This window comes from Trichosurus vulpecula, chromosome 7, assembly GCF_011100635.1.
Source record: "Trichosurus vulpecula isolate mTriVul1 chromosome 7, mTriVul1.pri, whole genome shotgun sequence".
NCBI classification, from domain to species: Eukaryota; Metazoa; Chordata; class Mammalia; order Diprotodontia; family Phalangeridae; genus Trichosurus; species Trichosurus vulpecula.
The window spans coordinates 113,684,275-113,828,453 of record NC_050579.1 but is presented as its reverse complement, the minus strand read 5'-3'; the positions used below and the strand labels follow the sequence as shown (position 1 = coordinate 113,828,453).

The 144,179-nt window shown below is 38.6% G+C and overlaps 1 protein-coding gene and 1 non-coding gene across 2 annotated transcripts; both read left to right on the top strand.

The window, feature by feature from the left end:
- Positions 1-65,617: 65,617 nt before the first annotated feature.
- STX11 (syntaxin 11) lies at positions 65,618-110,730 on the top strand. The gene is made up of 2 exons (XM_036765760.1): positions 65,618-66,177; positions 107,106-110,730. Exon 2 carries the CDS (start codon positions 107,111-107,113, stop codon positions 107,972-107,974), a length of 864 nt encoding a protein of 287 aa, XP_036621655.1. The 5' UTR covers positions 65,618-66,177; positions 107,106-107,110; the 3' UTR covers positions 107,975-110,730.
- Positions 110,731-135,095: 24,365 nt separating this feature from the next.
- TRNAL-UAA lies at positions 135,096-135,178 on the top strand. Its single transcript has one exon. It is a non-coding gene; the product is annotated as a tRNA-Leu (tRNA).
- The last annotated feature ends 9,001 nt before the right edge of the window (positions 135,179-144,179 follow it).

Sequence of the window (144,179 nt, the reverse complement as noted above, 5' to 3'; positions counted from 1 at the left end):
GTTCCTGTCTCACCTCAGACATTGTGGGCAGCAGTTTCTGTAGCTACATAGCTGTAATGACATCTGATAAATGAAGGTCATATATACCATGCCCTGGCTCAGTCTCCCCAGGCCAAGTTTACCTCTATTCTCAGGATCCACAGTACCTATCTGTGTCAATATCTGCATACATTACTCCAAAATGATGAGGAATTTAACGTGCTTTTTCCCTTTGTGCTGTGCATTATTAGAGAAAAAATTAGGATAGGCTTCTTCTGATCCGCTCCACGGAAAAATGGACACTGTGACTCTGGTATGTCTGGATCCTTCAGTACTCACTGAGATGTTGGCATGGTTTGGAACTGAATCTAGTCTTTTCCAAATTCCAGTGGGATATTTTAAGCAGCAAGGAGGTAAAAGTTCTGCTGAGAAACCTTAGAATTTAAGTGACTTTGAAGCTAGGTGACCGATGGAAAACTAAGTCATTTAAAATTATTGAAAGACTGGGCGACTTGTCTGTTGGCAGAATAGCCCCTGAGAATGGGAAGCGGCCTTGTCAGTACTATTTAGCACAACCACTCCCTGCCCATGGGAGGACTGGTGGGACTTTGGATGGAAAGCAGATGGACAGAACTGATGAACATCCCTTTCGGGGAGGGCTGAGAAAAAGAGACTATCCACCAGTTGTATAAGGACTTTTTGACTCAGATATGGGCACAGAAAGTCATGCATCAGACCTGAACCAGAGGCAACTCCCTTCCTGTCCAAAACTCTTCAAGAGACTCCTAGGGTACAGACTAAACCCATAGGGCATGAACATACTGATAACCAACTTGCCACTGTTGCCAGCCCAGATATAGATAAATAAATTTATAATGATCCTAATGAGAGACTAGAAGGAATGTCATTAGAAACTAAAGCCCATTTGTATAAGACTATCTTCAGTGATGGAGATTGATCACTCTAGGCTCTGTGCCTACTTATTACAGTAGAAACTTCAGTGAATTTCCTCTTGGGTGAAATTTCGAACTCTCTCTTTCTGGGTTAAACTGAGATATCTTATTCCCAGGAGGAGAGCTCATTCACTCTAGATATTGTCTGCTATATTCTCATCTGTGTACCTCTTCTGATTTCAGTTTACTAGTGACTTGGATGAAAGGGTTTATTTTCTAATAGTTATGTGTAGTTTATGTGTACCCAGCATGCAGCCTTGGATATATAGTTTGGGGCACTCCTTCCCCATTAAGGGATAGCAACGAGAAGTGTAGCTTGAAACTAAAAATTATTTTCCCTAGACTAACAATTCTTAGGGAGGGAAATCGATATAATCCTAATCCTGCCCCTTTCTCTGATGAGAGGCCAGCCTCATGGCCCCAATTTCATGTTCCCTTCCTGGCAGGAATCAAACTGTCTTGTAGAAAGGTGAATGAAGGAGACTCTCCACTCCCCCAGCACTTATCGAGAAAGAAAGAAAAACAAAACTCTTGTTATAAACATAGTCAAAAAAAAAACTTTCTCTGTTGGCTGTGTCAAAATCATTTTTTTTTTCAATCTACATTTTGAGTCTGTCAGGAGGTAGTTAACATGGTTCATCACAAGTCCTCTGGAATCAGAGTTGGTCATTGTATCGATCAGAATTCTCAAGTCTTTCAAAGTTGTTTCTCTTTATAATAATGTTGTTGTATAAATTCTTCTCCTGCCTCTGCTTATATCATTCTGCATCAGTTCACAGAAGTCTTCCCAGGTTTCTCTGAAACTGTCCCTTTCATTATTTTTTCAAACACAATAGTATTCCATCATGTTTATGTAACAAAACTTATTCAGCCAGTCCCCAGTTGATTGGCACTTCCTCAGTTTCATATTCTTTGTCATAGCAAAAGCTGCTACAAATATTTTTATACATCTTAGTTGGAGGTTGTTTTGCTCCAGATTAATTCCTTCCTAAATCTACCCTCTCTCAATCAGCCTGAGGCTCAGCCTTAAATTCAAACCCTTACATCTCTTTTTCTTAACTTTGTGGCCCTAGCAGGACACAACTTCCCTGAGCTTAATTTTTCTTATCTGTAAAATGAGGATAATATACTTATATTACCTACTTCCCCATGCTATTGTGAGCATTCAGTGAGATAGTGTTTAAAAAGGGTTTTATAAACCTTAAAATCTCTATGAATGTTATCCATTATTATTGTAAATATCATCTACTACACCCAGGACAACTTTCCAGAGAGAAATATCCATGACATTCCTACCTCTTGGATAGAGTACTAAACTTGGAGTCAAGAAGACCTGAGGTCAAGCCCTGCCTTAAATACTTTATTAATTGTGTCCCTGAGTAGATCACTTAGCCTCTGTTCGTCTCAGTTTCCTCCTCTGGAAAATATAGATAATAAAGCATCTACCTCACAGAGCGGCTGTGAAGATAAAATTAAATGCAGTCAAAGTAGTCCTTAGGGGAAAATTCATATTTCTAAATACTTTCATCAAAAAAAGAATTTTGAAGAACAGATCCATTAATTGGACCTGCAACAACAACAAAAAAAATAGAAAATAAAATAATTTTAAATACTAATTAAATGCCAAAACAGAGATTTTGAAAATCAGAGATTAACAAAATTGGAAGCAAAGGATAAAATACGATAACATATGTAAAATGCTTTGCACACCTTAAAGCCTCTCTATTATTATGTAACAACTGCATTCTTATTATATATTCTTGTTAATTTTATTATATATTACATAATACATTATATTTTATTATGTATAACTATTATTGTTTTACTACATTATGAAATAGTCAACATTTCAAAAGTTGTCATTTCATAACAGCCCATTGTCAGGATCCCCCATTTGGACAAATCTGGGAGATAGAAATTCTCTGATTGGAGAAGAGATTAGAAAATTAATGTAGTCCTGAGCAAGAGAAATGTCAGCCCTGCCCTCTTGGCTCCAAATTTACTCATGTGCCAGTGCCCATTATGTCATCCTAACCTCCTAAGATTCTCAGAGTTCACCCAGAGTAACTTTCCTAGAGTTGGCTAGGATCTAATCATAAAACATCCTTTGAGCTGAATCAGCTTTCTTAGACCACCAAGCATCATTTAATAAACTATTGAACAGTGAACTCTCAAGGGTCCTAAACTTCATCCAGGTCCTTTTCTAAGGGCCCTTTAGGCCCTTGCTAAAAATGAAAATGTTGAACTCACAGCATCTCTTAAGATTCAGTGACATTTGAGCAAAGCAAAAAAACGGCAGGGTAGGGGGAGTACCTCTCACAATGATCTAACAGATACTTAATAAATGTTACTGGATAGAATTTGTTGAACTGAAATTATCAAGAAAGGTGGGGAGGTTTCATACCATGGTTCAGAATGAAATAGGAGAATGGCTATAGGAATTAGTAGGCCTCCAGGCCATTGCCCAGAGTTCTGACCAGCTCTGATAACCACCAGTCAAGGTTAGAACCAAGCCCTGGAGTCAGGTGGATCCCACTGGGACTCTGTGGAGAACTGCCTGTTGGCAAAGTGATTCAATTCACGTTCATTGAGAATATGCATGAGAGTTCATTCACATTCATTGAGAGTGCATGAAAACAGGTTAGTGATTGTGGAAAAACAATCCTCAGTTGGGGATACTGATTGGATGCCATGGCCTAGATGGCATTCTAGAACAGAGTGATAGAGGATAAACAGATGACTCAGTCTTGAAAGCCCCAAAGTCTGAGTCAGTAGCAGCCACAAATAGCCATGCCTCCTATTATTACTCCTCTCCATTATTTAACTGCTGCCTTATAAATATCACTTTATAGATCTTGCCCTTCCCACCCACCCCCCTCAACTTTGAGTCCTCAGAGCTAGTAAGCATTCTTTGCTTCCCTCAAGAAGATTTTCCTTGTCTTTGTTCTTATCTATGATGTGTTAGTAATCAGAATTCCAAACTGCTAAAGGTTGCTCAGGTCTCAGCTGCCAGAGACAAACTTCCCCAAAAAAATCTTTAGCCCTCCAGGAAGCCCAGCCTTACCACCCACAACCCCCTCGAAGCATCCCCCTACAATGATATCCTGCTTCTATTGTCTAAGTCATGGAAGCTGGGACTGTGTCAGTTTCCATCTTTTTAAGCTTTGTGTATCATAGGTGCAAAAGTTTGCTGAATGGATGAGCAAAGGTAAGTCATGGAAAGGAATTTTCAGGACATAAAGATGCAGAAATTTGGTAATTGACCTTAAGGTTTATCGATATCTTTTGTGTGTAGAGAGAAAGAGAGCAAATACCAGATATAGGGAAGGGGCCCAAGGTGTGTAGTAAGGCTCCCTGTGTTACCAGGGGTTGATGTTGTGTAGCTCAAAGGGAGGTAGACATCTCTAGAATCTTCTTCCCTGACCCTTCTCCAAGGGAGACTTTCATTCATTTAGCTCACTATCCTTATAATACTATGGGCTAGATAATGTATTTGGTTAGACAAAAATAGAGTTCTTCCCCTCAAGGATTCTACTGGGAAGAATCCAAATGTACACAGATAAGAAATGCTAACTATATGTTCACACACACACACACACACACACACACACACACACACAGGGAGAGAGAGAGAGAGAGAGAGAGAGAGAGAGAGTATTTTCAGAGGAGTACTAACAACTAGTGATATCAGCAAAGTCTTCTTATAGGAGATGGCATTTAATGACCATTTTCTCCTTCATGAAGAAGATTAAGACTATTCCAAATTAACTTTTCTTGAATTTGTCTTTTGTTGTTTAGTTGTTCAGTCATTTCTGGTTCTTTGTGACCCCATTTGGGATTTTCTTGGCAAAGATACTGGAGTGGTTTTACCATTTCCTTCTCCAGCTCATTTTACAGATGAGGAAACTGAGGCAAATTGGGTTAAGTGACTCAAACAGGGTCACACAGCTATTAAGTGTCTGAGGCCAGATTTGAACTCAGGAAGATGAGTCTTCCTGACTTCAGGCCTAGCATTTTATCCACTGTGCCACCTAGCTGCCCTACTTGTGTCTTTACCTTGACAAATTTCCCTGCATATGTCAGCTCTGCTGTAGTAATATTGTGCTTATAGGCATCATCACAAGTATTGAATCATATGGCTCTTTTTCCATAGTCAAAATAATTCGAGAAAATTCCTTTTCCTCCAAGTACCAGTTCCACAATAAACACACATAGAAATTAGCAAAGAAATCCATTTATCCAAATCAGTGACAAAACAGAAAATCAGAGAAAGTATATATAGGAGAATATGTACCAGACAATCCAGAATGAAGGAGCTCTCCCATTGGGAGTGAGATAACTCAGCTCAACTAAGAGAGTACTGGATCTCACCCAAGGGAAAACACGCCACAGTTTCTAGTGTAGCAAACTGGGATAGAGACATAATGGATACTGCCAGCTCCTCTCATGTCTTCCCACATCTTTTCCTTTAGCAATCTGAAGTGGAGTGGGCCTCTTATATCTTCTCTCTCAAAGCTGGAAGCCAGAAGCACCAGTAATGATGCCATGCTTGAGGAAGACTTGAAGCTTAATGAGTCCTCAAAAGGGACTCACCCTGAAGAGTCCCAAAAGGGACTGGCTGAGAACTGAAGCTCTCAACTTTGCTCTGCCTCATACAAGTCAGGGCATTCCTCTCCACAATCAAGAGAGAGTCCACATAAATAGGCCTTGGGACTGGGTTACATGTGCAAAGGAACTGCTCAGTGAAAAGTTGCATAAATGGAGAGGGGGTGGGAAATAAGGGGCCTGAAAGAACAGGTGACATACCCCTTCCAAATCCATGTAAACAGTGAAGGGATGGTGATGCCCACAGTCTTCTGGCAAGAATTGGGGGAGGGGGTCTGCAAGAGATTGGAAGGAAGGCAGCAGAGGGCAGGGACTGGGCTTTGGGTACTAGAGGCAGGGGAGTCCTGTCCCAGATGGGGTTAAGGGGCTATGACAAAGAGTATTCCCATGGCAGATGTGTATGTATAATGGGAAATGAAGACTTCATGGTAGTTTTAGTCTGAGAATACTAAAGAAGAGAGACCACCTTTTCTGAGAAAATGTTGTGCCTCTGGAAATAGCATCCTGCCTCAGCACAAGGAATGTGTGAGTTCCTAGGGGCAGCTGACACCCAGAATGGGGAGGTTAGGGATTAGAGTGATACAGACCCAGGCATGAGGAGGTAGCCTTTAGGTAGGAAATTTATCTTGATGAGGGCTGGGTGGCAGGGCAAAGCTATGCAATTTGCACATAGGGGAATTTCTGCCTCATGGAGCTATTTCCTCCTACCATTGTTTACCTCACAAATTAATATTTTTAAAAATGCATGCATACGTGAATGAATGAAGGGAAAACATTTATTAAGGATTTACTATGTGCTGAGCACTATGTGGCACAAAGGGGGAATGGAAACAGGGTCAGATCTGAAAAGACAACATAGAAATTGGTTAGAAGAGAGAGATCAGAAGCCTTAACCCTCTAAGGGAAACAAAGAAGATAAAGAAGGAAAATTTGAGGCATGAGGACATAGCCAATAAATCATAAAATAAAATCCATAGAATAGATTAGAAGGGAAAATGAATAATAAGGCCAAAATACAGGCAAACTTCTTAGAAAGGGGTATAGTAAAAGAAAATTACTAAAATTAAGAGGCCGCATGACAGGAAGAAAAGGAAGATTTTAAAGTAATTGAATAGCTGAATAGAGAAGAGAAAGAACAGAAGAGAATGAGTAATAATAAGAGGTAATTTAAGCACAATCAAAAAACTCAGGAGTGAAGGAGGAGGAGAGGGTCTGTGGGAACTGATTAGCATTAAAGTAAAACTAATCATAGGGAGAAAGTAGGAAGTTAAAAAAAGGATTTTTAAAAGTAACACTAAGGAAGTAAATGAGGAAAACACAAGTCTAATAATCACAACTTTAAATGTGAATGGATGAAATGATACAATAAAAAAAAAAGAGTGGCAGAATGGATAAGACACAACCCAGCAATCTCTCGTATACAAGAAATACATCTAAAAAGTAAAGACATATGCGAAATGAAAATGAGAAACTTGAACAAAATTTTCCAAGCTAAATTAGCTAAGTCCAAAAAAACCTGAAAACTTGCAATATGTTGTCAGGAAAAAAAAATTCACACCACCAACAAAAATAAACAAGGATGTTATATTTAAAGGACCCATCAATAATGTGCCAATGTTAGTATTAAATACATATTCATCACCTGGAATAGCACTAAGATTCAAAACATAGAAATGAACTGAAAAACATATAGATAATAATACAAAAACATCAAGAAACTTTACATTTCTTCTCACAGACCTAGACAAACCTACCAAAAAGAAAGTTAGGGAAGTGAACAATCTATTGGAGAATTTAAAGCTAAAAGACTTCTGAGTTGGACATATATGTACTTTTTTGGCACAATATTCTCTGTTTACAAAACTAGACAATGCACAAAGGCACAGATAAATTATAAATAAATGTAAAATAAAGCATAAATACTAAACTCATACCTTAATAGATCAACATATAACCAAAATATCAATTAATGCTAGGAACATAAGCACAAAGACACAGACCTACAAGAGAACTTTATCATAACATCTGAATCTATTAGTGGGTAAAAGAACAAATCATAGAATCAATAGTTTATATGAAGAGAATGATAATGATGACATAAAATAGCAAAATTTCTGTGATGCAACTAAAGCAGTCCTCATAGGAAAAAATATATCCCTAAGAACATATATCAACAAAATAGAAAAATGAAATAATAAACTGAATTTTTTTTAAATTAGAAAATAAACTCCAAATAAGCAAACAAAAAGAAATCTTTAAAAAAATAGAGGAGAAATAGATAAATTGGGAGATGAATCACATCCTTTTCCCACAGTAGCCAATCGTGGGACTTATCTGCAGTAAAACCATACATACCTTTATCCCCTAACACTTTCCCACTCTGCCTCTTCCATCTACTGTCCAATCTCCCAACTTTCCCTTTCTCACCCTGTCCTTGGTCCCTCAAGGTAGTAAAACACAACCACACCTGGGCCTCTACAACAGCAGCTGCACAGGTGCCATTGGGAAAATCCCCAGTCCCGCATCCCTTGGTTCCCACCCCACCCCCATCTGCCATCCTCTTTCTTCACCCCATCCTCCTCCAAATTGTCCCATGGCCTCAGCCCACACATCTTAGAGGGAAGGCTTGGCTTTGAGGAATTGAGCACTGATTAAGAGCCCCACCTCCTCACTTTCATTATGGATAGGAGAGTGACTCACACACGATGACTAAGCATGAATGGATTGCAACATATCACAGATTTCTTTATAATATTTTTTTCCTCCCAGACTCACCCCTTTTCCAAACTTCACTATTACTGTTGAGGGTACCACCATCCTTCTGGACGTTCAGGTGTCAACATTGGGGTCATTTTGGACTCCTCATCCTCCCTTACCTCACATATCTAATCAGTTGCCAAATCATATCTCTACCCCTGCCTCTCTTTCATCTGTCCCCTTCCCTCTACTCACACAGTCACCCCAATGGTTCAAGCACTCATTATTTCTCACTTAAAGTATTGCAATCAGTTCCCCTGTATCAGTCTGCCACACCATTAAAATCCATCCTCTACGTACCTGTCAAAGTAATTTTCCTAATTTCAGGTTTGACCATTTCACTCCACTACTCAGTAAACTTCAATGGTTTTTTATTGGCTCTAGCATCTCCTGTTATTCCATATTTATTTCATTTTTTAAAAATTTCTGATTTTTTTGTGTTTTGAATTGTACATAATCATCAGTGTAGTAGTGCAGACTATGAGTTCCTTGAGAGCAGACTTTTTTGCCTTCTTTTGTTTGCTCAGAGCTTAGCACAGTTCCTGACACATAGAAACCACTAAACAAATGTTCATTGATTGACATGGAAATTTATAAATAATTATACCCGTATTAGAGATGCTGCTCAAAAACTTTCACTGATGGCATGCACAAATAAAAAAGTTTGGACAGCAGCAATCTAGTCCAACCTTTTCATTTTGAAGATAAGAAATTTAGTCTCCTGAAGCTTTAGTGGCCTACTCAAGGTTACAGAAAAGGTTTAAAAGCCAGATTCTCTAAGTCCAGTAGTCTTGTGGTCTAGGGGTCTTGGGAACCCTGAAATTCAAGGGCAAAAGGGTGCAGGTCTGCCTCAAAAGAATTCAACCACTCAAGCCTTCTTTCAGTCCAAGTAGTTTTTTAAAACACCAGTTGGGTGGGCGAGATTCCTAGTGACACCAATACAAGTGGACCAGATTTTAAGAATCTGAGCATTTAATGAGGTTAAAGTTGGTACTTTTTTACAGAAAGACTGTGGGAAGATCTGGATGGGATCTAGGGATGGCAAGTAGCCTGGGGTCCAGAGATAACAGAGAAAGGTGTCTAGATGGGATTAAGGGGTAGCAAGTAGCCTGGGGTAGGCCAGGTACAGATAATGAGGGCCACAATGACCGGGCAGTTAAAAGGATTATAAACTGGGATGGGTGATGCCTCAGGTGAATGCCAGGGACTGGGCCACATGGAAAAGTCCAGGGCCTTTTAGGTGTCCATCATTAGTGCCCCATCATTTCCACTATACTTTGCTGCTGCTTCTACCTCATACTATCTAAACATGAAATTCCCAGAATTCCCTCCTCCTTTCTTGCCTCACAGCTGCACTTACTCTTGGCTTGCAAGCATAGTTTGTTACCTACTTAGCTATCTTCCAGCATACATTTGTAGAGGCTTGGAGAGAGATCACTCCAGGAAGGGTGAAGTGTTTGGAACTTGGCTTCAGGAGTTTCTGGGAGATGTAGTCTTAGTTCTATTTCATTGTCCAGTAAAGGTTTCCTCTACATGTTCATCCATGTAAAGGTTTCTTATTAGGAGTGTTAACTCCCAGTGGGACAGTGTCTCTCACTATGTTGGGATGTAGCATAAACTTAATAAATGCTCTGGATGCTGATGATGACTATGCTCTATTATTTTATTTGATATGTTAATGGAAAAGAATGACTGAGAGGATGCTGGGAAAATCATGGTTCTAAAATTGAAAAACAAACTTTAAATATTCAATACTTTAAAAATCTATGATTTCACAAAATTCAAAGGAATTTTGGAGAGGTATAGTTTGGTGAAGACAGGTCTTGGTTTAGTATAAACATGGGACTCCCATGATAATGTGTTTTAGCATAACAAAAGGTTTGAATAGCTAACATGATCTGCTAAGATGGGAAATTATTTCCAGCCAAAACCTTGGCCTGTGGATACTTAAAAAGTCATTAAAGCTGGTAGGACTGTTTATATCAATCTGGCTCTTCTACTTTTTGTCTTTGTCTCATTATTCTTCAGTAGGGCTTCCAGATGAGTATGACTTAATAGCCTAAACTAAAGAAAACAAAACAAAAATCTGTAACTGATTTTGGTTTAAATGACATTTTTTTTTTACATTTTGAACTGATCATAGAGTGAGACTTCATTGAAGGCATGAAAGCATAGGAGAGAACATGACAATATTCTTAGTAAATGACTTACTCATAGCACTAGAAAAGACCTTAGGTATCATCTAGTCCAGGCTTTTCATTTTGCAGGTAAAGAAACTGAGTTCCAGAGAAGTGAAATAGTTTACTCAAGGTAACTGAGCTAGTTAGTTAAAGAAGCAAGAATATAGCCCAGATATTCTGATTACTGGTCCAGTAATACAGATGTGAGATAATTTGAGGCTGAAACAAGAATTTAGCTATTGGGTACTCAAAGCAACAAGAGCTGGGTCTAGTTAAAATGTGACTGTCTATGTTTCCTTTCCAGTATTGCTCCTCTTTCACACTCCACAACTAAACATTGTCTTTCTCCCAGGACTTCAAGCTATTAAGGAAAGGGAATGAAAATAAGCATTTATATAGTATCTAATATGTGCCAGGCACTGTGCTGAGTGTTTAATAAATAATATATAACTCAATCCTTGCAAAAACCTTAAGGAGTAGGTGCTATAATTGTACCCATTTTTACAGTTGAGGAAACTGAAACAAACAGGTTAAATGATTGACTCAGGGTCACACAGCTAGTAAGTATCTGGAGCAGGATTTAAACTTGAGTCTTCCTGACTCCAGGGCCAGCACCCTATCTCCTGTGCTACCTAGCTGCCTGTTACCAAGCTATTAGTTATTGTCTTTCTATGATTGAGTCAAGTAAAACTTAACTGTTCCACTTCTTACACACTTTGAAGCCAGGGTTTCAGTGCCTTCTGGAAGAACATGGACAAGACTTACTCAGGATGAGACTGTGTGAATGGGTTGCACTGTTACCACTGGAAGGAGTATCTACATTGATGGCCAGATCCATTCACCCATTGATTCATGAAAGTAAATGTAAAGTCCCGTACTTGGTTTCAAAAAAAGTATTAATGTACTCATGGGAGAGGGCCAGGGGAAAACCTCCAACCTCTCTTACCTTCCAGATAGTATATAACATTTGAACAGGGCCTTTCTTGAGACAATTCCTTGGCAAAAGTGGCTTTAATTGTGTGAGTTTTCAGGCCAGTAGGAAGGGAGGGTGGTTGTATAGCAGGTCAGAGTGGAAAATCTTTGGAGCTAAGAGGGATCCCTGCAGTGCCAAATTTCACTCTATGGGTAATATCAACTGGACAGAACTGGCCTCTAACCTGTGGATGGCTGGAGCCCAATAAAGCAGGCTAGAGACAGGAGAGTCAGGAATCAAACAGAAGTTTAATTTCAAAGTGAGAGAAGTGGCTTTCAAGTAATGAGAGGATTTAGACACAGGTGCCAGGGCCACGCCCCTTGTGGCAGCGTGAGGAAATTCCAATACTTACGGCAATGAGCTGCAGCCCTTATAATGAGGGGTAAGAGCAACAATGTGAAAAGTGTAATTCATAGCAGGGCTTCATGACCAGAACCTGGGTACTTGTCCAACCTTGTCTGAGCTCACTGAATACCTGGTATTGGGCAGAGCAATACAATAATTATGTGATTTTGCCAGGGAGTGAGATCATACAGAGGGCAAACTCAAAGCATTGTTGTTATGCCAAACTCAGGGCATAGCTTGCTTGCTGGGCCTTAGCTTTGGAAAGCTCTTCATTGTAACTACCTTTTGCCATAGACTGATATTTGCTTATTTGTTTGTTTCTGGAAAATTAACTTTGTTACAGTTAGTCTAGAAGAGGGAACTTATCCCATTGTACATTGATTTAGACTTTTCAGTAAAAGATACCCACTCCACATGTTGGTTTATATTCCTCACCACATTCATCATAGATCTCTCTAAATGGTGCTTTTCCGCAGGATTGATGGGTATTGTCAACAGAGAATAGAGTCTTCCACAGACTTTGAATTATAACGTCATTAAAAAGGGCACAAAGAGTCTATCCAATGACTCAGTAGGCAGGATATTATCACATGAAAGTGGTGAAGTGAGAAGAATGCTAAACCTTAAGTTAGGTCTTTGTAACAGAGTTGCTGAAGTAAAAATTATTTTTCTCCAGATGCACTGTAGGCTGTGCACATACATATATGAAAAGCTGAATTCATGGGATGATAACAATGGTTTGAAATTATATGAGATTGATGATTACAAAGCACTTTAGACTCATGAACTATAGCTCGTTTGAGCCTCACAACAATCATGGGAAATATATAGTGTTAAGTATGATATCCCTGTTCAACAGAGTAGGAAACTGAAACTTGGAAAGGTTGAAAGTCTTGTCCACAACACAATCACAAGGCCAGTACGTGGGAGAGCTGAGGTCCAAACCCAGACCTTCCTATTTCAAGTTTTTGTATACTTTTCAGTATAGCATGGTGCAAGAGTCTTCTTGGCTTATGGAAAATAACTATTTATAGTAAAAAGTATTCTTTCGTTTTCCAGAATGATTCATCAAGAAACCCTGTTCATTAGTCATAGGACCAACTAACTAGTCCAGTGGTTATCAAAGTGTGGTCCAACTCTCTCTTTTTGCTTGTATTTCTATCTGCAGTGCTTAGCAAAGTGCCTGGCACCTAGTAAGCACTTAATAAATGCTTGTTACCTGCCTATTTAAAAGAGAGCAACCAAAATGGTGAAAGGCCCTGAGTAAATGCCATAGAATGATTTGTAGAATGAAGTAAAGATATTTAGCAAATCTAGGCTTGATGTAAGGAAAAACTTCCTAAAAATTAGACTTTCCCTCCAAAAATGAAATGGATAACATTGGGAGTATTAAACCTGAAAGTTGGTTAAAGGAGGCAAACAAGCTAGGTGATAAAAAAAAAATTCATATTGTTTATTTATTTATTCATTCCCTTTAAAATTAGTGGATACATGTATGCATGCAGTCAGACCTGAATCTGACTGCCTGAACAAAGGAATGAGAAAACTTATATGCATGATTTTTAGACTCAGAAGTCTGTGTTACCTCACTTTTATGATCCCCATGTATGTTTAACCCTGATACAAGAAAAGGATTTTCCTTAATGGAAAAGATTTGTAAACACAATAAGATAAGAGTGTTGACAAGGGTCAGTTGAAACTACGACCCAGTGTTTCTGTGTTTCATTAACATTCCATAGCATAGTATATGCCCGTACAATATTAAACGAGGTAGTCTCTCAGGATTAGGGTCTCATCCCTTAATGGTTGACAGGGGAAATAACGTTCTTAGGCTAGCCCTATCTGGCCTTGTATACAGAGAAAAGGTATTCTCTGAGCAAACTTCAGAGAACAAAGAAGCCCAGGTCCAGGCTCTTCTTCCAGCTGATCATTAATTCAGGCTCTGGGTCTTATTGAAATTACGAAAATGATATAAAATGGTATTAAATGTTCCACAGGAGGTAGTGCATTCCCTATTATTGGAGGTCTTCAAAGAAAGATTGGACAATGACTTGCCAGGTATATTGTAGTAGAGATTCTTTTTATTGTTTGGGTTGGAGTAGATGTCTGCTGAGATCCCGAGCCAACTTGAAATTCTCTGATTATGATTCTATAAAGGGCCACTGTATCAGGAGGGCAGAGTTTATAATCTCAAAGAGGATCATAAACATGTCTGAAAGGTTCGGAACCGCCGGATATAAGAAACTCTCAAAGTAGAAGGCAGAAGAATCAAAACATTTATTTAGGCTCCACAGTAACCAACCCATGAACCAGAAGCCCCATTTTGATATGTTGATCAAAAGCTTCCAGGCCCAATAAGTACGCCTTGCAAGAGTAACCAGGAGGCTACAGAGAAGCATGATTGCGTAAAGCAAAATCATGCTTCCCCCTCGATGGTAATAAGATTACCCACTGGCCTGAAGTCTTTGTTCAGCTTCCTCCCGTAGATCAGCTCTGCTACTGGCAGCTCCTGCCTCAGCTGTGTCTGTGTCTGTAACTGAAGCTGCAACTGTAACTGACGATGTAACTGTCGCTGTAACTGACGATGTAACTGTCGCTGGCTCCAACCGGAAAAGGAAAAGAGAGCTCTTCAAGCTGTCCTCTCCCCTCTTATAGAGTTTGTGACATCATCAAGCTCCGCCTGAATGACCAGGGCTGATTGGTTCTTGAGTTGGCCCCTCCCCCTAGGGTAGAGGTTAACACCTCCCCTCAGCCAGCCCCATGACTCATCACACAGGAAGTTGTCTGCTTCCCGGCATGCTCCCCGGGCCTCCTGCCCCGGAAGAGCAAGCCACAGTGTCCAGAGGCTCAATGAGGTAAGCTGAGTCATTCAAAGAAAACAAAGGCCATTCTGGTTACACTCCACCCCTTGTTATAGGATACATAATCTAATCAGCCATGTATCCTAGAACATACATTGTGATCCAATTACAAAGGAAACTAAAACATATCATTCATTATAAAGCAAAACATATCATTCAGTGACATTCCCAAACATTGGTTAACGATTCAAATGCGATCCACCCCTAGATCCCAGCAAAATAATCTCTTCAATCAATCATCCCCAAAATAATTATTAATAATTCAAATGTCCACCCCTAAATCCTTGTATCCATTACATAGGATCAATAATATCATAACAATAAAACAACACAGCAAGGATAACACAAAATAAGTAAACAGAACACTATCATCATTTCCACCCCCCTTGAACGATTGGGGCTCAAAATCTTGGGGTGAGGGGTGAAGGTCTCATTTTCCATAGCTTCTTCATGCTGAAATTGGATGTAGAGATGGCCCTGCCCCCAAAAAGTCCCATTCCAGAGGTCATTTCTTTAACAAGCTGGCAGGAATTCCAAGAATGCTACATGCTTAGGCAGTCACCGGAAAGTGCAGGGTGCTTAAGCCTGAAGGAAACAAAACTAGCAACAAGGTTAGCCAAAACAAAGGACAAAAAGAATAGTCTGTGAATCTATTATTATAACCTATTCATGGTAAAATATATGGTTCAGGGGTACGATTTGGTAATTATTTTCCCCTGAATAGACAACTGTTACAGTGTTGTCCTTCCCATGGGCTATAACTTCTGCAGCCTTTGGAATATCATCTGGCTTCCGTTTTACCCATACCTTAGCTCCTGACTTTATTCTATCAATGGAGCAAGACCCTTTTGCCCCTCTAGTAGTTATTTTGGGAGGAGGGTCAGTTTTCACAAAGGGTATTTTTTCACAGGGGATAATAATGACTTGAACCATCCTATCATTTCTACAAAATTGTACGGGTTTTTTGCCCATATTCTGGAGTGTCACAACAATTTCTTTTTGATAATTAGAATCTATCACTCCAGCCAATACATGTATTCCTTGAGCCGCTAATCCTGGTTTAGGTAATATCCGTCCAAGATGATTCTTGGGGATTCTCATACATACTCCAGTAGGGGTTTTTCTTATCTCTTTCCTATTTAACCTAAAATTCTCTATACAATGTAAATCATATCCTGCTGAACCAGGTGTTCCTGGACTTGGTAGTGGGACATCTTCCCTCACAGTCCAAAATTCAATGTTTTGGATCTCACATGTTTGCTGTTCTCTGATCTGCAGATTTGGGGTCATCATTCTGGCTAGAGGTGTACTTCCCCCTAAGGGTCTATTATTCAAATTACGTAAGGCAATAGACAAATTATCCTTCCAATGTCGATATGAATTATTTGAGCTTAATTTTCTCAGCTGTTCTTTCAACAATCCATTCATTCTTTCAATTAGCCCAGATGCTTGTGGGTAATATGGAATATGATATATCCATTCTATATTATTCAACACACAATATCTTTTCACTTCTTTGCCCTTGAAATGTGACCCATTGTCACTTTGAATCTGCATTGGAGTTCCATAATATAAACTTACAATATCTAGAGTTTTACAGGTGTTTTTCTGAGTTGCGTCTTTATAAGGACAAGCCACTAGTACACCTGAATAGGTGTCAACACACGTACATACATATTTACATCCTTTATCCTGGGGTAGTGGGCCAATATAATCTATCTGCCAAATTTGGGCTGGAACTTTTCCCCTTGCTATTTCTCCAGTAACTATCCTAGGAAGAGTTCGTTCTTTTTCTAATTGGCATATACAACACTCCTCTGTTATTTGTTTTAACAACGCATGAGAAATACTGATACCTCGATCCTGTGCCCATCGATGGGTGGCCTGGACCCCTAAATGGCCGGCAGTCTGGTGGACCCATCTTGCTAAGGCTGGGTCATCAGTTGGAGTCGGAGTAGGGACAATACATTCAGTAGCAATCTTTGCTAGTCGATCCGCATGTGCATTGTATTCACGTTCTGGTGTGGTCAGGGTTGCATGAGCATCAACATGAAAAACTGACAGATCTGTAACCAAAGACATGTCCCATATATTTTCCCATAACTCTTTACCCCAAACTTGTTTGCCATGAATCTCCCAATTCTGATTCCTCCATATAGGCATCCACGTAGCTAATCCATTAGCTACCGCCCACGAGTCAGTAAATATATGACATTGTCCTCCTTTCTCTGCTCTGATGGCCTGATGCACTGCCATCAGTTTAGCATATTGGCTACTTCCACCTATCCCAGAACTTTCCAGAGTTCTCCTTGTACAGGGGTTATAGGCTACTGCTTTCCAATGTCTCTTCTGTCCTAAATATTTTGCTGTCCCATCAGTAAACCAAGCATGTTTCTTCTGTTCTTCATTTAGTCCGTCATATCCATTATTCCATTTCACTAAGGATGGTACCATCTGTTGCTTAGATTCAAGGGGCTTTTCATTGCTCTCAGTATCAATGTTCGCCACAGATTCATGTAGAGCAGAAACTCCATTTTTGCCTGCTCTGGACCTATTCTGAATATACCACTTCCATTTGATTATGCTTGCCTCTTGTGCATGTCCAATTCTGTGAGAAGCTGGGGTACTCATTACCCAAGTCATAATTGGAATTCCAGGCCTTAATACCACTTCATGACCCAGAGTTAGTTGCTCAGTTTCTACTAAAGCCCAATATGCAGCTAACAGCTGCTTCTCAAAAGGTGTATATTGCACTCCAGATGAGGGCAGTTTCCTTGACCAAAAGCCTAAAGGTACACTTCGGCTTTGTTGTTTTTGCCACAGACTCCAATTTGCATAGTCATCTTGTACAGTCACTTGTAACTCCACTGGCCCATTTTGCATAGGCCATAAGTCTAGAGCTAATTGAATAGCAGCCTTTGCTTCCTCAAAAGCTCTACTTTGTTCAAGTCCCCAGTCAAATTCATATTTCTTTCTGGTGATTTTATACAAGGGTTTTAAAATCTGTCCCAAATGTGGGATGTGGTGTCTCCAATAACCAAACAGCCCTATGAACTTTTGGGCCTCTTTCTTATTGGTAGGGGTGGGAAAATCCTGGATTTTTTGTCGAGCTTGTGGGAGAATTTCTCGCAGTCCTCTATTCCACTGTATCCCCAAGAATTTTACAGTTTGAGCTGGCCCTTGAACCTTTGCGGGGTTGATTTCCCATCCTTTGCTTTTCATATGGTCAATTAATAATGCTAAACTCTCCTCCACCTCCTTTATATTCTTTCCCTGTATCATGATGTCATCTATGTAATGTGTAAGCTGTACACCAGGTAACTTTAATTCATCCAAATGTTCAGCTACAATCCTGTGGCAAATAGTTGGGCTATGAATATATCCTTGCGGCAGGCGTGTAAATGTATACTGTCGGCCTTGCCAAGTAAAAGCAAACTGATTCCATTGCTTGGGGTCTATTGGGATTGTAAAGAAGGCATTGGCCAAATCAATAACTGCATACCAAGTCCCTTCATGTTTTTGTATTCTCTCTATTAAAGTAACCGTGTCTGGGACAGCAGCATACAAGGGAGGAGTCACTTTGTTCAGCTGTCTATAATCTACTGTCATCCTCCATGTTCCATCTGACTTTCGGACTGGCCAGACAGGGTTGTTCCATTGAGTAGTTGTAGGGACTAACACTCCTGCCTCAACACATTCTCTTATAGTGTTGGCAATTTCATCTTGCCCACCTGGCACACGATATTGCCTCAAAGTAATTACTTCAGAAGGTTTGGGCAAAGTGATTGGATCCATCTTGATTTTCCCCACTAAGACTGCATTAATGCCTATTTTCCTCACAGCAAATTGGTATTTCCCTTCAGGTAAATTTAAGGTCATACCCTTCAAAATGTCTATTCCAATGATGTATTCAGGAATAGGCACAATAACCACACTATATTCTTTCTTGGGCAACTGTCCAATTTTCATCATCAATTTAACTTGTCTGGCTGATATTTCAGTCCCTCCTAGTCCTGTAATGGTAATAGGAGTTCCATGGCTGAACTTGTCTGGATTTCCATAAATAAGGGTGGCCTCGGCCCCAGTATCTATTAATGCCTCAGTTACCGTACTTGACCCATTTTTCCAATATATGGTCAAGTTAATGTGAGGTCTGCAATCCAGCCTGTGTATTTCCTTAATTTGGGCTGGGGCCTGGCCTGTTCCCTAGTATTCCCTTTCATGTGATTCACTTGGGTATGAAGGTTCAACATCTGTAGCATTTGCAGGAGCAGTTCTGATTTCCCTATCTCTCCTGTTATCAAGGCCTTTATCTCTGTACATTCTATATAATTCATTGGTTGGAATTCCATCTATCATTTCAAAACCTACTCCTGCTCTCAATAAAGCAGTAAACATTTCTTTCCTTGTTACTCTCCTTTGGCGCCAAGTTTGCTGGTTATTCACCCTTCTCTCTCGAGGAGATCTATCCCCTCCCCAGTCACCTAAGTCATGTAACTGTAAAATCTTATTTATCACTGTTGTAAGACGGCTCCCTACTTCTCCAAGTAATAAATTCAAAATTAGTTGTTTATAAGCAGGGGGAGCTGTCTTAATTATTAAATTCCTATGAGGCAGTTCCATTGAATCATTGTAATATTTGTCTGCAGTTCCTGTCATAATGGCAGTCTTCATTACCTCCTCCTTTAGTCTCATGATACAATCTCTAAGTGAATACCAGGGTCTGTGCTCAGTGGGCCACATAGAATCAGTAGCATATCTCTTATTGCATCCCACAGCGGCTAATGCCAACAGAGTAGTCCTGCTATCACCATCTCCTTGCTGATGATGTTCCCTAAAAGCTTGTTGAACTAGAGGATCATGGCTGATACCTATGAATCTCATGCAGTCTGTCCCATCTACTGATATTCCACCGGCCCCTTGATCACTGAGTCTTACCATCCAAGATATCAATGGTTCTCCTATTCTTTGGCTGAATCTACTCAAAATATCTGTGACCTCTTGCAGTGAGAAATCTTCCTGAATTTCCCTTGTAACTGAATCTTCACCTCGGGTTTCTGTCTTCCTCCTTTGTATGGGTCGAGCCCTTGTCTGATCATTTAACCATCTCCTATTCTCTGTGTGAGGCACATCCTGAACCCCAGTAGTGTTTTGTGCCTCAGCCCCTAACATTGTCTCATTCTCTCCCCACTCACTTCCTCTGCCACCATGGCTAGGACGAAGCAGGCAGTCAGGCTCTTTCTGGGCTGGGTTGAAATGCACTCTGGGCTTTTTTGGTCTCCTGTTGCTCTTAGCCACATTAATAGAAAAGTTCTCATTTGAGTCAGTTTGGTCTCCTGCTATCTGAGATTCCTCTTCTTCCTGTGGGGTAGGAGTGCCCCCATGTCTTTCACTTAATCTCAATCTTTCGTATACTAGCCGGTAGGCTGATAACACTATCCAGCTTTGCCTAGATAGTGATGCCCCTGACTGAATCCCAACTTCTCGTAAACACTTTTCCAAATCCCTAGGATCTCCTCTCCGTAGCCTTGGTTCCCAGTTTTCACAGGGTCCAGCTTTTTTAGCCAATTCTTTTGCTAGGGAGGAATAAAATGGATCCTCCCATCCTGGGATATTCATCTCTTCCTCTGAAATTGTTCTGCTTCTAAATAGAGATCTTATACCTAGCGATCCTGTTCGTGACGCCAAATGTATCAGGAGGGCAGAGTTTATAATCTCAAAGAGGATCATAAACATGTCTGAAAGGTTCGGAACCGCCGGATATAAGAAACTCTCAAAGTAGAAGGCAGAAGAATCAAAACATTTATTTAGGCTCCACAGTAACCAACCCATGAACCAGAAGCCCCATTTTGATATATTGATCAAAAGCTTCCAGGCCCAATAAGTACGCCTTGCAAGAGTAACCAGGAGGCTACAGAGAAGCATGATTGCGTAAAGCAAAATCATGCTTCCCCCTCGATGGTAATAAGATTACCCACTGGCCTGAAGTCTTTGTTCAGCTTCCTCCCGTAGATCAGCTCTGCTACTGGCAGCTCCTGCCTCAGCTGTGTCTGTGTCTGTAACTGAAGCTGCAACTGTAACTGACGATGTAACTGTCGCTGTAACTGACGATGTAACTGTCGCTGGCTCCAACCGGAAAAGGAAAAGAGAGCTCTTCAAGCTGTCCTCTCCCCTCTTATAGAGTTTGTGACATCATCAAGCTCCGCCTGAATGACCAGGGCTGATTGGTTCTTGAGTTGGCCCCTCCCCCTAGGGTAGAGGTTAACACCTCCCCTCAGCCAGCCCCATGACTCATCACACAGGAAGTTGTCTGCTTCCCGGCATGCTCCCCGGGCCTCCTGCCCCGGAAGAGCAAGCCACAGTGTGCAGAGGCTCAATGAGGTAAGCTGAGTCATTCAAAGAAAACAAAGGCCATTCTGGTTACAGCCACCAAGCCACTCTATCTAGTACCACTTGGTTCTGCTGTTGGGGGTCCTTAATATTCTTCCTCTTTCAGATTTGGTGGCTCTCAGCAAAAAAGTCACCCAGGGCATGGATTGGCACACTATAACATTCAAGGAAATCATACTCTTGGTGATTTTTGTTCAATCCAAATGGATAGCCATTAGTTTTAAGGGGATAGGAGCAATAATCTGGAAAATGCCATTTGCAAAAGACTGCCCTTCCTAAATACATCATAACTTGAAGAGCATTGCCTGAATCATTTGTTTGGTGTGTTTTTCCTCTCCTCCAAAAAGACCAAGTACATTTCTTTATACTACAGAAGAATCCAAATTCTGTTAGCAGCAGAACTCATATTATCTCATCTTCTTCTAATAACAGTATATAACAGCTCAATTACAGTGATGTGATGCAGTATATCCCATATTACCATGAGTGCTCCAATACCTCTGATACAAGCAGGATGGGTTCAAAGTTTCACAAGATAGCCCTATATGATCACCCCCAAACTGAGAGAACCACAGTATATACCTAGCAGTGGTATTGGATGGTAGTAGTGCTTTGCTAAGCAAGTGATCAGGAATCCTCAATCCTCTTATTTGGTGCTACTCTTGTTTACAGGGGCTGGATCTGTCTTTCCTAGCCTCCCCCCTTCCCCCCATTGTAATGGCTTTTTCCTCTAGCCTCTGCCTCCGGAAAAATGGTTTTCTTTTCAAAATGGCTGCAGGAAGACAATAAGAAGAAAAATGGCTGAGTTGCCACCTTTGTTATCGGTCCCAGTGCACCACAACCTCTTCCCACTGAAACTGCTGACTCATTTTGCCTAGACACATCTGGAGCTAGTTTTCCTTTCTTTGCTCTGGGTATTTGTAAAATGGAATCATTTTCTCATCCATAAATTGAAGACCTCCAAAATAACCTTGATGAATATTTGTTACAACTATCTTCCTATCTTCCAGGCATCCTCCTTCTCTTTTCTTTGTAATAAAACACAAGTCAGAAACAGAGAGGTTGGCCTTATTCATCTTGGGGGATAAACTTTAAAAGAGAAATAATGAAAACAAGCTCTTAAGAAACGGAGGTGCACGAACAAGTATAGTACTTTCTTACATAGATGCATATGAATGCATATGTGTATATGGGTGTATGATTATAGATATCTATGTATATGTATGTGTATGTAAGTGTATGTATGTGTGTCTATATGTATGTCTATATATGTTTGCGTGTATGGGTGTATATATGTGTATGTATGAATGTGTATGTGTATAGATATGTATGTATGTATGTATATGTGTGTGTGTGTGTGTGTGTATCTACACTTAATTGCAGCCTTCTTGGGGGAGGGGAAGGAAGAAGGGGGAAAAAAGAACAAAGTTAAAAAGTGCATAGCAGAGAACAAAATAAAATCTATAAGGAAGTAAAGAAAAGATGGACAGTTCTGAATACAATGTAGATTATTTGTTATATAGGCTTTCTTGAAATGGAAATTTATTGCTTTATATTTTTAAACCTCTCATGTTCTGCTGTGCACATAGCAATATTTTTTTTCTTTTCTTATTTAGTATTTAAGTTTGTTTCTTTTTTCTTTTCTTATTTTGTATTTAAGTTTAAAATTTTTTGAATTTACTAAAAAAAAAAAAAAGAAATGGAGATTTGAAAATCAAACACACTTCTCCTAAGAGAGAAGGAGCATGAGGAATTACCAGTGTTGGTCTCACTAATTCATATAGTTTCAACAAACCCAGAATATGTTTCATGTCTAGGGTCAATAGCTTAACCAGATAGTTACTCCTGTATCAGCCATTAATGGTAGGTGTCCTGCCTCCCAGTCTAGCTGGAAGGTGTGTCTCAGTCTACTTCTCTTCCTCTCAGTCCTTCTCTTTCCCCTCACCAGTGATGGAGGGACTGGCTTGTCTGTCAGATTTTGGCTAAGTCAGTCCAGGGTTGGAATTAATTCTCTAAGGGCCAAAGAAAGGAACTCTGGGGACTTTCTCTCCTAATCAGCAGGCCTCCAGTTTCAGCATCTGTATTTCCCTGGCAGCCCAAAAGGACATCACACAGAGAGTCCAGAGAAAGGAACACAGGAGATGGATAAAAATGGGAAGTAAATAAGGCAAAATTGCAAGAGGGTAGTTAAGAGTCCTATATTACAGGTCCAGATGTCTTTTTCTTCCATTTCTTACAAAGAAAATTATTAATATCTTTTATTTTTAACATCACCATTATTTCTAAATACTTTCACTCCTTGTTCCCCTGCCTGGAGAGCCATTCCTTGTTAAGAATAAAGAAAGAAAGATGAAAAATGTCCCTTCAGTAAAACCAAGGAACATTTCAGCTCTGTCAGACAGTATATGTATAATATTCCATACCTATCATACTTCATGTCTGCAAAGAAGGGAAGGAAGCTGGTTTTCTTATTATTTTCAGGTCCAAGTTTCTTGGTCAGTATAATGATGTAGCACTTTTTGGTTCTTTATATTTACATTGTTGTAATCATTAAATATGTTGCTTTCCTGATTCTTCTTACTTTACTCTGCATTATTTCATGTTTTCCCATGCTTCTTTGTCCTCATATTCATTGTTTCTTATGTCTCAGTAATGTTACATTACCTTCATTTGACACACTTTGTTTAGCCATTCCCCAGTCCACGAGTACCTACTTTGTTTCCGGTTCTTTGCAACCACAAAATATACTGCTTTGAACATTTTGGCTTGTATGAGACCTTTCTTCCTGCCTCTGACCTCTGTGGAATTTATGCATAATAGTGGAATATCTGGGTTGAAAAGCATTGACGTTGTCACTTTTTTTTAAAGCGTAATAAAAAAAAAGTGTTTTTCAGAATGATTGGACAACTTCATAGCTCCACTAACAGTAGTAGGTGTTTTTGCAGCCCCTCTAACAGTGACTTTTTACATCAGCTGTTATTCTATTGGGCTTATTAAACTCAAAAGAGAGCTTGTTGTATCTTCAAAATTCTATTATTCTCTGTTTTCTTTTTCTCAGTGTAAAGAAATGAGGACAAACAGTACAAAAACCAATATAGAAAATTGCTTCCTGTTGATATTTCAAACACTTAGGCAATTCAACATTGAACACTATTCTTCTATTTTCCCCCTTACAAAAAAAGTAACTATAAATCAAACCCTATATTTTTCTTCTTAATCTCTCTACAAGTCTCATGAGATAAAATTAAAAGTGAACTGCAAAATTAGCTAGCAAGTGTTTGACCAAGATAAGTTACAACGCTTCTGCTGAAAATGGAAAAACTATTATTTCATTGTTAGAACCAAAAATAATTTTTGCATATATGCTTCACTGATGCAAATCCATATTAAGCATGATGGCATTAATGTAAGTGGCACAAAAATAAATATAATTTCTGCTTTAGCCATGGGTATTAAAGACATCAAGAATGATACTGCTCTTTTTTTCCTCTCCTCCCCCCAGTAGACTACTAAAAATACATGGGAAAAGGTTTTAATTCAAATAAAGAATCATTGGATTTTAGAGAGGGAATCCCTTGAAATGGATCACATTAAGAGTCAAATTTGAGCCAAAGCAAACGGTTAAATAACAATGATAGCTAGCATTTTATAGAATTTTAAATTTTACAAAGTGCTTTAGAAATATTATCAAATTTATCCTGGAAGGTAGGTACTATTATAATCCCCATTTTACAGTTGAGGAACCTGAGGCTGACAGAGATTAAGTGACTTGCCCATGGTCACACAGCTAGGAAGTATCTGAATCTGGATTTGAATTCAGATCTTCCTGACTCCTGGTCCAGTCTTCCGTCTCCTGCACCACATAGCTGCCTTAAAAAAATTGATAGATTTGGACAGGGTAGATATGTAATCTGGATAATTCAGAAAGCCATATCCACATTTAAAAGCAGGGTACCTAGGAAATTTTGTTGTTGTTTTGCCATCATTTCAGACTCTTCGTGACCCCATTTGGGGTTTTATTGGCAAAGATACTAGTGGTTTGCCATTTCCTTCTCTGGCTGATTTTGCAGATGAGGAAACTGAGGCAAACCTGCATAGGGTCACATGCTCTACCCATTTCACCACCTAGCTGCCCCTAGTAAATTTAAGGTTAATTTAACTACCAGAATTATTTGTTAACCCTTCCTTAGCCCCCCAAATTCACCAAATAATTACTTAACAATTGGGGAGTGGGGAATACTTTTATCCATCAAGATTAAGAGACATTGGGAAATAACCTTCAATTAAGTTTTAACGGAAAACTTTTTAAAATAGAGCTAGGACTAATGGATTATTTTCAAGCCTATTTCAATCTCATTTCAGTAATGTTCTAATATGATGGTCACGGGCAGCACTATTCATATCTACAGGCTTTATCAGTTGAGTTCCTTGGTCAACTTGATGAGCTTATAAACAGCTAAAGCCTTTGTTTGATACTACTGCATTCCCTCTTTTGGAAGGGTGGACATGCTTACTGGCACTGGTTAACTCATTCACACCTCACTTAGGATGAATGAATCTCAGTGAACAGAGATGATTGAGGATGACTGGGCCTGTAAAATGGAGACTTCATTACAGATTACAGGCCGTTTTGTCCCTTTCAGCTTCTTTTTAGAGACAGCCACAGAGAAGCACAGTTAAAAGAACACTTGGAAATTAAGGGAGTCTATGGTTGTAAACGTCTCCCCAGGAGCTACTAAGGGGTGCCTTGGGGAAGAAGTACAGTATAATTACACACCCAATGAAAGAATTCCTGGGCTCCATGTTCTGGAATCTAGCCTTATAGAGAGGGAAGGGTGAGTACCTGGGCAGTTCTTTCTTTGGGAGAAGAGGTTTGAACACATGACCCTGTACCTGAAGGAGAAAAATAAGATAGAGCCATGACAGGGTAGAAAAAGAGCTGGACTTTGCTGTCTACTATCACCATGAGTTATTTGAACAAGGAAGGTCATATGGGAAGGGGTTTCCCCAGTAGTAAGCCCAGAGGCATTTCCCTCCAACTCCACAGCAGTCACCTTGCCTGCTCCTGCTGAAGAAGGCTTCTCAATTTCCATAATCAGCCATTTTATTGCATTACAGGCACCTTCTGTGTATTCCTTATACCACAATAGTTGCCTTGCCATTGTGCCAGGAACCTTCCTCTAACTTCCCTTTCCAGGTAGACCCAGCTACCTGACACCCTCATACAACTCTTCCCCACCACCTCCGCTGAACCCCTGTGGACAATGATAATCTACCTGAATTCAGTCCTCAATAATGAACACAACTCCCACCCTGTCATTCTCTGCCTATCCCAATGATTCTGAGCCCCCTGCTGCCTTTGTTCGAACACCATTCTCCATCCACCACATAATCTACATGTCATCTTTAACTTACCCCTCTCTTTCACACTCCATATCCAATCAGTTGTCAAGTCCTGCTGTTTTTACCTTTGTAACATCTCTTCTATATCCATCAGTTCATGTCTGGTCCATTGGAATAGCTTTCTGGTTGGTCTCCTTGCCTCAAGTCTCCCTCAGCTTTAATTCATCCTCTGCTATCAAACTGATGTTCCTAAAGTGAAAATTTGATTAGCCTCCATGGGGTCCCTATTACTTCCAGCAACAAATATAAATTTATCTCTTTGGCTTTTATAGTCTTCATAACCTGGCCCCTTCCTAGCTTTCCAGTCTTTTTATACCTTTATCCCACTTACATACACTGTGATCCAGTGACACTGCCCCCTTGGAATTCCTCACTCAGGACACTTCATCTCCTGACTCCAGGCATTTTTACTAGCTGTGCCCCATGCCTAGAATTCTCATCGCCATCTCCTGACTTCCTTTAAGTCATAGCTCAAGTCCTACCTTTAGGGTGGCTAAGGGGTGCAGTGGATAGAGTGATGGGCCTGGAATCAGGAAGACTCATCTTCCTGAGTGCAAATCTGGCTTCAGACACTTCCTAGCAAGTCCATTTAATTCTGCCTCAATTACTCATCTGTCAAACAAGCCAAGAAAATCCCAAATGGGGTCACGAAGAGCCAAACATGACTGAGCAACAATAACAGTCTTAGCTCTGCAAGAAGCCTTTCCCAGTCCTCCTTAATTTTAGTGTTTTCATTCTGAGATATTTCCACTTTATTTTGTATATATTTTATTTGTAAATAGTTATTTGCATGTTGTCCCCCCTATTAGATTATAAGCTCCTTGAGAGCAGGGATTGTTTTTGCCTTTCTTGCATCCCTAGTCCTTAACACAATGCCTGGTACATAGTAAGTTCTTGATAAATGCTTGTTGACTTCTCCAAGCCTAGGGATCCTTTTACCCACATCAGTGGAGACCTAGTTGTGAGCTGCAAAAACTATGTTCTGAGATTTCCCTGAGGAAGGTCTGGATGGGAGAAAAATGAACCAAAAAGTGAAAGTATTAAAGAAATACCCAAGACAGAAATGGGTCCATATAAGTCCAGAGCTTGGGACATTTGTTCATGCATTACATATAAATGATTTAGAAAAAAATACATATTTGTTATATTTGGATGAAGCTTAATCTGGGGTTAGTGTGGCAGGGGCCACATCTTCCAGACATATAATTTCAAAGAATAAAGGCAAATATCAACTCTTCTTTATGGACAGCACTATCAAATAATCATAATGGCAACAATCTATTGATAGGTTTACAATCTTCCATGCAAAGTGATTCTTTCCATTAGTCTTAAAACTTATTTGACAAATATCCCCATTCTTGATATGTGCCGTTAATTTTTATTTTTCTTCAAATGGAGTATTACCCAATAAATTATTTGCATGGATAAGAGTGACTTGATTTTTATTAAAAGTGATATATAGTTATTTGTCATATTCTTATCATGCTACCCATAAATTAAGTATAGGAAACTCAACTCTCCATTCTTTATGAACTCTTCATAATAATAAGTTATGGACAGGCAGTGAAATCTAATTTAAATATTTTCTAAAGGTGAAAGTGTACATCACTTAGTATGCAACTTGAAAAATCAAGAATGAAATGCAAAAAAAACTGCAGGCTTGCATAACAAAATTAATATATTTTGATACTTTGGCATTTTTAATAATTCACGAACTCATCCATATGGGTACTGCTTTCTGCAATACAGATCATAAGCCATCCATACCTTCTTATCCCATGTGATTCTTGTGCATAGCTTTTATTTTAAAAAAATTATTGATGCCTTTTTATTTTTTAAAAATATCTTTGGTACTTCCCAATTACTGTCCCCTAACCCCAAAGTACACTAATTTATAACAAATAAAAATAGTCAAGCAAAACAAATCAACATATTGGTCATGTCTGAAAATGTGGGTCTTATTCTGTACCTAATGTTCACACATCTCTTTGCCAATAAGTGGAATGCTTCATTTTTAAGTCCTCTGAAATCAGGACTAGTTCATGCATTTCAGAATTCTGAAGTCTTTAAATGTTGTATTCCTTTAAGATATTGTCACTGTGTAAAATTGTTTCCACAGCCCCGCTTACTTCACCCAGCAGAAGAGTAGATAAGTCTTCCCAGGTTTCTCTGAAGTTTTCATATTTGTTATTTATGTGACAATAGCATTCCATTAAATTATTATACTAAAATTTTTTTCAGTCACTCCTCAAATGACAGGATTGTATTCCTTATAGAACTTTGATTTATAAAAAGGGTACAGCTAGATGGCGCATTAGATGGAGTCAGGGTGACCTGAGTTCAAATATGACCTCATACATTTACTAGTCATGTGGCCATGGGCAAGTTGTTTAACCCCATTTGCCTTAGTTCCTCATCTGTAAAATGATCTATAAAAGGAAATGGCAAACCACTCCAGCGCCCTTGCCAAGAAAATCCCAGATGGGGTCACAAAGAGTCAGATATGACTGAAAAACAACTGAATACATCATAAAAAGGGTTGCTATATTTTGGATATATGATACCTTTCCCTGAGCCTTCGACCTCCTTGTAGTATATGCCTAGTAGTGGTATCACTGGGTCAAGAAGTATTTACAAGTTAGTGAAATTTTTAAGTATAATTTCATTTTTTCCTCTGGAATACTTGGATCAGTTTATAAGTCCATCAATAGTTCATTAATGTATGTCTTCTCATGGTCGCTTGGACATTATGAAATTTTTTTTCCATTTGTCATCTTTGCCAATTTGAAGGATGTGAAGTGAAGCCTCAGCATTGCTTTGATATGCATATCCCTTATGATTAATGATTTGAATTCTTTCATATAGTTGTTGATCTCTGGCATTTACTCTTTTGAAAATTGTCTTTTTATATTCTTTGACCACTTATTCATTTGGGGTGGTTCATTTTCTATATTTGTATCAATTTTCATCATAATTTATCAGACAGATTTGCTACAGAGACTTTTCCCAATTAATTACTTCTCTTCAAATTCTAGTTGTATTGATTTCGTTTGTGCAAGAAGTATTAAATTTTACATAATCAAAATTGTCCATTTTATATTCTGTGATTCAATGTCTTTTCATGAATTCTCCAGAGAGCATGTGGCCAATGAGCTGTGTGTTTTTCTCTTGTTGTTTTAGTATATCTTGACTACTAACATAGCACTCAACTATCCTATCCTTTACTCTTGCTACAAGATTGCCCGACCTACTTTTCTAGTCTTGCCTTTATAATGCCTTTTATGACATTTATGAATAATAATGATAGGATAATGAATTTAGTGTTGGAAGGGACCTTAGAGATCGTTTAGTCTAATTTCCTACTTTATGTATGAAGAAACTGAGGCCCACAGAGGGAAAGTCACTTGCCCAACGTCACACAGGTAGTGAGTGACAGATAGGATTTGAACCCAACCCTCTGAGTCCAGATTAGTGCTCTTTCTGCTACACTACAGAGTTGCCTGGGCATGGTAACCATACATCTTTATATTACTTTTTGAGTTAGCTCTACTTGTGAATCTTCTGAAATAGTAATAGTCCATGATTTGCATTATCATAACATGGAGATCAAGCCTTGGAGTCAGAAGACCAGGATTCGAGTGCTGCCTCATGAGGTGTGTATAACCATGGGCAAATTGATTCTCTAAGACCAGGAGTTATAGACCAGTTGCCAAGCTGCATCAGTGTAGGGAATGTCTAATTTGGGAATTATCTACATGGGCACAGGTTAGTACCACAAAACAAAATAAATTTCAAAACATTATTTGGAGAATTTTTTTGCCCAGATTTGTAATATCATGTAATATCCTAGTGAGGGAAACTCCCTTTACCAATGAAGAATACAGCAATTATTTTGCAATTTATAGTCTTAGAGAATTTCTTGGGGCATAGAAAAATAGGAGGTGATTTGCCCAGGATAACTCAACCAACATAACTCATAGGCAAGACTTGAACTCGGATCTTATTGACTCTAAGGTTAGCTCTCTGTCCACTCCACAATAATGTTTCCCATCTAGAGATTAAGCAAGCATTAGTCTGTGGATTATTGGAAATATAGTGAAGTCAGCAAAATTACCATAATGTCACAAAATATCCCCCAGTTTTGCTCTGTAACAAAAAAACCAAAACAAACCACAAACAAACAAAAAACAAAACCAAAGCATTTATGGCTATAGTACTAGCTAGCCCTTTTTAGTAAAAACCAAGTTTGATTCAGGTAGATTCTGTTCTCTTCTGTTCTAGGAGGCAGTATGTTATGGAGAGCTCACTGGATTTGGAGTTAGAAGATCTTGATATTACCAAAATCGAACTAGATTTGGAGAAAGAAGACTTGGAGTCACATCCTGCCTGTGAACACAACAGCTATACCATCTATCTGTAAAACAAGCAGGTTGGATTACATGATCTCTAAGGCCTCTTCTTTGGAAATGGACTACCTCAGATAGCATCATTAGCCTACGGGTGGCTAGGTAACACAAGGGATAGAGTGTTGGACCTGGAACACCTGAGTTCAAAGCCAGTTTCAGACATTTACTTAGCTGTGTGACCCTGGACAAGTCACTTAACCTTTGTCTATCTTGGTGCCCTTATCTATAAAATGAGGCTAATGATGGTACCTACCTCCCAGGGATGTTGTGACGATAAAATGTGATATTTGTAAAGCACTTTGAAAATCTTAAGGTGTTATGTAAATGCTAGCTAATAGCAGTAACCTACAGAGTAATTTATACTTTTTCCACTTTTCTGTTAAAAAGAGAAACAGGAACACAATTTACACTATGCCCTCCCACAACGTAAAGGAAATCAACATTGTAAGAACATTTGCAGGAGACTGCAGAACTCCAGTCAATTCAATCACCAGTCATGACTTGAGCAGAGAAGTGGTGGATTGACTATAGATACAAAATGAGGCATAAATTTTCAGATATGGCCATTGTGTCGATTCAGTATGATTTATGACTTTGTTACAAGGAAGAGGGATCACCTAGTTTGGAAAGATGGAAATGTTGGAGGAGGCCATTGGGAAATGGTAGCATTATTTTTTAAAATATCAATAAAAAAAGAAAGGAAGAAGTCAGTCAACCCTGAATACTGCTTAAGTACGTTGTCTCTGAAAATTCCCCAGCCTCCTGAGTGATTAAGTACTGATTAAGAATTCATGAAGCTGTAATGAAATTTAAAAGTAACTTTCCAAGTCATGAGGGATTCAAAAGTACTGAGTGGACAACATGATTAAATATTGTGTTAAAATCATGCAAAATCAACTCTTAAACATGAGTGTGGAAACTCTTTAGCAGCTAGTCTTTTAATTTTTCCTAACAAATGGTTAGAAAGCCAGTTATGGAATGGAATATTTTCTCAAATATTTTTAGAAGAGACCAATCTTTGATCTTTGATCATGTTTGCGTCTGCCTGAGGGAGGAGTGGTTTGAGCAGTGGGATGGAGCTAAGCCAAACCCTACATTGCTACCAGCCTTTTATCTTTCCCAGCCTGCACATAAGCATGCCAGATTATTTGATACTTCAAAAAATCAGATTTCATAGGCATATGATCTCCCTTCACAAACATAAATCAAAACCCCTCCAGCAATAGATTCGCTTCAATTCAATTCCGCAGATATTTGTTCCTACTGTGTATAAGGAGGGCACTATGCTAGGTGCAAGGGATACAAAGATATTTTTCCTAAAAACCACTCCTCATCCTGGTAATTACTGCATTGTAGTACAGCTTGAAATCTGGTACCGCTAGACCCACTTTCTTCCCATTTTTTTTCATTATTTCCCTTGAAATTCTTGACCTTTTTTTGCCTCCAGCTAAGTATCATTTTTTTTTCTAATTCTATAAAGTAATACTTTGGTAGTTTGAGTGGTATGGCACTAAGTAAATTAACTTAAGCAGCAGTCATTTTCATTATATTGGCTCCATCTACCCATGAACAATTCATATTTCTCCAATTATTCAAGTCTGTCTTTATTTCTATGAACAGTGCTTTGTAGTTGTAGTCATATAGATCTTATGTATATCTTGGCAGGCAGACTTCCAAGTATTTTCTACATTCTGTAGTTACTTTAAATGGAACTTCTCTTTTTATCTTTTCCTGCTAGGTTCCCTTCCTTCCAAGAACAGCATTCAATTGCATGATATTTCTCTGTCGATGGGACCAAAAATGTATAACCCCTAGTCAAGCTCCTGATTGAATTTCTATGTGCTTCCTTGGGATAGTCCTCACAGAAAAGAATGACTGGACATACTCTGCCAGATTGTACTTCACTGGCATAATGGGTATTAAAGAAAAGTTTGTTGACTCATGGCTAGCCTTTAAGAGCACAAGATAATCTCTACATTACAATGCCTTTAGAGACAGAGCAATCTTTTTTTTTTTTGCTAAAATTTTGTAATGTGAATTTTCTTTTTTGTTAAGCATCAACAAAAATAAATATTTCAATACATAAAGAACAACATAAGATAGCATTATATGTGAATCAATGAACTTCAGTCATGTATAGCTTTAATAGGTATTCAGTATTTTATTATTAGTGAGGAAAGAACTAATCTGTCGCTTGGAGGAGACCATGGAAGGATTGATGGAGGAGGTAATGTGTGAGCTGAACTTTGAGGGGAGAGAAAAATAAGGAGAGCATGCAATCCCAGCTCAGCCTGGGCAAACACATAGAGGGTAGAAATGAAAACAAAATTGGGGAAGGGCAACAATTGAGTTTGACTGGAATGTAAAATTGTGGCATTATATAATAAAACAGAACCAAAGGAATGAAAAAATGGAAGACAATGTGAAATATCTCATTGGAAAAACCACTGACCTGGAGATGATCCAGGAGAGATAATTTAAAAATTATTGGACTACCTGAAAGCCATGATCGAAAAAAGAGCCTAGACATCATGTTTCAAGAAATTATCAAGGAAAACTGCTCTGATATTCTAGAACCAGAGGTTAAAATAGAAACTGAAAGAATCCACCGATCGCCTCCTGAAAAAGATCCCAAAAAGAAAACTCCTAGGAATATTGTTGCCAAATTCCAGAGTTTCCAGGTCAGGGAGAAAATACTGTAAGCAGCCAGAAAGAAACAATTTGAATATTGTGGAAACACAATCAGGATAACACAAGATCTAGCAGCTTTTACATTAAGGGATCAAAGGGCTTGGAATATGACATTCTGGAGGTCAAAGGAGCTAGTATTAAAACCAAGAATCACCTACCCAGCAAAACTGAGTATCATGCTCCAAGGCAAAATATGGATTTTCAGTAAAATAGAGGACTTTCAAGCTTTCTCAGTAAACAGAACAGAGCTGAATATAAATTCGACTTTCAAATACAAGAATCAAGAGAAGCATGAAACGGTAAACAAGAAAGAGAATTCATATGGGACTTACTAAAGTTAAACTGTTATGTTTACATTCCTACATGGAAAGATGATGTGTATATTTCATGAGACCTTTCTCAGTATTAGGGGAGTTGAAAGGAATACAGACAGAGGGCACAGGATGAGTTGAATATGAAGGGATATCTAAAAAAATGAAATAAATTTAAGGGGTGAGAGAGGAATATATTGAGAGAGGGATAAAGGGAGATAGAATGGGGTAAATTATCTCACACAAAAGTGGCAAGAAAAAGCAGTTCTGTTGGAAGGGAAGAGGGGGCAGGTGAGGGGGAATGAGCGAATCTTACTCTCATCAGATTCAACTTAAGGAGGGAATAACATACACACTCAATTGGGTATCTTACTCCACAGGAAAGTAAGGGGAAGGGAATAAAAAAGGGGGGGATTATAGAAGGGAAGGGAGATGGGGGATGAGGTAATCAAAAGCTAACACATTTGAAAAGGGACAGGGTCAAGGGAGAAAAGTGAATAAAGGGGGACAGGATAGGATGGAAGGAAATATAGTTAGCCTTTTACAACATGAGCATTGTGGAAGTGTTTTGCATAATGATACATGTGTGATCTATGTTGAATTCCTTGTCTTCCTAGGGAAGGTGGGTGGGAAGGGAAGAGGGGAGAGAAATTGGAACTCAAAGTTTTAAAAGCAGATGCTTAAAAAAATAAAAAAAAATTTTTTTTGCGTGCAGCTGGGAAACAAGATATAGGGAATGGGGCATAGAAATCTATCCCTCCCTACCAGAAAGTAAGAGGAAAGGGGATGGTGGGGGGAATGGGGTGAAAGAGGGGAGGGCTGACTGGGGAATAAGGCAATCAGAATATATGCCATCTTGGAATGGGGGGAGGGTAGAAGTGGGGAGAAAATTTGTAACTCAAAATCTTGTGGAAATCAATGTTGAAAACAAAATATTAAATAAAATATATACAGAAAAAAAGTTTGACATAGTTTCTGGGTAATTTAATAATTTCATTAATAAGGCTAGCATGTTTATTAATTAAAAGTGGCCAGTAGTGCTCTCAAATGCCAGAGACCCTCCATGGTGGTGGGCTCACAGCTTATATACTCTTAGAAGAGTGGGTGTTCCTAATTGGTTAACAATTAATGAGAGAATGAATATTATAATGGAAGGTGGGCTATATTATTACAATGAAAGTCATGAGGTATGTGACTTGGGTCACCAGTCTTGGTCCAAGAGACTTATCAATTCTCATATCACCTGTCTGACAAAAGGGACACTTCACATGTTCACAGACCTGAGTAAATACAATGAGCAGGAATCCTCCCATTAGTCCTAACTTAGAATTTGTTTTACTGTCTGATTAGATCTTGGCCTGGGTAAGTCTTTGCCTAATATTTCCCATACTGCTTGATTTCTGGATGAGGAAGTAGAAAAGAGAAAAAACCTTGGTCTCAATACAATACTTAATTATTAATACAAGAGAAAAACAATAATTTTTCTCAGAGTGAATGAAGGACAATAATGTGAAAAAAAACTTGGACAACTGAAGTAGAGCCAGGTTATGAAGGACTTTAAATGCCTGGCTAAGGAATTTGTATTTTATCTTACAGACAATTGGGAGTGACAGAAAATGTCTGAGCAGGAGAATTTCATGATTGGATTTATGCGTTAGAAAAATTATTTTGGCATCTGTGTGGAGTAAAGTGATGAAGTAAGAAGAAAAAAAATCATTCTAGTTTCTTGGGCCTAGTCTTTCTTGCAGTCCCGGACTATCTCTGCTGCTGACATGCCCCCTTCTTCCTAATACGTCCCCACCATTGGGGGAAATTTCTATGCTGGAAACCTTAATGTCTTTTGTTTCCTGGAGGAGAGGAGAAGGTTGTGGCTTCCATAGGTGTGGGCAGGGCTTCTTTTGTCCAGTCCTTGGCATTTGCCTTCCTGTGACATCAGACATGTCAAAACAATTAGGTGAATCTAAGTGCAACTCTGCCCTTCCCCCATAAAACCTATGACCCTGGGCTTTATCACTGAGTATCCCATCCCCATCCTCCCCAAATTCCTTCTCTGGCCCTAAGGTGAAGGTATGGGCTTGCTTTGTGTTTGGGCTATCCTAGCATGTCAGGAGTAGGAAGGGAACAAGCATTGATTAAGCATCTACTACATGGCAACCTCTGTGCTTAGTGATTCAAAAATATTTCATTTGATCCTCACGATATCTCTGAGAGGTAGGTGATATTATTATCCTCATTTTTTCCTGACTCTTGGCCCCGATGTGGAGAGGCAGGCTGCTCTAGTGTGTAAAGGCGAGGACATCTGCCCTGCTATTGTCCCCTATGCCTTAACTGTATTCACTCCTAACCTCTCTACCTCTTAAGAATCTTTATCTCCTTTCAACGTTCAGTTCAGATGCTACTTCAAGTATGGAGTCTTTCCTGACCCCCCAAGTTGTTAGCTCTCTCTCCCTCTTCAAATGACTTTAAATTTAGGAGTGCAACCTGGGCCCCAAAGCCCATTGATATGGGACTCTCTCCTCATTGGTGTAAATCAATTTCCTGTCAGGGAGTGGGGGGTGGGATGGGGGTGGGGTGAGGGGTAGGGTGGGGGAGGGAGTAGGGCAGTTTGGAGTTGGTAAGAGCAAGAGAATCCTAGATCTCATATACTCTAATAAAATGTATGCTCTTTAAAGGACAGGGATCATTTGATTTTTTTGTCTCTGTATTCATGGTGTCTGGTACTATGTTTTGCACATAGTGGGCACGTAATATCTTTTGAGTTGAGTTGAGGATATAACACACACACATAAATTTGAAAGTTTTAAAAACCCATTAGAAAATTATCAGTGCTTTGAGTAATGTAGAGAATATGCCCTAATGCAGCTGAGGTAAAATCACTGTGGTCTAGATTACTTGGGCAAAGTTTTACGGAAAAGACTTTATGGAGTTTATCCCTGGAATATTGGCATTATATTATTTGAAAAGGCAAGGATGAAGGGAATGTTAGATAGGAGAAATAACGTTAGAAATGTGCTTGGTATGTTCCAGGAACAATAAGAAGACCAGACTGATTGTGTGATCAGGTAAACATTATCTAAACACCTGTGGTTCAGAACCAAAGCTCTGAGTTAACATGGATTAGGTTCAAAGTTGGCCACTTCTTAATAAAATCTCTTTGGCTCATACCTTATTTAAGGTTTTGCCTGAGAAAAATAATGATTTGGCTCACTTTGCCTCTAACCAGGGTTTCTATCAGAAACATCAGAATTTAGCTTATGTCTATGTCTCTGTATAAAAGAAAAAAACCCTCCCATGCCTGTACTCAGTCTAACAAGATATCTAATATTTAACCCAATAAAATATACAGAGGACTAGCAACTGTATTCATAAATAGTCAAAACAATCCCACTTCTCTTCTTCAAGAGACCTGTGTCTCCTAGGAACATATAAAATACATCAGACTTGTGCCACACTGGGTAGGATTCCTCTTAAAGAGCAAAGCATTTGAGGTCACTACAGAGTAAACCTATTTTTCTCTGGAAATGCAATGTCTTTGTAATTCACAATACCAATGAAGGTCTAGGTCCAAGTCTGTTACTCCACACTGATTCTACATGTTATGGCTCCCTGGCTCTGGCTCCCCTTGGAGCTCCACCAGAAACTTGACATGGTAGATAAACTCCTTTACTTGGTCCAGGAATCATTAAACATCAATTATCAATAAATCGTCATCAATAAATGATGAGGGCAACTCTACACCTTATCAAGAAGACATCCTATTCTGGGCCAGGCCTAACTGGGACCATCTAGTGGTACAGACTCAGGATTAGAATGAAATGAAACATTCTCAGACCATCTAATATTTAACAAAAGGAGGTCAACTGAACAATAGCATAGAAAGAATATTTAGCAAAGATGCAGCACTGATTTACTTGGGTGCAACCCCCTTGCTTATACATGTGCTAAATTAACTGATCTGAAGCATGCATCAAGTCCGAGGATCTCTGACTCTTCATGTGCTGTGCTTTTAACCTTAAGCTAATAGGAAACTATTAATGGTTCAAGCCTTAGTCCCTTAGACTAATTAAGCTTCAAGGAAGCTTCTATTGCTTGTCATTTAGGGTAAGACAAACCTAGCCTATACTGAGAGAGGTAGCTCTGGAGCGCAGTGGATTGAGCACTACACTAGAATTAGGAAAATCTGAGTTCAAACCCAGCATCAGATGCATAATAGCAGCATGATACTGAGCAAGTCACTTCTGTCTGTTTCAGTTCTGTCATCTGTAAAATCAGGATAACAATAGAACCTACCTCCTATGGTTGTTGTGAGAATCAAATGGTAAATTTTGTAAAACACTTTGCAAACCTCAAAATGCTATAGAAATACTACCTGTCATCATCATCATCACCATCACCATCATCATCATCATCATATGTTGTTCTTACCACACATCATCAATGAACAAAAGGTTATCTCAATGGTGAAACAAGGAGCCCAGACAATGCTTGGACATACTCACTTCATCATTATGGTCTTTGGAACTGATGCCAGTGGATAATATATACATGTATTCATTTATCAGGCCTCTTTAAGTATCTGTTGTTTGCAGAACACTATGCTAAGGGCTGAAGGAACCATATATACATGCAAAAAATGTAAATACTCTAGGCGCTTATATGAAGGCTTGGAAAATTTTGCTTTGTTTTCACTGTCTCTGAATCTCTCCATAGGCCCAGGATGATTCAGAGAGGAGTAGACAGAGCAAATTCAAATGCCTTCCTACTAGAAATGAGATTGCCCCTTAGTTCATACTAGCCCATCAGTGAGAGATAGGGCATACCTAAAGAAGTACATACAAGGTGCTATCAGAGTTCACATGAAATGTATAGCACTTTGAGCTGGAGAGAATCAATGAAGGCTTCATGCAGGAGTTGGCATTTAAGCTAGACTCTAAGAGAGATATAATGAAAGGCATTCAAGGCACAGGACCTGATAGTGAAAAGCATGAGAGGTGGGAAATTTAGGATCTGTTTGGGAGCTGTTGGATAGTCCTGGTTGGTTAGTACAAAATCTATAAAAAGGAAGCAGTGTGAAATAAAGCAGGAACGTAGGTTGAGCTAGACTAGTTTGTCTTGAATATCAGACAAAGATAGTATATTTCCTGTTTAATTTGTAGCTAAAAGTAACTTTAGATGTCAACCAGTCCAACATCATCATCTTTCAGATGAGGAAACTGTGCCCAGAGAGAAAGTAACTTGCCCAAGGTGACACTTCCCTTAAATGGCAAAGCTAAGATTGGAACCTGGGTTCTCTGAGTCCAAATTCAGTGGAGTGATAGGATAAGAACTATGCAATAGATAGGTAAGGTTAATCTGGGAGTGGTGAGTAGGATATTGCCTTCAGGATCAAATATAAACTCTACTTCTTTTCTTCATAGATGAGTCCCTTCCTACCTTTACAATATTCTTACTGTTTACCTCCCTCCACGTACTCACTGTGTGATGCAGCTACATTGGCCTTCTCAATGTTCTTCACTCAGGACACTTCATCTCCCTTCTCTTGTTTGAATGTCTTCTCTTTTTCTCTTATCTCCTTTCCATCATTTGAATCCCATGTCTGCAATGCTTTCCTTCTTCACCTCACTTTTTGTGCTCCTCCCAACTAGTTGTACCTTCCTATATATTACTTTCTATTTACCCTGCATATAACTCATATGTACCTAGTTATTCATGTGTTGTTTCTTCCATTAGAAAACGAACAGAGGAGGCGAAGCCAAGATGGCAGAGTAAAGGCAGGGACTCACCTGAGCTCTCTCTCAAACCCCTCTAAATACCTTTAAATAATGACTAAACAAATTCCATTGTGGCAGAACCCACAAGAAGACAGAGTGAAACAATTTTCTAGCCCAAGACAACTTAGAAGGTTGGCAGAGAAGGTCTGTTGCACCAGGGTGAGAGAAGAGCACAGTCCAGCACAGGCCATGCTTAAGGTGATGTAATGGATGGAGTGCTGAACTTGGAGACAGGAAGACTTAAGTTTGGATCCTGCCTCAGGCATCTACTAGCTGTGCGACCCTTGACAAGTCACTTAACTGCCCTCAATCTTGGTATCCTCATCTGAAAAATGGGTATAATAATAGCACCTATCTCACAGGGTTGGGAGGTTCAATGAGGTAACATATGTAAAATGCTTTGTAAATCTTAAAGTGCTACATAAATGCTACTATCGTTATCATCATCATTATTATTAGGACTTTCAAACACAACACATGAGCAGCACTGAGGAAAACTGGGCACTATTGATGAACCATGTACTGAGAAGACTTCATGCCCATCATTACCAAAGTCTGCTGAGAACCATGAGCTACTGTGCTTCATGCCAACTGTGGATTGGTGAGCTACTGAACATTGACTCTTTTCATATTTCCATATTTCTGAATGAAAAGTTCTTCTCTTCTCTTTCCCTCTCTCCCCATCCCCTTCTCCCCACCCTCTCTCCCACTATAAGACTTAGGTTTCTATATTCAGGACATCTCCCCATTGATGAATGATGACTATCTCTGCACAAATGAAAGAGACATTGCGTATTTTCCTTTTTTCGTTTTAAATCTCTGTACATAAGTTTTTGAATTCAGAAGAAAGAGAACTGTGAGAATGAACTATTTCAAGGGGTAGAGGCCAGAGACAGATATTGTTAAACTTCCATTTAAAAATATATATATATATATACATACATATATACATTATATATAATTTCAATTTAAAAAATTATCACATAGACTTGGACTTGGGAAGGAAATGATTCAGTGTTGCTTTGCCAGAAAAGAAAGAATAAAATTTGTCCCTGTCCTTGTTGTACCTTTATGTGTATATTTGTTTCCATTTCCCTGACATACACATATACATCTTTGTTCTTCTTTTTCTTTCTTCATCTACTTTGGAAACTGGCACATAGCAAGTACTTAATAAATACTTGTTAACTGACTGAAAGAAAGTTTTGATATCTTATTTACCAGGCATATACATTCTATTAGAATATGAAATTCTTGAGAGCAGGACTGTTTTAGTCTACTTACTATGATGATACTCTGAATCTCAAGTATGACCATGTGATACCCCAATTCACTCAATTTCAGTGGCTCCCTACTACTTCCGGGTTCAAATATAAAATCTTTTGTTTGGCTTTTTAAGCCCTTCATAACCTGATCCCTTCCTTCTTATTCCTTGCACCTTAGTCCCCACCATGTACTCTGTAAAAACACTTGTCATTATATATGTTGTCCTATATTACAATTTTTTTATATGAACTGTGAGCTCTTCCTGGCTAGTTAGTGGAAGAGTAAAATCTGAAAACATTCTAGTTTATTAAATTGAAGATATAAAGTATGTGGTAGGAAAATATCGGTTTTATTTTAAAGGATGATTCCTTGCATTTTTTAATAAAATTTTTTCAATCAAATCAATCCTTCTTTTCTGCGTCTTACCTCTCTACACCCCCAATGAGAAAGAAAAACAAAACCCCTATTACAAACATGTATAGTCAAATAAAACAAATTCCCCCATTGGCTATGTAAAAAAAGTTTCAATCTGCATTTTGAATCCAAAATGGAAGGGGTTAAGCATTTATATAATGCGTACTATGTGCCAAGCAGTGTGCTAAATACACTAGAAAAGAGCAATGAGCAGGGCCCAGAATTAAACACAAGAAAAACCACAAACTTGACCAGAATGATGCAATACTTTCAATAATTATCTGCTTTTTAACACTAATGAAAAGCCAACAAAAGATATGTAGGCTGACGAGTGCTGCTGGTTAACCTTTACTTGAGTGAGCCATAAAACCTAGTCTAATTGCCACCAGAATTTCGTTAAGATGGTTGGTGGGTGAGAGCTATGATACAAAGTTATTCAAAGTGAACGAAACAAAGTTGTTTTGATTCCTTTTGATGTAATGCTGACAAATGAGGGGCATATAATTCAGAAAGTTCAGAAAACGGTTAAATTAAAATTGTCCAAAGTTCAAAAACAGCCAGTATTTTAATTACCTTTATGCCCATCAGCCTGGGTGGGGACAGTGTGAAGGAAACTGGGGATGGTCTCATCTGGCAAGAGTTCACAGAGTAATAGTAAATCCAGCTGTAATACAGATCACCGGTCTGGCAATAGTGGCTTAAGTCTCTCTGGGAGTTCTCCTCTAAGGACTAATATTTTAAGGTATTTTGCCTTTTTCCTTTGTAATGTTTAAAAAGAAAAAAAAAATTCATGGCATTATACTGAAAAGACTTTTTTTTTTAGAAAAAGATTCCACCTTTGTAATGGAAAAAAAAACTTCTTGTCCTATTAATTTATATACAAGTTGTTTTTAGTATTTTAATAGTTTTAATATTTAAAGATTGAATTTGCCATGTCATACCAAAATGCAAAAAAGAATGGCAGCATGCTGTAGTGGATAAAGAGCTTGCCTCAAAGTCAGGAAGCTGGGTTCAAGATCCTATTCCTACTTATTTTGGCTATGTGATGCTAGACAAGTCACTTAACCTAGTAATGTTCTAAGGTAATTCTCTAAGACTATTAGTTGAAAAGAAGGTGCCAGCCTACACTAGTGGAGGGAGTTTCCTCTCCTGGGAGTTCCCTATACCAATGATATCACAGATCCTATTCCTATCCCTAAGATTTAAAATGACCAGAAGGGTCTTGTAGGAGACAAAAAAGCAGCATGTTATCTGAGCACCTATGTCATTTCCTCATGTGCTCTTGGGAGCAAGGCAGTGCCTTACTCCTAAAACTACACTATTAGCTCTCCATATTCAGTCATCCACCCCACCATATTCTGGTGAGTGGATCCATGCAGGGATCCAGGCTTAGCACTTTACTTCCTATAAAGGGGGTGTTTTAAAGGTGTCGGAGGAAGGATTCTAGGTAGGAGGCGTATTCAACAGAACAACTTTTGGATAATCTGGCACAGGAATCAAGTGTAACTCAATCCATTTTCACCTTATTCACTTCAAGTGACAGCTATTCACTTGCGCCGAAATAATTTTCCCTGTTTATTGACTCATGTTTCCTAAATGTCACTTCATTTTTCTTCAGTTAACATTTTCATTGATGTGGCATTTCTGTAAGTTAGTGTGTGGTTTCACAATTGCTGCCTATCAACTGAACGGGACACAAACAGCAGGGACCATCAGACCCAGACGGAGAAAGACAAGGATGTCAGGGAATCATTCCATCAAAGTGATGGTCAAGGTTAGGTTTCCTTTTTTTTCTGGCCCACATAGAATGTTAGAGCCAAAAGGCCCCTGCGAGAACATTCATTCCATTCCTCTCATATTATAGATCAGAAAACTGAGGCTCAGAGAGCTGAAGCAACCTGATTAAGGTCACATAGTTGTAGAACCACCAATAGAACACAGGTCTACATTCATCCATTCATCTCAAGTACTTACTGTGAACTGTGTTCTTTTTGCTGCCCTCCATTTGGGAACAGCACCAAGGGAGTTGTGACATCTGTGCCCTCAGTTTCCTAGCTTTTTCGTGTCCTTCTTGGAAACTAACACATCTACATGGGGGAGGGGAGGGGAGGGGAGGTGACAGTGGCAGCAACGATGACAAGAAATAACCTGGTTCAGTGCATGCTTCTCCTCTAAGGACGCTCTCTCCAAGCAAGTCTCCTGCCATAGCAGTGTGTCTGTTTTGGGGTTATATTCTGGTCTCTTTCAAGGGTTAAGTACTTTGACACAAGGTTTTACTTAAAGGTTTTCTCCATGCTAACTGTAACTTCTTGTTGGACTTTCTGCCCGCCAGATGGTTAAGCTACCCTGTCTTTCTCATAGGGACAGTGGTTGCTGTCTAAAGGCTTTTGCTTGAGTCCCCATATCAGCAACACATATACCTCTACTCTGTAGCAAACTCCACAGATATTGACCCTGCTGGGCATGCCAGTTGGACTCCCAGCCGTTGGGGCAGTACTATAAGAAGCAAAAAGTGCCACAAGAGTTCTAAACAGGGCATTCTGAGTTTGGAAGGCTCTTTTTCATTTACCACCTTCAGATCAGATTTAATTTCTGGTTATTATATTATGTCAATATTTTATACAGCATATTTATTTATATTTATATTATCATATATATTTGTATATAGTATATCATTATATACTATGTTAATATTATATATAATATTAAATATTATATCATGATAAACAATTTAATTTCTCCACTACTAGCATAAGCATATGTACAGGGTTGTTCCCAAGATCTCAAGAAAAAAATGACTTTGTATTTTAATTTAATTGCATTATGTACTCTTTTAGTTTTAACTATGAATTGTTGTATTATATAATAAGGATTATATTGTATAATTTAGGAGATGTAGAAATGTAGAAAAAAGCCAAGTTGACTTACAGCGTGAGTCCCCACTATTGTGGAACTGCACTGCCATTGTTCTCTTTCCCTCTGACTATTAGTCTAGAAAAATCATGAATAGGGGAACAGGGGGGCAACCTTGCCAGGACTCTGTGGGAAGAACAGTAGAGGAGCATTGATGGAAATGGATCTGGGAACGGAAAGTGGGGCAAGAGGAGTTTGTAGGAAAAATGAGCTATTTAACTAGGCATGGGGGCAGGGAGCCTGGTGTATCTCCAAACACACAGCTAGATCTCCAAAACACAGATTCATAGGTGGCCAACATGGTAGGTAGCTTCTGGGCATAGTCCAGCAGGAGGCAGAATGGGGGGATCAGATGAAGGTAGGGAGAAAGGGGCCTAGGGTTATGGGGGATAGAGGAGGAGAGCAGGGAAGTCTCATGTCTTTACTTGTTCTGATGAAAAAAATTCTTTTAAACTCCCACATGAAAATCAAAAGGGGATAATGACTCACCAACATTTTGATTTACTCATGATTTTATACATTAAACAAGAATTGGGTTCATCAGTTAATTAAAATGATATTATTGAAGAATTTAAGTCTTGGTGAATAAAATCTCTTTCTCTAGGTAAAGAAAACAATCTGTTTTGTTTATTTTGGGTTAGCTTACCACAAAGTTAAAGATAAAAATCATGAGAGCTGATGTCTTTGAATATGCTTAGTCACCATTACAGCAAAAGTGTGGTATTTTGAGTCTCATTTTTTTGAAGTTGCTGCAGAAGCCTACCTTATGCAGTGAAGGTGCCAAACTGTCAAGAAAGTGGGCAAAATGTACTAAGAATAACAGTCTGTAGATTGTTCATAAACTTTACTTTGATTTTATATTCTAAATGTGATAAGGAGCTGAAATATATTAATCTTGACATTCTAGCTATAACCCAAACCAGAAGATGAAAGTTGCTGCAAAAGGGAAAATTGGCTTACAGATGCTCCTTGGAGAGGCAAAGAAAAGAGTTTATGGGATAGAGTTTTATAATATATCCAAAGGCAAGAAGAAACATGATTTCATGGGATATTTGCCCATTATGTACTAAAGTACTCATGGTAAGTATTTGCAAAAAGATCACCATGAAAATATTTGCATCTTACATACCAACCTTGATTGCTAAAGATGACGTGGCATAGAAATTCTAGAAGAACTTGGTAAGACCCTCCAAATTAGAACACACACTCTGATACTTGGCGACCTCAGGCAGGAAAAACTGAGTGTGGGAGAAATATAAGGGAAAACATGGTTCAGGAAGAAGAAAGGGGAAAAGTCAAAGACTTATAGATTATACAGATGCTTTATGCCTCTCTCTCATACATTTTCTTTAAGAAAAAGAATTAGTAGGTACTGGAAATGGTGAGCACCGTATAACACCAAAATTAGATTATACTTTACCAATCACAAAGACTGGTGACGTAGAAATTCCTTCTGATTTAGCTATCTTTGTGTAGTCAGTCTATCAGCTCCATAGAGATAAGATCAGAAATATCAAAATAATAATAATAATGAGAGAAAGATACAGCATACAGGTGAAAAAATTCTGAACTTTTAAAATAAGGAACTGAAAAAAATGGGAAATGGACAAGAGAAATGACATCAACACCACTATAATACTTTTATTGAAAAGCTAAACCAATGTAAATTAATTGCTACAAGGAGACCAAAAGAGCCCATAAAGCACCTTAGACAACAACTATTTAATTTACTTTCTAGATGGAGAGAAACAGCTGCCAAAGATAATACTGGGTTAGAATATATGTAAAAAAAACTTACTAAGAATGATGGACAATTATGAACAATATCATTTCATAGAAATGATAGAAATGGAGGGTAAAACCAGTTTAAAGAAAGCTCAACAGAAGATCCAACTGAGTCAAGTGATCACAGGAGCATTAAAGGATAAAAATGGAAGGATGCTTACAAGCAGAAAATGAAAAAGCTATGCAAAAATCATTGTAATTAATTGTCTTGTTTATTGAGGACCATGGAACCAACATACTCGTATCTTAATATAGTTGTTGATGTGATTATAGAAGAGGTGGAAATGGCACTAAAGAGAACAAATATAGGGGAGAGAGCTGTATTGACCAAGTATGTATATGAGGAGATCCTTGCTTGAGGTGACACAAGTGTGAGGGCATTGAGGGACTGATATACAAGGTATCTGAAAGAGGGAGAGATACCAAAGGTGTGGGGGGAAAAATCTTGTACCAAAAAAAAGTGGTCAAGAGAACATAAATAACAACTGACCTACATTCCATCTCTCTTTTAATCTACACAAAATCTTTATCAGTATCCTTGATGAGAGTGTTAGTAGGGAATAAGCAAGCTTTTACAAGCTATATTCAACAACAGACTACATTCTTACCATTTCACAATCAACTGAAAATATAAGATAATTATAATATACAAATATATGTAAATATAAGATTAAATATAAGATAATTATTATAATACTAAGAAGTATTTAATATATGATGATAAAAATAACTACCTTACTGGCTCCTTTACAACAAAGTTTCTCCCATCAATCAAAATCAGTTAAGATTCTTTGAAAGATATAGCAGAAATATTATTGTCTAATAACCCTCTGATAATTGACTTCAAATGAGACATAAAACAGGGGCATGTATACTCAACAAAAATATCTATCACTATTATGGAAGATCATAGAGATGATCAAGTCTGACCCCCCCTTGTTTTACATATGAGGAAACTGAGGCCCAGAAAAATTAAATGACTTGCGCAGGGTCATAGAACTGTTAACTCAGGTCTTCTGGCCTTAAGTCAACCTCTTTTTGAAAGAGATCCAGTTTGTAAATGGATTTTCTATGGATAGTCCTCCAGATGTTTCTATTTGTACATGACATTGTGCTGATTACAAAGCTGTGGAACACTGTGGAACCTCCTGGAAGAACATGATAATCCTTCAAAAGAGTTTGGCCTGTCCATTTACACAGGAAAGGTCAAGTGGATGAAGAATGTCTATAGCCTACATTTCAACATACATTTAGATAAACAATCTATAGAGCTTGTCCAACAGTGTATGTGTGTGTGTGTGTGTGTGTGTGAGAGAGAGAGAGAGAGAGTGTGTGTGTGTTTGTGTGTGTGTGTGTGTGAGAGAGAGAGAGAGAGAGAGAGTGTGTGTGTGTGTGTGTTTGTGTGTGTGTGTGTGTGTGTGTGTGAGAGAGAGAGAGAGAGAGAGAGAGAGAGAGAGAGAGAGAGAGAGAGAGAGAATTGGCAAAGCCCATAGTTAAACTGGAAAATGAGCTAGATTTCCTTCAGGAAATTGCAATGTTCCTTTAATAGCCACAAGCTTCTCATGTTAGGAAAGGCCCATTTTTAAAGCAGAGGGCCATACAGAGGGCAATGGGGAGATAGACGTATGATGGCTGTAAGCAGGCTGCAATATGTATTCTGTGAAGAACTCTGAAGAGGAGTAAAAGATGTCATCAATAAATTGCATGATAGAAAAAGGGATGAGTTGGTCACATAGTGAGAGTAAAAGATAACAGGCAGACAGAGTACTCCACTGGTACCTTCTAGATCAGGGCTGTCCAAAGTGCGACCCACCTACAAACATAGAAATTTATATAAATGCTTTAGTAAATGAAGCAGAGCTACTGCAGAGCTCTCGCTAAAATGGCAAATCAAAATATAGTCTATTGTTTCAATAAAAACTTAAGGTTGGACAGCCCTGTTCTTGATGTTAGAAGAAAGTAAACAAGACCTCTAGCACATTGGGTGGACCACCTGTGTCAAACATATGGGAAGACACCAGGAAGAGTCACATTGGATGAGCAGGCTTGAATGTGTTGTTACCTGCAATGTAGAGAATTTACAAGTCAGTGAGTTTGCAGATACATTTGGAGTATTTTAAAGTAAAGTATAAATAATTTTTTAAAAAGTCTTAGCTTTGTAATCAAAATTATCCATTTTGTATTTTATAATCCTCTAAGCCAATGCAACAAAGATTAGGAGGGAAGCAGAAAATTGGGAAAGAATTTTTACAACTAGTATCTCTGATAAAGACCTCATCTCTAAAATATACAGGGAACTGAGTCAAATTTATAGGAATACAAGTCATTCCCCAATTGGGAAAGGGTCAAAGGATATGAACAGGTAGTTTTCAGAGGAAGATATCTATAGTCATATGAAAAAATGCTCTAAATCACTATTGATTAGAGAAATGCAAATCAAAACAACTCTTAGGTACCATATCTCTCCTGTCAGATTAGGTAACATGACAAAACAGGAAAATTATAAATTCTGGAGAAGATGTGGGAAAATAGTAATACTGTTACATTATTAGTGGAGTTGTGAACTGATCCAGCTTTTCTGGAGAGCAATTTGGAACTATGCACAAAGGGTTATAAAAATGTGCATACTCTTTCACCCTGCAATACCTCTTCTAGGGGCTATATCCCAAAGAGATCACACAAGTGGGAAATGGACCTGTATGTTCAAAAATATTTATAGCAGCTTTTTTTGTAGTGGCAAAGAATTGGAAATCAAGGGGACGCCCATCAATTGGGAAATGACTAAACAAGTTGTGGTATACGAATGTAATGGAATACTATTGTGCTATAAGAAATGAGGAGCAGACGGACTTCATAATAAACTGGAAAGACTTACATGATCTGATGCTGAGAGAAGGGAGCAGAACCAGGAAAACCTTATACATGATAATAGACACATGGTATCTGTGATGACTAACTTTGATAGACTTGGCTCTTCTCAGCAATACAAGGTTCTAAGACAGCTCCAAAAGACTCATGATGGAAAAAGCTATCCATATCCAGAGAAAGAATTATGGAGTCTGAATGCAGATTGAGGCAAACTATTTGCTCTCCTTTTTTTCTTCTTTTTTGGTTTTGTTTCTTCTTTCTCATGGTTCATTCCATTGGTTATAATTCTTCTTTACAACTTGACTGTTGTGTAAATAAGTTTGATTTGAAGGTATATGTAGAATTGGATTACATGCCATTTTGGGGGGAGTGGGGAGGAGAGGGAGGAAGAGAAAATTTGGAACTCAAAAACTTGTGGAACTGAGTGTTATAAGCTAAAAACAAAAATAAATTTAAAAAATTCTTAGTTTCTTTAGATTGATCAGGATTCAATAAATGCTCACCTTTTAAAGAAATAAAATTCTCTTGGTAAGCATTTTAATGGTATGTGCTATGCCTACTGTGGACTACTACCAACACCACTGCATTCCCCAGAGGTCCAATCTATTAATTATAATTGAAGATTTTAGCTGATCCAGCTAAAGGTCCAGGTAATGATAGCTATCAGGGATCTATATTCATGACAAAGTTTTAACTGCCTGTTCTTCTTAAGAAGAAACAATAGGGATCTGACCATACGGGGGAGGGCAAAATAAATGTCTTCTGTCAGTCTTTTTTCCCCTAAATTCTTGCAGAGCCATAATATCTGGCCTGGCCAATGAATAGATATGGCTGGCTTAAAATGGCTTGATAGTTCTGGAACTAGGGAGAAAGCTTTTTATTGGGGTCTATAGGGTGCCATGGCTGGACATAGTATTCATCTGTACCACCCAAGTCTCATGCAATGATTAGATTATGCAATACCATGGATCCCCACCATTATAATTAGGCTGAACAATTTGCAATTGCTCCAAACTCAGGTCTACATTGCCTTAGTCCCCTGGATTATAGATTTGTACCAAGATACAAATTAATTATTTCAACTCCTACATGGGAGGTGCTGAGTTGAAGGGGTACTCACGCTTGCTAGATAAAAACTGAGGCTTTAAAGTCTATAGAGAACCTTGAATCCACTAATACTAAGACCCTAAAAGTGACTAGAAAGTTTGATTTTGAGTATGAGGAACAGTGGGTTGGGTAGTTAGAACTGGTCAGTTCAGGAATAGGTGAGAAGGGCTTGTTATTATGGGCCCTCCTCTTACCCACAGTGGCAGGTGGTCTGATCTGTAGACAATCCCATTGTAGATGGTGTTCAGGGGCTGCGTGTTAGGCAAAAGGGAAACAGAAAATAAGTCTAGGGATATCTGCAGCCCCTCTCTCTATTCCTGTGCCTCTAACCCCAGTTTATCTCAATTGAACAACAACAAAACATTGTGTGTATGTGTATATATGTATGTATACGCATATATACACACATGTATGTATGTTTATGTATACACATATATTCTTTTTCCTTATCTCAATCTCTCAATCTCAATCTCAATTTTATTTTTATTGGCCAAAAAGCTTTATCACAGATTAACAACTTAAGATTAAAAATAAATGTTTAAAAAAATAACAAAGTATTTAAGCCCCACCCTCTGCCCTCTAGGATGTATATATGCATTGGTAACAAACCCATTTTTTTTTTACCAGGCATTACTACCTCTCTCAGCCTCTTGCTGGACTGGCACAGAGTTACGTTCCCTACATCCCTACCCTTCATTCCTCACTCATTGATAGGCAATTTAGAAAATCCACTCATTCCACTGGTCTCAATTCTTTTCTGTTTTAAATGACAGGAAGGTCTCCTATTGGTTCCAATTGACTCTTTGTCTTAAACTCTATATAATTTTGAGCCCTAAGGAGCTCTGAGACTTTGATCAGAGTAGGAAAGTCATTGCATAGTTATAAGTCTGGAAGCCACCTAGAATATATTGCCTTCAACCGAGGGGCAATGCAGGTTTCAAACCAAAACCATTTCCTGTTGGCATCTATTTTCTTTTTCCCTTCTGAGAAGTAATAAAGCTCTGTTCATTGCTATCCCTATGTGGCTCTACTGCTCTTCATCTGAACTATCTTGCACTATAAATTACTATATCATAAAAATAATGAAATGTACAGTTTCAAGGAATCCTGGGAAGACTTACATGAACTGATAAAGAGGGAAGGGAATAGAACCAGGAGAATAATTTACACAATGACAACACCGTAAAGAAAACAAATTTTGAAAATCTTATGAACTCTCTTCAATGCAATGACCAACCACAGCTCCAGAAGACTGATGTTGGACCAAATGACCTACTTCTTGACAGATAGGGGATAGATTCAAAGTGTAGAATGAGACATATATTTTTGGACATGGCTGCTGTATGTTTTTGTTTTGCTTGACAAAGTTTATTATCATGACTTCATGTTTCTTTTATTCAATTGAAGGAAGGATTTGGTGGGAAAAAGAGGGCAAGGAATAGTGTTTCTTTAAAAAAAGAGGAAGAAAGAAGTGCACAGAAGAGCACAGATGTTCAGAAGGAAACAAACAAGCAGGATAGCTTTAACAGTAACAAGTTGAACTTACATACTTTTTAAAAAGCAAGATGCATTTAATAGAGATTCACAGTTTCATGTATTTTGTATATCATTTTTCTGTTCTACTTGGTATATAGAAATATTCTTGTGTATATTATATGTATAGATTATATACATATGTATACGTTATATATATATATTTGTACATACATGTATATTATATATGTATATATATAAAAAGAATAAAGCTCTCTAACCCTATCGCTACTCAAAACAGACTGAAAAGGGACATTGGAAGCAGGAAGAGAATGATTTGGACAGTAAATGGAAATCTGTCCTCCCCCAGCCTCCACCTCATCATGTGTGTATACACATACATACATACATGCATACACACATTTATATGTGTATTGTGTGTGTATGTATATATGCATACTACACAGTAGAAAGGAAAGTAAGGCATTGTGGTTTGGAGGGTTTTGTGCCTTATTGGCCCTATGACTTGTACTTGAACCTGCTTATGTCAGTTCATAGCAATTTCCACTGGTCTGCCTTGGCTGCTCTCTTCTGATTCTCAATAAACAGTTCCAGAGAGCAATTTGCCCTGATCCCCCTTCTAGGCCAACATGCTTCTCTTATAGAAAGCCGTGATAGCTTTCTGGCATCCTCTGACACCTTAGATGGCATCCTGTAACTCTTTTTTTCTCACAAGATAATTCTAGTTCAAAGTCAATAAGCCAGTCAGTCTACAAGCAAGCATTTACTTAGCATTTACTATGTGCCAGGGATCTCCTTCCTCGCCAGTCCTGTGAGTCATTGCTGTGGCCAGAGCCAAAACGTGTGCTACACTCTCAAAAGTTTTTTGAATGAATGAATAAGCAGTCATAACTTAGGTCACAACTGAAGAAAAAACTTGGCCTAAAGACACAGCTGACAGCTCACTGCTAGATAAGCACAGTCAGGTTGGCATCTATATCCACCCAGGTTAATTGATGGTAAAGAATGTCAAAAGATTGAGATACGGTGGGAGAGGTGGAAAAATTACTTACTACCTCTTGATATTGCAGCGTTACTTTGAAAAAGAAGCAACTGAGGCAATCTCTGCTAGACTAATTTAGAGAAATCAGCAAGCGAGCCAATGACGTGCATGTGGCAAACATGTTTAGAAGTCAGACTGGAGGGTGTGAGGATCAAACCATGGCAGAAGAGCCAGTAATAATCAGAACTCAAGTTTCAAGTGTGTATTTCAGAATGAAAATGGAAAGTAATTGTGGGAGAATATGGAGGCTAGGAGCCTTATCTTGGATCTCCTTCCCCACTATGATTGTCACAATGTGTAAGGATATGTATGCACCTAACTGTGCACAAGTATAGGGCTTTTGGCCTTGTAGCTAGTATCCTCCCAGAGAATGTTACGGATCTGCTCAAACTAATGTACTGAGATCTAGAGCTTCTTGTGCACTCTGGGATTCTCTTCATGGAAACTACAGAGACTGTACAAGATATTTATTCAGATAGAACTTAAATTTGATTTGTGGCTGCATAAGAATCCCCTCTATGACATCCCCAAAGAGTGGCTACCCGAAGTGTGCTTGAAGACCTGTAGGAAAGGGAAAAACTACCTCCCCCAAGGCACTCTTATTTTTGGAAAGTTCTAATTTTTAGGAATTTCTCCTCCTACATCAAGCTTAAATGTGCCTTTCTGAAACTTGCACACACTGTGCCTAGTTCCACACTGTTTTCTGACTCCAGATCCAAAGATTCTTTCTACTACTTTCAAGAAGCATGGTATAATACTAGTAATACATAAAAATAATAACATAGCATTTTAAAATTTGCAAAGAGCTAAACAAATGTTATTTTGTTTTATCCTCCTAACTCTGAGAGGTAAGTGTTAGTATTATCCCCATTTTGCTGGTAAGAAAACTAGGACAGGCAGGTTAGTTGATTTGCCCAGAGTCACACAATTAGTAAGTATCTGAGGCAGGACTCAGGTTTTTCTTATTCCAGGAGCACCACTCTATCGGCTCCGCTATGTATAATAGATAGCGTGATGGATTTGTAGTCAGGACACACCTGGGTTTGAATTCTGCCTCTGACATTTAACGAGCATGTGATCATGGGTAAATCACATCTCTGAACCTCAGTTTCCTAATCAGTAAAATAGGGGGTAATAATTCTATACAACCTACCTCACTGGGCTGTTGTAAGGATCAAAAGAAATAACACACATACATACACATATTTAAAATCTATTTTTCTATTTTAAAGTGTTAATCTTCTATTATTGCACTAATATAAGCAAGCCCTAAAGGTCATTTAAGACCAGATTTTGGAGAGTTATAAGTATCAGGTCCCCTCCATATTCAACTTCTTAGTTGCAATCAGTTAGCAATAATAATAACTAACATTAAGATGACATTTTAAGATTTTCAAAGCACTTTACATGTTACCTAATTCTATTTGTTATTATTATTGCTCCTACTATCGTTAATCACTTAAGGCAAATGTGAATTTCTATTAGAGGATTTCTTCTGACATTTTTTTCCTTTGGCAAACAAGATTTCCTTTATTTCACAATATGCCTTTTTCCTCGTTACAAAATTATAGAAAATAAATGAAGGAACCAGCAGGCACTGCCCATTTTCAACACTGACAAAACATGATGCAATATCATGTCAACATCTAAAAAAATATTGTCAAGAACTTTTAGATCACCGGCAAGACAAGGTACCCAAGGCAGATTAGAAAAGCTGTCAAGTTCTCCCCATTGTCCTTGACAGTATTATCTATGACAGGAGGCAGAGACTCTTATAGAAAAACTTTGTCACTTGGATCAATTGGGTCCCTGGGCACAGCACTGCCAAGTCTGCTTTTCCTACACCAACTATCATAGTAAGATTGCCCTCTTTGAAAACATTTACTTTGAAACTATCCCCATAGAGTCTAATGGAACTGATTTGTACTTTATTTTCTTCAGGGGGCAGAGAAGGAAGCTGGAACCTGAGGAAGAGAAATATTGCAAACAACCCTATGAAGACATAATCATCCCAATTGAGGAATGACATAAAAGAAAAGACTAAAAAGAACTAGATTACCAGCAAGTGAAAGAAATGGAAGAGGAGGATGAAGAAGAGAAAGAGAAGGAAAGAATTATACTTCTCCAAAGTAAGGATTTTGAGTGTGGGTGCAGATTTTATAAATATATGTGTATGTATGTGACAACATATATGTGCATATCCATACATACATATGTGCATGCATACACACAGGTTGTCCCAAAAGTCTTAGTGCGGTTTTAAGCCATTAAAGCTTAAACCTGAACTAAGACTGTTGGGACAACCCATATATAATATATACATATATGTGTGAATCATGTGTTGAGACAACCTATGTATAATATGTACATATTTACATATGTGTTTATGTGTGGACACATATACATAGAGACAGAGGGCTAGGAGAGGGAGAGAGAGAGAGATAGAGAGAGAGAGACTCTAGACGACTCTCTGAGGCTATAAGTTGCCAACCTGCATGGTAGGAGTTTCTTCATCTGAGAGTTCCATATAGCAGAGAAATCATAAGTTCATTATTTAAATATATATATATGTACATATATATATATCTGTGTCTAATACACCTACATGTATGTGTAAGTTTATATGCTTATGTATTTAAGTAATTACAATGATTCATCCAGAAAAGCAGAACAGAAGCTTAAGAATTGTCTATTTCTGAAAATGATACTGATCAAGCAAAAAAAAAAATCACTGAAGTTGTAATCTGTTTTCTAAAGCAAGTTTCTAAAGTCAAGTCCCTAAAAAAACAGACTAGGTCAATCTCAGAAATAAAGCATAAGATTAGTGATGTACCTTCTGTTTAAGATATAGTTTCATTCTTTTATGAGTTCCTTTAAGATTGTGAAATGGTGCAAAAAGGAGTTTCCGAGAACAAAGTATTGAGTAACACCTGTGTGTTATGCAAAAAAAAACCCCTAATGCAAAAGTACTCTGCTTTCATAAGTTGCTTCTGAGCAGGCCAAGGATGAGTTCAAGGCTAGATTTTTCTCCTAAAGCACCTTTCTTGCCCAAATTTCTTTGTACCATCTTTGAGGGGATAACTGAGATGGTTCATGTTAAATTGCACGGCTCTTGGTATGTAGGTGTCTCTGAGTAAAGTTTTCATTGAGATACATTTGAAGTTAAGGTCTCTAAAAAAAAAGTTTCCAGTACAGTGATAGAAAACATTTGCCTGTCTATGAGATAATGAAACTTGCACCCCTTCACCTTCTCATTTACATAACTTTACTAAACTACCAGAAATAGATGTTTTCCATATGATTTATTGGTTTCTACTTCACTCAAGTTTCTCTCAGGATTAGTTTTTATTCAATTCAATTTAACAAACATTTGTCAAAGACCTACTATATGGAGAGCCCTGTGCTAGGTGCTAGAAGAAGATACAGGCATGATTCAACATAATTGCTACCCCCATGGAGCCCATACCCTTCCCAAGGGCTTATCATCATTGTTCTTATATTCTAACTGTTATTAATAATACTATAACAACCGTAATAACAAGTGACATTTGTACTCCAGTATTCCAGTGTATCTGCAATCTCAGCATGAGTATTCTCTCCAACCATGCTAATCCCAACCCATCCATGCCTTTTGTCCTCACCTTCCCACATATTCACTACAAGCGGTCCAATATAGCCTTTTAGAGTCTGCAAAGCACTTTATCTATATGACTTCATCTGTGGCTCATCTTGTGAGGTGGGTCTACAGGTTTGATTATCCCCATTTTATGGGTGAAGGCTCTAAAAGGATAAATGATTTGTCCACATACTCAGTCACACAGAAAGCAAAAATGTTGGAGATGAACTCTGGGCACAGATCTTTCTGACTTGAAATCCAGCACTGTATCATACACCATGCCACCTGGTGGCAATATTCCTCTAGATTATTATACTGTTTTGCTTGATCATTGGTTTGAAAACTACACTTGTTTCCTTCTCGTTCTCTTCTTCCTCCTCTTCCAATTCTTTCAGCTGCCAGTAATCTATGCTTTTTTTCTGTTTTAATCATCTCCTTTATACTACTCTTAAAAAGAAGTGATACTTCTCTATAGGGTAGTCTGCAATGTTTCTCTTTCTCAAGTAAGTAGACAAAAGAAAATATTAGTATTAGAACTTCTCTCCTTAATTCTTGAGAAGGAAAATGAATTCTGTCATTTTCTGGTCTCTGGTGAATTATTTCTTATATGAAAATAACATTTTTGTCTAGTAAAATAAAGCCAGTCACAGAGAACCAACAGGTGTTCTTAGAACTCATAGACTGTTAAAGCTTGAAAGACTTAGAGCTGAAAGGGACAGTAGAGGCCATGGAGTCCAGTGCTCTCATTTTACAGCTGAAGAAACTAGGGCTGAAAGAGGTTAAGTTGCCCAAGCATCACAAAACTAGTACATAGCTGAGGGAAGATTTGAACTTAGATCTTCCTGCATCCATACCCAGCACTCTATCTATTGTGTTACTTAATTTTAAACCCTTAAGAACTACAGGAATAATTGACACTCAATTCCTTTTTAAATTTTCATTTTTAATTTCTACACATAACAATTTTGATATAGTATGTAAAGAGATGAATCTTTCTCTAACACCAATAATTTTTTTGAATTGAAGCAAAAGTTGTAAAAAGCATATTCAATATATAGAGTCTTGAAGAAACATGTATTTAATAACTATAACTCTGTATAAGGTTCTGTGAGTCAGAGCCAAATTAGTACAAGATAACTGATACTATTTCTCCAAACAGTGACATGGTGGGGAGGGCCACAGTTTCTGTACTCCCCCTCTCCTGGTGGAATACCTGCTCTTCCATATTGGTCTCACTCTCTTGTTGACCCAGCTTGCTTTCTACTATGGGATTTCACACCCCTCTCCTGGGGCTGCCATCCAGAAGCTCCATGTCATATACTTGTCTCAGCACTATGTCTCTTAGGACTAGGTTAGAGAGGGACAACCTCGAAGGCAAAGATCAGTCAAAGGGAATCAATCAACTGGAGAATCATTAGAAGTCCACACTAAAGATAGAATAATAAACTCTTACACATCTGTGAAATGGGGATGATCACATGCGCTACTTACCTCAGAGGACAATTGGGAGTAAACTGTTTGCAAAGCAAAGTCTTATCTGATCCCATTTGGGGTTTTCTTTGTAAAGAATGGAGTGATTTGCCATTTCCTTCTCCAGCTCATTTTATAGATGAGGAAACTGAGGCAAACAGGGTTGAGTGAGTTGCCCAGGGTCACGCAATTAGTAAGTGTCTGAGGCCAGATTTGAACTCAGGAAGATGAGTCTCTATCCACTGCACCACCTAGCTGGTGGTATTACACACCTCATCAGATTTAGACTCAAGATGCCTGGGTGCTGATCCTAGCACTGACACTTTTAATGATACTAACCTCAAATTAATGTTCCTTTGAGATATCAATCACAGGCTGTAAGGTTCTTTGGTTGTTTTTTATCTGAATTGTAAACAGAAGCAGTCTTCACATATTGTGGGTACTTAATAAGTATTTGTTCAATGAATTAAAATGGATGGATCATCAAATACTGTGCATCCAGATAGCTACTTCTTACAACGTTTAGAGAAAGTTGAAATCAAAGATGTCAGCCATCTGTTGCCGGGAGAGAAGCTAAAGTTAATAGAGGAATAAATCCCAACTGTCCATTGTGATAGACCATAGAATGGGCATAGTGACACCTTACTGTGTCTCTTGTATAACCAGAAGAAAACATTCAATCAAAAGGAAGGGAGAATAGTTTAGGTTTAGAGTATCCTCTCACTTTACTCTGTGTTTCCTTATTTTTCATTATTTTAACATGCTTAAAATTGTGTGTTTTCTTAAGGCACTGGGGCATGAGAACAGAAAAACATCAAAATTTGGGACAGTGACTAGACTTTTGATTTCATTAATACAGGAAACTCCATTTATCTAGGCAGGATTAATAATAATGTTTGGCATTCATATAGTTTTAAGATTTTCAATGCATTTTACATACATCTTTTTGATTCTTATAACAACCCTATGCCAGCTGTTAGTGAATAGCAGAAAGTGATAAGATTGTTAGAAGGATTATTTACTTTAATAGTCTTTGATTTAATTGAGGAGAGTTGCTCCTTCCACCCCAGATTACAGATTCTCCACAACTTTAACAGTTGATGTGGCCAAAGAATTTGTCATCCTGTGAACACTGGTGAGTCTCTACACAACTTAACTATGCTGGTCCTCAGACAACAGCTGTAAAGTCCTACTCTGATTCCTCATCAAAGTGAAAATGTGACTTTGGGCTCTTGAGAGTGTTATCAGTAAAGTGTAAGCTCTAGCAGGTTCTATTCTACTGGAAAGGTTTTAGGTATGGGTTTGGTGGTGATGATGCCTCAAGGATGGGCCCAGCAATGATTAGAAGAAACAGGGAATTAATAGTTCTAAGATCCCTAGTGTATATTGTTGTTGCTTGATTACTTCAGTTGTGTCTGACTCTTCATGACCCCATTTATGGTTTTCTTGGCAAAGATACTGGAGTGGTTTGCCATTTCCTTCTCTGGTTCATTTTGTAGATGAGGAAACTGAGGCAAAGAGAGTGAAGTGACTTGCCCATGGTCACACAGCTAATACGTATCTGAGGCCAGATTTGAATTCAGGTCTTCCTAACTCCAGACCTGGTGCTTTACAGGACCTCCATAATTCATTATGTCTAGATCCAACATGGTGTTCTGAAGGAGAGCCCACCACAAAGCCAAGGGTGACCTGGGTTCAAGTCATGCATCTGATACATACTGGCTTGTATGTCCTTGGACAAGTCACTTAAATTCTAAGTGCTGTAGGCAACTCTCTAAGATTACGACCTGAATAGAATGTGGCTACCTGCACAGATTGAAGAAGTTTCCTCAAACAGAGAGTTCCCCCTACATACCCGCTACAGGACCAATCTATTCCATACCTTCTTGCCTCAAAACAGGCCTCAATATAAATTATCCCATTGACAAAGCTATCTTTCATTTTTAAAGATCTCGCAGGAAAGGATTCCACAGTCTATTTTAGCAACCAGTTCCCACTGCTTACACAATAGACTACGGGTTCAAGGCAGGATGTGATAACATTGTAAGAATGGTGGAAAGTTATGGTGTCATTGTGTCTTTGTTAGCAAAGGCAAGGATCAAACTTATGGGAGAAAGAAAATGTAGAAGAGAGGAAGAAAAGGAAATGTAGACCTGAGGGAAGAAGGTTGATGAGTGATAGTAACACTCATTCCATCCTGTCCATATCCTTGTTACTGCCAACTTCTCCACCCCAGTCTCCACCCCTTTCAAACACCTTGATCTCCCAGCTCTTCAACATCCTGAACTCCCAAGTCTGCTTTCTCTAGGGCACTTCATACTACATACCGAAATGGGTGTGGTCATACCAAATACCTCCTTCCCTCCTCCACACCCTGACTCAATGAATCTGCTCTAGATGGCAGAATTCCTCATAATAACTTTGATGGGAAATTAAAGAGTAGAAATCAGTCACATGTAATAACAATAGCTTACATTTATATAGTGTTTTAATGTTTACAAAGCACTTTCCATTGATTTCATTTGCTCTTCCTAATAGCCCTGTAAGTTAGACATTATTTATTGTACCTATTTTCAGATTTGGAAACTGCAGATTAGAGAGGCTGAGTCACTTAGCCAGGTCCACATAGCCAGTAACTATGAAGCCAGAACTCCAGGTCCAGTGTTCTTTCCACTAAGCCAAGCTGCCTGGTGGTACTTTGTGAGCCTTTGGCACCAAGCACACTATCTTGTACACAGTAGGCACTTAGTAAAAGTTTATTACATGGACAAGTAAATGAATGCTATCACTATGAATCAATGGAATTGATGTATTTTTCTCATTATGAATCAGTGAATAAACATTTATTAAGTACCTACTATTTGCCAGGCACTGTGCTAGGTACAAGAGGTACAAAGAAAGGTCAAAAGACAGTCCCTGCTCTCCAGGAGTTTACAGTCTAATGCAGGAGACAACAAGCAAATTAGGTACCGACAAATTATGCACAAGGTAAATAGAAATTAATTAGCAGAGGAAAGTCACTGGAATTAAGGGGCATCAGGAAAGGCTTCTTGTAGAAGGTGGGATTTTAACTGAGACTTGAAGCTAGAGAAGTCAGGAGGCAGAGATGAGGAAGGAGGTCATTTTAGCCATTGGGAGACAACCAGCAAAAATGCCCAGGACTGGGTGGTGAAGTGTCTTATGCTAGGAACACCAAGGATGCCAGTATCACTGGATGGCAAAGTGCACATGGTGGGATGTAAGGTGTAAGAAGACTAAAAAGGTTGGGGGGGCAGGTTATAAAGCCCTTTGAATGCCAAACAGAGGATTTTCATTTGATCCTGGAAGTTATAGAGAGCCACTAGAGTTGATTATGTTTGTTGACCAGCAAGTGTTTTTAAGACTTATAATGAACATCATGACATGTTAGTCATAAGCAAAACTTATAAACTTGCATCTAGCTCTGAAGAAGGCAGCAGACTCCTTACTTTCCCATGTCCCACTTCTCCAATCAATTGCCAAGTCTTATGGCTTACATCTCTTGCATCTATCCCCTTCTCTCCTCTTACGTAATTACCACCATCATTTGCCTGGATCGTTTTTATAACAGCCTCCTGATTGGCCTTTCTGCCTCAAGCCTCTCCTCTCTCTAATCCATCCAGCACCACAAAGCTGTCAAAATGATGTTCCTAAGCACAGATTGGACTGACCATATAAACCTTTGCTCATTAAACTACTGTGGCTCCCTATTATATCTAGGATCAAATTAAAAACTCATCAGCCTGCTCCAACCTACATTTCCAGGCTTATTATACAATTCTCCCCTTTTTCACACACTTCTTGGCCCAGCAAACTTGGCCTTGCCATGCCTCACACAAGAAATTCCACTTCTCATTTCTTTGCTTTTGTACAAGCTGTCTGCAGGCCTGGAATGTGCCTCTTCAAGGGCCGGCTTCATATCTCCCCCTGAAATTACCTCGTATTTATTTATAGGGTGTTGTCTATCTTTTCACATGTGTGTCTGTTGTTTCCCCTGATAGAATTTCCGTTTCCTAAGGGCTGAAAAGGTTTCATTTGTTTTTTTACTCTTCAGAGCCAAGCAAAGCAGCTGGCATGTATCGTAGTGAGTGCTTGAGGTGGGGAGGAGGCACAGTGTATGGAGTACTACAGGGGTTCAAATCAGGCCTCAGGTACGAACTAGCTCTATTAACCTGGGAAAGTCACTTGATCTTTGTCTGCTTCAGTTTCCTCAACTGTAAAAAGGGGATAATAATAGCATCCCCCTTCTCATAGGTGTTGTGAGGTTTAAATGAGATTATTTTTGTAAAGCTTTTAGTACGGTGCCTAGCACACAGTAAGCACTCAATAAAGGTTTGTTTCCTTCTTTAATAAATGTTGGTTGACTAGTTGATTAATATCTGCAAGGATGAGAAAAGGAAAGCTTTACACAAAAAGGATATCCCATAAAAAGATTTAAGGGTGGCAGATTTCAAGTGAATAAGTGGAATTATTTCCAATCCAATCCAACAAATGTTTATTAAGCACCTACTATGTGTCAGAGACTGCTGGGAATGTAATAAACAAACAAACAAACAAATAAATAAGACAGTCCCTGCCCTCAAGGAGCTTACAATCTAATCAGTCTTGCTTAATTAGAGCTGAGAATGTGTGAAGATGTTTATCTGTAAATAAGCACTGTTAGATACCATAAAGTCACATGAAACAAACCTGGAATTGTGTATCCAGAGGGTGAAATGAAACCAATGTGAAATACTGAGAAGGGGAATATTTTTAAATGAATTTCTTTTCATTTTTAAAAGCTAAAAAGCATTTTTTCTGTGTTAAAACTGATTGAGTCATACAATATTAAGAGCTGAAAAGGGACCTTAGATACACAGTGTACAAATTCCTCATTTTGTAGATGAGGAAATCGGGCTCCAGCTTTATTTTGCTGATTGTCTGTAGCCCAGTGAGAGAGTTGTTGTTCTCTCAATAAATGGTCTGGGACAAATATATCTTGGTGTGGATAGAAAAGAAGGACTTAAACAAGCAATTTTATACCAAAATAAAGTGCACTGAATTTAATGGGGAAAAATGTGATTTCACCTTTCTTTTGCCATCATACAACAATACAAATCATTTGGGCAGTTGAGTGTGTAATTGATAGAGCACTGGACTTTGAGTCTGAGGAACCTGACTTTGTATCCCTCCTAAGACACTTATTAGCTGTGTGGAATGGATTTTAGACTCTTCTTGAGTCTTTTTCTCTTTTGTCTTTATTTTACCTGGATATACCAGGACAAGGAAATGTCTGCCCTGTTGGTCTGTATGCTGGGCACACAGCACAGTTTCATAGCCAGAGGGGAACTTCATAATCAAGCTCAGATATAGAGGAAGGCTTAAGGATGGTTAGCCTTTCCGTCAAATTCTGTCTAGGGATGGACAGGGAGGGCAAACCACCTTGGATACAGTACACATTAGGACAAAATGAGGGACATGTGTTGAATCAATTGAATGCTAATGCAGAAATTAAAAGTTCTGAAGAGCAAAAGGGTGCATATGAAAAAATCATATTTTGCAGGAGAGTAGGGGTCTAAGTATATCTCTCCCCTCTTCATCTCCCTTCCCTTCTTTGCCTTCTTCTCCTCTTCCCTCCTGTAATGTTAGTGGGATATGAAGATCTTCCCTGCCCATTAATAGGCCTCACATGGAGCCCATTAAGGGAAGCTTGCTTAGGGGAGGCTTGCTTATAGGAAGGCTTCCACACCTTTTGGTACTAAGTTGATTAGGCACTGAGTCATGAGGGTTATGATGCCTTCTGGCTCTGAGAAGTGTATATATATATACTCTGAGTTGGTATGTTGCTTTGGGGGTTCGCTTATGAGAAGGACCTTGTGATGCCCTGGTAGAGATTCTTATTAGCCGTATGTTCAGACCCCACCCCCATAACTACTCAGAGGTAAAGGCTCTCTCGATCCAGTAGTGTAAATGTATAGCAGTATGGCTTTGATCAGGCAGTCAGAGCCCCACCTGTTGGTCTTTATGCTAATTTCTCTGTTTGTATTCTCTCTGTATTTTCTCTGACGTTGGGGGTGCTGACCCTTCCCCTGAATTAGTGAGTGTAATTAAAAGTAGAATTGTTAACCCCTCTTTGAGCAGTCTTTCCTAGAAAAGCACATCTAAGCCCATGCTAGCAGGCCATCCTGAGTATGCTAGGGTGCTTGCTGCTACACCTCCTCTCCCCTCCCCAACAACAGTAAGAGAGTTCAAATTCAGCCTCACACACTTACTAGCTCTGTGACCTCGGGCAAGTCACTTAATCTCTCTTTGCCTCAGATTCCTCAGTTGTAAAATGGGAATAATAATAGCGTCTGCCTCCCAGGGTTGTTGTGAGGATCGCATATATAAGCTAATAATGGTAAAGCATTTAGCACGGCGTTTGGCACATAATTATCATAATAATTACCATTTATATAAAATGCTATATGAACGTTGGCAATTAGCAGCAGCAGCAGCAGCACCATCATCATCATCATCATCATCGTTAAAGGTAAGTACACTGGTTGGCGCTTAAAAGCAAGATTTAGGAATAGGGAAGAACCTTTAATCCTAGGGTAGTAACTACTCTGTAGGATACCCAACCAAGAGTAGGAGTCTGAGTTGGAAGGCAGCTCATGGATGGGGTACTACATTTACAAATAACTAGCAATCAAATATGGCTATGTATGTTGAAAATACATGAACAGCTGCCAATGATATAGGGCTTTAAGAGTTACATAGTACTTTAAATTCACCATGTCTATTATGAGATGTCGGGAAGGTCCTATCGATATTTCTAAATCGATTTTTACTAAGGAAGAACCCGAGGCCTAGAGTTGTTAAGTGATTTGCTTATAGTCAAACAATTGTTAGTCTCAGAGGAAGGTCTCTCCTGACCCCAAATGTATTTGCTCTTTTCACTATACCCATCTCTCATGCCAACTATCAACCCATTTCCTGCTGGATGTACTTTGTCACCCAGTCCCTCCCCCCGCCTTCCCCATATAGCATTAGTTTTCATCTCTCCAGGTATTTTCAATGGGGAGGGGGTTGGTGCAGGGAGTAAAAAAGCTGTGCAGTTCCTATGAACAGTAAGAAGATGTAGTGGAAAGTTTGCTGTATTTGGAATCACGAGATTTGCCTGGTTTCAAGTTCAGACTGTGCTGTTTACTAGCCATGTACCCTCTAGGCTAGGCAGATTACTTCTTTTCTCTAGATACCACGTTTTTTGTTTTTTTTTTCATCTGTAAAATAAAGGATGTTGGACTGCTCAAAGGATCCTAGAGATGGAGCTGGAAGGGAACTTAGAGATAATCTCAATCAGGGTTGCCCTGGAGACTCCTCGGGGCTCCAGGAGCCACTTTTTAGATTTTCATTTACATTTACACCTCAGAAATCAGCAAACGCTAGATTTAAGAAAGAGATGGAAATGTTAATAATACGTGTTAAACTTAGAAGTGTGTCTTGCGAACATTTTTCCCCAGACATCCAGTTGTTAAACATTTGCCAGCCCATGGCTCTGAGTCTATAAAATTAACATAACTTTGGGTGAAGTGACCAACACCAGAGGCTGGAGAAGGACAAAGACCAGATAATTTCGGGGGCCAGGAGATGTAGGGACAGCTGGGGGCAAGAAAGCACTGTTCTTAAAGGCTGGGCTGCAGTTAGGTATTCTTGAGTACGTGGCTGGACCACTCGCCTAAGACCCCAGCCAGGCTTATCCTAGAGCAAAGGCCAAACTCACCACGCCCTCTTCAGGACCCTGCTAGGGGCTGGCTCTTTGCGGTCACCACCCACGCCGCGGCTACTTACACCTCTGTGGGTTTCTTCAGCTGCTGGGAAATGAGCTGGACGCCCAGCCCTCACCCCGCGCCACGGAGATTCAACGAAGCCTGGGAAAGTCCACCCTGCCTCCACCAACCCCTAGTGAACCCTTGGCGTGCTGGAAGGAAACCATCGTTCAGATACCCACAGAAACACGCCCCTCCACCGCTCTCGTCACACTCGGTCCTCCTCCAGACCTGTCTGGTCTCCCATCCTCTTTCCTCTCGCCTAGTTGGAGAGGACCCAGCGGGAATAAGATCATTGTGGGGTTCTTCTCTTTTCCTCCCCTTCAGCCGGGGGCTAAGCTGCTGATCTTGGTGGGGGGAGGGAGAGTGGGAACCAAGAAAAAAAGGAAAGAAAGAAAAGAAAGAGGAGGAGAAACTAGCTCAGGATCGGCTTCTTGTCTTTAGTTGGGCTGTAGGGACAACGCCTTCCCATTCTAGCTAGCGCGCTCCAGCCTAGTGCTCTCCAGCTCTGACCCCCAGGACGGGGTCGCACCGGTAGGTTGGGGGCGTAGGACCCTGTCCTGGAGCAAAGCTGTGGCACCTCGAGTGAAGCCAGTCACTAATCGGGCAAGGCGCCTGACGAGCCCAGCCGAGCCCAGAAGTGCCAAGGTCTCAAGAGCGCAGCTGAAGGAGCTCTTTCTGGGCAACAGGTATTCCTCTCTCCCACTACACCCAACTTGGAGCGGCGCCTGAGAAGACAGAGCGAAAAGGGCAGCGATTTCAGTTCTCGGTTAGTTTCTCCCCCTCCCCACCCCCCCAACCCGTATTGCTCTTTCTCTCTGATAATGCGTACCCCACAGAACAAGAAAACGAAAGCTCTCAGAACTGGTGGGTTTCTGGATAGAGGTGATACTTAGGTGTCTGGGAGGAGGGAAGATGCCGGTCTATTGGGTGACTTGAACCGCAAGAGAAAAAAAGACTTTTAGCGTCCTGATCTCTTGTCTGGTAAAATACAGCAATCTTACAACTTGACTCTATTCAATGCGGAAGGAAATTCTTTGGGATTTCTGGAGGCATTAATTTCAACAGAGGCTTCTGTTGAAGACAGAATATGATGAAGAGAGGAGGGTTTGTGCTGCACTTGTCTTTATTAAAAGGTTACATAAAATAAATCAGTCTAGATATAGACTTATTAATAGGCTATTCTTATAACATTCCACTTAAATACTTCATTAACAAAGTTATTTCAAATTTGCTTTAAAACATTTGGGACACTAAACTTTCTGAGAATTTATGTGAAGGTTCCATTCCATTGATTATTTCTTGAACTTCCTACCAGGCTATGCATCTTTCCCATGACTTGTTCTGTCTTGACAGAGAGTGACAATGGGACAGGAAGTTAACAGGAAACTGTCGTGGCCTTGAAGCGGCTCCTTCACAAGGCTTTTTGAGGAATGGAGGAGAGAAGTTTGTGGTGCCAGGGTTGAGAGAAGCACATACTTTCTGGAGAACGCTCCCCTCCCTCCCCCGCACCAAACTCTTCCAAACTCTCCTGCAATAAGTAAATATCTGCTTTACTTCCTGTGATTCTTAAGCACTCCTGTCGTTGGTTTGCTGTTTCTCAGCCCTGGGAGGAGTTGTTATTTCACATTGGCTTCTTAAAATGAGTCACTGTGCTGTTTAATTATATAGGCTTTTGTTAATGAACTTTTGAAAAATTAGACTTGCTTTGTGTATGTGTTTCAAAATAAGACTACAGGTATGTTACATGCATTTTGAATGTGGGATGAGTCATGCATAGAAAGTGACAATTCAGGCTTTCATTTCTTTCGGAAAGTGTCTGTTGGTACTTTCTATCAGATTGAAATAAGATACCTATTAAACAATTGTAAGCTCTGCCACTCACATACCCAAAAGCAAATCCATCTCACCCTTATTTCATTATTTTATTATCTTTTGGCCAGTGCTAAAATATTCTTTAAGATGGTGCCAATCTTTAGGAAGTGGTTTCTAAAGTGTCTCTCTACTCGTCTGTCCACAGTACTGTGGGCCTTCACTGCCACTGTAGATAATTGGTACCTGAGCCAAGGGACAATTTCAGGAGCAGGACCTATGCATCGAAATCCTTAAATCCACAGCCCCTCACATTTTAGCACCCCGGAAGCACTCATTGCAGTTCAATAGTAAAATTCTGGAAGAAAACTACAGGCAGACACTCATTACCAACAGTGGAAAAAAGGAAAGAGAGAGTATTTCTGAAAGAAGGAAGCTGGAGTCACTGGAGGAACTATGGTGATATGACTCAATTTACCACAGAACTGGCAGATGGAAAAGTCTAGGTCAGGGGTGGGGAACCTTTGGCTTCAAGGCCACATATGGCCCTCTAGGTCCTCAAGTGTGGCCCTTTGACTGAATCCAAACTTCACAGAACAAATCCCCCTAATAAAAGGATTTGTCCTATAAAACTTGGACTCAGTCAAAAGGCCCCACCTAAGAACTTAGAAGGCCACATGTGGCTTCAAGGCCTAAGGTTCGCCACCCATGGTCTAGGTCAATGCTCAGATATATAGAAAGGTGGTTAGGGTGGAAATATCTTTAACAATAGTGGTAAAGTCACAGACTTTTAAGTAAGCATCATTTTCATGACAATTAAGACTTTCAGTTGAAGAGTAAGGGCCTTTAAAGATTTTTAATTATCCAGATTCATATTATTCTTTATTTTAAAATAAATTCCTAAGGAAGCTAGGGAATAATACTTACTTCAAATTACATTGCTCTTTTAAGAAAGTAATAATACACGAATAGCATAGTCGTTTTTATACCCCTCTATGCTGGGGTGGCTTCCTGAAAGTCGGAGATAGAACATGGTTATCTTTGTATCTTCTTAGCATAGAAATGTACTTATTTTGAACGTATGCTCTAATTGGCCAACAGTATAATTTATTGTTAGAATAGAAAACACTAAAATACTTAGAAGTCCAAACATTCAAATTGATACTAAAGGATGATAGATTTCTCCACATTCCATGTATGGGAAATCAGCCTGTGGGAAACACTTCTGGTTGATTGAGATGAACCTGACTGTTCTTAACCTCAATTCCTCTGCCAGAGCCATGCACTTACTTACTTGTCCTGCACTGGGTCCTATAATAATTCTACAAAATGGTACAATTATAGCTTACTTTCCATGGCATTGTTAGTCATTTTAAATATCAGGATGAGTATTTTGTTGACCAAAATTCATTGGTTTGTTATTTTAGTTCCATCTCAGCATGTGCTGCAGTAATTTTTTTTCCTAAAAAATATTCTCAGGCTCATACTTATGGTTCCTTTATTAACACTACAGAAACTTGACTGTGTATAATCTTAGCAAAATTATGCCTGCTGTTATAATTCACAGCACTCAAGGTGTTGTATCCAAGGCTTCCTAATTGTTCTCCCTGCTTTATGTCTTTCCTCACTCCAAACTATCCTCCACATGCTGCCAACATAATTTTCCGTAAGTACAGCTCTGACCCTGCCATTGCCCTAGTCAGTAAACCCTAGAGGTTCCCTATTGCCTCCAGGATCAAACATAAAATCTTGTTTGGCTTTGAAAACCTTTCACAACTTGACTTCAACCTATCTTTCCAGCCTCATTATATATTACTCTCCTTCCTGTTTTTTATGATCTTGCCCTTCTCTCTGTTCCTCACACCTAATATTCCAACTCTCATTGCCCTGCCTTTGTGCCAGCCATCTCTCATGCCTGGAATGCACTTCTTCCTCATTTCTGCTTCATAGAATCCCTTCAAGATGCTGCTCAAGCACTACTTTATACGGCAAGCCTTTCCTGATTCCAGACTGGCTCCAGATGTTCTTCAGATAGAATGTAAGCTCCTCAAGAGTAGGGACTATTTCATTTTTTGTATTTTTATCCCCATTATATAGGACTGTCCCTGTGGCATAGTAGGTATTTAATAAATGCTTACTGATTGGTTGCATCAGCCAACACACAGTTGATTTCCTAGTTGTCTTGTTATATGTACGTGCTAACTGAATTTTCCATCATTATATGCTTTTAGCAGTTGTCAGTGGCAAGCATCCTGTCTTGATGATCTAAAAAAAAAAATCCTCCAACTTTACTTCCATTATGAATCAAACAAGGTTTTATGCAGTCTTTTTTTATATACTCAAACACATTGCATTATTCCCTTTTTCCCTTCTCCTCCCCCTCCCCACCAATGGCCAAATCATGGATGTACCTTCAGAAAAACACTTTCTCCATAGCATAGCTCCACTCTATACAACTGATTTCCCCCTTTCCCTTCCTCAACATATACATGCAGTTGGTACCTTCAGAATATTGTTTCTGCCACACATCTATCTTGTGACCAAAATTGAGTATAGAGTCTCCTAATGATTGAAGTACCATTTCACTCCATGTGGTTGGTGGTGGGAATATATGGGGAAGGAGACAGAGAAAACTTTACCCTAGTTTTTATGTAATTAATCTTGGTTAAGTTATTTTGGTCCAATGTTAGGCAACTCACCTAGTTTCTTCATCTAAACTTGTTCTTGACTTATTGATAGACTTTTTCATCAGGGTTGGTTATCTTCAATCTTCCCAAGTTTTTGTGAAATGAAGTGATGTTCTTCTTTCTTGGCCCATCTATATAGGTTACCCATCTGACCTACTATAGAAGTAACCCCTTAGATTTTATTACAGATCTTTTACCTTCTTTGTGCGGTGGTCACATACTTAAGACTCCTTTGTTTTGATGCTAATCTGTTGTGTACAAGAGCCTTTGAGGAAGCAGGCAGACAGAGGATTTCAGAATGATAAAATAATAGACCATAGAATCTCAGAGTTGGAACAGACTTGAAATATCATCTAGTCCAGGGGTTCTTAAATTTTTTGTGTATCATGGTCCCTTTTGGCAGTCTGATGAAGCCTATAGACCCCCTTCTCAGAATGTCTTCTTGTTTTGTCCTTTAGTCATTTCAGTTGTGTACTTCATGATCCTATTTTGGATTTTCTTGGCAAAGATACTGGAGTGGTTTGCCTTCCTTCTCCAGTTCATTTTATAGATGAAGATATTGAGGCAAACAGGGGTAAGTGACTTGCCCAGGGTCACACAGCTAGTAAGTTTGCCTGAGGCGAGATTTGAATTCAGGTCTTCCTGACTCCAACTCCAGCACTCTATCTATAGCACCACCTAGTTAATGTCTTTAAATACGTAAAATACACCTAAATTACAAGAGAAATTAAATGTATTGATATATATACACACATATATTTCCCATATAGTTCACAGACCCGCCAGAAATGCATCCCAGATTAAGAACCCCTCTTCAATCTAACTACTCTCTGATGTCTTTTCTATATCATCTTTTCTATATCATCTCCAATAAGTGGCTGTCCAGCTGTTAAGCCATTTTTAGACCTCTCTAATGGTTAGAAAGTTTATCCTAACATTGAGCCAAAATTTCTTCCCTACAATTTCTACCCCTTGGCCTCTTTTCACATGGCACTTTCTAAATATTTGAAACAACTATATCATATCTCCTGTCAGTCTTTTCTTTTCCAAGCCAAATAGCCCTACTTTCTTCTAATCATTTTCATATGACATAGTTTTCTGTCCTCTTAACATCTTGATCTGCTTCCTCTGGTTATATTCCAATTAGTTAATGTCCATCATGAAATGTGCCAGCTGCAACTCACTCATGCATCACTCTTCTGTTGCAAGAAGTTCCAGTGGCTCCCTGTTTTGTTAGGGATCAAATACAAAAGCCTGTGTTTAGCATTTAAAGCCCTTTACAAGTTGGCTCCAGCTGACTTCTCCAGCTTTATTACCCATTCCTCCCCTTCACACAAGCACTCTATGGTGCAGCTAAATTAACCTACTTGCTATCCCACATAGGTGATGTTTCGCCTCTTGTCTCTGGGCACAGAGTGTCTCCCGTAGCTAGAATATATTCTGTCCTCATCTCTACCTCTTAGAATCACTAGCACCTTTCAGAGCTTACTGTGTGTACATGTATGTGTGTATGTATGTGTATGTATATATATACACATACGTATGTGTATATAAATGGGTGATATATATGTGTGTATATGTATAGGTATGTGTATGTATGTATGTGTGTACACATGCACATATAAAACTACAAACCTTGAAGTGCTGCATTTGTTGTTTAGTCATTTTTCAGTCGTGTCCAACTGTTTGTGACCCCTCTTGGGGTTTTCTTGGCAAAAATACTGGAGTGCTTTGTCATTTCCTTCTCCAGCTCATTTTATAGATGACGAAACTGTGCCTCAGTGGGGATAATGGGGGTAAGTGACATGCTCACAGTTACACAGCTAGTAAGTGTCTGAGGCCAGATTTGAACTTAGGAAGATGAGTCTTCCTAATTCCAGGACCAGCAATCTATGCCACCTAACTGCCTCATAAAGTGTTATGTGAATATGAACTATCATAAAGTTCTATATAAATATTAGCTATTATAATTCCCCCAGCTGTTAGTCTCTCCCCCAACTCTGCTTTTTTTTGCTTTCTCTATACTTTGAGAGTTGCATAAAGAACTAAGAGGTTAAGTAATTTGCTCTATATATTTTATATTTATTTATCTAATAATTAATAGGGGTTGTTGGGTCCTTGAGCTGGGATACTGCACCATCTCTCCATTCAAAAGCCCTTCTTAGTAGATCTGTACATGCAGTGACTAGGTTCAGTCTTGGAAAAGCCTGGCCTCTAATGATAGAAGTTAACTTCTTTTTCTCACACTTTTTGGCTTATAACACCTCCACTCTGGCAACCCAGGAGAAAATTACTTAAAGTTTAGGTAGAATCTCCCCAAAGTGGGGAGTAGAATATTCAACACAGAAAACAGGTATGGGACAGGTATTTGTTTTCTTCCACAAAAGAAATGTAATGTAAATGTAAAATGCTTTCACCGACACAAATGGACAGAAAAGCTTAAACAAGCAGTTGTAATATACTGTTAAACTCAGTTCAAAGGTTGCTGTATACTCTGGTGGAAAGTTGAGAATTAAACATAACAGAACATGAAGCAGTTTGCAGACCTGCTGAATCAGCATTTTATATTTCCCTTCACCCTGTACTGTCCCCTTCAGAACGTTGTGTCAGGCAAGCTAGAGTTTGGGCTCTGTCCTCTTGTATGTGGTAAATGATCATTCTATATTTGTGGAATTGGATTGAATTGTCTAAATACAAAGAGGGAATGGTTATTGAGACAGAGTTTCTAGTTCTAGACCTTCTATTTTATTTTAATGGAAGAATTATGAAGGCTGGATTATCTGAGGGAGGGAAATTTCTTATCTTGGTAATCATTAACCTTTAAAGAAAGAAGCCTTTTCTGAGGTCTGACATAGCTATAGGATGCTGACTTACTGCCTTCTATAGGGGTACAGAGGAGAGAAAGAGAAAGAAATAGAGAAGAGCAGAGAAGACAAAAGAGGAAAGCCATCATTAACAATTTCTGTTTCAAGAAAGGGGATGCAGGGGTTGGGGAGTGCCTCTCATGCATTTAGAAATAAGTGGTGAGGGGATGCTGAAGGAGGAGGAAGTAATGCTGGGATAAAACCACCACCACTGCTGCGTTGGCAGTGCAACAGACAGGAGAAGTACTCTCCTTGTTAGGACCCTCTGAATTCATTGCATTGGGTCAAATCTCCATTGCCTCTACCCTAGTTTTGACTGATAGAAGTTAATTGTTTACATTTACATTCAGCTTTAAGGGGTTGAAGTAGGTAGCTTCATTTGTGAGCAAGATCAAATGTTCGAAAGTGGAAAGAATATATGCAGTCTTCATAGGTAGAATAGCTGGTAAAAGTTTTTCTTGGAAAGGAATAGCAGAGGTTTAAGAGGGGTGGAGTCTGATGGACTTGGAATAATCAATTCAGAATCAAGGATTTCTCAGTGGGTAGTCATATATGAATCATCATCTTGAAGCATGATATAGTAGAAAAGGTACTAAACTTGGAGTCAGATGAGATGATTTCAAATCCCACCTCTGCTACTTACTAACTTTATTTTCTTGGGCAAATAACAAGTTTTCAAAGCCTCTTTTTTATTCATCTATAAAATGAGAAGTTTGAACTAAATTATCTTTAAGGTTCTTCCAGCTCTAGATCTTATAATCTAGCCTTCTATCTGTGGCATTGCTAATTTTGGGTTTTTTTTAGGTTCTTAGGGGAAGGAGACTCATTTATTAGTAAAATTTATTAAGTCCCTGATGTGTGCAGGGAAATGTATTTGCATTTCAGATGATACAGAGTTTAGACGAGATATGGTCCACACCTTCCAGGGACATGATACAAATATAGCTAACTATAATATACAGTATTTCATGATTACTACATCTAGAAATACAAAGCAAAGTGGAGGTCTCAGGGCCATTCCACTAGTAGGTTAGCATTAAGAAATGTTTCTCTGTGTGATACATACACTTATATATACACACATATATAAACATATATACACATGTGTAAACATACATATGTGTGTCTATCCAGACTCAAAAACTTACTAGCTGTGTGACACTGGGCAAGTGATTTAACCTTTTTCTGTTTCAGTTTTCTCATCTATGAAATAGAGATAATGATAGCACCTTCTTCCCAGGATTATTGTAAGGCTCAAATGACATAGAAGTAGTGAAGCACTGTGAGAATCTGAAAGCGCTCTATACATGCTACCTACTGCTAGCTATTGTGATGCCACAATTTATTGAAATTTTCTGTTTTCAGAAGGAAGAATTAAGAATGATTTATATAGGCTAATTAGAATATAAAATTGCCCTCCAGCCTTCCTTTCTGACTAGCTAATATATGAAAAGGAATATCTATGTGCAGATATATGAATACACACACAGATAGACATATTCCTAAAAAGGAATATTTGTGTACATAAATACGTGTCCAAAAATTCTACTGAATTTTTCCCATTAATTCTCCAAGTTGGATTTTTATTTTCTTGGTGATTTTTTTCAGAATCAATTTAAACAATTTATTTCAATGGACCCGTTAGTACAGTCATAGTCCTTCTCTATGCTTACAGTTACAGTGTGTGTTATAATGCTCAAACACTTTAAAGTAATTTTATATAACAAGAATATGTATATGTGTAAATATATACATATATAATATATATCTGAGAAGTACCCACACACACATGCACACACATATGACAAGTATATTTACTTATTTACAAATCATGGAAAAATTGTAGTTTATAAATGCTTATTATATTGCCATAATAGTATGCTTATTTAGAGAGGCATCTTGGGGGTGCTGAGCCTGGAGTCAGGAAGACCTGAGTTCAAATTTAGCCTCAGAAACTTACTAGCTATATGACCCTGGGCAAGCCACTTTATCCTGTTTGTCTCAGTTTCCTCATCTGTAAAATGAGCCAGAGAAGGAAATGGCAAACCACTCCAGTATTCTTTGTCAAGAAACCTTAAACAGAGTCACAAAGAGTTGGACCCAACTTAACAACGACATTCTTATTTAGACATCCAATCAGGAGATACACACACACACACACACACACACACACACACACACGCATATATGTTTGTACACACATATAGCTATATCATATATTTGTATAATAATATGTATATACACACATGTATCTCTATTTTAATCATAAGGAATCAGTTTGCTCTGTTTTTTCCTATACCTTCTTAGATTTAAAATTTTAAGTGAGCTTATCATTGCTTTCTTAGTTTTGTTTAGTAGTTAAATAAACAAAGCTGCTCTGTAATTAGGTTTCTGAGCCAAGCCTGACCTTAGAGAAAATTTCCAATTAGACAAAGTCCTCCTGCTACCCTTAGATTGTCAAAAGTCTCTTACTGAGGTTATCACACACAGGCCTGCCCTCCCTGTTCAGTATTTCAACCTCTAGACTTATCTCTCCACCTTCTCCTATTAAAAATTGTCTGTATAATTCCCTCAGGGTCTCGTTCTCTACTTTCTGTGGTGACAGCTAGTGATAAATTAATCCCTGATTAAGCTTGTGGCTAATTGTGTAAACTCTCTTAAGCATTTCCACTTTAACTGGGAGTTCCTGAAGACTGCAAATCCATTAATCCAAACATTGAATCACTAAGGGTAGAATGTCACTCTTGGTGGTAGACAAGTGTCGCAGTAGCTTGGGAAGTGGTGGGGGGCGGGGCGGGGGAGGTTTATGTGTGATATTTGTCAAATTATATAGCAATCATATAGATGTCATTATCTATGACCGCCTATTCTTGCTTACCTGAGAGAATGGCAGTTAGGTTGATTAAGCAAATTATCTCTTTTAACCTGAGCAATCTAGACTGTTTATCTAGGCTATTATAATCTTTGGAGCGGCTCCTTCTCCTTCTTCACTGAATCCTTATCTTCCTGGCAGCTTAAAGTGAGAGTCCTCAAGGTTCTGTCCTTGGCTTTTTTCTTCTTGGGCTATAATCTCTTCCTTAGCAATCTCATTCATTCTGTCGGCTTCAATTACAGACATAGACCTGACTAATATCACTCCTATTAAAAAGTGTTCAGTGATTCTTAATATTCTCTAGGATAAAATACAAAATCCTTCTCCTGGCATTTAAAATCTTTCACAGTAGAGCTTCTGCCTACCTTTTCAGTCTTATTTCATATTATTCCATGTCACATATTTTCCATTATGGCCAAACAGTCCTGTTAGCTAGCTGTTCCCTGGACACGTTGTTCTATCTGCTACTTGTCTGCCTTGTCCTGGGCTGACCCCATGCCTGGAATGCACTCTGTTCTCATGGCCACCTCTTGGAATCCCTAGCTTCTTTCAAAGCACAATTTAACTGTTACCTCCTACACAAGGCCTTTCCAGAAACACACCCAGTTCATAGAATTCTTTCTTTCTATTGAAATTACTGTGAATAGCTTGTATCCCCCTAGTAGAATGTAAGCACTTGTAGGGCAGGGGCTGGTTTGTGTTTGTCTCTTCTCTAATGCCTAGCACTGGGTTTGGATGAGCTCTGTGGAAGATTCTGACAAGGTAGACCTGGTCATAATAGATTGATTGCTCCTGAGTCCATATTGTCCCTGTCCCAGAAAACTGCTTGAGGTTTAGCATGAAATAGAAGTCTGATCACCAAAGGAGAAGTGGAAGAAACTAGTGGGCGGCTGCAGCAGACATAACGTTATCTTAAAATCTAAAAGTTTTAGTATGCCTCTGGTTTTTGATCATGAAGTTAACAAATGAGATTATCTTCACCCACGTCTTTTTCAAGACCAGTGGAATATATTTTTCAAATAGATTGCATGAGAAATGGTTGATTAGAACCCCCATCTAGCCAGGTGAGAGCAGGTTCTCATATAAACATAGTGGATATACATGTTGAGATTAGCTATAAGACTATCTTCAGTTCCATGCCATGAGACTGCTATAGAATTAAATTCTTTTGCAATGTCTGTAGCTCAATCTCATTTCAAGGGATCAAAGATGGCCCTTAGGCCTGCTAGATGATATAGAGGATAGAGCGCTGAACCTGGAATCAGGAAGACCTGAGTTCAAATCAAGCCTCAGACACTTACCAGCTGTGTAATCCTGGGCAAGTCACTTAACCCTGTTTACCTCAGTTTCCTCAGCTGTAAAATGAGCTGGAGAAAGAAATGGCAAACCACTCCAGTTTATGAATGTGTATATATGGACCTATGTAGTCAAGGAGAAGATAAGAAAAGAACTCTTTCAGCAATAGTCAGTAGAACAGCAGTGGCATGGGAAAAGGAAAGAAGCCATTTTGTTTTGCTTTTAATGTGTTGGTGGAGCTAATTCTGCTACATATATATTCAATTATTCCATACAGGAAGTGCAAAGTATTGCTTTGCAAATATCTCTCAGGTCTGAAAAGCTTGTGTAAATGCACTTATTTTACTAATCGAAAAAAAAAACAATCTGACAAAAGCCTCAGAGCCACACAGCCTTGTTAGTTGGCATTTGAATTTCAATACAGGGAAGTGGAGCTGAAGGCATATTTGCCCAGATACAAGTAGCAGCCTCAGTTTTCACCTGTCCTTACACATACAATTTCCCCTTCACTGTTCTGTTTGTGGAAGTGAACTTCCTTCTACAAAACGTGTAAGTTTCGAAGCAGCTCCAGTCTTAAGTAAGTTGGAGTGATTCACTGAGAACTGTGTTCATGCTTTAGCTTAGGTCAAAAAGCAAATATACCAAGGGAAAACCAGCTTATTTTTTCATCTACATAAGCATTTTAATGATTAAGAAGATTTAGTTGAGTGTGGAATCAGTTAGACCACACAGTGTCATGTTAACAACACTCAACAAATTCTTTTTAAGCATCTGCCATGAATATGGCCATGTGCTGAGCACTAGGGATCAAAAAAGGCAGATCCCACACGAACCCTGCTGTTGGGCAGCTTATGGTAGAATGGGGTCCTGGGACAGGTGGAGATATACACAGCTATGATTAAGGGAGAATGTGATAAGTGGGAATATCCATCAAAGTACCATGCAAATCTGAAGAGGGAAGATCATTTTTGCTATAAGGGTCAGAAGACGAGCATAGGATTTTAGAAAACAGCCATTTTCTGCAAGTAGCACAAACCACATGGCAAAAGATGCCCTCTGAGAAGGCTATGTGGAGTGGACATGGCAAGCCAGGTTAGAGGTGAGCTCATTTGTGTGGCCTACCACAGACAGAGAGGAGGGAGGAGGAAATTCTTTTCTAGTTTCGTATTTTAAATTATTATTCTTGCCAACTAGAGCTAAGCTCTGTTGTTTCTAAGCTACTAAGGAACTACAAGTGCTATCAACCTTGTCAAACTCTGGCTCCCTGGTGCAAAGCTACAGGCCTGATCTAGTCCCTAACCTCTCATTTTATAGATGAGAAAGCTTAACTTTTTATACCCAGACCCAAAACATGGACATTGTGACTGCAAGAGACATCCATTTAAGAACAGTGAACTTGGGAGTCACAACAAGCTAAGCCATTGTGGAGATTTTCTTTGTTTTCCTATCCCTGTGATTTTTGGTGATAAAATTGCCTCTGATTCATTTTTGCCTGAGTCATTGTAGGAAGTAGCTAGGCTTTCTAGTGCAAAGACTTCGTCAAAATCCTGAGTGGTAGTTTTTAGCCCATAAGTAGAGAAATATGCCCACCCAAATTGATTCAGGTTTTTTGTGACACTAGAAGGATTATATATTCATGCATTAAATAAAGATCTTTTTGATTGACTGCCATATGTAAGACACTATTCCAGACACAAATGGGATTTACAAAGATCCTGATCCAGCTTAAAATAATGGAATGCTGTCTCCTTTGATGCTAGATGAGTATTTGTTCTACTTGACCTTGGAGGGCAAAACTAGTAGCAATGGAAGGAACTTATAGAAACAGATGTAGTCATTGTGAAAAGGAAAATTTCTGGAAGGGGAATGGGCAGCTTCTGGTCCTTCTCCACAGGAAGACTTCAAACCAAGGCTAAATAACTACTTGTTGGGTGTGTTAAAGAAGGGATTTTTGTTCAGGTAAGAGTTGGACTACGTATTGTGTGAAGTCCCTTCAGCCTCTGAGGTTCTCTGTGATGCTGGGGTATGGAAGTGGGGTCCATTATTCCATTTGTCGCCAGAGAGAGTTACTTTAGGATTTGAGGGATGTGTGGCAAGGGTGAAACTGGAATGTGACTTGCTGATACACCTAGGCTTGAGGATATAAAGCTGACATGGCAAATGCCATCTCCTTTGTGAAGCCTTCCCTCATTCTTCTAGTCATAAATTATCTCATCATCCTTGGAACTCATCCAGGGCTGCTTATCCACCTTTGGTGTCCACCTGTCACCCAATTCTCACTTGTGGCTCCAAGAAGCTGTAGCATGCACAGCAGCCACACCCCAGTAAAACTTTCTTAGCAGACCCACTAAACCAGGTCGAGGGTAACCAACAACCCGGTAGTGAATTAGGGGGATGTCTACTGCAAGTATGTGGAGACTTCTCCCCATGAAATGGGTGAATAAGAATGGTTTGTTCCAATGCTCATGAAGGTAGATGAAGTAGGCACTATGGGGCACTTAGAGCTTGGTCAAGACATCAAAGATGCCAAGGTTATCCACTGCATCCCAGGCCATCGCCAGTTGTCTTGACTTTTGTCCTGCCACTGAATTTCAATGATGCCAGAAGAGAAAGGAAGGCTGACAACTTTGCACAACTCTGCCTCACATAAATCCAATTCATGTGTAAGTTAAGACATAACTCGTGATGTCATTAGTCCTCTTCAAAAATGAAGGACAAACAACATCTCATCATCCTTGAAACTTATCAGAGCTTTGTTCTTTTAGTTAAGGATTTTAACTCTGTTCAGCACTAGGCCTTGAACATAAAGGATGATGATTTCACAGTTGTAATGGACTTCAGAGTGAGGAAACTATCTCTTAGCAATGCAGATTGAAACCTTCCCTGCAACTTGTAGTCTTACACAAGTTATCTAGAGCATGTGATTTGCCTAGAGTCATCCAGCCAGAATGTCTCAGAGGTGAAGCTTGAACTCAAGTCTTCCTAGATCACTATCCATCAAGAAACTACTTATACACTTATATGCCTTGCACATAATAGGTTTTTAATAAAACTCGGTTGAATTTGATGAAGGTATAGATCCAATGAAATGTCCCCTTGGGTCCCTTTCAACTCTGGCATTCTGTGATTCTGAAGTCAACTATGTTTTTTAAAAGGACAATAGGAAAATATTTTAAAGGAAATCTTGGTTCATGGTCTGGTTCTTTGGTTTCTTTCTTTTATATAAACATAACAAATAATTTAACATCCAAATGTTTTTTACAGAGCCCCCTTTTTCATAAATTTCTTAGTAATTGATTTAGTTTCTATTTTGTGCGTAAGGAGTGTTATGATGAAATAACTCTGGTGACTTAACCTGGCCATCTCAGGCAGGGTGTTTTCTCATTTGGGCATATGTCTTTGGAACTTCCTACTAATTGTGGTTTGAACCCTTACAGTTCATTAGGCTACTATTCTACCTTTCATTTCCAAACCATTTGTTTTAGTTCAGTTGGGAAGTGCACCTGAACATGAATTTAAATTTCTATGATTACCATGACTATATATATTAAGAATTAAGGATATATAAATATTGGAGTGACAAATTTTAGAAAAATTATCTTATTTTAGTGCAAAAGATTCTTGGTAAATAATTTCTTGGACAATCACAGCTCTCTAGCAGTAGACAAATCAGGGAAACTGTTCTTTGAGGGTAAATACTTTTCATGTTTAGTAGATGTCTGTTTTTACTTTTTAAAGAAATACATTCATATCATTTTTGAAGTTGGAAGGGACCTTAGAACTATCCAAGCCAACTATTTCACTTGATAGATGAGGAAACGTGAACAGAGAGATGAAAAACTCACTCTAGTTGGCATCACTAGTTGGTGATAATGCTGAGATGAGTCTAGGTCTCCTGAATCCTCCTTCAGTACTTATCACTAAACCAGCTGCTTGAAAAAAATTTTATCTGCCTTGTGACGTTAGGAACATTACAGCCATGTTTCTCTCTATTTCAATCTTGCTCCCTGCTATGAAGCCCATGGTACTACTTCTAATATGAACAATAACATAAACAAGGGCATAACCAAACCATCAATTATTAATTAACCATGCGAGACTCTGGGATGCAAAGATAAAGCATGCCCTGCCCTCAAGGTGGGTAACATTCTATCGTAATCATACAATCCCTCTCTCATCTTTTTCTGGTTATATTTGTATCAGACTTAATTTTTCAGATATAGTCAGACATTCATCCCAAAGGGATGCCAGGACAGCTGGTGGTACAATGTATAGAGCACAGGGCTGGAATCAGAAAGACCTGAGTTCAAATGTGATCTCAGACATTTACTAGCTGTGAGACCCTGGGCAAGTCACTTAACCTCTGTTTGCCTCTGTTTTCTCATCTGTAAAATGGGCATAATAATAATATAATAAAAATTATGTAATGATTATAATAATAATAATATAATTAATATAATAATGGGTATACTAATAATAATGTCTGCCTCTCAGGTTTGTTGTGAGGATCAAATGAGACAATTGCAAAGCGCTTAACACAGTGCCTGGCACAATGTTACTGCTATATAAGTATTAGCCATTATTATTATTATTATTATTAAGAGAAATTTGTTTGAAAAGTGAATTCCTGACATGAGTTTGCAAAAAACAAAAAAAATTCAAGTAACTCATGAAACATTAGATTCTGGAAACAGCAGAAGTATATCATTCCACAGGAAAGAGTTTTATCACGTTTTCAAGTAGGTAAAACCATATAATTATATTGTTGGTGACAACATTAAAAGAGGTAGGTGCTTTACAGTAATTTTTAATTGCCTCTGTCCCATTTACTAGGCATATCTTGCTTTGAGGTTGTTAGCTTCTTTTTGATTTAGGTACTTTTTATTATTTACTTTCTCATTAATTTTTCACTTTTCTGTTACCATGTGCTATCTTTTATCATAAATGTGCTTCTTCTTTCCCCCTGACTATTTTGGTTTATGGTGCCTCAATTACCCTGTCTCCCATGTTCAAAACCTTAAGGGTGTCCTTAGTTTTTCCTCTCTTATACCTCTCATAGTGAATTAGTTACCAAATCTTACTGATTTTTTCTGCAGCACTTCTTATAGCCATGCCCTCCTCAATCACCATGCCAATGCAGTCATTACCACTCACCTGAACCCCTGAAATAGCATTCTAAAAAGTCATTTCACCTTCACTCTCTTGCCCTTTAAATCATCCTTTGTACTATTGCCAAACTAATCTTTCTTTCTAACTCTGGTTACATCACATCTCTGCCCACGATTCTTCATTTTTCCCTGCTATCCCTGACAATAACACTATGACAATTGATACCTTCTAGGTTATCAATTCAAGGTAGGGAACATTCTATCATAATCATACAGTTCAAATCGCCACCTTTTTGGGGGTCTATATGAAAGGAAACTCCAAGCCCAACAAGTCTGTCTTGGCATGAGAAACAGGTATGCGTGGAATCTGCTAGAAAATGTTGATCCTCCAGACCAGAGGCAGCCCTGGGCAGACAGCCAGTACAACTCCTGGGAAGACTGGGGACGAGCAGCAGGCCTGTAGTCAGACCCTTAATCATGATTCACCTTACAGGAGGAGGCAGTTCTAGAGACTTCTGGAATACCTTCTATATGCTTGCTGAATGGAATTTAATATTCCCTCCAATATTATTTTTGTATTTTATCAAGGGCTCCTGAGAGGCAGTATAGTATCCTGCAGAGAGGACTAGATTTGGAGGCATGGGTTTGAGTCTGAGCTCTGCCATGTAAACTCTCTGTGTCGTCTTGGGCAAGACACTTTACCCTCCTGGGATTTGTTTCCTTGTTTGTAAAATGAAGGGGTTGAACTCAGGGATCTCTTAAAGTATCTTTCAGCTCTAAATCCTGCATCTAAATTGGAAGTTGCTAGGTGGTAAAGGGGATAGAACAGTGGGCCTGGAATCAAGATGGACCTGAGTTCAAATTCAGCCTTAGATACTTACTTTGGGGACATTCTGTATTAAGCATATGCTGTATACAAGATAGTGCTTGGGAGATACAAAGACAAAAATGAAAAACTGACTTTCCCTGAAGGACTTCACATTCTATTGGGAACTACAACATGTGAACTGATGAATAAATACAAGAATATTTGAGGAGCGAGAGAACAACAACTAGGAAGCTCAGGTGACACCTGACCTGAGCCTTAAAGGAAGCTAAGGATTCTAATAGTTGGAAGTGAAGAGGGATCGTGTGGGGCTTTAAATACAAAACTGAAGGGATTGTATTTATCCTGTGTAGACAATATGGAACTGCTAAAGGTGCTGGGGACAGAGGGGAGAGGGCATAGGTTACATGACATGCTCAACCCCCATGGTCGGTGTTGAGAAAGCTGTAGTGTTCATGAAATGACTGGGATGTGAACTTCCCCTATTCCCACCCTTAAATTCTGTTGCCCAATTGAGCCTTCTTATACTTCCCCCACTTACTGAATTTACTACTGAGAAACAGATAACAGTGGGGAAGTTTCACAGATACCATTTTGGTTTCAGTTTTGTTTCTTAAAAAAAGTCAGAATTTTTAAAAAATCCTTTACGTATTTCAGATTTTAGTTGTTTTTCTCTTTTAAAATCTGTATATGTGTATAGACATGCAAAAAACATTGTTAAACCCAAGAAGTCCTTAAATCAAACAAGTTGATGATATTTTTCCTGTAAGCTTACTGTAACCTCCATTATTGTCTCAAATGACAAAACCCAGGTCCAAAGTATCAACGTAGAGCTGAAAGGAACCCTAGAGGTCACTGGGTCCAGTCCTCTTCTTTTCACAGATGAGAAAACTGAGGTCCAGAAAAGTTAATTTGCCTTGCATTGCATAGGAGGAAGTGTCTAAGGCAGGAATTGAATATAGATCTTCCTGACTTCAAAAGAAAAATCCAATATTTAAAATACTTTGGAGATCTTCTTAAAAGAAAGCTACATGTTGTTGTTCAGTAGTTTCTGAATCTTCATGACCCCATCTGGGATTTTGGTTTGCTGTTTCCTTCTCCAGCTCATTTTACAGATGAGGAAACTGAGGCAAACAGGGTTAAGTGACTCACCCAGTAAATGTCTGAGGCCAGAATCGAATTCAGGAAGATGAGTCATCCTGACTCCAAGCCCAGCACTCTATCCACTTTGCCAATTAGTTGCCATATTGGAAAATGAAATTTTTGATAGAGAACTGAGAAACGCTTCATTACTAGCTTGTTATCCAATATGATGAATATGGGTGGCAATCATTTAAAATGCCCTTCAATGCTTTTACAAGAAACGTGAACCTAGTAGTGAAAAGAACTCCGGTATTTGGGGTCACCCTCAGTTAGCAGTTCATAAATATTTTCAGTCCTTAGATCACGGAGGTGAGAGCCTGTCCTCACCCCCACCAGCCTGACTCCTACCCAACATGCCACTACAAAGACAACAGTAATAAAATAACTCAGCAGGACAAATGGGAAGAGTAGTATTGATATTTCACGTGAGGCTAAATAGACCCCTAGAGCAATTACAAAGCATCCTCAGTGAAACCCATAGTAATTCAAACAGTATTGATCTTTATATCTACGACAGAAAAAAGGTGGAATAAAAATACCTATTGTCCCTACTGTGATACTCCACTGAATGTATGGCCCAAATGCATGTTAATATGTGTATCATGGGCAAGCATTATAGAGGAGTTATAAGATGGACCCGAAATTGAGTTGGAAGAGAAGATTCTTTTAAAAGTTATGTGTTGGGGCAGCTAGGTGGTGCAGTGAGTAGAACACTGGCCCTTGAGTCAGGAGGACCTGAGTTCAAATGTGGTCTCAGACACTAGACACATATACTAGCTGTGTGACCTTGGGCAAGTCACTTAACCCCAATTGCCCTGCCTTCCCCTCTCAAAAAATTACATAACTACATTATATCACATATTAAACGTTACAGTATAGCATTTTTTGGCTTATAAAGTGCTTTTCTCCCAACAACCCTGCAAAATGGGTAGTACAAAGATGACTATCCCCATATATAGTGAAAGGCAAGGTCTAATTCTTCACACATACTGGCCGTGTGACCATGGACAAGTTACTTAACCTCTCAGTGCCCCCATGGAACTCTCTGAGACTATAAATTCTGGGCTAGTTGCTCATCTGCACTGGCAGAGGAAAATTCCTCTCTGAGAGTTCCCTATACCAATGATATCGCTGGTTCAGGAATAAGTATATACAAGGTGTCCCCCAAAAGTCTTAAGTGTGGCTGGAAGCTATTAAAACTTAAAGACTTTGGGGATATCATATATGTGTGTATAAGTGTATGTGTGTGGATTGTATACACATATGCATATGTATATATGCACACATATACATTGTGTTGTATGTATGTGATTGCATGTATATATGTACTGTGTTGTCTATACATATGTATATATGATGCATATCGATGGTGGCTAGTTGGTTCAGTGGATAGAGTGCTGGGCCTACAGTCAGGAAGTCTCCTCTTCCTCAGTTCAAATCTGGCCTCAGACACTTGCTAGCTGTGTGACCTTGAGGAAAATTACTTAACCTTGTTCGCCTTGGTTTCTTTATCTGTAAAATGAGCTAGAAAAGGCGATGACAAACCACTCCAGTATCTCTGCCAAGAAAACCCCAAATGGGGTCACAAAGAGTTGGACACGACTGAAAAAAGACCGAACAAAGCAAAAAAGCATAAAGTAGATATAACTTTTTGTGTGTAAAAATTCAGAAATTTTATTCAAGTTACTTATTCCCTGAAATTATTTTAACAATGGTCTGTTTGCTTATGGCAAGTGTGAGCAAAGCAAGGCAAGATGACTCCTGTGAAATGATGTTTCTTTTTACCTTATATACTATGTTCATTGTATTAAATATTTATTATAAAATCATCTAAATATAGAGTAAGGAGAGATTTAAAGTTCATTTTGGTAATAATAGTATCATCATTATAATTTTTTAGATAAACTGCAATTCAGAGAAGTTTTTGCTTTAAAAGACAGCAGTTTGGCAAATAATAAATATTGTTTTAATGTGCTTCAGAGAAATTGCACTTTAAAACGAATAGAACTAAATTGTAGTGGTCTCCATAATTTTGTGCATATCAATTTTTCCCTTTCCAAGTATAAGAATAGCAAGTTATTTTAAGTCCCAAATAGAATATTAATCACCTACATGTATTACTTTGCATTTATGACCTTGCCTTTAGAGGTGATGGAAAGTCTGCCTCTTCTTCAAGGACCATTAACAGAAGGTTAATACGTGCATTTTATTATACTCAACAACATAACTGAATTGAGATTAGTTGTGTGGCTAGGTTAAAAATCACACAAAGAGACTCTGATGCCAAGGCAATCAATCATTGGACCCAATTTGAAAGTCAATGTCTTTATGTAAGAAGTAGCAGTGGTGAATCTGGAACCAAAAGACCTGGGTTCAAATTCCAGCTCTGTGACTTAATATCTGTGTATCAACTTTGGGGGACAAATCATTTAACTTTGCTGGACATCTGTTCCCTCCATGGGGAAAAAAGGCAGTTGGGCTAGATGATCGCTGAAGTTCCTTCCCAATTCTTTGTAGCCTTTGTCCTTGAGCATCTATCTCCTTAAGGGAAAGGTACCGAAGTAATTAACTACGTTCTAATTCTGTATACGGTTGGCATTGGATTTTTTTAAGCACCTAAGGAAGTTTTTCTATGTTTGGGATTGTTTGGAATGTGGCAGTAGAGCCACCGAGTAGTTTGAGAAGCAATCCTTTTTTCTCCCATGTATTTTTTTTTAACTTTGGCAGCCTGAAAAGCAGATGCTTCATATAAGTGTTTAACTAGCAACTTGTTTTTCAAAACTGGCTATGCTGGTTCTCAAAAGGGTTTTTTTTTTTTTAATCAGAAAGAGACCTAGTCTCAAAGCAGCCAAATAGCTCAAGTGCTGACCTGACTCACTGCACAGACAAAAGGACTTTCACTATCTCATTTGCGTTACAAAACAGCTGTTGCTTTGCTTTTCCTGTGGTGGTTGGGAATGTGTGAAACATGTCCTCTTCTGAGCATCGCAGCAATTTATTCCCTCCCCAGTGCTGTGGCCGCAGTCCTTAATAGGAAATAAAAGAAGGGCTACGCTCAAATGTGTGGAATTGTCAGGAACACGATAGTTTTCTCTGTATGTGTTTGTTTTTATTAGGGTATACATTCGTTTATTTTTATTATAGTGGTCACTACTCAATAATTTACTGTCCTTTTTCTAGGTCCTTCACTATATATTAGATATTATTATTACATAGAATCAAAATTACACATAATATAGTTATATAGTATTATAATTATATTATGTAATTATATAATTGTAACATATATTGTATATAGTGAAGGACCTAGAGAAAGGACAGTAAATCATTGAGAACACACATATACACATATGTACATGTATAGTGGGTATATATACATATGCATATATTCATTCTCCTCCCTCATCTCTACCTCCTAAAATCCCTGGCTTACATTAAGATTCAGCTCAAAATAATACCTGCATGAAACCTTTACTGGTCCCTATCCATTTGAGCCCTCAAATCTAAGGTTACCTTCCTTTTATTTTGTATTTATTTATATATGTACACACACACATACATACATACATACATGTGTGTGTATATATATAATATAACATATATATCTTTACATTTTATTCTTCCCATTAGTATGTAAACTTCTTGAGGGCGAGGACTGTTTTTGTGTTTTTGCCTTTTTGTCCCAGCACTTAGCACAGTGAATATATGCAAACACACATGGACATGTGTATTCGTGTGTGCGTGTGTATGTGTGTGTAAACGGAAGTGTATATATGGAGAATCTAGGGCTGAGGGGTAGCAGTGTAAAGAAGGTGGGGCAGTATAATGATGACCATCATATCTTGACAACTACTGGCCACATTAGTTTGGGAATGATTTAACAAGTTCAATTTCTTATCTCTGTGCAGATGAGCCTAGAACCAAAGATCCAGCACTAATCTCTCTTTGAGTTTAAGCCCCACATCTCTAACTCACTCGTGACCATTGTGGAATACATGTCCCATGGATATCTCAAACTCAATAGGCCCAAAACAAAACTCATCTTTCCCTGAAAACCCTCCCCTCTTCCAAATGACCCTATTACTCACCACCCTCCCAGTCACCCAGGTTCATCCTGGACTCCTCATATGTACTTACCCCATATATCCAATTAATTACCACAGCTTGTACTTTTGTACTTTCACAACAGCTTTCACATACATCATCTTCTGTCTACTCAAACAACCATCATCTCAGCTCAAGCTCTCACCACCTCCTACCTAGACTGTTGTAATAACCTGCTAATTGGTATTCCTGCCTCAAAACTCTTCTCATTCCAATCTGTCAGTTGCTAAAGTGATCACTATCCTCCCAGTCCCTCAGGCTGAGAACTTCGGTGTCATTCTTGACTCATCACTGTCTCCCACCCCTCCTCCAATACCTAATCTGTTGCCAAGGCCTGTTGATGTCACCTTTGCAACATCTCTTGAATGAATCTCTCTTCTGCTAGGACTACCATTCTAGTACAGGTTCTCATCTTCTCACACCTGGACTATTGCTATAGCCTCCTGGTAAATCTGCCTGCCTCAAGTCTCTCCCTACTCCAATCCATCTTCACCAAAGTGATTTCCCTAAAGTACAAGTCTAACCATGTCACCCTGCCGCTCCCACTCAATAAACTCCACTGGCTCCCTATTGCCTCCACAAGCAAATGCAAAATCCTCTGCCTGGTGTTCAAGGTTCTTAATAAGTTAACCCCCACCTACCTTTCCAGGCTTCTTATACCTTATTCCCCATCACATAGCATTCAATCCAATGACACTGGCGTCTTCTTTGCTGTTCCACAAAAAGATACTCATCTCTCAGCTCAGGGCATTTTCTCAGCCTGTCCTTCATTCCTGGAATGCTCTCCCTCCTCATCTCCACCTCCTGGCTTCCCTGGCTTCCTTCAAGTCTCAACTAAAATCTCACTTTCTACAGTCCAAAACCAATATTCACTGGCCCTTCTTTCAAATTTATCATGAATATAAGTTATGTGAATATAAAGTATTTAAGCAAGAGAAATCAATGGAATTCCTAGAATCATCAAAAGACTTTTTTGATGTTTGGTTATGTCCAACTTTTCATGACCGCATTTGAAAAAATTTGAAAAAGTTGAAAACATTTGGGGTTTTCTTGGCAAAAGTACTGGAGTAGTTTGCCATTTCCTTCTCCAGTTCATTTTACAGATGAGGAAACACTAGCCCAGGGTCATAGAGCTAGTAAGTGTCTAAGGCTAGATTTGAACTCAAGTCTTCTTGACTCCAGACCCAGAGCTCTATCCACTATGCCAACTAGCTTTCCCAAAAGACTTGTTTCTATACAAATAACAAGAGTTAGGGGAAACAGTGTACTTTCTAGAGAATTCCTTTGTCACTGATGTTATCGTAGTCACTTGGCTATTACATTTAAATAATATTATAGCTATTCAGTGTATCGAAGAGGATTATTTTTTGCTATTTTTTCCATGTAAGATAATAATAATAGCACTTGATATTTAAAAAAAACTCTTTAAGGTTTCTAAAGACCCTACAAATTGTCTCAATTTTACAGGTAAGGAAATTGAGGCTCATAGAATTTAAGTGATTTACCCATAGTCACACGGCTTACACATGTCAGGCAGGATTTGAACTCCGGTCTCTCTTAACTGCAAGTCTACTGGTCTTTTCCACTACTCTACATTGTTTCTCAATGTAAAATTTGTCTAGCATCATAAGGGAATATGCTCCCACAATGTTATTAGTGAATTTTTCAGATAATTGAAAGCTTACATTTCAAAGACAAAACTTTTGAAAATTTGAACTATTTTGATGTCATCTTTCTAAACTATATTGAATGCTTCCCTGCCTTCTTTAACAGAATATGCTAAAAATAATTTAATCTTTTCTGGATGTCTTGGCTTCATCACTATGAACATCCATCACTGTACTATGCAGTAATATAGTTCTGTGTCTTTCAAATTTTGCCTTCCTCATCTCATGATGTGAAGATTGTTGTAGCTCCTACCTCTAATAGCTCTCCCCTTTTACTTTGAGTTGGCTATTTCTGCTCAGCTAAGGGCTGAGAAACAAGAAACAAGAAAATCAAGCTTGTTGGTTATTGTATTTTGACTGTGTCAATAAGCTCTAAGGAGTAAAGAGCATAGCTGTGGGACTAGTTCTCTATGCCATTATTTTAGGGTTCAGAGACCTTTGTCACTTAGATCTTGTTAGGGGCCCTAGAGAATGGAAGTTGTCAGGTGTTTAACCATTAATCAGAACTTCAGAGGAAACCTAGTTTGGTTCAATTCAATCTAATAAGCATTTATTAAGTATCTATTATGTGTAAGGGCACTGTACACTGGATACAAATATTAAAAAGATCACTTCTGACGAAAGCCCCAATCCAAAAACCAAGAGTGAAGATATGAATAACAGAAGAAAGTGACAAATACAAAGAAGGAATGCTTCATTGAAGACAAATGAATCATAGGATCATGGCTTCAGAGCTGGAAGGAACTTTAGAGGTTATCCAGCCCACCTTCCTCATTTTACAGACAAAGAGACCTGCCCTGGATCAGAGTGCTAATTCATGGAAAAGGAAAGAAAGAAAAACCCAAGAGATTTGTAAGATATATTTAATAACATTTCTCTAATTACCTTATTTTTGTGTGTATGTGTGATAGGGAGTTCAAAATTTTTTCATTGAAAAAATTTTTTTTCATTGACATATAGTATAAAAATATATGTTAATAACATATTAATAATGTAACATATAAATATCGAAATATATAACATTTTATATGTAATCAATCCATCAACAGGTATTTATTAAACACTTACTATTATGTGCCAGGCACTGTGCTAAGTACTGGGGACAAAAAAGACAAAAATACAAAATAGTCCATCCCCTAAAGAAGTTTACCTGCTAATGAGGGAGACGATGTGTAAAGTCTGAGATAAAGGAGAGCATTCCAGGCCTGGGGGACAGCCGGTAAAAACACATAGAGATAGGACATTAATATCATGTATCATGAACAACAAGCAGGCCAGTATGGCTGAACTGGACAGTCCATAGAGGAGCATTAAGTGTGAGAAGACTAGGAAGGTAGGAAGGGGCCAATTGTGAGAGTTTTAAATACCAGGAGATTTAATCTTTGATCTCAGAGGTAAAAAAGAACCATTGCAGTTTAGTGACCAATAGGGTTAATATGGTCAGGACTACGCTTTAGGAAAACCAGGGTATCAGTCAATTAAGAAATATTCATTGTGTGTACTATGTGCCTAGCACTGTCCTAAGCACTGGGGATACAAAAAGAGGCAAGAGACAGTTCCTGTCTTCAAGGAGCTCCCAATCGAATGGGAGAGACAAGTAAATATGTACAAACATGCTGTATACACGATAAATAGCTTTTCTTAGGATGTATGAATTATCCACTCAAAAAGTTGCTTGCCATACTTTGCCAGATCCAAATCAGATATAGATGCAGCAATACCTGTTTTTAGTATGTGAAAGTTTAGTACATTTCAGAAGTGGAAAAACCTGGCCCTCTGCTCTTCTACCCACACAGAGATCTCATTCACTTTAGTGACTTTACCTCCATCCATTCCCCCCATACACACACATATGTATTTATGCACACTTAATACCTGTGTGACCTTGGGCAAGTCATTTTTTTTAAACTCCTCTCATCCTCAATTCCCTCATCCCTCATGATCATGATTTCACGTAGTCCATCCTACCATTTCAGGTAGTCTACCATTCAGGCAGATTATCTCCCCTTGACTTGTTTTCCAGGTTAGCTGTTTTTGACAGTGTATACCTTAAATTTTCTTCTGGTTTTTTTGTCAATCTTTTTATCTTATTTTAACATTCCTTGCCTCATGGAATCATTACTTTCTGTCTGGCCTATTCTAATTTTCAGGGAGTCCAGTTCTCAAGTTTTCCTTGACATTCTTTCTTTGTTAGCTGTTATTCAATTTGTATCTTTTTGTATCTCTTGTTCCATTCCTTGAGGCCAGGGTATTTTTTTCTCTGTTGTTCTATTTGGACTCGTGGAGTTACTCTTTTCTGGGTTTACCTCTTTTGCTCCTCTTAGTATATAGTATGTCTTCATTGTATTGGTTACTGTCTTTTGTTATTCATGTCTTCAGTCTCAGTTTCTGGATTGGGGCTTTGTGTTTGAGACAGTCTCTCCTCACTCCAATACTTTTGGAGAGTATAGTCCTTTCTTTGTCCTGGATATAGTAGCTGAGAGTAGGCCTTGCCTTCTGTAAAACTCCCCGGGTTTTGGCTCATTCTCCTGGAACCTCAACTTCAGGTTTCGGCCTTGGTGCCTTCTCTGTCTCCTCCTTGCATAGTACCAAACTTGGAGTTGGTTACTATGAATGTGACAGCCCCCAACCAGATGTTTGTGTTGTTAATGCCTTCCAGAGGCTGCTCTGGCCCTTTTTTCTGCTCTGGTTCTTGCACAGTCTGTCTGGGCATTAATTATAGCTGTCTCCTACTGTGATTCGGTTGTGACCTACTGGGGTGCTGGGTTGGGCTGTGTTGCCTGGGACAAATGCTGGTCTGGCCCTGTCTCTTTTTTGGCTCAGGTCTGGCTACTTCGGCATTGTGCTGCTCAAGTGCTGATCTGGCCCTGTTTCATGCTGTGGGATCTGTCTGCTTTGCTTCCTGTCCTCTCTAGCCTGCCTCCACAAAGAGCCTCTACAGGATTCTGGAAGACTTTATATGAATTTTTGGACTGGATGGAAGATCTTATAGCTTGTTCTCTTTGGTTTTCTTTATGTTTCTTCTGGTACATTTTTAGCACTTTACTGGGCTGTTTTTGAGGAATCTTGGCTTTCTTAGGTCCTTACATTTCTCTACCTTCCCTTAATCACACCTCCCCAACTCCTTCATCTGTAAAATGAGCAGATTGGATTAAATGGACTTAGAAGTCCCTTCTAGCTCTAAATCTATGATCTCTCTAGGCATGACTCCCAAATCTACGCTCAGTCCTAGACTTCTTCCCTGAGCTCCAGTGCCACGCTCTAACTTTATGCTGATTAGTTCCACTCGGATGTGGGCCCCATCCCACTACGGCACCTCAAACTAAACATATCTAAAACCCCACATGTAATCATCTTTCCCCAGAAGATAGTTAACTCTCTAGACTTCCCGTCAAACTCAACATATCTAAAGTTTACCATGCAATCATCTTTCCCCAGAAGACAGCTCCCTCTTTAGACTTTTCTATTTTTGAAAATGGCACCATCATTCTCCAAGTCATCCAGCTCAAAATCTTGGAGTCAAGGACTTCCCATCTCCCCTTATATTCAGTTAGTCACGAAGACTCGCAGATTCATCCTTCATAATATCACCCATATCTGAGTCTTCCTTTCCATTCCTACTGTTTCTGCTGTAGGCTAGTCCACACTTTACTGGAACAAAAGCTGCACTTGTAACTGAGCACCCTGTTGCATTTAGAACATGGTGGTTGATTAGGTGCTTTCTAGTAATTGACAAATTGGCCATTCGGTATTTATCCTTATGGATATTCGCTGTTTAAAATAACCTTGATGTGTGGCATCTTTTAGTTCTATTATTGATCAAATAAGAAACTATCTATATAAAACCTGAAGCTTTAAATGTAAGGAATTTTGCAGGTAGCATATATAATGTTTTGTTGGGACATCTTTGATTGAAATGGAATGTTACAGTTCCATTTTAGTTGACTTATTAAAGTGATAGCTCCTTTGTGACAGAGACAAAGGAGCAAGGTTCAAGTCCCATCTCTGACATACTGCCTTCCTGATCCTTAGCAAGTCATTTGGTCTATTAGGGCTCCAAGCCAATCTCTAAAACGATCAATTGCAGAGCAAATGCTAGTTTGCATTGATTGGGGGAGTGCTAATCTTCATTGTTAATTCCCTATACCAATAAAATAACAGGTCCTATCCATTGTAGTATCTAGAATGTTGCCTTGCTTTAAGAATGTATAAAGGAAAAAAAGGAAAAGAGAAGAAATAGAAGGAAGGAAGGAAGGATTTGTTAAATAATTGTGTATTAAGACTACATTAAGAAATAACAAATATGGAGAATTCAAAGAACTTTAAGAAAACTTGTATTATCTGAAAGTAAACAGAGCCAGGGGGACAATTTACGCAATCACTATAATAATGTAAAGGAAAACAACAACTGAAAACTCCAGAACTCTAATCAATGCAATGACTCATCATGCCTTCAGAGGACTGATGTTAAAGTATGTCTCTTTCTTCTCTCAGCAAAGACATGGTGTATTATAAGCGTGGAATGAGGCATACCAATTTTGGACATGGTTAGCATGATAATGTGTTTTACTTGACAGTATTTATTTATTACAAGGGAGGGTTCTATTAGGGAACAAGGAAGTCATTGGAAGGTAGCAGTGATGTAAAAAAAACCAGAGCATTAATCTACTATTTTAAAAGAATTAGAAGGACTGGAAAACTAGTTTGTAGTTTATTAACTTTTTACAGCATCTGACAGAGTCATAAAAATCATTTATCAAAGAAAAAATAGTTCTAAGCCTTGCCCTTTTTGGCACTATGGTTAAGTAGGCAAATTTTGTAGGGCATGTGAGCAACCAGAGTAAAATCAGGATAATAAAAGCACCTACCTTCCAAGGTTATTATCAGCATCAAAAGAGATAACTGTAAAGTGCTTAGCACAGGGCTTGGCACATAGTAAGCACTATATAAATGTTAGTTGTTTTTATTAATAATAGTAATTATTATTAATATTGATTACTATTATTATGAATAGTATTCTTTATTAAAAGCAGAACCAAAAGACAATATATACATAGATCATGACTAGGCAAATGAAGAAAATGTTAAAAAAAAAAAGGAGCAAAACTCACTGGTAAATTAGAATGCACCTGGTTGGTACTACTTTGTTGAAGGTAACACATTTGTTTTTCATTTCTTTTGATGATTGACTAAAAAAATAGAAGGGTCAGAGAACTGCATATGTAATCACTCAAAACCGCCTTTTTGCTTGTTTTGTTTTGCCTAATTGTCTTGATTTTTCCTTTTTGATTTTTCCCCTGGTTCTTGCTTATGGTTTTGCTTGTACTTTCTTTGTTTTTTTTTTTCTGAATCTCCTACACCTTTCCTGATTTCCCCACTTGTGAGTGCCCTTCCCAGCATAGTCACCAAAAGTACTTTATGTTTACTTTTAATATCTTTATGTTCTTTATGTTAACAAGATATATCAACATCTTGCTGTCCTATGAACAAGTCACTCAGTTTCTGTCTCTTGTCTCAGGGCATTTTCTTTGACTGTCCGCCATGCCTGCAATGCTCTCTCTCCTCTTGTCAGCCTATTGGCTTCCCTGGCTTCAAGTCCCAATGAAAATCTCATCATCTACTGGAAGCCTTTCCCCACTGCTCTTAATTCTAGTGCCTTTCCTTCTCTTAATTATTTCCTTTTTTATTGTGAATAAAGCTTGTTCACATATATGCGTTTACTTGTTGTCTCCACCATTAGATTGTCAGCTCCTTGAGGGCAGGCCTGTCTTTTGCCTCTTTTTGTATCCCCACTGATAAGCACACAATACCTGGCACACAGTAGATGCTTAATAAATATTTATTGACTGACTATCCACTGTACCACCTAACTGCCACAGTTATCTTGTAAGGAAGTATTTTATGTTCAATACTCCCTTAAATGAACCATTATTTGTAATTTCATTTAGAAATTTGATCTTCAAAATTTCAACAAAAATGATTTTCTTATACTGGCAGGAGATAAGTATTGGCTACGTGGTGGAAAGAGTGTTGGCCTGGGAGTGAGTCGTTCTGGGTACTAGTTCTACTGCAAGTTGCAACATAAGCCTGAAAAAGTCCATTCAGTGCTCTGGTGCCTGATGAAAGAAGGATGGGGTTGAACTACAAAACCTGTCTAGTCACATCCAGCTTTAGCATCCTGTTGCTGCTCCTTGAATCCACACATACTCCAGTATTCCAAGGGGTCATGATTTATCAGTGTGAGTAGTCACTCCAATGATGTAGACCTAAAGTCCTCTGCACCTTCATGAGTTGTTGTGACCAAGCCTTTCAGAATTTAATTAGGCTGATCCTTAAAGGACAATTACAGTTGGTCTCCAGGCCTGTGTTGGAAGCCTTTTCAGGTTTGGCTGGATTGGTCAGAGTTTGCAGTGTTAGCATAGTCTGTGGACAGTGAGGGTCATTCTCAACGTCAGAATGAAGCATCAGAGTAGGACTTTAGTGGGGAAAGGGGTGGCATCAGAAATGGATCTTGAACATGGACAGAATCTCAAAAGGTAGAAATGGAGGGAGTCAATAGATGATAGTCAATAAAAATTCATTAAGCACCTACTATGTGCTAGGCACTATGCTAAGCGCTAGGGATATTGCGGGCATAGTCAGCAGCTTGAACAAAAGCATGGAGTTGGAAAAAGTACTGGATACTTATAGCATATCCTAAGTAGCCCAATTTGGCCTGAGCAAGTGGAAGAAATAGGGCGAGGTCATGACCTGGACCCTTCCTTGTCTTTTTAGCCTTTTCCATAAATAGGTCATTTAGCCTTTTTTTAATGGTCTTGACAAACACAAACATTTCAAAGATTTTTTGTATGATTCAAAAAACACAAAAAACAGGGAAAAGATTGCACTTGAAACAGAATCTATTACATCAGCATTTTAAAATATATATATTAAATTTAATATTGGAGCACAGGCACCGCACTGCTTTTCTGAAGTCAACTATAATGTTTCGAGGATCCAAATACTACTATAGATTGCAATCCCTCATCATCTCATTAGATAGTTTAATAAGTTACTGTTGTCCAAATGATTCAGTAACTGATGGCCAGCCCTCTGGAGAGGAGACTGAAGCTGGTCTTGAAACAACAGTCATAGTCCAACATCGACCCATACTCAAAACCTTTCCAATATGGTAGAACCTGACAGACCTTGCACTGCTGGCACTGTCTTTGACAATCTAGGAACCACCTCCATACCATGACAAAGCACCAGAGGAACACTTTCATGGAGGATGTCAAGCAAATACTTGCTTAATTCTCTCTTGCTGTAATTTACCACAATCATCTTTGGTCAGTAATAGGTAACCACAATGAATCTGTCTCCAGAGATTATTCAATGAGTGTTGTAAAACTGCAGCTTAGTCACTGCCAGAATTGAATATTGCAATAATATTTTTTCATGTGGTTTTGTAGAAATAACAACATGAAAAGATTTGGAGGGGAGGGAGAAGAAAAGTATTTCTATTAGCGAATACCTGTTTATTCGAAAGTCACTGGTTTAATTTATGAGACTAATAATCTGAATATTTGGGGTCTTCATTAGGGAGCAAAGAATCTCATAACAAAAGGGATCTTGGTGATGCTAGGTACATTTGGGAAGAAGGTGATAGGATTAAGGAATTTAGTGTAGGTGGTCCCTGCTTTAGGGTTCCTAGAAGCCTCCTAGATAGCCCTAAGGCAAAATCCTGGCAGAATATCACTCTGTATCCTAATTCCAAATTGCCTTTTAGTCAAATGAGCAGAAGGAACAGTGGCAGGGTTTTTGCTACTGTCTTTACCTGCAATGCCCTCCCCTCCCTTTCTACTATTTAAATTCTGTCTTCAAAATCTTGTTCAGGCACTATGTCTTTTCTACTAAATTGTACCCAATGCCTCATTTTGAGGTTGAGGTGATCCTAGATCAGAGGTTCTTAATTACCGTGTGTATGTCATGGACCTCTTTGGCAATCTAGGGAAGACTATGGGACTTCTCAGAATAATGTTTCTAAGTGCATAAAATGAAATCCCTAGGATTACAGAGGAAAACAATTATATTGAAATAGTTATAAAAGCATTTTTAAAAAGCAAATTCATGGACCTCAGGTAAGAACCCCTGCCTAGATGCTCAAAGGCTATTTGGAGGACTTAACACATACTATAGCAGAGAGCAAATAGAAAGGCTTCAAAAAAAAAAGCAGAGGTCAAGGGGGCACATGCTATCTACTCCATACGTGATGAGAATTAACTATAGATCTTCAGTTGGCAGCATTCAGTGAGTGAAGCAACAAAAGAGGAAAGGGTGAAAAGAAGGAACTGCCTGTACCTTTTCGAATTAGTTCTAAAACACCATCTCCCAAAAATCTTGTGAAAGAGTGCTGACCTGTTTACTGGAGCAGGGAAGAAGAGTTTGGTAGACTTGTGGTGATGGTGATGAGAAAAACACCTGCAATTACATGCCATCCAGCCTCGAAATTTCATTGTAATAATTCTTCTTTATCAATAGTCAATGAGCTCTAAAACCATAATGGTTATTCAGTGAAACATCTGACTGCCCATCTTCTCAACAGTGGGGCATGATACAGATGTGATGGGCAAAACACACCATTTCTGACTTTATGGATCTGTATGAGGGTTTGATTTGTGAAGCAAAGTATAACCTTAAGGGAATTTTAAAATAAAGTCAAAAACTAAGTGAATAGCTAAGTTTTAATTCAATGAATACGTCAAGTGCCTTTGCATACTATGAGAAGGTGATGCAAAATGAAAAAATAAAATTCCCTACCATCAAGCTGACTGACTGGAATCTATTTTAGGCAATGAGAGATAAAATGTACAGCAACACTGTGGTGGAAGAGGGGAGGATGCCATGTGCTCTGTCTGGCACAGATAGCGTAGGAAGGAGGATACCATGAAATCATTCTAGATAAGGTAGGTTGGAGTTAGTTTGTGGAGAACTTTGATTGCGAGGCTGAAGAGCTTGTATTTTATATTCTAGGCATTGGGAGCCACTGAAAGTTTTGAGCAGGGAATGATGAGTTCAGTCTTGAAAATTAGAAAAATGTCATTAGCAGCAGTGTGAAGGAAGATTGGTGAGAGAGGAGACCAATAGCATCTGCACTCCACCCCAAATGGGGTCACGAAGTCATACATGACTGACATGACTGAACCACAACAAAAAAAATCCATCATTTTCCTCAGGGAGCCAACTACAAATGTTCCTAGGTTTAGCACAGGTGAGATTAATTTTATCTAGCTGAGTGAAATTATTTCTTGTTATGAATCAGCGTAATAAATGAGTATGGAATTTCCATCAAATCTGAAAGGGCTCATTGTTAAAGTAGGAATCTGAACCAGAAAGTTATTGCTAAACCCCCTATGAAGTCATTGACTGCCCTGACTGTATCAAATGTCTTTGTAGAAATAATTAACTGAACATCATGGACTTTTATAGATAAAGAAATAAGATTATCTAATCCAGTCCCCTCACATAAATACATATTGGTTTGTAGAAACAAAAGCATTTTTTCTTAGATATCTTTTAAATGAGCGTGAGCCCAAGCTGTGTGGACAACTCAATGGGAGACCCCTGATATTAGGGGGAAAGTGCTGGACTTTCAGGCACTAGGTCTCAGTTCCAACAACAGCCCTGTTACTTAGTACCTGCATTACCTTGGGTAAGTCACTTCACTTCTCCAGGACTCTGTTTCTTCACCTATAAAAAGACCAGTTGGATTAGGTGACCTCTAAGGATCTTTTCCTTTCTACAGCTGTGATCCTCAGGATTGAGTCATATTGAAAATATGACTCTTAATCATCACACTGGTACATTTTGGGGCTTTGTCCTATTTGGAAATCTCTCCACATTCCCCAAGTTACTTAAGAGATGAGGACACAAAAGCTATATTTATCTAGAAAGTTTGTATTCATTGAGAAGGTCTATGTGTAAAGCAGTAGGTGACATCAAAGGTACAAAAAGTGAAATGGGTTGCCTCAGAGGTAGTGAGGTCTCCATCATTGATAATAATATTAACAGGCAGTTATAAACAAACTGAAACTGAATGTGCATTGGTCAGGGATATTGTAGAAGCTCTTCCTGTTCAGGTACAGTTCAGAAGAGGAAGGGAAAGGAACAAGCAGTTATTAAGTGACTACTGTTTGTCAGGCACTGTCCTAAGTGCTTTCCAGTTATTATCTCATTTGCTTGTATTATCCCCATTTTACAGATGAAGAAACTGAGGCAGACAGAGGTTAAGTGCCTTTGGTGGAAAGGGAGGGGAGTGTCACAGAGTATCTGAAGCCAGATTTGAACCTAGATCTTCCTGATTCTAGGACCAGCGCTTTATCCACTATATGCCCTAGCTCCCTCGATTTGAACTGAATGAACTCTTTGGTTGGACTTTGAAATTATATGAATCTATCAAAGAAGTAATTGACAGAAGCTTTTCCCTCAAGGGGCTTATAACTGTTTAATAGTATCGTTAAATACTTGTGTTATATACTTCAAATGACCTGTGCAGATTGTTTCTTTAGGACTCTTAGGATTGCACAGTGAGCAATACGCCCTGTGTCTCTGAAGTTTTAAGAGAATGAAATTTCCTAAGAGACATATCTGTGCTGCTAAACAATGAGCTTGGGGATATGAGTGTTTCACTAGATTTCTAATTCATTTGTTTTGTTAAATTAACTCTTTTGGTTGAATTACCAGTAGCAAATATAATAACTCCCTTTCCTTTCTAGATATTCCCATAGAGTGGTTTTAATCGGCAAATTAAAAAAAAAAACACTATCATGGATCATTAACTATAGAAGCCATTTGTGGCTTAGATTGAGGTTTTCTTGAGTTTTATTTCATTTTAACAATGGCAAAATTGAATAATCTTTTGAGTCTTTGCTGAAGATAAATGTAAGAAACACATTTATACATCTTTATAGAAAGTATGAACATCAGATTTTGGGAGTGTTAAAAAAAGTCAGGTGTGTTAAAATCTCATGACTTATGTTTTTGTTATTCTTAAAGAGATTGTTCCTCAAAAGCCTCGGATTTTCTTTCTTTTTTTTTTTTTCCTTTTCTCTATTTGAAAGCATCTTTAAATTCTCAGGGCCTCATGGTATCACGTGGGCTTAGGTGTAAAGAAACTTGCATTCTAATCCTAGCTCTGCCATATCCTAGCTTTTTTATTTGGAACAAGTTAATTCACCTCTCTCTGAGCCTGTCACTGAAATCTGTGAAGTCTGGGGCTTGAACCAGTTCAGAGATTCTTTATGATTTCTGTGACAACAGACCCTTTTTGGCAGTCTGATAAAATCTATGGACCCCATCTCAGAATAATATGTGTGTGTTTTTAAATAATTAATGTTAAATTTCAGTTAGAGGCAAACGAAAATAAAGATGACAATTTTTTCCCACCCAAGTATACAGACGCCCTGAAATCTATCCATGGAGGCCTTGGAAGTTGATGGACTTCAGGTTAAGTACCCTGAGACTAGATTCTCTATTCTAGTCCCTTATAACTCTAACAACCAGTACTTCTTTATATGGTTCATATGAGACATGAAGAGAAAGATTCTCTAATAAAAGAGAAAAATATAAATATTTTTAATTAACAGTTCTGGAAGATTCATCTATCCTTATTTGCCCTTTCCTGGAAAGAGCAATTGACATTTTTAAGTACTGTTAATAGAGGCAAAATTCATACTAGCTCTGATTATAAGAAGTGCCCCCAAATAATAGCATATTTGGTCATGTTTGTGAGCAAAAATGAGAAAGGATAATTATTGGCTAAAAAGCTATCCAAGATCTCTAGGTATAGTGTGGAATGGAGAAGTGGAAAACAATGACAGAGTAACATTGAAAGAAGTGAGAAATATTAAAATTCATTAATTTTGTCAATATTTGAGGGCCTAGTACATAGCACTGTGCCAGTCACAGCTTCCAAGAATCAAGGAACAGTATCACAAGTCCCTTTAAAACTTTATACTCTAACCAAGTGTTCTTAACCTGGAGTCCACAGGTCCCCAAAGAGGCCATAGAAAGACTTCAGCAGGGGTCCGTGAACTTGAATCAGAAAAAGTCATATCTTTATTTCAATATAATTGGTTTGCTTGGTAATCTTATATATTTTGTTTTATGCATTTAAACACATTATTCTGAGAAGTTCATAATCTTCACCAGATTACCAAAAGGACCCATGACAGAATAAAAGGTTAGAAACTCCAGTTCTAGACAAAATGAGGCATGCAATTACTGTTGCCTAGGCTCCCTTCAATTATGGGCCCCTTGAAACTATCATCCATTCATGGCACATTTTGGGTTAGCATCTACTCAAAGCCATACCTGAAATTCAGAGTACTAAGATTAATGGAGAGGAGCAGGGAATGATTCTGAGCAAGGGAAGTAGTGTTAACAAATGGACTAGAGAATCTCAAGAGTGGAATCTCAGAAGGATTTCAGGAGGCCATCTTGTACAACCTATGCCTGAACAGGGATTCCCTCCACCACATCACTGACTTGTGCTCTTCCTGCCTTTCCTTAAAGACCTTCTGTGAAAAGAAATCCACATCAGTCAGATCATAGAACCCTTGAAGTGTAGGAGTTCTGTTCAGGTTGGATTGGAGGGATCATGGAGCCCTTTTAAGAAGCTATAACAGAAAAACAAAAACTCAATGTGAAATGCTAACTGGTAGCAGCGGGAATGGAAAAGAAGAAATGGATACAGGTGATCTTTCCAAGGAATGATCCAAAGATGTTAGTAACTGAAAATGAGGGATAAAGAAAAGTAAAGAGTCAGAGATGACTCTAAGATTTGGAAGCTGGATGATTGGGAGAATGATGGTACCACTGAGAGAAATAGGGAAACAGAGAGCAGAACCCAGAAGGAATAGGACATAGAACTGGTAAATTTTGATGGGATAGAAAGAGTAGGGAAACAGAGAATGAGATTTATCTCAGTATCAGTAAGGCTCTATTGTACCTGTGTTCCTGTGTCCCCTGTAGGGAGGCACTGACCTTACCTCTTAGCCTTCTATAACTTTCTAAAATGCTGCCCCATTAATCATAGAGAATACACAGGCTCCCATTCCCTAATTTCCCACTTCTATCAAAACATATCAATCTCTTATTCCCCTAGCTCTTTGTTCTATATGAGGAGAGAATGCCAAATGTGTTGATCAGGTAAACTAATCCTTGTTAATATGTCAGCTAGTTAATTATAATCTTGCCTTGTATGTCAAAGATTTTGGGTTTTGTCCTGGGGATGGTAAGCCTTCTGTATAGTACAGCAGTTCTCAGAGTGGTCTGGGGAGCTGTGGGAGTGTGGGGGCGGGTATCCCTAGGAACATTTCAAATTATCTGTGAGGTCAAAGCTATTTTCATAATAATACTAAGACATTTTAGATTCTAATGTGTTCAGGACTGACATATGTAACCAGCAAAAGTTCTTTGGGGAGAAGAGGAGAGAATCTTTAATGATTTTTAAGAGTGTAAAGGGGGCCCTAAGACCAAAAAGTTTAGAAACTGCTGCCTTACCAGATGGTCTTCAAGAGTTGTGGCTAAAAAAATTCATCAATCCGCAGCCAGCCTGGTGATGGGCCTTTCCAAATTCAACCAGATTGGTCATTGGGAAGCAGATATACAGCCTATCTCCACAAGAACTTGAAGGCTCTTCAGTCTGGTGGGACCTGCTAGATCTTATGTCCTACACCGGCATAGCCTTCAAGAACATAGGGCCATTATCACAGCACAATGAGGTATCAGGGCATCAGAGGAGAACTACAGTGGAGGACCCCAGCCTTTACCTGCTTAAAACCATAGTTCAGGAAGTCCCTTAAGGAGTAATGCTAATGGTAAGCATTTCAGACCCACAAAGCAAGACAATTTGGGTCTGACAGTTTTGGTATGAGAACCTTTATTGCCCCTCCCCCTTGCCTCATAACTGAAAGGCAGTCTCCTATTATGTCTATGAGCAGGGCTATGGTCACAAGCCAAAGCTATGTTTGTGATCAAAATAACTAGTGATGTGGAAAACCAGACCCACAGGGGAAGATCTATCAAGTCAATTTCTATAGTGACCATGGTAGTAGAAGGGCATGGGAGATACCTTTTCTTCAGTTCTATTTCTCACTAAATGTAGCTGCCCAGCACCCCACTAATGTTGCTAAGAAATAATTTAACTGCAGCCGAGGCTCGTGAGATTAGCAGATTGAGGTCTCCCACCTTGAATAATTATCTGCAAAATACTACCACTTCCTTCTCCAATTAACTGGAAGCCAGGGTCTAAATTACATAGGAGCAAGCCTATACCTGAGGCTATGAAAATCCCTGCAGGAACCACATCGTCAGAATTTTAGCAAATGGCATCACTAGTCAAAGAAAAGCTTCAGGAGCCTCCTATCTTCCTTGGGAACGAAAACAGATGTAAGGCATTCTCTCTGGCCTTGTTAAGCAAGAAGAACATCAGGATCACTGATGCAAAGGAATAGGAATATGCTAGGTAGGGATCACACTCCACCACAGAATGTTATTAAACGGACCCTCCAGGAAGAAGCTGCAAGTGACCTCTAAAATAACAAGGATTCAACCATTTTAAGGCAAGTTTAATTATTTATGACTTTAAATACTCAGATCTGTAGAGACAACATCACAGGCTGTCATTTATTGGTGCTCAGCTAAAGTATTCTAGTGTTTTTACATTATTCCTTTGTTGTTGTTTAGTCATTTTTCAGTTATGTCTGACTCTTCATGACCCCTTTTGGGGGTTTTCTTTCCAAAGATACTGGGGTGGTTTGCCATTTTCCTTCTTCAGCTCATTTTACAGATGAGGAAGTTGAGGCAAAGAAGATTAAATGACTTGCCCAGGGCCACACAGTTAGTAAGAGTCTGAAGCTAGATTTGAACTCAGGTCTTCTTCTCTCCAAGAAACACCACCTAGCTACCCACACTTATCACATATTCCTTATCACATACCATATACTGAAGTCAGATTAGATATTCCCATATTATAGATATGCATGCTTTCCTACGTCTGTACTTTTGCCGTCTGTTTTTATATCTCTCCATTCCTCCTTTTCTACCCAACTCCTAACTTTGCTGGTTAACATTCTATCATTCTATCACCTCCTCCATGAAGCTTGCCCTGATTTCACCCCTTTTGAGGTTCTCAATACTCCTTATTTAATAGCATGTAGCAATTCTCGTCTTCTGTTCAGTGCAACAGCACTTAGAGATATAAAGATGACAAATGGCTGTCCTTGTTCTCAAGGAGCTTACAGTGTAGTGGAGAAATATGTCATCTGTAAAATGAGGCATTTGGACACGTGGATCTCTATGGCTCCTTCCAGCTCCAGATCTTAGGATTCTATGACTGATATAGAAGTGAGTGTGAATGTGAGGGGAGCAAAGGAGAGATGTAGTCAAGGTGCCACAAGAAAAAAATTGGGGGGGAGGGAGGGCTAGCACACGTTTAACTAGGAGATGAGGGAAATTTTCATCGAGGAAGAAGAGCATGAGCCAGGTCGTAAAGGGAGAAGGATTTCAGTGAGCCAATAAGGAGGAAGGGAAGGTGTTTCAGGCATGGTACATGGTCTGTATGAATTCACAGACCATGTAGATGGGAAGATAAGATGCGGTAACAATCATCACTTGGTCAAAATGTGGAGTGTGTGATTTGTCACATTTTACTTTGCGTTAAACGATCACACACTTATAGCTGGAATTGATGTGAGAGGCTGATTCCAAACTCCTTGTACAGATGAGGAAATGAGGTCCAGAAAAGTTGTGACTTGTCTAAAATCACACAGGTAGTAAGTAGCCGAATTGAGATTCAGTGCTCTGTCTCTAAATCCAGTGTGCTTTTCCCTTATGCCTTATCATTTGTGTGTGTATGTATGTATGTGTATTTTTTAAAATTCTTCCTACAATGTAAACTACTTGGGATGCAGGAAACATGCCTTATTCACTCTTTAATCACTCTCAGAGCTCTTGATGGTGCCCTGCATATAGTAGGTACTTAATAAATGTTGGTTGATCGAAGCCTTGTGATTTGCTCATGTGCTTCTTCAGGTCATCATGCTTGTTCAAAAAGCCTGTACTCCTTTTCATTTTCTCAATTTTGGTTATCTATTTCAGTTATTATTATGGGAAAATGTGAAGAGAATAATTCAAGCAATTTGCCAGTGAAATCTGAATTTTTAAATTGTTGATTAAGTACTGATTGGGCAGAAATGCAGCATTGAACTCCAGGCACAGAGAGGCTCAGATTACATCTGTCTTTGGATGTTGTTGATGGCAATATTCATGTTTCTTTCAATATTCCACAAAACAAAAAGTCTAGGAAGCCAGCAGCTGTTGTTGGCATGCTGATCACCACCCCTAAGAGATAAAGTGTTGGAGAATTGAGGGAGTCTTTCCTTCTAACAAATCATTAAGAACTCTGGACTCTCTGTCTCTGCCTCTGCCTCTACACACAGACACACACACACACACACACACTCACACACACACACACAGTTCTTTCTCAAGATATCATCTCATTTGCTTCCTCACAATAACTTTATGTGGGGCAGATATTATTATCACTCTTGCAGAGGAGGAAACCAAGTTTTCCAAGACAAATAGTAAGTAGTGAAAGCAGGACTAGCACACTGGTAATTAATACTGATATTATATAGAGTATCATAATATGTATTACTGTTATTTTTGTTATAGCTAGCACGTATATTACACTTCAAGGTTTACAAAGTGCTTTGCATATGTTATCTTATTTGATCCTCACAATGGCCCTGAGATTTAGGCTTCATTATTATCCTCATGTTGCAGATGAGGACTCTGAGGCTCAGAAAGGTTATGTGATTTGCCCAGGGTCACACAGCTGGGAAGTGTGAGGCAGGATTCAAACTCCAATTTCCCAGACTGCCATGTCCAGCTCTCTGTCCACTGTGCCACCTAACTGCCTGGAAACTGTCCTGAGGAGTCAGGACACCTATGTTCTTTTGCTACCTCACACACTAGCTGTGTGACCATGACTATATCATCTCTTAAAGCCCAATTTCCTCATATTGAAAATGGGATTAATAATAATACAGGTGCTACTACCTCATCCGGTTATTATGAAGAAGGTGCTTTGGAAACTTCCAAGCACTATATGGTTATGAATTAAAACAATAATATTTATTATAATACTATATTACATTGTTATAATAATACATTGTTCCATCTCTCCAAGCATTTGACGATGGCTGGGAGAACTCTTCAAAATATGCGAACGTTGTCGAACTCGTCTCATTTCGCATTCTGTCTATTTGCAGGCAAGATGAAAGACCGGCTCCCAGAGCTGCTGGAATTAGCCAGGCAGTACGACCAACAGTTTGCTGAAGGAGAGGATGAAGCGGACGTGGCCCAGGAAAATATTATATTTGAGACAGACTACATCCTGGAATCTTTGTACAAAGACATCCGAGACATCCAGACAGAGAATCATCTGCTGACCGTGGACGTCAAGCGTCTGGGCAAGCAGAACGCCCGCTTCCTCACCTCCATGCGCCGCCTCAGCAGCATTAAGCGGGACACCAACTCCATTGCTAAGGATATCAAAACCCGGGGAGAAGCCATCCATAAGAAGCTCCAGAGCATGAAAGCTTTCAGCGAGGCAGCCGAGGAGAAGCACGGAGCCAATTCCGCCATGGCCCGAATCTCCAAGGCCCAGTACAACGCGCTCACTCGGGCTTTCCAGGAGGCCATGCATGATTACAACCAAGCCGAGATGAACCAGAGGGAGAACTGCAAGATCCGTATTCAGCGTCAGCTGGAGATCATGGGCAAAGAGGTCTCCGGCGCTCAGATAGAAGAGATGTGCGAGCAAGGCAAGTGGGATGTTTTCTCCGAGAACCTCCTGGCTGATGTGAAGGGGGCCCGGTCGGCCCTGAACGAAATTGAGAGCCGGCACAAGGAGCTGGTGAAATTGGAGAGCCGCATCCGGGAGGTGCATGAACTCTTCCTCCAGATGGCTTTGCTCGTGGAAGAGCAGGGGGACGCCCTAGACGTCATAGAATTGAACGTGGAAAAGATCCAGAGCTACACAGGAGAGGCAAAAGCTCACGTGAAGAAAGCCGTGGAGTACAAGAAGAAGAACCCTTGTCGGACATTTTGCTGCTACTGCTGTCGGTGCCTTGAATGAGACGGATGTGACTGAAACCCCTGGGCCCCCATCACCACCAACTGACTGTGACTAGAATATGCTGAATGAACACATTCTAAGCAAGACTTTTACAGGTTTTGGAACAAAAATGAGTTGGACCTCCCTCGCCGGGGCCTCGGGAATGGTTGTTGGTCATCTTTGTATCTCTCAAAGGGAAGCAGCAGCAGCAGCAGAAGAAGAAGAAGGTTGGGTTAAGATGCTCGATTTCACCTCCTCTCTAAAAGATAATTGATACAGCCAAAGTTTTCATCAGTAAAAAAACAAGATTTGCTATAATACTAACTCGCATTAGCTCTGTGTATAGTGTATCCAAAATGCTTTCATTCTTTTTATGGAAAATAAAGACAGGACCAACATTCTTATCCCTGGAAAGTGAGTGTTATAAGCATTTTTCTCAGTATTCTTAGCAAGGGGAAGGAAACCCAATTATGGGTCCACTAAAATTATGAGGTTTCTTAGTCATCTGATCATGGTCAAATAGGCTGGTTCCAATAGAATTGGAAAAGTAAATTACTTCCTCACATAACTAGATGCTGGAATCCTCCTGGGACCTGGTCCTTAAGAATTTAATTCACTTGAAAACAGAGAAAAAATGTAAAATTGCTTGTTTTTCTCCCTCGCTGAATTGGGTTTTTTTTTTTATTTTTTTAAGGTCACAACCAAGACAACCTCCCAGTCTAATCTTTATTATTGTATTAAACATTCATTAGTTACTTGTTTCTTTTCTGTTGGAGAGCATTTTGGGGACAGTTTTCAAATATTTTAAGCACTGAAGATTGAATAGGTACAAAGCACTTGGGTTACAGCACCAGTGTTTTTAGACATCTGTATATGTTAAACTAACAGAAAGTTGACTTTTTAACTTGTCAATTTTATGCACACATGAATGTCCTGGCACATGTAAGAGTAGAACATTAGCATTCACTGTGGTTTGTACATAAGTGCTAAGCCAGCTCACTTTCCTTCAGATTTATGAATATCCTTTATTAAAAATAAATACTATTTAGATCCCTGGACTTTAAGAAGCCCTCTCACACCAAAAAAAAATCCCTCCTCTGTCCTGTAAATCCTACCAAAAAATTCATTTGGAAGCTCTTTGTATTGATTCTTTTTGGCAAAGATAAGTAAAAAGCGCCAGAAAGACATAGAGAACAAAACACACCAGCACTAATTTGAGAATGTCTAGGACAGATGACAAGCAATTAGCCACAGCTAATTCTTCCTTTTTGTCCCATGGTAGGCTGGAAAAAGCCCTAGCCTGGAAATGAGAACACCTCAGGGATCACATCTTGCTCTACCACTTCAGTGTCTATGTAACATTGACCAAGTCACTTTACTCTCTTAGTTCTAGTATCCTCATCTATAAAATAAGGAGTCTTATATGAAAATAATAGCTATAAAATGCAAAATAGTATCTATTATAAGGAATTAATGAGGACAATAAAGACCTAAATGACCACTTGAGTACTTGCCATCTGGCAGATTTTATTAATTTAGCTTATTCTATTTCATATGGGCCATTCCTTCTCTCTTGTGGAGTTTAGAACTATCTGTGAAATACAAACATTTAGGAATCTAGGGTATTTTAAAGTAGAACTATCTGCTAACCTTTTGTCACAAGCCTTTTTAAGTACTAATTATAGCTTTTCCCTATATTTTTGTGTTACATCCTTTTAAACCTCAGCCCCATATAATTTTATCTATTATTATAAACTAAAATTTACTGAGTTAGACACTGTGCCTAGGAGGAAATTGTCAGGGAAAACTCACATTGAAAACTGAAATTATTTCATATGAGGATATCTTGTCTCTTCCCAGCCTTGTGATGAGTTGGAGTATAAAACTTTTACCAGTGACCAAAATCACCAATTAACATTGATCCAGCCCACATTAACCATCTACCCTGTCCCCTTTCCAATCAACCTTTCTGCTACAAATAGATTCTTGGGAAAACTCAGATAAAAGGGATAAAAAGATGAAGTAGAGTATTTATTTATAGCTCCTTCAACTTTTTTTTTTGAGCTCTGTGGCCTTGTCGGCAAGAGATCTTTGATATTTTAATGGTTAATCCTAGGGGAAACTAAGTATTTTGAATTCTATCACCTTCATAGTCATTACTGTTTCCCTGGTTTCAAATACATCTGCTACTTTCTGCTTGTGTGATCCTGAGCAAGGCTCTTAACCACTCTGGGCCCCAGTTTCCTTATACTTAAAATAAGGGAGTAAGACTAGGTGAAGGTTCTTCCCGCTCTAAATTTAAGATGCCTTCTCAATAACTCGACTATTACTAACTTAAGACTATAACTTGAGATATTCAATTTTCCCTCCCCTTTTTTGTACATATGTATTTTTATGAACAATTTGTATGAAAACATTGAAAAGTAAACTCTATTTATACCACTCCATATTCTGTTCCAAGCTTTGTTTATGTCACTACATGTAGTTTTACATAATTGTAATTAGTTTTTACAATTCTGCTTTATTTACTTAACATTGTTTTATTTATCTCTTTCTGTATATTGACATTATTTGCATACTTGTCATTTTTAATAGCTACATAATATTCCATAGTATTAATATACTATCATTTGCATTTCTGTTATATTAATGTAAAATATTTGGGTTGTTTCTGATGTTTTACTCTTACAAATAGAATTACTATAAACATCTTTGTATAAATTACATTTATTTTCTTTAGATCATTTCCTTTATTAAAGTAGTATTTTGATGTCTCATCACAGTATGATGTCTTCTGAGACTATGATAGCATAGAATTAATTGTGTCAGGTGCTTACAAATTAGAAAGAATTGGGGGATGGGCTAGGCAATGGACTGTGCTTGACGTCCAAGTCAGACCACTGGCTGATTGATTTTGTTTGTCCAGAGTTCTATATCAGCTATATCAGCTATATCAGATCCTTAAACAATTGAACTATTTGTTGAATTACAAGGTCAAAGAATATGAGGTATTCTGTGACTCTACCAAATATTTCCTGCTGTTCTCTTGGAACATGGGGCCAATTTACATGCCACCAGGCTCTTTGTACCCATTTTGAGTCAAAGTTGCTTTAATCTGTTTCCTTTGCTATTAATGAGTCTATTCTTTCTTTCGTGTGAAGATCCTCACAAGTTAGAAAAAGAAATTATTATTTACAATGTTATATTTTGTATGGCATAGGGGTAGTTATTTTATCTAAAGAATATCAGCTAATGTCCACTGCAGGGAAGAACTATTCATACGTTTTATTTAAGGTTATACTTACCCACTTTGTAGTACTTTTGTGACTCTGGAATTCAACTGCTTTGGGTCTCGGTTTCCTCATCTATAAAATGAAAAGAGAGAACTAGAATCAAAAGTTCTTAATCTGAGGGCACACGAACTTTAAAAATAATTTTGATAACTGTATTTCAATATACTCAATTTCCTTTGTAATCCCATGTATTTTATTTTATGCATCTAAAAACATTATTCTAAGAATGGTGTCCATAGGCTTCAGCAGACGACAAAGGGGTGCATTAGAGAAAAAAAAGTTACAAATCCTTGACCTAAAAAACCTTATGAGTGTGGAAAGGTCTGGAGGCATGTGGCGGGGACAGCTATATCCATGGGCAAAGTGATCTCCATCAGATTGGCTGTGGCTGATAGCAAGGGAAGCTTCCACATCAGAGAGTTCAGCTACTACCAGGAGAGAGGCCACAGGAAAGAGATGGAGCTTGGCCAACTGTTGACCAGATAGGGCCTAGGGCCAAGGTGAAATGGGAGGTGTTCTGATGAGGCTTCTTAGAAAAAAAACCAACCAAAAAAAAAACCCACCCAACTAGCCTCTTAACTGAGTGTAAACATAGGTGCATGTTAAGTTATAGGGGAGAACAAAATACATCGGAAGATAAGCCTCAGGAAAATAAGAAAACAAAAAAAGGTATTATAGACTATATTAGACTAGATTATATAAAAGCGTCACACTTATACAAAGTATCCCAAAGGTTTTACTACAGCTTTAAGTTTTAATATATAATTTAATGCACTAAGACTTCGGGGACATCCTGTATAACCTGAATATTTTCTTCAGAAAATGGAAGATGCTGGACACTGAAAACACTGAATAGTTTGATACTTCAGTGGATCTTAAATCTTATCCATGTTGGTACTTCTTCCTGTGCTCCTGAGATGTAGATTTCACTGTAACCAGGCCTGGATATGCTTTGGTAGTTTTGCCCATGTTGTCCCATAAACCTCATATAAGGGACCCACCCAAACAATGAGGGAGTGCATGAGGGGGTGTCTTTCTCTACGTCTCTTGTTACCACATCAGTACTAGAGCCTAGTACATGAACTGTCCCTCTTAATGAATGGCCAGCCCATCTTTTTTCAAAGTCATACACCAATCTGACGTCATCCTTTAGGCCGTTTCTATTACACTTATTACTATTTCTGTATTATGTTGTAGGCTACTCACATTTACCACGTTCCTCACTTTTGCTGAATGACTTGCATCTTTAATTGGATTCAATTCAATTAGATAAATAGTCTACTGAGCCTACAGTATTCCATGACTCAGACATAATCCACTGAAAGAATATCGGCATTAGGAAAGAAAGACTTTTGTTTTAGGGGTCATTGAAAACACTGCACAAAAGAGCTTTGGGCCCAGACATATGTACCAATAGATCAGTTCTGGATGGATTAGTCCATCCAATTGTGGATCATAGTTGGGACAATAGATGTTCTTCATCCACTTAGTTTTTCCCATGTGGACAGTTAAGCTGAACTCTTTTGAATTATTATGGATATTATTTAGGAGACTGTACAATGAATAAATGAAACTCTGAGGAACATTACCAAGAAAAAGGAAATAAATTATGTCTCAACAGACAGGAAATGACTAATTATTGATGTGGTAGACTTTTCTGAATCAGCTGTCTGTACAGAGTCAGATCACTGACTTGTTGGCTCAAAGAGATCAAAGTCAACACCAAAATTGAAAAAAAAAAAGTAAAGAGCATGCAATTAAAATAGCTCAATCTGATTTATCTGAACAAGAAATCGACATAAGAAATTGGGAAATGAATGATGAGAGATATCACCATTTCCTATTTTAACTGAATTTTAACTGAATTAACTGAATTTAACTAATTTAACTGAAGTGAAGGGACTGCCAAAATGAGCAGTCCAAAAGAGCCTAGTAATGTCTTCAGGCAGTAAACACTTAACTAACTTTCTTGCTAAATGGTAAGACATGATAGCAAAGAGTACCACCAGTACAGATTATAAACTCATTTACAAAGTATTACTCAGGAGGATGGTGGGAGATTTATAAGAGGTATTTCCTCACGAAACAATGAGGCACCAGGAGGTGAAATTGCTTGACTGTTTAAGAGGAATATAGTTGGGGGCAGTATTCGGGATATGTCTGTTTTAGCAAAACAAAATATATCAATGCATTTTTAGTATTGAGGAGCAATGAAAAGTAAAACAAATGTGCAGAAATCTTGGCTTGAGACTCACTCAAACCAAATTAGTCAGAGAACATTTAAAGATGAAACAGGAAGGAAGAAGCATTCAAAAAAATGGAAAAGATCTAGCGCCATATATAACATGAGTTTCTCTGGCCCACCACATTTCAGCCCTCCCTCAAGGTTCTTTGCTATTACCATAAGAAAGCTGGGAAGAGGGTCTCTTGTTTCTGCCATTGGCTCAAGCCCTCACTGATTTTCCCCCCAATTTTAGGAGTCCAATCACTTCAATTCTATTTAGCCACCTAACAGTCAAATTAACTTTTACAAAGGAATATTTACTTCAAAGGTGCAGCAAGAACAAACAGCTCCTCACATACCATTCCCCTTTACCCAAAACTGTCTTTTTCTTATGTACTCTCAAATATTCAAATGAACCTGTTATCTCATCAATGTGGGCATTCCCTCCTATGATACAAGTCACAGCTCACCTCTTCCTGCCCATTTGATGCTACCTTTGTCCATTTCCTCCCAGAAATTTGACACAGAGCTGCCAAATTCATTTTTATAAAGTTTAGGTCTGTCCATGTCACCATGCCTACTCAATAAACTACAGTGGCTCTCTCTTACCTTATTAAGATGAAACTTAAAATATAAAGATCAAATATAAAATGCTACATTTGGCATTCAAAGCTCTTCTTTATCTGGCCCCTCCCTACCTTTCCAGTCATCTCAGACTTTGCTCCTCTTCTCAAAGTCTATAAGCTAGCTAAATGACCTGCTTGCTCTTCTTCACCCTTGACTCTTCTTTCCCATCCGTAAGCTTTTGCACTGCCTATTTCCCATGCGTCAAATGCTCTCCCCCTTTTGGAATCCCTGGTTTCCTTTAAAACTCTGCTCATTTGTATGATAGAGATTCACAATTTTACATATAGAGTCCCACCCCTAGGCAAGCTTGGTGTACCCTTCAGAAGAATCCTGTAACACTGCATATATGAAAGTGGGATGTGAGGAAGAGAGGTAGAGGAAAGAAATGAGGCAAGAGAGAAAAGTTAGGGATTTTGAATGGTAAATGGAAAGTCCCTGGGCACATGGGGAGATTCTGACACCCCAAAATGACCACAAATTCCTGGTGCCTACAACCCCAGAGACTGCTAAGAATGGATTCATAGGATATGTTTTCTCTCCCTCGTTGAGCTGAGATTTCATCTTACTCCAGGCTTCAGATTCTGAGTCTTGTGTGTTCTATCACCTAAACTAATCTATATGACTTCCCTGATTACAATTTTACTTCTTCCTTTGACCAATGTTTGCTCATTATCGGTGATTGTCTTTCGTATTATGAGGATATGGTAGGAGGAGAAGTTAAGCATGCCAAGATTAAGTAAACTGTGAAACTCCTTGCCTGGGCATAACTACTACCTACACCGAATGACCAGAAAAAGTACTTTTATTTTGAATCTCCCCCGAAAAAGAATTATACCCCCAAAATACCTGAAGCATATTAGATAGATATAATTCTAGCCCCAAAGCCTTCTGGTAGACAGGGGTAAAGGAGTGATTTCCCAACCATAGTCATTGTCTTACCCTCTACGAAAGCAGAACTACGATCTACCTAAGGTATAACGATTCAGGATCTATAAATCTTGGCTAGACAGAACCAACCTATCACTGTTACACATATAATCCTCATTTTCTGTCCTACTTTGTATATGGAAATATTTGTTCTCTCTCTCTCTCTCTCTCTCTCTCTCTCTTCCTCCTCCTCCTTTTTCTCCCAGGGTGGATCTTTTCTGATCCACCCAGATGTTAGTGCCATTCCCTTCAAGGTCTGTTTTTCATCTTGCATATTCTGATTCATATATATATATATATCTTGCATATTCTGATTCATATATATATATGTATATATACACACATACACACATCCATATATACACACATATATACATACATATATATTCACACACATATACATATATATACACATATAAAATCTTGTCTCCCACATTTGAAAGAAAGCTCCTTAAAGTCAGGGAGTGATTAATTTCCTTTGTATTCCTAGGGCTGATCACAGACCTGGTACACAGTAAGTGCTTAACGCATGCTTGTTGATTGATTGACTGAGTGAAATGAGAATGCTGTAGTAAATGAAATCATGTGGGGAAAAGTTGGACTTTAACTTTCTATCTCGACAATGTGCCTCTTTATTTTGTTGTTCAGTCATTTCAGTTGTGTCTGACCCATCATGACCACATTTGAGGTTTTCATGGCAAAGATATAGGAATGGTTTGCCATTTCCTTCTCCAGCTCATTTTACAGATGAGGAAAGTGAGGCAAAGAGGGTTAAATGACTTGCCCAGGGTCACACAGCTAGTAAGTGTCAGAGGCCAGATTTGGCCTCAGGTCTTTCTGACTCCAGGCCTGGCACTCTATCCACTGCACCCCTGTAGCCAGAATGGACTTTGTTTTCTTTGAATGACTCAGCTCACCTCGTTGAGCTTCCCTGGACGCTGGGGCTTGCTCTTCCGGGGCAGGACCAGAGCTTCCTGTGTGATGAGTCGTGGCGCTGGCTGAGGGGAGGTGTGTTAACGTGGTCTACGCTGGGGGAGGGGCCAAGTCAAGAACCAATCGGCCCTGGTTGTTCAGGCGGCGCTTGATGATGTCAAAAAATCTATAAGAGGGGAGAGGACAGCTTGAAGATCCTCCTTTCCTTTTCCGGTTGGAGCCAGAGACACCTACAGCCGAAGCTGAGCTGCCGGTAGCAGAGCTGACTAGAGGCTAGTGGGTAATCTTCTTACCGTAGAGGGGAAGCATGTATACGATTTTGCTTTATACTATCTCGCTTCTCTGTGGCCTTTTGGTTACCCTTATAAGGCGGACTTATTGGGCCTGGAAGCTTTTGATGAAAATATCAAAATGGGGACGCTGGTTTATGGGCTTGTTATTGTGGAGTGTAAATACATGCTTTAGTTCTCCTGCCTTCTGCCTAGAGAATTCCTTGTATCTTGCGGTTCTGGACCTTTTAGGCACATATGAGATTCTCTTTGAAATCATAAATTCTGCCTTCCTAATATAACCCCCTAGCTGCCCCTTCCTTGTGTGCTACATAATAATAACAGCTAATATTTGTATAGCCCTTTAAGGTGTGTAAAGTGCTTTATGTGTTATCTCACTTGATTCTTGTAATCTTGTAAGGTCATTACTATTATTATCCCCATTTTATAGATGGGAAAATTGAGGCCCATAGAGATTAAGCAACTTGCCAGGGTCACATAGTTTGTTGGTTACTGAGGCAGGATTTGAACAAATCTTGACTGCAAGTCCAAAACTCTATCCTTTGAACCACTTAGCCGCCCCTACAAGGCTCCCTATTCAAATGTTCTACCAACCTAAAAGATGATTGATATTTTAAGACCTCTTTCCAAAATAGAAAGTAGGTTTCTGTTTCTGTGAAATTCAAACAAAGAAAAGTTAAAGAGAAAATGTTTTAATGCAAGGTCATCAACTTATATTCCGCCATTCCATCTACTTTTAATCACGCAGGCCTCTTTTCTTTGAGCATTCTGTATCAGTTCTCAAAGTGGAGAATGTGAAGTGTTCTGAGTTGTGTGCTCTAAATTCAAGAGATATTCAATGTTAATTTTCTACCATAGCTGTAATATTTTATACAACTAACTGAAAAGTATATATTTTACATTAGAGAATTCAAGAATTTGTAAAACTATGTTCTACCTGAAAGGTTTTTTAAAATTATATTTTAGTCATATAAAGGAATTCTGGAAAAAATATTTTCTCAGGTTTTAGTTGCATATAATTATATCACTAGCAGAAAAGCCTTAGAACCATTCCTAGGCACACAAGCTGGGCAAAGGCCAGCTCCACCCTATATTCTCTAAGGTGGCCAAGTGCCTCCTTATTGGTTTATTGAAGCCTTATGGTGACTTGTTCAGCTCTGGACTGATAAAGACATGGAAGGAGTTTAAAAGAACTGACCCACCCTAACTTATCAGGGGAGCTTAAAGGACTTTCCACTGAAAGGGTAGCATTTAAGTTTGGAGGGAAAAAAGGCATTAACATGAAGGACCCTTTTGTGGCCCATCAGGCCTGTGGTTGTGGACTTGATGGAGCTGGAAATGTGTTGATTAATCCTAAACACATTGGCCAGACACTCCCATAAAGAGTGAAAATACTCTCTTTGGGGAAGAAGCCCAAGCAATAAAAGACAACTGTAACAGATGGCAAGGAGACAAAACTGGCACCTACACCTGGAGGCTTGAGAGTTGCTTCAGTTTGGGCACAGTTCTAAAATCATGAGTAGCTAAGGAATCATGCCATCTCCCGTAAGCAGCAGGTGAATCTGTGAAAGACTTCAACCTTTCTTACTGGATACCATACAGATGAGGCCAGAAACCTTACCCTGAAGATTTAACCCTTTAACATGGATGCCCTGGGTCCCCACGGGTCTGGCTGAGAAGTTCCTCTGGGGATTCACTGTTTCAGACAGGTTCCAGCCATACTTTACTTGAATCCCCAGCCATCTTTTTGCCAGTGCCTTTCCCTCATTCCCCAAAATGAAATCAACATTGCCATTGCTTCTGGAAAGAATATGTTGATCTACTTTCCTACAACTCCCTCGCCAATTCAGCTCAATTCAATAAACATTTATTAAATGCCTACTATGCTCCAGTCACTGTGCTAAGTGCTAAGAAGACAAATAAGGAAAAGAAAGGCAATTCTTACCTTCAAGGAGCTTACAATCTAATGGGGGGAACAACATACAAAAGGAAGGTGGAAAGAGGGTGGATGGACATCAGGGGATATGCCAACTCAGCAACTTTCCAAAACAAAATATCCTTCCACTACCACCATTTCTATGAGCACTTTCTCCCCTTATTAGAATGTAAGCTTCTTGAAGTTAGGGACTATCTTTTTTTTTGTTTTAGTATTCTAATGCTTAGTGCAGCCCTTGACACATAGTAAGAATTATTTTTCATTTATTCTTATACCATGTACTTGTTTATTCTGTCTTAATTAAAGGCTTTGCTATTTGAAATGGAGAGAAGGTGAATTTTTGCTGACTGAAATTTTTTTAAGCTTTGCTATTTGATTTATGATTTCTGGTCCTAGATGATGCACTAGATTGGAGTTCAATCCATATTTAAATAACTGTGTGTAAGGGTGAGGGGATGTGAGTTCTCAGGGACCTCAAAACCGCTATTGTGATTATGAATTGAGACTAGTGGTCCCAGAGGGAATGCTCCTGTGATTTACCCCCCAAATACCACCATACCAAACTTAGAGAATTAAAGGATTCCAGAGTCATATGGAGTAGACAGCTCTGTGCCCCAGGAGTAGTCTATTTTCAAAACTAAAAGAATAGTTAGTTCTTTTAGAGAACTACACTTAGGTCAGGCCACCCATTCATACAAAGTTCATTCATACAATGTATAACTTTTATTTCACCTAACTATAAAAGAGATACAATTCAAACCTTATCATGGGAAAGGGGAGAAGTAATTTCACAATAGGCACGTTCCTTCACCTATAGTGTTTTATTGACTGTATGGCAACTGTTCCAAAACCTTATACTTTCTCCTCACATCCTTTCTTCCCTAAACACATAGGACATAGTTTGACGTGCTACTTCACTGATAAGATTAAAGCCATCCTTATAGAGAATGGAAGAATTTATGACCAAACAAGAGATAGAGAATATTATGAAATTCAAAATGAATAATTTTTATTACATTAAATTGAAAATTTTTTGCACAAACAAAGGTAATGCAACCAAGATTAGAAGGGAAGCAGAAAGCTGGAAAACAATTTTTACAACTAGTGTCTCTGATAAAGGCCTCATTTCTAAAATACATAGAGAACTGAGTCAAATTAATAAGAATACAAGTTGTTCCTCAGTTGACAAATGGTCAAAGGCAGTTTTCAGATGAAGAAATTAAAGCTATCTCTAGTCATATGAAAAATGCTCTAAATCACTATTGATTAGAGAAATGCAAATCAAAACAACTCTGAGGTACCACCTCACACCTATCAGATTGGCTAACATGACAAAACAGGAAAATGATAAATGCTAGAGAAGATGTGGGAAAATTGGAACATGAGTGCATTGTTGATGGAGTTATGAACTGATCCAACTGTTCTGGAGAGCAATTTGGAACTATGCCCAAAGGGCTATAAAACTGTGCATACCCTTTGACCCAGTGATACCATTTCTAGGTCTATATTCCAAAGAGATCATTAAAATGGGACAAGGACCCACACGTACAAAAATATTTATAGCAGCTCCTTTTGTGGTGGCAAAGAGTTGGAAATTGAGGGGATGCCCATCAATTGGGTAATGGCTGAACAAGCTGTGGTATATGAATGTAATGGAATACTATTGTTCCATAAGAAATGATGAGCAGGAGCACTTCAGAAAAACCTGGAAAAACTTACATGAACTGATGCTAAGTGAAGTGAGCAGAAGCAGGAAAACACTGTACACAGTAACAGCAACATTGTGTGATGCCTAATTTTGATAGACTTAGCTCTTTTCACTAATGCAAGAATCTAAGACAATGCCAAAAGACCCATAATGGAAAATGCTATCCACATCCAGAAAAAGAACTATGGAGTCTGAATGCAGATTGAAGCATACTATTTGCTCTTTTTTGTCAGTTTCTTCTTTCTTGTGGTTCCTCCCATTGGTTCTAATTCTTCTTTACAACATGACTAATGTGAACATATGTTTAATATGAATGTATATGTGGAGCCTATATCAGATTATGCACTGTCTTAGGGAGGAGGAGAAAATTTAGAACTCAAAATCTTATGGAAGTGAATGTTGAAGACTAAAAATAAATTATTTAATAAAAAATAAAAGCACGTATTATATTTTTAAAATAAATAAATAAAATGTCTAAGAAAAAAAGTTTGAAGCCATCTGATATGAACTTCCCTCTACGCCTTCAAACTTCTCCACATCATCACCTGATCTCGTACTGTTTTTTCCAACCTCAGAGGAAAAATGTCCCTATTCCTTGCTAAGGCTACTTCCTCTAACTGCCTATTTCAATTACTTCCACTCTCTTCCTCACTCATACTCCAAGTCATCCTTCATATTATGACTAGAAATCATCTTCATACATAGTCATGTCACTCCTCAGCTCAAAACCCTTTAATGGCTCCCTATGGCCCATCAACAAACTTGTACCTCCTTTGCCTGGCATTCATTTATTTACCTTTATCTACTTCCTTCTGTATACTCTTTGCTCCATTCCAATTAAACTCTTCATATTGCTCCCTAACACTCTCCACTTTCACACCTGTGTCTTTACTCAAGTGTTTCCTATGCCACTATTCTTTCTCATCTTTTAAAACTCCAAATATTTCGGTTGTTAATGACATTCCACCCCAGCCCCTAAATAACACATTGCATTCTGTTTGTACTTCACATGTTAATTTTCACCACAGTCATTTGCATATATGTAATACCCTCTGTTACATTATAAACTCCAAAGATCATATCATACTAATTTTATCTCTTGTATAGTACCAAGTGCAACACTGCATAAAGTAGTCATTTGACAAATGGTTATTAAATTGAATAGATTGCATGGAGAAGAATAAAGTATTATAAAGATGCCCTTGGATTGCTTTATGATGAGGAGGATGATAGAATGTCTCCCTGTATCTCTTCCCACCAATATAACTAAATACAAAGAGGATATGCTTGGCAATTCCATGTTACTGGAGCTTCTCTGAGTTGCCATCGATGAATACTCTGGTGTTTCCCAGGCAACTTCTATGCGAGTATGACTTGGGTCCCCACATATAACCCTTTGGTTGTGGCTAGCATACTTCCTTAAGCCTGCAGGAAAGCAGTGTATCACTGTGTTAGTTATCCAGCAAGGAGATTAAGTATGAAGTTAGCTAAGTGTGATATTTATTTTATCCACCAGGTAGTACCTTTATTGAGATACTAGCCCTGATTTCCCAACTTCTCTTTGGCATATACACACTGTAGCGGCCACTTCTAATAGGTTGCAGTATATACATAAAGCCACTAAAAGCCAAACAAGTTTAAAAACAAGCTGCTCCAGAACCACAATTCCTAATAGATTGAAAAGCAGCTTTTGTTAACTCTTCTCTGGGCCATATCCCAGATTTAATCTTGGAATAAAATGGAACATTGGTCAAAATATTAAAGTATGAAATCTGCTATCTATACTTGGCTGAGCTTCAAATCTATATAATATTTTATTCTCTTCCAATATTTTGCTCACTTCCCAAAACATTCAGAGGCTTGGTATGCTATAATTATATAGTTTAGGAATGAACTCTTACAGGTTCATGGAAAGGAATGGATGTTGGGGGGCATTTATTTTCGGTCTCAGTCTTACGGACTAAAAAGGGAAAGCAGTTACCCTGAGCTCTGTATGGTGGTAGCCAGAGCCTGGGAATATGGCCTTGAGTCTACACAGAAAATGTAAACAACCTTGAGTAAATGTAAACAGCAAAAGAAGCTTCAACTATCCCATGGGAGAAACTTGAACATGACCCTGAGCCATCCCTGGCACTATGCCTTCTTTGCTCTGTTTCTATGTAATACCTGACCTGGCCTGAAATATCCCTAGGAAGTCTGAATGGGGTGGAAGAAATGAAATAGGAAATGAAAGGAGAGCATTTACACATTAAAGATAGCAGCCCTTTATCCCATTGTAATCTGGGCTTATCCTGGCATGCCCAATTATAGTGAAATGGAGGTGCCCTTGAGGGGCCTTCAGAACGTGTCCAGGTTGCTTTTCATGGAGGCCTTTTCATCCCCTACCACATGGGTGGGGGTAGCTTCTTTTGATTGTCTGCCTGAATTTTAAAACTGGTAAGACTGAGCCAGCTACTCCTCTTTTCCTCCACCCTTTTCTGCTGGCTTTTTTTCTTCCAGTCTCTTTTTAATCACTCTTATTTGCAATATTCAAAGATTGAAGATCTCAGTTCACCCGCAGCATGAGTGCCATGAACTAAAAACTAATGAGAGGAGAAGGACATCCTTCCCCTGCTCTCCGTCTTTTACTTTGGCTCTAAGAAATGGGCCTGGGGGTGTTTGTTTCTGTTCTGTGTCATTTGTCCTCATTTCAGGTGCCAGAGGCAATCTCTATATGAACAGGAGTTCAAATCATGATGACCTTGAAGCCAGGATTGCAGGTGAGATGGTACAGGGTGCCAGCCCAGCATGGAAGCCAGAGAAAAACCAAGGGTGCCTGGGACTCAAGCTCTAGAGGAATTTTGCACTTGGAAATGGAGCTGTGCTCTACGGGAACTGAGTTAAGCTATGAATCAAATCCCTTCTTCTCCCAAGAGACTAAAGTGGTACAAAGGGGTAAGGGTATTTATACCTCCCCCAAGCTGAGGGAGTAAGTTTGTATGTTTGTGATTATACTCTTTGAATTAAATATTTCTTTGTCAAAGCTAGTGTGACTATCAGTGGTTAAACTGAAGTGGGCGGGCAGAAGATTCCCCTGCACTTGGGGGAGTACCATCTGTGTGAGGCAAATAAAATTTGAAGACTTCAGAGGGAAGATATGTATAAATATATATCTATAGCTATACTAAGAAATGTTTAAAAATCAAGAAATATGGAAATAGGGAAGTGGAAAAATTCTGAGGCCGTGAGAGTCTGATGGCTCAGCCTCTAGGAAAGTTTACCCTGAAACTTTTTGTTCTTTCTTCTGGTTCTGGTTTAAAGATTTGCTCAGTAAGAATAGGGTGACTGTGACCTGCTTTCCTTTACTGTAAAAGGGCTGTAGAAGAATGGAGAGGGTCTCCCCCTCCCCTTATCCTATTCTTCTTCAAATTTATAGATGTCACTTCAGTTGTAATCATTAACTAAGGGAATGGGAATTGGAGTTTCTGTGCCTTGATTTCCTGGTTCTTTGTCTAGCTTTTTGCGTTCAGATTGTAAGCCTGCCTCCCAGCCGATAGTGAGAAGGGTCAGAGGTGGGTGGGAATTCTCTTGTGTTAGGCGTAATTATTGGTGCTTTGCCCCTTGTACTTTGCATCCTTTGCTGGTTCTGTTCTGTGCTGGCAGAGGATGCCCTATTCTTGAGAACTGAATAAAATTTATTTCTGTTCCTACCCTGAGATGGCTCCTTATTATAAATTAACTTTTTAATTGGTGAGGGTCTTTCATCCCACACACATTGATGGGGACTGGAGCCATTGGCAAAAAACTTAGACACACTTAATCCCCTTAAGGATAACACAGGACCCTGGGAGAGGAATTTAATCTAGCTTACCTGACCTTTAAAAAGTGGAAGGTAGATTGGCCTGACCCACTCTCATGTGACCTCTCTCTTTCTCTCTCTCTTTCTTTCTCTCTCTGTCTCTCTCTGTCTCTCTGTCTCTCTCTCTGTGATTCCTGAGGAAGAGAGTAGGAGTAATGAACTTCTTGATCCTGGTTCACTAAAAATTGCTATACCAGTATTTCTCTGTAAATCATTCCCTGAGTCCCAGGACTCCCATAGAAATTTAAAAAAAAATAATAAAACAAAAGCGTGGGCATTGGGACTACACATCAATTCAACAAATCCAATTCTATTTAAAAAAAAAACACTTAGGAAAGCACTTAGTAAGACCCTACTATGCATGTGTAAGTCACTCTCCTGGGTGCTAAGGATACAAAAATGAAAAGGAACCTAGCCCTGCCCTGAAGGAACTTACAATCCAGTAAGAATGGATATGATAAGGACAGAATAAATATTATACCAGGTAGAATGTAGCAGGCAGAAAGGAGAGATGCAAACAAAATATTAGAAAAATGTAAGGAGGGAAAGATCACTCTCAGCCGGAATAGTCAGGGAAGCAATATTTTGTGAAGAAGTTGAATGAAGGAATGAATGAAAGGCATTTATTAAGCATTTACTCTACTGTACTAAAGCAGTGCACATATAAAAAGAACAACAAAGCAGTTCCTCCTCTCGAGGAGTTCATATTATAAAGGGAGAGTTGGCATCTGAATTAGGCTTTAAAGGAAGAGAAATATTTCAGCAGGTAAAGGTGAACAGGGAGGCCATTCCAGGCATAGGGGACAGCCTACACGAATGCATAGAAGCAAGATGAGATCAGAGGATGGGTAGCAATCCAGTCTAGCTGAAACATAGAAGGCGTAATTTGGCAGGATTCAAAAGAATGGATTAGAGAGAAAGAGACGAGAGGCAGAGGAACCAGTTAGAAGACTATTGCAATAGTCCAGGTGAAGTAGTAATGAAGACCTCAACTAGAGTGATATTAGTAGATGTGTAAAGGGGGAGATGGATGCCAGAATGATTGTGCAGATAAAATCAACAGGACTTGATAAGTGACTGGACAAGCAAGTCACGCAGCGAATCTGGGAAGGGCAAAGCAAGTAGGTACTAATCATGCTCCTTCCTAGCACCAAAAAATAACAATTCTTCACATTTCTGTAATGTAGACAGTTTACAAAGAACTTTTCTATAAGTTCTAGTAATTAAAATAGGAAATGCTCTTAAAGATAGGCATATATAATTTCATCTGTTTTTCTTTCATTTGTTTTCCAGTATCCTGTGGTTTACACACCCTTAAAAAAGCATCGACAAGGCGACATTCTTTCTCTTTGCAATCTTCAGCTTCATTTTGTAATCTTGTTTCTGGAAGGAACCTGTCTAACAAGAAATGCCTCTAAGTAGAGCATGGTTACAACATGCATTTTGGCAAATCAGCTTGAACTAGGCAGAAGTAAATAGCTTTACAGAACTAAGAGTATTTTTATTTTTTAAATGTTATCACTGGTAAGCAATGTCTGCTCCTTTGAGTAATTATCAATAAGTTCAATGGCTTTTCAGTAGTTTCTCATTTCCTTAAGGAAACCACAGTTTGACTAGGAAATGTTTCATCATAAATCATTCCTACTCTTCTTACTGATAGAATTTAAAAGCTCTCATTTTCAAAATACATTAAAACAGATAAGCAAAATACCCTGTGGTTCAGGCATAATGTAAAAGAAAAGAGAATATTCTAAAAACTGTTTATTAATTCTTTTAAAAACATTATTGATACTTCTCACTAACCAATTAAATCCTCCTTTCAAACAAAGTATGGTTAGGCAAAGCCAACCAACACATTGATGAACTGTTATTATATGCTTCATTTTGTATCCTTAGTCCACCAAATCTCTACCACAAGAAGGGAGATATGTTTCTGCACCAGTCCTCCAGAGTCAAGATTGGACATTGCACTGATATGAATGTATTGTCTTAAAATTGAATATTCTTTTTAAGTTAATTTTTAAACAAAAATCCCCCTTCATTTTTCTCATCTCTATATAACTTCCACCCTTGAAATTAAAAAAATATGGAAAAACCAAATCCTTGTTACAAACATATAGAGTCACCAAAACGCATTCCCCCAATGGTTACATAAAAAAAAACCCCATAGCCTCTGAGTCTACCACCTTTCTATCAGGAGATGGGTAGCATGTTTTATCATTAGTCTTCACCATTCATCATTATGGTTGACCACTATGTTGATCAGTGTTCCTAAATATTTCAAAGCTGCTTATCTTTACAACATAATTGTTATTGCATAAATTATCTCCTCGTTCTACTTACTTCACTCTGCATCAGTTCATAAAATCTTCCCATGTTTCTCTGAAAACATTCCCTTCATTACTACACAATAGTATTCCATCACATTCATGTACTATAACTTGTTTAGCCATTCTACATCTGATGAGTATCCCCTCAATTTCTAATTCTTTCACACCACTAAAAAGAACTGTTATAAACATTTTAGTTCATGTTCTCTTTCTTTGATGTCTTTGGGATATATTCCTAGTAATAGTATTGCTGGGTTAAAGAATATATACAAATTAATAGCTTTTTAGGTGAAGTTCCAAATTGCTTTCCAGAATGGCTTGGACCAATTCAAAGCTCCACCTACAATGCATTAATGTAACTGTTTCCCCCACAGCCCCTCCAAGACTTGTCATTTTCCCTTTTTGTCAACTTTGCCAATCTAATGGGTGTGAGGTAGAATCTCAAGAATTGCTTTAATTTGAATTTATCTAATTATTACTAATTCAAAACATTCCTTTTATATGACTATTGATAGCTTGGATTTCTTCCTCTGAAAATTGCCTTTTCATACTCCTTGATCATTTATCAATTGGAAAATGGCTCTTATTCTCAAAATTTTGAATCAGTTCAATATGTGTGAATATGTATATGCATATGCATATACATATACACACACAAAATTTGTATATATATGAGAACTTTATCAGAGGAACTTGTTTCAGAGATGCCCCCCACCCCATTTACCTTCTTCTCTGATCATTTTAGCTACATTGATTTGGTTTCTGCAAAAATTTTTATTTTTATATAATCAAAATTGTCCATTTTTTCCTTCTCTATCTCTCATTTGGTCATGAATTCTTTCCCTGTCCATTGATCTGACAGGTAATTTCTTGCTCCTCTAATTTATTTATGACGTCTCCTTTATGTCCAAGTCATGCATCCATTTGGAGCTTATCTTAGTATGTGATGTGAAAGTTGATCTTTACTTAGTTTCTACCAGACTGCTTTATAGTTTTCCTGACACTTTGTCATAGTGAGTTCTTGCCCCAATAGCTGGGATCTTTTGGTTTAACAAATACTAGGCTTCTGTGCTTATTTGCTTCTATATATTACGTATCTAATCTATTTCACAGGTCAACTTCTCTATTACTTAATCAGTACCAAATTGTTTGACTGTTACTGCTTTGTAGTATATTTGGAGATCTGATACATACAAATTTTGTTGTTATTTTTTTCTAGCTCTATAAAGCAATCCTTTGGTAGTTTAATGAATAAGTAAATTAATTTAGGTAGTGTTGTCATTTTCATTATATTGGCTCAACCTATCCATGAACAATGACTGTTTCTCCAATTACTTCAGAGATTTTTTATTTGTCTAAAGAATGTTTTGTAATCATCTTTATCTAATTGCTCTGTGTACCTTGGCAGATTAAGCATTCATTTTTGGTTAAGCAAATTTCATTGAACAATATTGAGTTATTTTGTGATGCTTCTCAGGGTGTCATAAAGGGACTAAATGCAGGAGTGGGGAACCTGCAGCCTTGAGACCACATGTGGCCTTCTAGGTCCTCAAGTACAGCCCTTTGAATCCAAACTTCACAGAACAAATCCCCTTAGTAAGAGGATTTGTTCTGTAAAACTTGGACCTAGGACCTAGAAAGCCACATGTGGCCTCGAGGCCACAGGTTCCCCACCCATGGACTAAGGCCTTTATTTTTCTCTCTATCTTAGCATAGCACATATAAGTTGGTATATAAGGTTTTACTCCAAGGCAAAATATTTGAAAAGTGAAAAAACTCCAGTTCGTCAGTCTATCCAGTTACAGAAAAAGGATGGTCATCCTGAGCTGTTATAACCCAACAAGCCACCAAAACTCCTAGGATACATTCTAATTTTAGAAGTAAAAAAAAAAATTATGGGAGCATAGGATTTAGAACTGGTAAGAACCTTAGAGAGCAGCCTAGTCAAAGTTTTTCATTTCTTAGAAAAAGATACTGAGATCTAGTGGGAAGTATCTGACCCAAGGTCATACAAGCAGCAAATAGCAGATCCAGGATTCAAAACCAGTTCCTCTGACCCCAAATCCGGAAATTTCTAGCAACATCAAAAGACCGAAGCACTTGTTTTCAGCTGTAGATCATGTGAATTTTTTCCTCTTTTGTCTAAATGCAGATTCTAGGAGGGGAAAGTAGGGGAAGATTTGGTTTAAGAATCAGAAGACCCAAGTTCCAGTTTTGGCTTTGCTACCTACTTCCTACATGCCATTGAGACATTTTAGTTGGGGGGGGGGGCGGGAGGGGAGGGGTAAGGAAGGTGAGGGACTTAAAGAGTTTCTGGTGCAATCCTTTCACTTTACAGATGAGGTCCCCCCAGAGAGGTACAGTGAATTTCTCAAGGACACATGGGTAATAAGTAGAAAAAGTAGATTTCAAACCCAGGTCTTCTGATTACAAACCATGAGCTCTTTCTGCCTCACTATGCTTCTCTTTTTGCTCTAAAATTCTATACCTCATATATCATTATATAACTCTGCTACTTTCTCATGAAGTATTTTTTAAATGCTTGACTTTTGAAAAATCATCTTTTAAAAAAAAATCATCTTTTTAGGTCCTTTTTATCACTAAACCTATGATCCCAAGGTAGATAATGCAAATATTATTATGCACATTTTACAGGTAAGGGAAATAACAGGGGAAATGAGGGAAGGGAGCAAATACTTATTAAATGCCTACTATGTGCCACATGCTTTACAAATATTATCTCATTTGATTGATTCTTACAACAATCCTGGGATGATGGGTCCCATTTTAATCCTCCATTTTACAGTTGGGGAAATTAAAGCAAACAGGGGTTACATGATTTGCCCAGGGTCACACAGCTAGAATGTGTCTGAGAGTGGATTTGAAATCTGATCCTTCTCTAACTCCAGGCCCAGAGTTCTATCTACAGCACCCATATATGCAGTATGAGAGCTTACATAACTTGCCCGTGTATACACAACTAGTAGGAGCTAGAGACAGGATTTAAATCCAGGTTGCCTGATTCCAAAAATGGAGAGATAGCAATATATTCCCTATGCTGCTGCTGCTGGTGTTGTTACTGTTTGTCCCCCCAGGACCATCTCCTATGCTGTAGGATAGAGCAAAGATTCAGTCCTAGCTAGGGTAGGCACACAGAAGAGAGAAGCCCCAGTGAAAATGGCCTCGGGTTCCCTGACATTTGAAAGTTGCTCCATAGGGAGAGAGGTAAAGGATGAGCACTGAGCAATGTGTTGGTGGTGAGGAGATCCCCATACAGTCACCTCCTGTCTAAGCCCCACCAGGGATTGTAAATGGGCGGGAAGTTCATTTTCAGGATGAACTTTAGGCAGTAGTGTCATCTAAACAGAGGCACCAAGAAGGGACTCTGGCATTCCAACCCTCAATAAAGAACTGGACCGTGAAATGGGAATCACAGGTGCATGAGCAGAAAGCTACCATATCATCATCTTAGAAAAGAACTGGTAGAGTCCAGCACGTCTCTTAGAATTTAGGGAAATGGAACCCGGGGCCTAAAACTCTAAAAGGGAAGTTGGTTCAAAAGGTGTGTGAGTTTCACAGTTACGACATTTTAATGTCTCAATGTTGAGTGACCTTGAAGAGAAAGAAAGGAGAGAAGCATGTAAAAAGACCATAAAACCTCCGAGTTGGAAGGAACTTTAGAGAAGCTTTTCCTGGTCCCCAAAGCTGCTAATGCCTTCCCTCAAAATTATCTCATGTTTATTTCACATATACTTATGTGTGCACATACTATCTCTCCTGGTGGAATATATCCCCCAGAACTTAGTGCAGTGCTCGGCAAACGGTAGCTGCTTGATAAATACTTGCAGGTGGGCAGATGGAATGACTGATAGCTCTAGCCCAACCCATACCTGAACAGAAATCCCCTCTACAACTTCCCCAAGAGATACATTGCATTGTTGTTCAGTCAGGAAAGCACTGTTTTGGAAACAAAGAACTTGGGTTTGAATCCTGCCTCTGCCATTTTCTACCTGGGTGATCTTGGGCAGGTTGCTTAACCTTTTGGGCCTTAGTTTCTTCACATGTAAAATAAGGAATTGTGTTCAAATCCAGCCTTAGACACATATTAGCTGTGTGACACAGGACAAGTCACTTCACCCTCCTTACCTCAGTTTCCTCATCTGTAAAATGGGCTGGAGAAGGAAATGGCAAACCACTCCAGTATCTTTGCCAAGAAAATCCCAAATGGTGTCACAAAGAGTTGGACATGACTGAAACAACCAAACAACAACAAAATGGGGAAGCCCTGTCTTACTCTAAATTTATGATCTTATGACCACATAGCTTTTTCCTTGAAAACTTTGAGTGGAAAGGAACACGCTATCAACAAATAAACTCCATTCTACTTTCTGAAAACTCTAATTGTCAAATTTTTCCTTACATCAAGCCTAAATTTGTTGCTTTGCACTTTCCAGGCATTGCTCTTACCTAGCCTGAGGCTTCTCATTTTGGAGATGGAAAACCAAGGGCCAAAGAGACTAAGTGAATGTCCAAGTTCACACTGGTAACAATTTTGGCCCAGTTCCTGCTAACTCTACAATTGGTTCCCTTTTCACTACACTACAATATGAAACACATCTTTTCCCTATATTTAAAATATTATATGCTGGAATTATACAAGTTGCAAAAGTATACATACCCTTTGACTCACCACTGGGACTAAACCCTAAGAATGTTATTAATAGGACAATAAAAACACATTCATACAAAAAATATTTCTAGCAGCATTATTAGTTATAGTGAAAAAGAAAGCAAAACAAAGAAGTAAACAAGGTATCCAGTGACTGGGGAATGGCAGAAAAAATTCTTGTAGAGCATGTGATGGACTATTCTTGTGCCATAAAAAGATCATTATGAAGAATTCAAAGAAATATGGAAGATTTATAGGAAGTAGTGCAGTAAGAAAGCAGAACCAAAATATTATACAAGCTGACCACAACTGTGTAAGTAATGACAAAGGCAAAGAACATTAATCCAGGCTGAATACACTGGAGAAGTTAAAAGGAAGGCTCACAAACCAAGGCCAATGTGAGTGCTAAAGTGTTAAAGAATCAATGTACACATTTTGGGGATTGGGATTAATAATCAGTAAATAATAGGTTTATAGACACACATATAATCATTTTGCTATCTCTTTTATCTCTTTTATTTTTAAATTTTTTATTTTCTTTTTTTATATTTTTCATTATGTATTTCTTTACATAGTTGATCGTGGCAATCTAATGAGTTTGCTGAGTTTAAAAAAAGATGAACCTTTGTTTGAGACTTAATATATTCCCATGGAGAGTATGGGCATACCCACTGGAATTTTATTGAAAAGATTTCGGCCATCTCCTTAAATCTCCATGGATTAGGGATGATTTTCATGGCTCCCATCTCTGTGGGCTGCAATTAGGATTAAAAAGGATCACTTGGGTATTAACGAGAAATAAAGAAGACTACCAAAGTAGCAACAGCAAGGGAATTGCAATTTGGAACACCAAACGTTCTCTTTATTGAGTCAAGCTGCTAAGGCGTTCATTCTGTGAGTGATGATAGGCACAGAGTAAAGGCAAGAAGCTACTCTGCTTGGATTCAGTTCACAAGCCTTGAAACAGAATGGCAACTGGTACAGAAAGGAGAAAACACATATTTTGACTACATAGATATTAAAGGGGTGGGTGGTATTAGGTTAAACTAACACAGAAAAGAGATTCACTTTCCCAATAATTATCATCCTTACACCCTGATTCATCAGGAGCTAGAACAGAAAGGTAAGAATGTAGAAAATTCTTTTTACTCTTTATATAGAATAGTTGTGTCCAATGATAATTTTCAATTATCTACACACACTATAGTGGCAACCACACTGGTATACCCAGGATGGCGGCTAGTGCAGGTTCTTTTATCTGCTTTACTAAGGAAACATAGCAGTTTCAGGGGTCAATCTTTTTTAATTACATAAAATACAAATAGAGAATAATACAGAGCAGAGAAATAAAGACCAACAGAAAGGGCTCTACTGCCTGAATCAAAGGTTTACATTCACCACTGAATTGAGAGAGCCTTTAGCTCTGAGCAGTTGGGGAGCTCTGAACATATGGCCACTCAGAATCTTGACCAGGGAATCACAACATCTTTCTCATAAACAAGCCCCCAGACCAAAAACTCACCTCTCAGAATATATACTCTTTCAGCTAATCAGCTAGGTGCCTAAATAGAAATTAACAAAAGGTGTGTAAGCCTTCCTACAAGCAAGCAAGCTTCCCTTAATGGTCTCCACATGAGGCCTATTGATGGGCTGGGAAGATCTTATTCCCCATTAATCTTACACACACACACACACACACACACACACACACACACACACCCTAAAACCTTGCTATTGATGGAAAACACAACCTTTTCCTGTGGGATATACTGGATCAACTTTCCACAATCTACTTCAGCTTTCAAAATAGCCTTGTAGAGCATCACTCCTTCACTACATAGGCACAGCTTTGTATAATAAATGTGCTTTTGAAACATATGATGCTGAAGTTTTTGAATGATGAGGCTACATCATCGAGAGAAAGTTAGGCCTCAGAGAATACAAGACTTCATTTGCTCAGAGGAAAAGAATTCATATGAACAAAAATATTTATAGCAGCTCTTTTTGTGGTGGCAAAGACTTGGAAAATTATGGGGTGTCCTTGTTGTTTTGTTATTGTTCATAATGATACTAGGAGGGTGATGTGTTGATTTGGGAGGGAATTGGATTTAAGTGAAGCAGAGCTGTACAATGTCACCAGCCTCCCTTCTCTGCTCCAGAGTCATCAGAGGCCAGTGGCAAGACATAAGTCGAGATGACTGGCAGTGGTGCTGATGGGGTATCCATCAATTGGGGAAATGGCTGAACAAGTTATGCATGTGCATGCAATAGAATACCATTATATTGTTAGAAATGATGAAGTATATGGTTTCATAGACATGTGGAAAGACTTATATGAACTGATGAAAAATGATAAATGAAGCAAACAGAACAATTTGTACAATAACAATAATAGTATAAAGACCTATTTGAAAATATTTGAGTAATTTTTGATTTAAAAAAATTATAAAGACCTAAACTTTGAAAGACTTAGGAACTCTGATCAACATAATGACCAACCACAATTCCAAAGGACTCATGATGAAAGGTTACCTATCTCCAGATAAAGAAGTAATGGGACTCAGAGTACAGACTGAGGTGTTAAAAAAAATACAGCTGAGAGAATTTGTTTTCATTGACAATACATGGGGCTTGTATGTATATATGTAGGTATGTATTGGGTTTTGTTTTTCTTTCTCAAGGAGTGGGGAGTGGGGAAGGATGAGGGACAGAGAATGCAGGTCTGAAAATAAAATAAAATTACATTTTTCATAAAAGAAAGAAAACCTATGGGCTATAGTCAAAGGCAGAATTGGAGACGTGAACTGTTCATCAAAGGTTTGCTTAATATCCAATGTGATAAAAGTATGGTATCATGATGAAGAATTTAAAAATGCATCAAAACCTTGTGATCTCAATGCCAAATCATCTGAAACAAATGACAACAAAAGTATGCAACAATATTGCATATTAAAAGTTTTTTAAAGATTAACATAAAGATAATGTCTTGAGATCTCTAAGACTTCAAATGTCAAATGTTCAAAGGTAATTGAGGCCTGGGCAAGTCAATGGCAACTCAGGACAACCAAAAACCTCTTTATTGTTCTTTGTAACTCCTTGCTATTTTAAAAGTGGGTAAGATTTATCGCCCTAATCCCACTTAGATCTATACCTCTATCGTGAGAATATATCAGGTGGGTCCATTAGGTGTGAACAAGGCCCAAACACCCCTAATCAATTAATTATTGTTCTTAGTCAAGGGTTTGGTGATTTTACATGTTGTGTACTACATATGTATATTTGAAAACTGTATTTCAATATTGCATTTCAAATAATTGACAATTATTACAATTGAGATTTATTGTATTTATTAATAATTACATTTCAATAATGAATGAATGAATGAATGAATGAATGAAACACTCGGCTGTGCTTAACCCTAGGGATACAAATAGAAAAATAAGTCTCCGCTCTGCTGAGAACTCACATTCTAATGGCTTATATAATAAAACAATGTAATTTGTTTCCTTTATAAATCTAAATGCTTTATGCATTTAAAAGCGTCATTATGAGAAAGAAAGACAAAAAAAGCTGAAGAACCGCTGCTTTAGCCCAGTGCGAAAAGACCTTTGGATGAAAGAGACTGGGAAAAGCCATTGGATGAAGTGAAATGACGCCACGCAGGAAGTGTGCTTGGGTTGGCTGAAGAAATTGGTCCCGCCCCGTGGATTTTATATTAAAAAAATCTCAGGGACCTTCAAAGTTGGGCAATCAGAGAGAAAATGGTGGTTGTTCTTTAGTGGTCTCTTTTCACACGAAACACTTGTCCAAACGATTCCCGAACGTTCCTGAGATAAAGCCGGCGGCTGTGCCCCGGTTCTGGTCCAAGCCTCGCTTCCCGCTAAGCACAGAATGAGGCAAGCCTTCCTTGTCTAGATCCGGGCTCGGTCCCGGCTGCCCCGGGCTCCCCACGCGCGAGGAAGCAGGCGCGGGGAGGGGCGTTGTTCGGTTGGTTGGTTTGTGGCGCCCCAACGCCTCCCGGGCTTGAGGGGTTCGGAGTCGAGGCCAACAGCGGAGTGCGGAGTGTAGCCCCGACCCGATCCGGGAACGCTGGGGCTGCTGCTCTCTCTGCCGCCGCTCGCTCCCGGCTCCTCCGCCTCACGGAGGCGGCAGCAGCGGCGAGAGAGAGAGAGGCCGGGAGATATAGGAAGCGACCCTGGAATAAATAAACAGGGTGGGATGTGGCGGAGCCGCTCTAGTAGTCGGGAGAGAAGGGGCTTGGCGAGGGATGAGACCACACAAACGCTCAAGAGAACGAGGAATTAGTATTCCTGCCCGCCCGCCCTTAAAGCCTTGTAGGGCGGGCGGAGAGCAGCCTCCGTACCTGCACCAGGATGGCCGAGTGGTTAAGGCGTTGGACTTAAGATCCAATGGACATATGTCCGCGTGGGTTCGAACCCCACTCCTGGTACAAAGGTTTTTTTTATCTTATAATAATAAAAACATCCCAACGAAGCCGCAAGTGAAGATTTGACTCGGGTCCGCGTCCCTCATTGTGAGCTGGGGCGCAGAGACGCGCCTCCCCCCGGACGCCCGGCCCAGTTTTCCCAGACGCGGACAGCGAGCGCCGTGCGAGGGTGGGGCATAGGGAGACGCGCTCAGTTGGCACCTCGGACCAAAGTCTCGCCAGCACCCTCTCTCCTCCGCGGGCCCAGCGGGGTTCTAGCACAGCGAGCCCCCGGGGCAGCCGCGGCGGAGGCCGCCCGGGATTGTGGTTTGGGATGCAGAGCCTCCGCGCCAGGCTCAGCGCCGAGGAAGAGGAGGGAAGCGGATGCTTTCGAGGCTGATGCAGATGCAGATGCTGCGTTGGGCTGAACGTCTGGGGGACATCTTTATGGTGGTGATCCTCATCTCGGGGCTCGGCTGCGAGTGTTCACGCAGGCTTGCAACAGAGGACTTAACTAAGTTGCATAATGAGCAAGATCACGATAGCACATCGTTAGAGGGCCGGACACCTTCAACCGATTTCTGAGCCCCTATTTTCTTTAGACGTTAAGTGAGGGTGTGCAACGGCACTTTGGAGGAGAAAAAAAAAAGTTGTCATTAAATGTTAGAGCTGAGAGGGATCTCAGAAATCTCAACAGCCCCACCCCCCTCGTTTTACAGATGAGAAAAACGGAGGTCATCAGAGGTGAAGCGGCCCAAAATCAGCCAGGTGTAGGTTGTGCAAATAGGAGGGGAGCAGAGTTGGGATTCAAACCCCAAAATCCCTAACTCCAAATCTTTTTTTCAAGAGACCTCTGAAATTATCTACACGGGAGGACTGAGCTCCAAAGAAGAGAAGAGATGCAATCCAGATCTATTTCGATTGCTAATGTAGGGTTCCTTTTACTAAACCCCAGGCATCCAACTTTGAGGTGGGGGTGCTGGTGGGGATGGGAGTGGAGGCAACAAATAATAACTAATGATACTAACAATTGACAGTTATATAAGCACTTTGAAAAAAACTGAATTTAAGAAACACCGAAGAAAATAAGCATTTGTATATATAACGTAAATAGGATTTTACACCAAAGCAAAAATACTTATTATTACAGCTTGCTTTTCCTTTTGAGTATGTAATAAATTCAATGTTACTTTCAAATTTATTCTGCTCCTCTGTTTCCTTCTAAATGTCTTTCTAAAAATTTTAAAATGCTCAAGTGACCCGCTTCTGTTTTTTAAATAATATTATTAACCCCTCCTCTCCCCTAAGCCCTGCCTCTCCAAAAATGGGGGAGGAGGGAGGAAGAACGGGACAACTCATAAAAATATGCATAGTCAAATAAAACATATTGACTACGTCTGAAAATGTACATCTCTGCACCTCCCGAGACCTCAATCACTTCTGTCAGGCGATAGGTAGCATATTTCATCAGTGATCCTCTGGAGTCATGGTTGGTCATTTAGTCATCAGACTTCTCAAGTTTTTCAAAGTTGCTTTTCTTTACAACATTGTTTTTATTATAGAAACATTTACCTTGGTTCTGCTTACTGCATTTTGCATCAGTTCATATAAATCTTCAATGATTTCCTGACCATCTCCTCCATCCTTTCTCCATATGCTTTAATTTGTTGAGCCATTCCCCAATTATTGGGCAACCAAAGGGAACCTGTTTTGTGCTACAGCACATAGAGCTACTATAAATGTTTTTCTCTCTTTGATCCCTTTGGTGTATAGCTCTAGCAGTGATATTGTTGTGTTAAAATGTATGCAGAGACTTTTGGGGCCCCTATTTCTATACAATTCTCATCCCTTTCCAAACTACTTTCTAGAAAGACCAGCTTAATTCATAGCTACATTTCTGTGCCTGCCTTCCCATAGCCCCTGCAATAAGTAGTATTTTCTTTTTTTTTTCATTTTGCCAATCCAAAGGGCATGAGATAAAACAAGAGTTGCTTCAATTTGCATTTCTCTGTTAGTGATTTGGAGCAATTGTCTTTATATGCCTGTCAATAGCTTGAATATCTTTCCTTGGAAACTGTTTATTTACATTTTTTGAACATTTATATATTAGGGAATGACTCTTGTTCTTATATATTTGAATTAGGTCTTTATATGTCTTAGATATAAGTGCTTTATCAGAGAAACTTTTGCTATAAATATTTCCCCCCTAGTTAATTAATTCCTTTCCCATTTCATCTGCATTGATTTTGTTTTGTTTAAAAAAAAAAACCTTTTCAATTTTAAGTAATCAAAACTGTCCATTTTATTTCTCTGGTCTTGAATTTCTATAATCCATAGTTTATGACAGGTATTTTCTTCCCTGCTTTTCTAATTTTTTTATGCTGTCCAGGTATGTGCTGCAACCAGCTCATACTGTAGTGTGAAAGCTGATTGTTAAATTTTCAGTGTGAGCATTAAAAACTTGGAAATCACCAAAGATTCAGATCAAGTCTTGATATTTCGTTTTGTTGATTGTCTACTATCACTCTAGACTTAAGAAAGTGATGGGGGGGAAATGTTAAAAATTCAGATTAAGCTTAAAAGTATGTTATAAGTGTATGTCCCTCTCCCACTCCCTCTCCCACTCCCCCAGAGAGCTGGTGGTTAAACATTTACCAGCACACTCTTCTATGTAACCTTTTATCACTTGGTGTCTGGTCTGAGATGTTGGTTCTGAACCTCATTTCTTCCAGAATGGTTTTCAGTTTTTCCAGCAGTTTTTGTCAAATAGTAGCTGGGGTCTTCATGAATGCTCTGATAACATGTGTGTTTATCTATAAGTGTGCTGCATATCTAGTCTGTCCAACTGAATTTTTTTTCCCTATTTTTTAACCAGTACTAAATAGTTTTTACTATCAGTGGTTTTTAGTATAGTTTGATATCTGGTCCCTAGGCCCTCTTCCTTCTCATCTTTTTTTCATTATTTCTCTTGAAATTTTTTATCTTTTACCTCAAGATTAATTTCATCATCACTTTTTTCTAGCTCTATAAAGTAATATTTTGGAGTTTGATTCTTATAGTACTGAATAGGTAAATTAATTTAGTTAGTATTATCATTTAAAATATTAGCATAACATAACAATAACAATATTTCTCCATTTATTTAATTTGTCTTTATTTCTGTATTTTCATTCTGTATTTATACAGTTCCTAGCCGTATGTTGGCAGGTAGCCTCCCAAATATATTATATATTCTGTAGTATTTTGAATGGAATTTCTCTGTCTTTATCTCTTGCCTCCTGGGTTTTGTTGGCAACATAGAGAAAAGCTGATGCTTTATGTAGGTAGATTTAGTTTAAAAATTACTTTGATAACACTATTATTTTAATTGCTTTTAGTCAAATCTTTAGGATCATCTAAATAGAATATCATATTATCTACATAAAGTTATAGTTTGATTTTCCTTTTGCTTGTCTCTATTCCCTCAATTCCTTTTTCTTGTCTTATTGCTCTAGTTTGCAATTCTAGTATTGTAGCAAATACATGGTAATATTAATGGACATTCATATTTTACCACTAATCTTATTGGAATTGTTTCTAGCATTTCTCTATTACATATAATGTTGATCCGAAGTTTTAGACAGATACTATTTATGATACTGAGGAAAATTCCATTTATTATAATGTTGTTTGTGTGTGTGTGTGTGTGCGTGTGCGTGTTATTAATAGAAATACAGTTATTGTATTTTGTAAAAAGCCTTTTTAATATCCATTGATATAATCACAAGATTTTGTTAATATAGTTTATTTACTAATGATGATATAATATTAATACTTATTAATAAATAGATCATAATTTATTGATAATATTTGTCAGACACTGTTGTTAATGTGGTTTATTTATTAAAATGATATTTTAAAAATAGGTTTCTTTCATATTGGACCAACTTTGCATTCCTGTTATAAATCCAAAATAGTCAGAAAGTATAGTCTTTTCAATATGTTGTATCTTCTGTGCTAATATTTAATTTTTGCATCAGTATTCATTTGGCATTAATGGTCTATAAATTTCTTTCTCTGTTTTGTCTTTCCTTGATTTGAGTATCAAGATCATATTTTAATTAAAGAAGGGGTTGGATATCTTATTTTCCTATTTTTCCAAACAGTTCATGTAATATTGAAATCAATTGTTCTTTGACAGAATTCATTTGTAAAACCATCTTGTCCTGGGGTTTTTTCTTTGGAAATTCATTTGTGATTTGTTCAATTCATTTTTCCTGAAATTTATTATTTAAATTCTCTATTTACTATTCACTTTATCTGGACTGTATACAAATAATTATCCATTGCATATGAACTCTCCCTGTTGATGTATAATTAGGCAAAATTATTTCTAGCAATTTTCTGTATTTCATCTTTAGTTGTAAATTCTTTTTCATTTTTCATACTGACAAATTTGGATTTCCCTTTTAATAAATCAAATTAGCTACCTTTTAATATATTTTATTGTTTTTTAAACCTCATTTATTTGTTAATTTAAGTGGTTTTTTGCTTTTAATTTGTTGATTTTTTCATTGATTTTTAAATTTTTGGTGTGGTGTTATTTTGAGATATATGTGTCGCTGTTTTTTCTTTAGCATGTTCAATTTATTAATCTCTGCTTATTGATGAAGGGGTTTAGTAATATAAAATTTCCCCTAAGTGCCTCATTGTCTGCATCCTCAAATCTTGGTATGCTTTCTCATTATTCTCCTTTGCTTTGTAAAATTGATCTATTTTTTGACCCCTTAATTCTTTAGAATTAAATTAGTCTTCAATTGTTCTTATATTCTTTTTTGAAAGGGTCCCTTGTTTTATTGCATTGTCATCAGTAAAACATTTGTTTAATATTTTTGCTTTCATTCATTTGTTTGTGAGGCTTTTATAATACATGATCAATTTGTATAAAGTTTATATGCACAACTGAGAAATATGATCACAATCCTTTCTATTCCTATTCAATAATCACTAAACAGCTATTATACCTAACTTTTCTAAAATCATATTCTTAAGTTTCTTTATAAAAGAGATAAATACTCTGTTAGCTGTTCAGAAATATTAATTTTTTATCAGTAGTACAAAAGCAGTCCCAAAACATACTTTAGTAAGCTTTGTTTGTATAGAAGTACAGGGGCAGGCACAATGCTAGTCACTGCTCAATTTAATCATGCTCATGAGGCTATCTGCAATTTAACAGGATGAAGTTGTTCTCTAGAACTATAAAATGGAGATAACAAGCCCTATAGTATCTACCCTCACAAGGTTGTTATGAGTCTCAAATGAGATATTGCTCTTTAAAGCCCTATATGAAATGCATCCAGAAGCCTGCTGGCACTATGGAGGGGTCTCAGCCAGAGGTGCTGGACTGAGGCAAGCACAATTGTAGCAGCCTTTCCAGTTCAGAAAACCTAGCAATGCCCCACCTAGAAATCCCCTGTTTGAATAACCACACCACAGGCTAGAGACCCAGAAGATTAGAGTGCTCCAGTGAGGAAACCCCAGGTGGTTGTAGTGTTCAGGGAGTTTTAAGCCCCAAAGTGAGGATGGGGAAGAGGTGGGGCATTAAAGCAGCAAAGCTCTTACTAAGAAAGAGGGCAGTGATAAATAAATAATTTCACATGGAGGTATCCAGAGAGACTGTTTGAAAAACAGAAGTTTAGCACATTCAAAGAGGTTGGGCACTACTGACTTAGAGTATATTGGGTTCACATCCCACCTTTGATACTAGCTGTGAGACTTTGAGTAAGCCACCTAACCTCTCAGCCTTAGTTGCCTTATCTATAGAATGGGGATAATAAGCCTATAGTACCTACTTTACAAAGTTGTTATGAGGCTCAAATAAGAGCCCTATATAAATGCACCCAGAAGCCTGTTGGGACCTCCAGGCAGAGGTAAGACTTCTCTCTACCAATGAAATCACAGGTCTGACTCCAAATCCAAAATCTTAACCATTTAACACATTTTCATTTTGATTTGATTTTGAATTTTTGGAGTTCTTCTATCCCTGTGTCATTTTCCCTAATGGACTGGAGGTCCTTGAGGAAAAAAAGGAGGTACAGGTAAGATAGTACTTTGCACATAGTAGAAGTTGAACAAATGTTTATTAAACTGAATATTTTCATGTATAGCAGTATATTTCAAATATTACCTACTCTTGAGCAACCTAAAAGACTTGTTTTGCTTTTGCTGTCCCTCTCATCTTTCCTTATCCCCATCCAATAAAGTCTACTGAGGCAGATTTGAGCTGAGTCTATAAAAAGGATCCAGTTGTGGAGGTGGGGGAAGAAAGGGAGGTTGAATTAGGTCATCTCTCCATTTTGCGCCTGAGTTAGCGGAATTGATTGACTCTATAGTTCAAATTCATTGGATTGTTGCTAGGTTTCCACTTTGGTTTGCGCTCAATAAATCTGGTCTCTAATGTCATCTCATATCATCATCATCATCATCATCTTCATTATCCAGTCATCCAACAAGCATTTATTAAATGCCTATTATGTTTTAGGGCATAGGGATACAAACTCAAAAATGAAATAATCATTTCTTTCCAGGAACTTACACAGAGAAGGGGGAGGGAGGAGGGAAAGCACATTTATAGAGAAAAGTAAATAAAATGTGACACTAATATAGGCTGCATGGGATACCTTGTGGGTATCATATGATAACTGAGATACTACAGAACTATAGCAACCAACATCTCTTGTGCACTGCTGAAATACTACAGAACTACAGCAACCAACATCTCTTGTGCACTGCTTTATTTAAACCTATATGATGTCATTTTATTAATTACCCTGCTAGGGAATATAATGGTTTCTTTTTTTTCTACCTAGTGGCTTTACACTCAAGTCAAGAGGTTTCTATAGTCTCCCTGATAAATATGGACAATCCTCTCTACTATGCATATATAAGCCCGCTGATACCAAGAAGCTTCAAATGTTTGTTCTGGTCTCAGATCTCTTGTCATTGCTCCTGGTTTAGAACACAGCAAGCAGTAGTCTAAGTCTACTGCTGTCATGGCCCTTTTAGATGTCCTCACTCTCAAGGATTAAAAAAAGGCAAAAGACACAGAAGGGACCAGCACACACCCTGATGTACCAAACCTCACCACATCTCATCTTCCTCTTCCAAGGCTTCATCCGGTCTTGAGCACACGTTTGGTATAGTCCTATGTTTTCCCAGTGAGAGAAAGGAAAAAAAGCAGAACAGACATCTGAAAAACTTTATTATTCCTCTTTCTGTTTCCCAAACTATCATCACCCTAAGCTTTGGGACAAATAATAATTTGAGGGAGATAATATGGTGTAGCATGAGCACCAGTTACTTAAAATATACAAGTAGATACATAGTAATTTCCACTGGGGAAGGTACTAGTAACTGAGGGGATAGACCTCCTATAGGAGGTGGCATTTGAATGGTGCTTTGGAAAAATCTAGGGATTTTTCTTTTATTCTTTTCAGTTAATGAAAATCTATTTTCTCTCCCTCTTATCTTCCATTTCCTCATCCAGTAAAATCTACTGAGGCGAATTCCATCAGTCTATATAAAGGATCCAGTTGTGAGGGTGGGAATGGGAGAAGAAAGGAGGTTGAATCTTAGAAGAATAGAGAGGGAGTTACTTTGGAAAAAATGCTTATTTACTTAAGTCATAGAAACAATTTTATGAATATAAACAGGCAATCAGTAAAATGATGTTACTGTGGTAACTGCTTTTATAACTGTGCAGGGTGGGGTTGGGTTAGTAATGATGTATGAACAGCATTATTGTTCCATTTGATATGTTTCATTGTCCAGAGGATTCAAGAAACACTCTTCCACATACCTGTGGGGAACAAAGATGAGAGTCTAAGAGTTTTGAACTGCAGCCCTGGAAGAAAAATCCACAATCAATGAGATGGTAGGTCTATTAGAATATTGGAGTAGTACACAGTAGCTTTGTTTGGGGCAACCTCTTGAGGGGTCTTTCTGTATTGAATTTTCTTAAAATAAGGCACACATATAGTGTATGCTAAGCCACTTTCCATTTTTTGACCAGTCTCTCTGGGTACCTCCATGTGTAACGTACCAACAGACCATTTCCTTTCAGGCTTTAATCTCATACTTTTATTAAATACGTTCAGTGGTATCCCAAAACTTACTATGAAATTTCAGAAAGGAGTGAGCTCTTAGAATTACCCCAAGGTCCCAGGAGTTCTCCCCTTCAATCTTAAAATGATTAATCTTCAAACTCCTTAATCTGCTAAGATGTTTTCAGTAGTTCCACAAACTTTGATCATCTGACTTTATTTCTGTAATTCCAACATAGCCAAAGCTGAAATGACAGGGGAAAAAATGTCTTGCGGGGCTTTTTTTTCCCTCTTTTTCTCTTTTCTTATAACCTAATTTCCCTTGGAAAACTTAGAGTGGGAGTTAATCCTGCTTACTGGAACAATTGCTTCAAGTATGAAAGTTCGTTAATCTTTTCCAGTGTTTTAAACTCTTTGGCTACAGCGCTTAGAAGTTTTTTCTAGCTAGCTGCATTTTAAATCTTTCAAGGTAACAGAATCTAGCTCACAACACAAACATAACACATATATTTTACATTTTACAAAGATACAAACACAGACAAAACAAGACAGATACAAACAGACTCAGACAGTTTTAACAAAGCGTAAAGTTACACTCCATACAGAAGCACACATTGAGGCATGCAGTTTAAACTTTACAGAAGTGTCCAATTTAAAAAACAGCTGAGGCACACAGAGAAGTCAATTACCAGAGGTGTGCAATTTAAGAAAGGATATCCTTACCAGAGTTATCCCAGATGAACCAGGTCACTGGAGGGGCCCTGGAATTTTCCTCACAAAGAATGATAAGCTTGACCAAGGTAGGAATTCAGCAGATTGAAGCAAGACAAGGGCAGAGGTCTCACCAGGCAAGGAGGGATCAGACTCCAGAGAAATAAATCTCTGGTGGTGCCTAGTCTGTTCCCACTAGCACTAAAGAGTCCAATAGCCTGGTTTCATATCCA

Bases quoted from the DNA above. Each gene is read 5' to 3' on its own strand.
- STX11 (XM_036765760.1), top strand. From the start codon at position 107,111: ATGAAAGACCGGCTCCCAGAGCTGCTGGAATTAGCCAGGCAGTACGAC.